The following is a 138030-nucleotide window of genomic DNA, read 5'->3' as shown; positions in this document are numbered from 1 at the left end:
CTGAAGTTTCTCAGCGCCAGAAGGTGTTAATAGACAACCCAGTGCTCTGAAATCTTAACTTCAGCCTGGAATCCGAGGAGTTCTGAGGAACAGGGCTGCACTTACAATTAATAGCACGCTGCAGTACTCAAAATTCAGAATAAGTCATGGCAGATCTCCTGGGGGTGTTGTTCAGAGATGCTAATAAATATTTAAGCCACTGTTTTCTGTTACTCAAGCGCTGGAGCCTTTGTTAAGCACACATACCACATCAGCATTTTAAAGCCTAAAAGCCTTTAAAAGGCAAACTGACAAAGTGGTAAATGAGGTGGAAGGAAGCTTTGCTTGTTCCATCAGTGCATGGCAGACCATGTGTGTGTATCACTAGAGGCCAATCGAATTTCACACAGGATAAAACTACTAGTGAGTAATAATTGTTGCTTTGTGCAAGCTGAGTTGTTCCAGACTGTTCTGCAGATTTCTGGGGAACAACCTCTTCCTCAGCCATTGTCATTTTTTACTGTGTAATTTCTCCAAGATGCACAGTAAACCTGTTCCCTTTCGGGGTGTTGCCCTTCGTTTGCTTTCAGGAGGTTTTATGGTACCCTGAAAATGTTTTTTGTTCTTAACTTCCAGGTGGAGTTTGAAAAATCCCAAGTGAAAAAGTTTGAAAAGGAGCAGAAGAAGCTGTCAAGCCAGTTGGAGGAGGAGAGGGCACGCCACAAGCAGCTGTCCTCCATGCTTGTTGTGGAGTGCAAGAAAGCCACTGCCAAAGCAGCTGAAGAGGGCCAGAAGACAGCAGAGCTGAGCTTGAAATTGGAAAAGGAGAAGAGTAAGGTGAGTAAACTGGAAGAGGAGCTGGCAGCCAAGAGGAAGCGGGGTTTGCAGATGGAAGCACAAGTGGAAAAGCAGCTTTCAGAGTTTGACATTGAAAGAGAACAGCTGAAAGCTAAGCTGAACAGAGAAGAAAACCGTACAAAAGCACTCAAAGACGAGGTGGAACGTCTGAAGAAGGCCCTGAAGGAGCTGGAGGTTTCTTGCCAGGAGCACGGTCCCTCTGAGCCGGTGCACCCCAGCCCCTCAGTGACATCCAGGGGGGTCACAACTGACAGTCCCCCTGTGAAATCTGTGTCCTGCCAGACTGAGAGTCTGCAGGCAGAGCGAGCAAACCCTGCCAGCACCAGCAGAGCTGTGCACACCGTGTTTGCCAGCCCCTCCGCAGCCCTTCACTCCTATGCAAAATCCAACGGGCACTGTGACCCAGACGTGCAGACGGGTGGGGACACAGCCGAGGGCCAAGTGCACAGGGAGAAGCCTGCTGCAGCCTCAGAGAACGCAGTGGAGAATGGAAGCTCTCCTGTAAGAACAGAGTCTCCGGTGCACCCCGTGTCCCAGCTCCCCTCTGCCGGGGTGTCCCTGTCCCCCAGCAGCACGGCTGCCTCCTCTCTGACCCCTTCTCCCTGCTCCTCACCAGTGCTCGCCAAACGCTTGGTGGGAGCCTCTGCCAGCAGCCCTGGCTATCAGTCCTCCTACCAGGTGGGCATCAACCAGCGCTTCCACGCGGCCCGGCACAAGTTCCAGGCGCAGGCGGAGCAGGAGCAGCAGCCCGGGGGCCTGCAGAGCCCCCCGTCCCGGGAGCTGTCCCCCACCCTGGCCGACAACTCGGCCGCCAAGCAGCTGGCCCGCAACACGGTCACCCAGGTGCTGTCCAGGTTCACCAGCCAGCAGGGCCCCATCAAGCCCGTGTCCCCCAACAGCTCCCCTTTTGGCACGGACTACCGAAGCCTGGCCGCTGCTGGCGGCCCCAAGGCAGAGCCTGGGCACTCCCCGGGCCCTGGCAAGGTGTCCAGCCCGCTCAGCCCGCTGTCTCCCGGGGTAAAGTCACCAACCATTCCCAGAGCAGAGAGAGGGAACCCTCCTCCCATTCCTCCAAAGAAACCCGGCCTCGCTCAGTCACCTGCTGCTGCTGCTCCTGCAACCAAAACCTCCTCCCAGCCCTCCTCCCTGGGTGCCCCCGGGGACGTGGCCAGCGGCTGCTCCAGCAGCACTCTCGTGTCAAATGGCAAAGACCTGGAGATCCTCCTGCCGAGCAGCAGCTAGTCTCCAGAAAACGGGAATGTGACATTCCACAGCTTAGCTTGCCCTGGAGCTAAGACACTGTTTTTCCACTCCGTGTTATTTATTTCCATAGTAGCAGAATCTGTCTGTATAAAGCATTTAGTATATTTTTTTTTTCTTTTTAATAGGTAGGAAAATATTTTTGTTTATGAAGAAACTTTTAACTACAGCTATACAGTAGCCTCCAAATGTCTCATGGCAGCAGTCAAATCATTAGAGATCACAACCATAATCACATGGTAGGACCTATCAACCTCTAATGGGACTGAAATGCTACTTTTAAATTATGCAGGAATAATTTTTGCAGACTTTTTACTCCACATGAACATTTTATAAAAGTGCCTGAACTAAGCCTGCAATATGAATGTGATTCTCGGGAAAAGGTGAGGAGGGGAACATCCAGCTGCAGAAACCAATTCTTCTGAGTCCTGAATGTTGAAACCAGCACTGGTTTTCCTTTTAATTCTTTGCATTTGCTAAGATAAGTTAGCAAATGTGCTACAAATTCTGCAAGGTGGCCACCAGACCAGTGCAGCCAGCCAGGCTACGTCCTTCAGGACACAGCCCCCAGCTATTTGAGGAAGCACACGTTGGTTTCCTGGGGTAAAACTTAGTTGTGGTATCATCCAGGTTACTTATCTGTCAGTATTCCTTGTACATAGGGTTCTTTCTGCTTTCCTGCCAAGATGCCTGTGTGCTTTAAATGGCTAAACTCTGGTTTCTGGTGGATCACCTGGAATTTTCAAGCTCTTCGAGCATTCTACTGTTGTGTGTAGAACTTCTGAGAAAAGGATCTTTCTGTCACTTGACAAAGATCTCACTATTACTTGAAAAAGTAACTCGTCCATACAATACAGGGGTTTTTGCAACACCTGTAACACGGGATCTTGGACTTTAAACAAAAGCAATAATTTCGTTCCTCATCTGTGTCAGCGAAGTCTGACTGACCTGGATTTTACCCAGTAGCTGTGGCTGCCTTTCCTAGGCTGTAAATATGGAACCAAGTCATTGCTGCTGTGGCATTGAGTATGTAGATCTGTGTAAGTATGCCACACACTAAACACACAGGGTGTTAGGGAAATACTGATCTCTTCTTGATCTTCTGCCTCATACGAAGAAAACATGGCAATTCGCTGAGATTTTAAAAAATTCCTCAGTGAGGAATTGCCTAAGTTTGAGGCAGATCATGTGTGTGAAGAAGTATTTGGACCCAGGAGAAGCAGGCTGATTCCTGTGCAGAAATGTTTGCTGCAAGAAAACCAACGGGCCCAGCACAGTGGGTTTTTGAGTCCCCGTGCTGAGAAATGCAGGACAAACACCACGGATCAGTGGCAGAGGCTGAGAGCGTGACCCCGAGTTAATGATCTCGGGTGCTGGATGTGAGCTGATCCTAAATTTAGAAACAGGTTTTGCTGCTGGGTGTCGTCCAGCCTTGAGCACTTCCCCGGGCAGGAGAGTGGTGTTTGCTCAGAGCACAGCTCCCACTGCCAGAGACACGTTCTCCTTTGTCCCTTTTCACTGGCCATTAGCCAAACGCCCTCTGTCGTGGGGAAGGTCCCTGTGGAGGGGAAGGTCAGAGCTGTCCCTGGCAGGGACATTCCTTTGGGCCTCCTTCCACAGGAGCTCTGCTGCTTTCAGGTGGCTTTTGTTGGAGTGACCCCACACAGCCCAGGCAGGGGTTTAGAGGTTTGCACAGACCTTTCAGTAGCCTTTTAGGTAGTTCCTAATCCAGTGAAACAGTCTGTGTGTTAACAGCAGGGACACAGGCAGCCAGAGCTAAATGGGCAGTGACTCTTTTAGAAGCACATTTATTAGTTTTTAAACTAAATGTCCACAGCAGATTTTTTTTTCCTCTTGCTGAGAGTAAATGTAAAAATGGATGGGCAGATGGATTTTGGCCCATGTGTCCCTTCTGATTGAGAAGTGAGGCTTTTGTATACACTGCTTTAATGAGTTTCTTTGCTTTTACATTAATCTGACTGGTATTATCCCCTTTCTTTATTGATAGCTCTAGAGAGAGATACTATGATGAAGTCTAATAGGAAATGCACTGAGTACTGTTTCTTCTAAAATATAATATGGGAAGGGGTATGCAAAAGAATGTATTTTTGCTAGTAGACTAACTTCTGGAAGAAACTAAGCACAAGGGATTAAAATGGATCCGACTAATTCAGTAAGACATTTAGAGTTAGTATTTAACTGTTGATGTAGATTCTGTGTGGAAGCAACTAAATATTTCTTCTCTAACTCACATGTGTCCTAAGCAGACATTGTTGCAGAGTTTGTCACTGGCTAATGGAGTATAATGAAGTGCAAAACATATAACACTAGTATTAATTCATTAACACTTGTAAATTTGTAAAGCCAAACGTACCAAGCTGAAGTCTTTAATCATTTTTATAGCTGATGGCATTAAACATGTTAAACATTCATATTATCAATAAAGGATTTTATTTTTAAGATGTGCAAAATGCTTAAGGAGATGTTTGGACTTGGGACTGCCCATCAGGAAACAGTCCTGCTGCTGGTGACTGGGCGTCTGTGCTCACTGGAACCAGAGCTTTCGTGGGAGCTCTGAAATGTCAGAAGTGAATTTCTTGGCAGTACAGTGGATCCTGGGCAGTCCTGGCTGCTGCAGCCAGAGCACATTGCTCCTCCGTCTCCACCCAGCTGCAGCTGCTGGGAGTTGGGAGGTGCCCTGGGGCAGGTGTGTTCAGGTGGCACAGCACACTCGGGGTGCTCCTCTGGCTTTTAGGTGTTTTTAAGTAAAACCAGTTTTCCTGGAGTGCCTCTGCCGCAGTGTCACGGTGCGGAACGGAGACACTTTGTGTTAATGAACACTTCGGGGCTGGGGAAGGACGTGCCCCAGTCCCCTGCTGGTGGCTCTGACGGGATGGGAATTCCCTCCGCCGCCGAGGAGTGCAGCTCAGTGGTGTCACAGGTAGCGCTGGGAGCAGGCCCTGGCTGCAGGAAAAGCTGCACAGAACCATCGCCCCTCTGCCCTGGAGGGCTGCTGCAGGCGCCTCCCGACCCTTGTGCGGGGCCGAGCCCGCAGCTCCCGAGTCTCCCTAAGGAGCCTCCACAGCGACCCGACTTCCTTATCCTTACATCAGTACAGTGAACAGGTTTTGCAACAGCCTGGGAAGAAGCTCTGGGTTCATCTCTCCAGGCCTGATGACGCTCCCGAGGCCGTGCCGGTGCCGGTACCAGCGCAAAGCCGCCGAACCGGTGCTGCTCCCTGCCCGGGAGAGGCGGAGGTGAGAGCCCTGCCCGGACGGGAGCAGGAGCTGCTGCGGCTCAGCCACAGCCCCGGTGGCTTTTTATGGCAGCGGCGGTGGCGGGGCGCTGCCCAAGCGAGGAATGTGACAAAGCCTCGGTAAACACCTCCCGCGTGGCTCCGGCGGCCCGCTGTGTGCGCCGAGCACGGGGCTGAGCCTGGAGCCCGTTCCCGGCGGGAGGAGCCGCTCGCCGCGGTGCCCGCCCCAGCCGGGTTCCGTGCCGGGGAGGGGAGTCGGTTCCTCGGGCACGGGGCGTCCCTTGAGCCCCGAAAGCGCATCCGCGCCAGGCCGGCTTCTGCCGGGGCGGGGAGAGGAGCCCGGGGCTTGTGCGGGGCTGCACCCCGGATCCCCACCCCGCCTCCAACGCTCCGAGCCGGCCAGGAAGAGTCCTTGGAGAAGGACGAGCAGCTCAGGGGCGGGCAGGGATGCTCAGGACAGGGCAGGGCTCTCACCTCCTCCTCTCTCGGGCAGGGAGCAGCACCATTCCCCGGGTCAGGGATGCTCAGGACGGGGCAGGGATGCTCAGGGGTGGGCAGGGATGCTCAGGACAGGGCAGGGATGCTCAGGACAGGGCAGGGATGCTCAGGACAGGGCAGGGATGCTCAGGACGGGACAGGGATGCTCAGGACGAGACAGGGATGCTCAGGACGGGACAGGGATGCTCAGGACAGGGCAGGGATGCTCGGGACGGGGCAGGGATGCTCAGAACGGGGCAGGGATGCTCAGGACGGGGCAGGGATGCTCGGGACGCGGCGGGGATGCTCAGGAGAGGACAGGGATGCAGCCCGGGAAGGGCTCGTCCCGCGCTCGGTGCGCGGCGCGGCGGGGCCGCTAGGGGGCGAGCGGCACCCGGGAACGGGAAGGGAACGGGAACGGGGAACGGGAACGGGGAACGGGAACGGGGAACGGGCCGGAGCCGCTCCGTGCGGGACCGCTCTGAGCACCGGCAGCGCCGCACCGGGACGGCCAACGGGGCCGCGCCGCCGCGCTGGCACATCGCAGGGAGCCCGCAGCGAAGGCAGATCCGGCACAGCACATCCCTGTTGCGGGACATCCCCATTGCAGGGCGGCCCATCACCGGGCACCCCCATCGCGGGGAATTCCGGGGGAAGCGCGGTTGCCCCCCGAATGCTGCGACCTCCATTTCTGTCAGGAAAAGCGCTTTTGCTTTGGCGTACATTGGTCCTGAGCACAGGCTCGGGGCCGCCCGCCCGCGGCGCCGGCCACGGTTTGTTTGCACAGCCCGGCCCCGGCTGTCCCCTCCGCCGGGGCGCACGGGCCAAGGAAGGCTTCAAGCGCTGAGTGTTGTTGTGAAAAGTTTTCATGCTGCAGGTTTAGCACAAGCAAACATGCCAAGAAGCCGAGCTCTGCTTACCCCGCTCCCCTGCCCCGCGAATTCCGCCTGGGCCGCCGCTGCTGATAACCCCCGGGCGCCGGGCCGGCGCTCACCCAGGGCCCCTCGCCCGGGACAGCCCCGCGGAGCAGCACGTTAAAGGAGCTGGGAAAATCACTTTCAGGGCAATCATCGCTCTGGGAATGAAGATAGTGGAAGGAGCACACACGGGGCTGGGTTTGGAGGTTGAAACACCTCGTGCTTCGGTGGCAGTTCTCTGCTTCCAGTTTGGGCATCCTCTGGCATGTATTTGCTGGTCCTGCTCCGTGCTGGATCCCTGCTCGTCCCTGAGTGTCTGTACCTGCTCAGGGCAGGCAGGATTTCATAAAATCCATGTGCATGGCTGCCGTGGTGTTGGTAGATGTACCTGCAATACAAACCGATTGTGTTTCAGCTAATTCGGAATCAGTGACTATGCAGCTGAAAACATTCCTCCGTGGCTGCACGATTTCAGCATCCCCGGGCCCCTGATCCCACGTGCTGCGTGTTTGGGGTCAGCTGTGGCTGAGGGGCGGCTCTGGGGGTGCTGAGGGCGAGCCCCAGGTGGGCTGGGCAGTTCCGGATCTCGTGGGGAGCCGCCCTGCACTGGGGGTGCGTGGGAAGCTGCAGCCGATGCAGGATCAGGGTGGCTGCTCAGGTTCCAGCTCGCTGCTGGCCCCAGGTCAGGGATCTGCAGAGCTCCCACCGCAGGCACCGGTCCCCGGGACTGCCCTTCCACAGGGTGAGCACCTCCTGAGCGCCTTACGGGCAAGGGAACCCGGCTGGAGAGCTGCGTCTGACTGCTTTCATCCTGCTCTGGGAGCAATAGGGGAATTGTTCTGGGTGGAGTCCAAGAGCTGTTTACACATTGATGCCACAGCCCCACGCGCTGCTCGTGAAGAGCTGGAGGAGCAGGACGTTCACTGGGGCTGGGCACAAACTCGCGTGGTACCCACATGCCGTGGGCAGAGACCTATCCTGTAATGCCCTGTAATGCCCTGGGCTGCCCTGCAGTGCCCTGTAATGCCCAGCAGTGCCCTGTAATGCCCTGTAATGCCCAGCAATGCCCTGCAGTGCCCTGTAATGCCCTGTAATGCCGTGCAATAGCCTGCAATGCCCTGCAGTGCCCAGGGCTCCTGGCTGCCTCCCATGCCAGTAAGGATCTGCTGCTGCTGCATTTACAGGCAGAAATGGGAAGACGATGGCTGGGGGCTGGCAGAGCTGCAAACCCTGAGTAAATCCTGCCTGGAGGGTGAAGAGCAGCGACTCCGGGGTGTCCTGGAGGAACAGGTGCCCACGGCCACATTTTGGCCCAGGCACAGCGACAGCGTGTTTAATGCCAGTCGCACGGTGACAAAACAGCCCAAGGCAGAGCTACGGCCCGGCCGTGAGGGAGCAGGGGGCAGGAGCAGCCCCACTCTCTCCCCTAAAGCTCCCGGGGCAGCCCTCGGGGTGCAGGGCCCACGATGAGGACATCCCCAGAGGTGCAGGGCCCACGATGAGCCCTCTGGAGGCTGCGGCAGCCCGTCCTGGCCGGCACAGCGAAGGGACAGAGGCTCCGGCACAGCGAAGGGCAGCCCGGCCCTGCCACAGCTGCCTCTCGTCTGCGGGAGCCTCACGGGCAGAGCGGCCCCGGCCGGGCCATTAATCTTTTGTCACGGAGGAAGAGGGAGAAGCAGCAATTAATAAAGGCCCGGCTGCCGTCCCCTGCCGTCCCGCCGTAAACACGGCCCTGGCCGGCCCAGGCTCGGGATGTGCCGGGCACGGGCGCAGCGCAGATGGTCCCCAGGGAACCGGGGTCAGCACTGTTTGACGAGGAGGAATCACCAGCGGGAGGATGTTTGTTTTTGTAGCAGCTGGATGTGTCTCGGGGAGGGATGGGAACGTCTTCTGTCACTCGTGGGCCGGGAGGAGGCTGGCAGGGCAGGGATAAAGCTCCTGACAAGTTTGGACTAGCAGGCGAGTTGATTAGCTGAGAGATGAAAATTCACAGCTCGGCTCTCGCAGGGGCCGTGAGCTGCTGGAGGGATGTTTATGTGAGGGGAGAGCAGCCCGTGGGCGCTGCCCCACCGCCCGGCCCGCGGCTGCCGAGCCCGCAGTGCCCCTGAGCACAGACCCCAAGGCAGGGACATCCATGGACCCGCACAGCCACCACCCCTGCCGGGGAGGAGGGCACCGGGGACAGCCTTGGGGGGACCGGGGAAAGCCTTGGGGGGACATGGGGACAGCCTTGGGGGACCTGGGGACAGCCCTGAGGGGACCGGGGAAAGCCTTGGGGGACCTGGGGACAGCCCTGAGGGGACCGGGGACAGCCTTGGGGGGACCGGGGAAAGCCTTGGGGGACCTGGGGACAGCCCTGAGGGGACCGGGGACAGCCTTGGGGGGACCGGGGAAAGCCTTGGGGGACATGGGGACCCCCATTTCTCCATGGCTGGGGCACGGGCCGGAGGCACAGGTCGCCGTGGCCACCTGAACAGCAGCGCAGTGGCCTGGACATGCCCCGGGTCCCACCGCGGCTGCGGGCACCGGGCTCTGGACACCGGGACCGGCCTCGGGCGGTAATTTGAGAGGAGGGTGACAAAGAAACCCGGCCCGGCCAGTGCAGGCACTTGTCAGCTGAGAGCCCGGGCTGGGCTGTGTCTGATGGGACCGATTACCCGGTGATAGACAGAGATAAATGTGTACAGCTGGAGGCAGAATAAATCGATGCTATATGTTGTATAATTGTCTTGAAAATAAGGTAATGCCGGGCTCTTGGAATGCTTTGATCTTATCAGAAAGACAAGGAATACACTAATGGCTTTAATTAGACTTTGGGGATGAAATGAATTCGGCCTCCTGGGTGAGCTGGTTTCTGGAATTGACCAGTGGTGGGGGTAGAAAGGCTTTAATCAGATTTAGGCTTTTTAATACCCACAATAGTGTGTGTCTGCATGTGTGATACAGACCTGCTGCTCGGGGTATTTTGGTGGGGGCTCTGAAGGCTGCATGTGCTTGGGCTTGCAGTGCCATTGAGCAGCTTTTCAATGCTCTTTTCCAGCTGAGTCTAAGCTCAGCAGAAGCTACTTGTTTCATTTATTGACTTCTAAGTTGAAAACAACTTGTCAAAAAGAAGTGGAAAGCTGGGAGTCGTTTAGTTTCCCAACAGCAGGATCATGGCAGCGGCCCCGGCAGCAAAGCAGCAAGCTGGTCATGAATTTAATTGTAATTATTGCATATACTGGCTACAGTTGAAGCAGGGGAAAGCTTCTTGTCTCTCCAGGAACACATCTCAGTGCTGTCCCCGAGAACACCCGAGTAAGCAGCGGTAAGTGCGCAGAGGATGAGCAAGGTCTGACTCAGCGCCGTGACTCACCGGGTGAAGCCCTCGCTCCTGCAGGCTGTGTGAGGAGGGGTGGGGATGTCCCAGCTCTGGGGGGGCTCTGCCTCTGCTCCCCCGGTGCCTGTCTCAGGGCCGTGTGTCCCCGAGTGTCCCTGAGCAGCCTCGCACCAGCAGCCCTCAGTGCCCGAGGCTTTGGCTGGGACTTTCAGAGCCTGCACCTGACCTTCCCTTGGTTATTTCCCAGCAGAACTGGAGTGCTTGCTAAACAGCAGCAGCCCAGATGCTGACGCTAAACAAGCTGCAGTTATTCCTCCTGGGCTGTGTTTATGCCTTCTCTGTAGTTACTGCAGACTTGGATTATTTTGGTCGGTTGACATTATCTGTTGTGCTTCCCTTATGTTAATTTGTTGGGCTTAGATGAGCTCCTGAAAAGGATTTAATAACAAGAGCTGCTGCCAACGAAAGCACAACCTTGTTCAGCACTTACTGTGCAGCCAAGCCCTGGGAAGGCCGAGCCTCCAGGCGTGGCACCAACTCCCTGTGAGCGCTGAGGTTTCGTGTGAGCACAGGCAGGAGCACAGCGAGGTCAGCGCCTGCCCCACGGGCAGAGGAGGTGGGTCCCAGCCATGAGCCCCCCGGGAGCACCCTGACGGCGCTGGGGACGGGGAAAGGCACAGCTCAGCCTCATGCAGGGGACCCCCAATAGTTGGTGGTTCTGGCTCAAAAGGCAGGGCAGTGGCAGTGGCCCCCAAATTAGGGAGCCAGGGTGAGTCCCCCCTTTCCCAGATCCCCCGGGATGCCCATTCTCTGTCCCTTGTCCCAGAGGGGTGAGGACACACCAGTGTGGCGGTGGGATCCAGCCTGGTGCCCAGGGGAGCTCCGTGGGGCCATGGGCACCCTCGTGGGTGTCCCAGCACCACCCCGACGGGAGAGGAGGATGCGGGAAGGCAAGGGGAGGAAGGGCATGAGCTGCCAGGGACAGGCAGCACCAGCGGCCCGTCCCCCCACACCACCCCACTCTGCATTGCCCCAGGATGTGAGATCACCCGTGTGTGTGGGAAAGCTCCTCACCTCAGCACAAACACACACATGCTTAGTAACATAATCTCTTAAAAGCAAAATCCCAGAAATTCCTTTTTCTTCGTGGAAAATGTTGCCTGGGGGAGAAGCTCATCATGAAGGATGAAAGCTTAATCCCTGAAGCAGAGCAGGACTGGGGGGGGGAAGAGTATAAACATGACAGTTGTTGCTCAGTGAGTCAGAAAAAAAAGGTGAAGGGATAAAATTGTGGTGGGGCAGGAGGGTGAGGGCTGTGGGGAGCCCCGGCAGCGCTTCCTCCCTGACCGGGTCATATCCATCATCCCGAGCTGGCCATGACAAATGCACAGGTTGTCCTGGCAATTTCAGGAATAGAAAAACTCTCTGTGCTCTGCTGAGTGAAGGTGGGAGAATGAATGATGCTCTGTACTTGTGTAATTCATCGCTGGGGACAGCCCTGGGTTACCAGGTACCAGCACTGGCAACACTGGGAGGGAGCTTTAATCAAGATCAGGCACTGAGCATTATAAAATAAAGCAGCAGCGTGTGTCAGATTGATTTTTCCACGTTCTCGGAGCCGTCAGCACGGAGGCCAGGTGATGTGACAATGCTCAGAAGGAATGCACTGAAGGAAGCAGCTTACAGCACCTCACTGCCATCCCCCAGTAACCACTGCTCCAACCTGCCTTCTGCAGAGCCAGAGAAAACCTGTTTAAATCAGAGTTAAGCCCTCTGCAGGGATGCAGGCTTTAAGCTGGATCTCCTCGGCAGCAGGAGAGACAGGGCAGTGACAGGGCAACGGCAGAAGGAGAACAGAGCTCACAGCTGGGGACAAGGACACGGGGCCGTGCACTCCTGGCCACATTTGTGGTCGGGGAGGGAGTTGTGCTGATGGCTTGGGGCAGAATTCGGTATTTATTGTCCATGGTTCCTGGTGGCTCCTGGCAGGTCCCAGCGAGCCAGGCCTGGCCAGAGCCATTGGGAGCCCAGGAGGTTCCCAAGACAAAAACTCCCCATCCTGTGAAAGGGGTTTTCCTTGCACAGCATCCCCAGTCCGAGGGAAAAACAAACAAGCTCCACTTCTCTTCTTTATTTTTAATTGGCAGTGGAGCAGCAGAGGTGGGGTTACACTCTCCAGAGCCCAACCTGCTCTGTCTTTGCTCACTGCACAGAAACGCTGTTTATGGACTCAGATTCCAACCTTCTCCTCTCTCGAGGCTGTGAAGATGTATTTCCTCTTGTGCCATTTCTCCTTCTGGCAAGCAGGCTCCCAGGTGGGTCTGGAAAATGTCAAAGTGGGAAATAAAGTTGTTCATTAAAAAAAAAAAAAAAAAAAAAAAGAACAAGCCCCAGAGCTGCAGTGCGAGAGGTCTGCTGGGAGCCGACCCCTCAGGTGGGAGTGTGAGGACTCAGGCATGGAGCATCATCAAACCCCCACTCTGTACCAGTGCTGCCATGTGCCCAGCTCTGGGCACCACGGCTCCGCCAGCACGGCTGGAGGCTCTGCATTTGTCACCCCTGGAGCAGGCTAAAAACACAGGACCAGATAAAAAGGAATAAAACCAGCCCGAGCATGACCTCTGTGGCCTGTAAAGGACAGCAAGCAGCAGGCAGGCACCCGGGTGGAGAGGAACCGCCCTGGTGATGGGTGCCCTGCTCTGCTCCAGCCTCAGGAGCCATCGCCTCGCCCAGGGGGTGACAGTGACACCAGCACAGAGGTGACAGTGACAGCAGCACGGAGGTGACAGTGACAGCAGCACAGCGTGGCCAGGCTGTGCCACCTCCACCTGCTGAGGTGCCTGGCGAGAAAGGCTCAGCCTGCACGTGGTGCTGAGCGTGAGCCGGGGGAGAGCGGGCCACGGCGGCCCGCAGGAGCACCGGGGCTGGGCACAGATGCTGCAGATTAGAGAATGAAAAGCTGGGAGGTTTCTGCTGAAGACATTTTTCCATTTGTGAGGCCATGGGGTGGAGCGGGCGAGCGGGGGGGGCAGCGCCTGCAGCAACAACAAAAGGCAGAGCAAAGGGGAGGGAAGCACGAGGGAGAGATTTTTGATTCATACTCAAAAATTACCCAAACTTTATTGCCAGAATGTCTACATTTTTATGTGCTTAAGCACAGTGAGTTATGGAAATCTTAGAACAATGGAATGATCTCCTTCATTGCCCTCAATGCGTTCAAAGTCACCACCCCTCCTCACCAAGAGGAATCTCTTTTTCTGTTTTACTGACTTACAAAAATGCCTCTGCTATCAACACCCTCCACGTGCGTCTCATAAATACCAGGGTGGGACACCGAGCTATTGGTGGATGTTTTTTATAAACCCATCTCTGCCCCAACCCTCACTCAAGAAAGTTTTTATGGCATTTGGTTGATTTGGCAAATTTTCTGCTAGAACCTGCCTGAACGAGAGGGGCTGTGAATTCCTTGATTCACGTCCAAGCTCCGAGCTTTGTGATTCCCCTGCTCTTGTCTTTGCTCTGTGGGAGTCCCTTATCTGTCAGTCACGTACTGATCTTATAAATCCTCTGCCTCTCCATGTGAGAGCGTTGCAGGGTGTGCCTTACACGCTCCATCTGCCAGGTAAGGAGCCGCAGCCATCCAGCTCCAGCACGTGTTCTGCAGCCCTGAACACGCAGGACAGAGTAGGTTTGGGTGGGTTTTAGCACTCAGAGCAGGCGTGGAGCAGACCCGGTCATTTCTGGAGCAGAGAGCGGCTCGGGTCCGTCCTCGGGCAGCGCAGGGCAGGGAGCAGGAGAGAAAAACCCTTCCCACGGCAGCTGTGGCTGGGCAGGAGTGTAACAGAGCGTGCACAGGGCCGGCAGAGAGCACCCCGGGGTGCTCGCCTTGGCTGCCGAGATCATTCCCCGCACGCCTCCGGGGCTGTGATTTCCAGCTGCGGCTGCCGGGGCTGCGGGCAGAGAGGGTGCTGAGGTGGGGGAAAGGAGGAGCAGCCGGCGGCTGCCGGGGCTCAGCAGCCGGACCTGTCCCACCTTGTTCCCGGGCGATGCCTGCGGCCGCCGAGCCGAGGGGAGCAGCCCGGCCTGAGGGAATCGGGCCGGGGATGGGAAGCCCCGATGTCTGCACGAAGCCTTCTGATCACCCCTCTTTGCCCAGGCTCGTCCCGGCCATCCTCAGCTCTCCGGGGAGAGGGGACTGAGCGCGCCACGGGAAAGGTCTCCAGCGCTATAAACTGACACCACTGTTTATAATAGTCCTAAGGGCCATTGCGTGATGATAGCAGCGCTCCGACAGAGGAAATTTACTTTTTTCCTTCTTTTTAAAATAAAGTTAGGAAGCTCCAAGTCCCCCAGAAGATGTTTTGGCCATTATCCTGGGTTTGTTTGTTTTTCGGCTTCCCCTAAGTGACACGGAGAGGGCCGTGTCCTGCTGCTGATGTTCTGCCACTGTCACAGCACCCACGGCACGCTGCTGAGCTCAGCTGAGGCCAGACAATCGGAATCCTGCTGGGACCAGGCTGGCAGCCAAAATCCCAGGACAGAGGCTTTCACCAGCCTCCCTGCAGACAGCCGCAGCCCCTTCCTGCCTTCCTTCAGTGGGGAAAGGGAACATGGCACACTGAAGGATGGAAGGTGGAACAGGGAGGTGCAGCAAATTCTCACAACTCCTTGTCCAAAGCACACGCAGCCTCTGGAGCCACCCACGGCTGAACTTCCTGGGAAAGAGGCTTGGATTTGAGGGATGAAAATTAAAAGCTGTTGATCTACTGGATGAAATTTATCAGTGCACTATTCACATCCCCATGGGTGAAATCATTACTTTGTCATTACTATTTGTGTGCAAACACTCCTCCATCGGAGTCAGGCACTTTGCTGAGGGCATTGCAATTTCCTCCAATCCCCAGTTTGCTTATATTGTGCTAAAACCAAACAAACAATCCCTGAAAGGCAGCAAGAGCTGCAGGAATCCTCTAAAGAAAAAGTAAAAACAACAACCAAAACAGGAGGGATTTATCAGGGCTTCAGTGCAGGAGAGAGCAGGGATTCTGTGAAGATGCTGGGCACCTCCAGAGCACCCAAGCCTGTGGGTGTCAGCAGGTGTGGCCCTTTCCCGTGGTCAGGGATGGGGCTGACCCGTCCTTCCATCAGCTGAGGCGTGACAAATCACAGCTCTGGAATTACAGAATACTGAGTTGGAAGGAACCCACAAGGACCATCAAGTCCAGCCCCTGGCCCTGCACAGCCCAACCCTAAAACAGCAAACAAGGGATAGAAAGTTTCTAAACACGGGAAAGAGGTTATAAAATGCAATTAAAGTTTTTATAAAGTGTCCTGATCACACTCCTTGGTCACTGTATGATTTTGATCGTAAATCATAAACGAGCTGGAGAGCTGAAGGGAAGGGGATGGCCAGGAGGACAGTGGGTCGGTGTAGAATCAGTGTGGACATAAAAGTGAGTTTGTAACCGTGCCCGAGCCATGACTGATGCACAGTCAAGCACCTCAAAACTTGGAAAAACTAATTGCAAAGCCCATAAACACTGACTGCAGTACAGACATCATGAGTCTGGCGTTTGGCTTCTCATTGCTGAGCTGCAGGTCCAACAGCTCGCCAGCCAGAGGTCAAGACTCCCTGATCCTCTTTTCGATATGCATCATTCTCGTATTTCCATGTTGCTGGACATGAGAAGGAAGAAAATCCCTCTGAATGATGCAGCAGGGCGAGACTGAAAATGCTTTCCCAGCTCCTCCCTGGGCCGGGGCAGCTGCCCAGGCACCCACTCGGCTCAGCAGGAAAATGGGACAGGGAAGAAAAGTGCTGCAGTTTGGGGTTGATAAACAGACTGTGGAAAACTCCTCAGTGTGAGCCCACAGCCAAGAGCTGCCGAGTCCTGTCCCTATCCCCATGCCCATGGCCAGAGCCCCCAGCCCCTCGTGCTCCACAGGGGCTGACCTGGCAGACTTCTCTCCATCCATTACCAGTTAATGCAATGGAACTGGCTGACAATGGGCTCAGAGCCTGCCAAAATCCAACATGAGGCCTGCAGATGTCCCTGGGACCAGCAAACCCTGCTGGAAGATCCCCGTGGAATGAAAGGTTACCCTCAATTTGCTTCAGATGCTGCTCACACCACCCAACAGGCATCAGTGGAGGAGGGGCCTCCATCGGAGAGAAAAGATAAATCCAGCTCTGCCTCCAGACTGTTACTGTCTCCTCTGGTTCAAATTAAGTGACTCGGGTCATTTTTTATATGTTGCCATTTGTCTTTTACCTGAGGGCATTGCAGAGAGGAAAGAAGAAAAGGTGAATCCAGCACGAAAGCAGGGAAGGAGCAGAGTCTTTAGTAGACAATTAACTGAACTGACATGGGGCTCTCCCTAAAACATCAAACTAAAGATTAAATGCACAGCTGATTCCTTGCGGTGGGTCCAGTGATAAACCAGCCCCAGTGGCTGCAGGGCAGCGTCCAGCCCTGACCCCAGGGGTGTTACAGGGACAGCCCAGCTCCCCCCAGCACTGCCAGCCCCACCTCAGCACTTTCCAGTTGGACCTCTGAGAGCCAGGAGTGATGTGGATGCAAAGATCCAGCCCAGCAACCAGACAGGCACAGGGTGACACCAGTGCCACCACCAAAGGCCACCATGCGCTTCTTTTTCCAGACAACTAAAGTGCAATGTCTTCTCACAGCATCTGCTCTGGGTTTCCACAGCCAGTGCCAAAGGGCTGCGTGTGCTGAGGCTGGAAACGTGCACTGGCAGCTCAGCAAGCAGCTAAAGACACTGGCTATTTGATCAACTGCTGCATTAGAGGCAAATGAGCTGCAGGAAGCCTCCGGTGAGTGTGTGAGCACCCTGGGACGTGGGAGCCCCAGCAGGTGGACCTTGCTTCTTTCTGGTGCTGGTATCAGCCTGGCTCACCCACGTGGAGAAACTGCCTGGCTGAGGGGCAAAAAAGGGGATCCAGTGCTTACAGCAGCCTGGTATGCCACAGAAACCCACCCACTGTCTGCCCTCCCCAAGGGCTTCATAGGAACATTTCTTTTCAGATGGTTTATAAAATTAACATCCCCAAGGCATCCTTATGTTTTCCAAGGGGAATTCTATGTCCATTCTGGATGATTTAATTATCCAGTGACCCCTCACATAATTTTCCTTTTCTTTTGAAGCAGGGAGATTTCCACTTCCAGCCCAGCTGGGCATCCCACAGTCTCCCTAAAGCACCAAGACCTCTGCCAGCGTGGTGTGGGAAGAGAAACCTTGCTTCCAGCACCTGAAAACCCACCCAAGCTCCCAAATCCCCTGCACTGCCTTTCTGCAAGTGCATCAGGGCAGCTGAGCTCCCCACAGAGCCCCAAGGTGCCACAGCCCTGGGAATAGCCTGGCAACAGGGAGAAAAAGCATTAGCTTGCCCTGAATTTTCCATGCTAAAACCAAACCAAAACAAGTGGTTCAGTGGAAGTATTGAATGAAATTCAGACCAAAAGCCTGTGATCTCTGCTACTTTTATCAGAACACAAGCAGCTCTCTCCCAAAGCACTCTCAGTGTACTTGGTGATTTAATTAAATAAAATTTTCTCTTTGTCAAAAGCAGATGCATCTCATGTTTCCAGTGAAAGAAAACGCAAGCTTTTAGAAAACAGCAGTTTGAAGATAGTCCGTTACTCCTGCCCTGTTTGGTGCACTCAGGGAGAGCTCCATCCCCACACCCGGCACTCGACCTGGCTAGCCACAAACCACACGCCTGCCTTGGGTCAGGCTCCTTTTTTCCAGCTCTCTGATTGTTTTTTTCTCCTGGGGATAGGGCTGGGAAGGACTCAGCCTCCAGCTCAAGACGAATCCTGCCCTTTCAGTAAAGTGTAATAAACTTCTTCCCCCGACACATAGGAAAATGTTTTAAGGCAAGACTTTATAGAGAGCATCAATCACTTTGGAGGTGATGGAATTGCTGCAGAATTATAAGCAAGTCTGAAGTGTCTACAGAGGACTCTAAACACTGTCTTCTATTTATTCTCTGTGTCCTTTGTAAATGTAAACTTCTGTGGAGTTCAGAGGCCCTTCCGTCTCCGCGGCCTGTCAATCCAGCACCTTTCACCACCACTAAAATCACAATTAAAAAAAAAAGGGGGATTACAAAAACAAACACAGAGCTCGCGCGCAGTGACGGCTGCGGACTGTTGTGGGAGCAGCCCTGGGATCCTGCCCCGTGTCCTCCCCTTGCCAGGAGTGCAGGAGTGGGAGCCCTGGAGCCTCGCCCTGCCACCCCCTGAGCAGTGACCGTCTGTGACAGCGGGGAGGGCACAGCAAGAGGAGGAGAGCTCATGGCCTCCCACTCCTGGGTGCTCCTCTGCAAACCCATCCCCACATCTCAGGGGGGCAGGAGCAAGGACAGAAATCCCCAGGACTAAACCCTGGCGATGGAGACCCAGCTGGAGGCAGGGCAAGTTTTCGCCTTTGCTGTGCACGGGCAGGTTTTTATCTCCCCCAGACACCGCCAGCAAGGAAGGGTTACGGTGCCCTCCTGCATAAACACCCAGCGGGGCTCTGAAAGGCCCTGAGGAGATCATGCAGAGGACAGGGCACTGACAGCAGGATGGAGCCGGGTGTGGGAGAGCCTTCCCAGCTGGAATGCTGCTCAGGGCAGCAAGTGGGAAGTCACTTTTTCTTCCACAGAATGAAAAAAATAGATAAAAGCTCTATAAAGTTAGAAGATAATCTATATTAAAAACTCCTCTTTGACAAAATAGCTGGAAAAATTACTTTATACAGTGAAATATTCCACAGCTGCTCCAGTGGGGGGAAAGTCTCTTTTGAAAAATACCTGTCATGAGAGACCTCCTCCAACCCTGGAGCATCCTGATCCCAGCAGAGAGACTGCAGGGGACACAGAGGCTGCAGGGGGACAAGTTGCAGTGTTTTGTCCCTGCCCATGGAAGGTCAGGAAATAAACAACCGGGAGCCTTTTGGTTATTTGCATTAGCAGAGCTTTTGGTAGGTACAAACAGCTCCACACAAAACTACACACCCACAAGCATCACTTCAACATCAAGTTACAGAGGGAAATTCCTGCAAGGGTCAATCCATGACACACCTTACCTGTGCCTGAGGGACAGCCCCCGGTGCCACTCCTCCCACCCAGTCCATGTGGCACTGGTTCTTGCCAGCATCTCGAGTCCTCTGAAAAGCCCTTTGCCTCGAAACCCAAAACAAAATGCAACTGTTTCTGCAGAAATGCAGCATTTTGGAGGCTCCCCAGTAACACCCTCACTAAGGCACGCTGACAGGCCAGAGTTCAGAGAGGTGACACGGGGCGCGAGCGTGGAGAGCTCCACACACCTCCTGATGCTCACTCACTGTAGGCCCTCATCTCCCCTGCAAGGCTGGGATCCCCCATCCCCTCCAAGGCTGGGATCCCCCATCCCCTCCAAGGCTGGGATCCCCCATTCCCTCCAAGGCTGGGATCCCCCATCCCCTCCAAGGCTGGGATCCCCCATTCCCTCCAAGGCTGGGATCCCCCATTCCCTCCAAGGCTGGGATCCCACATCCCCTCCAAGGCTGGGATCCCCCATCCCCTCCAAGGCTGGGATCCCCCATTCCCTCCAAGGCTGGGGTCCCCCATTCCCTCCAAGGCTGGGATCCCCCCATTCCCTCCAAGGCTGGGATCCCCCATCCCCTCCAAGGCTGGGATCCCACATCCCCTCCAAGGCTGGGATCCCCCAATTCCCTCCAAGGCTGGGGTCCCCCCATTCCCTCCAAGGCTGGGGTCCCCCATCCCCTCCAAGGCTGGGGTCTCAGAGCTGTGACCCAGCACATCTCTCACAAGTGCGCGTCCCCCGGCGCTGTGGCCCCGTGGGTGCCCAGCCAGTGACCAGCCGGGTCGGTGACCAGCCCAGCCAGTGACCAGCCGGGTCGGTGACCAGCCCGGTCGCCAGCCAGCCGGGCCGGTAGCCAGCAGGTAGCGCTGCGCGTCCGTCCCTGGCCCCGCCGGCTCCGCCGCGTCCCTGCGACCTCCCTCCGGGGTCCGTCTGTCCGCCCCAACCCTGCACGAGTGACAACGAGAGTGGGGACCGGTCCAGCACGGCCGCTGGACACCGAGCAGGCGGTGCCGTGCGCTCCACCCCTGCCGGGATCCCCAGTGCGGGACCATCCATCGGGATTCCCAATTAGGGACTCGTGTCAGGATCCCCAGTGCGGGACCATCCATCGGGATTCCTGGCGAGGAGCGCTGCTGCTGCCGGATCTGTGCGGACAGGGAACGGAAGGGAACACGGTCGCATTTACAACAGATCTTTTTCATGGTCCAGAATGTTCAAACATTCCAGCGGCCGCGGCATTCCGCTGCCTCCTGGCTGCTCTGCAAACAGCTGATCCCTGTAGGATCGCACCCGCAGCCTTTCCCAGGGCTGACCTGGAGCATCCCTGCCTCCCCAGCCCGCCCCGCGGCCTCCCGCCCTGTCTTCAGCTGGTTTGTTTGCGCTGAAGAGTTGCTGTAGCAGAAGTGCAATTCCAGCAAAAGCTGGCAGGGAACCCAGGGACCAAGTCCGGAGTAAATTCTGATAATGCTGTGTTTACATCAGGAATTTCTTTGGCAGATTAATCACATGAATGAAGTAACAGATGGGAACTCGCTGGAGACACTGTAACAGGAATTCCAGGGCAGGGCCAGGCTGGCAGTTCACCCCCTGGAAGTGCCACTACCGGGACCACCTCTGCAGCGAGGCAGGGATGAGGTCAGACAGGGACCAGGGCTGGGGAAAAGCAGCACCCAGAGGGGAACTCTCCTCCAGGAGCCACTCGAGAGCAGCCAGGACATCAGCTCATCCCCTGGGACACGCCAGCCTGTCCTTCCAAGGCTCGTGACATCCAAGAAATGATGGATATCAAGGGCACCATTGCAGCAAAGGTCTCATGCTCCTGCTGCCAGCCTCGCCCTCACCACCCGCTGGTTTTACCAGCCCTAGACTCAGCGTTGGAGTTTCAGAGTACACCAGGTCAGAATTCCCCAGGGAGCAGTGACCAGCCCGGGCACAGCCACAGGGCTCTGGTGTCAGCCAGTGCAGGATGGACACAGCCACCACCACGGCTGTGCTTTATTTCCCGGTGGTTGGGGTGCCAAACTTCTCCCAGACTGGGGAATTATTCCCAGAGGCAGCCACTCAGGAAGATGCCACGTGCCTGTTTAAACAGCCATTTGCCCCAGCCCGTGGCTGTGCCCGTGTCCGTGATTTGCCAAGTGCTGCCCCGAGAGTGAGAGGCTGGTGCAGGGCAGGGGACAGGGCAGATGTGCAGGGAGCCCGCAAGAGTACAGAGCAGAGTGTTGGGAGCTCCTCACTGGCCACACAAGGCTGTTTGTGGTCTTCCTACCACTGTCTCCTTCATTCAGAATCGTGTGATCACCTCACAGTGCCTGTGCTCCTCCAGAGAGCTCCTTCTCGCTCCAAAGCCAGGCACGGGGGTGGGCTCCGTCTCTGCCCGGTTTGCCGAGGAGGGACAGGCTCTGAGGGCCGGCATGAGCCGGCACTAACAGAGCTCTGTCCCCCTGCCTGCTGTCCCGGCAGCCGCCCGCGGCACGTCCCGGCCCGGTGAGTCACGGACCATTAACATTCTCCCAGTGACATCTCCAAAATACTTCGGGGATAAATTGGTTGCTGGCTGATTTGCAAAGCATTTAGGCAAAATTATTAGGAGGAAGGTTGGTGGGGAGCCAGGAGCCGGACCCCGAGGGAGGCTGCATGCTTGTGGGTCACTTGGACGCTCATCCCCCGGCCCTGGGGAGCTCAGCCGGGGCCTCACAGGTTGACAGCACCACGCTCCAGCCAGTAAACAAGGTATAACTCACCCTCAGCAAGGGCTTAAGTGCCTTGGCGCTGTTGGATAAACAGGACCATGCTGAATGCACACAGCAACCTGGCAGAGGCATCTCAGCATCTCCACAAGACCCCTGCGACTGCGAGTGGCACCAGAAGTGACCCTGAGCCCGGTGCCCACCGCCCTCCCATTGCCTGCCCACAGCCCTGGGTCATGGGCAAGTGTTGGGACACAGGATTCTGACAGTCAAGGGGCAGTTGGTCATCAAAAAAGCCAGGCAAGAAAGCAAAAAGCAAAAATGGCCACAACTCCACATATCCCTGCTCTGCCCACAGACCAAAGCAGTGGCCAAGGGCACCCATCAATCTCCTCCTGCCCACCCTGTCTGGAGGTGATGTGGAGTTCTAGGCTGTTGGAGGGCTGGAAAACCTGAGATAGGAAGAGAAATGTCGCCCCAAATTTATTGTATTTACTTTCTCCAGTGTTTTCATAATTTTTTAGTCTTCAGTAGTTTATATTATACACATTTATCAGCTTTCCTTCAGGCTTTTAACCCCAGATCCACTGTCTCGGGTTATACTGGAAAGTGATGAAATGGGCATTCCTGGAGCATCTGCTGAAGGGGAGGGCTGTGGCCAAATTTAATCAAATGGCCAAAATGAACCCAATGCAAGGCTGTTGCACAGTGAAACTTCCAGTATTCCGGGCGCTGTGGACTTCCCATGGATCTCTACACCCACACAATTGCCAAAAGCACCCACCCATTTTATTACCAGCTCTATCCACATATTTCTTATTCATCAGCACTGGGTTTTTCTTATTTTTCAGTGGAGAGATGGGTAAAGCCACACGTTATAAAAAAATATTTACAACTAAAATGGCCTTTTCTATAGAAACCTTTTTTTACAGGGCATTTTCAACCCTCCAAGAAGCCAAGGCAACCAGCAGTGACAGCAGCCCATCAGATTATGTCCTGCCTGCAAGACCCAGCCACGGCAGGAGGGCAATAGTCCCCGAAATTAGGGGAAGTCACACAAATGAAGGGAGGGCGTGAGCAAAAATGGCATTTAAATCCTGGCAAGTGTATAGATAATGAGTAAATTAACTCCCTGGCTGTGATCTATTGAGCAGCGGAGCCCCAAAAGCGGACAATGGGATCAAAGGCGGAATTTGCCCGTGCTCCGGCCGGGGTGCCGGGCTGTGTGCCCGCCGTGCCCGGGGGCCCTAAAGCTGCTCGGCGGAGTTCAAAGGAGCCCACACAGCGTGGCGCAGCTCCCCGGGGTGGGCCACAATGCCCAGGTTTCCCGGAGGCCTGTTTCCCAAAGAGCGGGGCTGGCAGCGGGCACAGACACCCGCGGTGACCCCGCGGTGGGATAAAGCTCGCTCCCGCTGGCAGGATTAGCCAGATCGCAGGACAGCTGAATCAGACGCTCAGCCCTTAACAGGATTACGCCGCCGGGAGCTCCAATGAAAATACAGACACCCTGCCCACGGGCAGGCCCCCGCGGGTGAGCCTCCAGGGTTTTATAAAGTCATGATAAAGCGCGGGACCGAGCTCCTCACGGATGCGCGGGGAGTGGGCTCAGCTTTCTGCCGGCCACGGGGGATTTACACAGGCAGACAGAAGGGAGCAGTTTTAAACTGAAAGACTGGGATTTAGATTACATGTTAGGAAGACATTATTTATGCAGAAATGCCCTGGCACGTGTTTCCCAGAGACTCTGTGGATGCCCCATCCCTGGAAGTGTCCAAGGCCCAGCTGGACAGGCCTTAGAGCAAACTGCACTAATGGAAGGTGCCCCTGCCCACAGCAGGGCTTGGAAGTAGGTGAGCTGTAAGTTCCCTTCCAACAGAAATCATCTGAAGATTTCTGTGATTCAGGCTCCTCAGTGTCCGAGCTGACCCCAGAGCATCTCACCAGACAGGAGCAGGGGGCTGCAGCCTCTGGAATGGCTGGAGCTAATCCAGCATCCTGTGACAGCACAGGCTGCTGTCACCTTCACCACAACACCCAGACTTGCTGAGACCTCGGTGAGCCACAGCTGAGTGTCCCCCTGGCAGCAAGGACAGCGTGTGGCACTGCTGGAGGAGCTGGGATCCCCCCCAGCATCACCAGGAGCGAGTTGGAGCACACTGGGAGCACAGAGGCTGATCCTTGGGGCACACACTCTGCAGGGCACTGGCCAGGGAAGGGGTGCCCATCACCACAGGTGCCACAGCAGATGGGCAGGAGAGGAGCTGGTGAGTCTTCTCCACTGCCAGGGTTGAGGGCCCTGCTGCCAAGTGGGGGTCCTTCAATATTCGTTAGTAGCTCTGAATCAAACCTTCCATTTCCATGGAAACACAAACCTTTAGGTGTCCAACCTCAGGGTCTTTGCATTCCTCCAGAGAGGCTGGATGCTTCTCAAGTCACACTCCTCACCCACCAGGATTAGCTGAATAACCAGGTCAAAGGCAGTGCCTGAATTCAGCTCAGCAAGAGGCCGCTCTCATTACATCTCTATTTCCTTGAAAGTGCATTTGCACCAGACCAGACATTTTTAAGATACGGGGAAGCACCAAACTAAACAGAGACGTACATTTTTCCAGGTTAACAATGATTTTCACCTGCTCCAGCCTGGAATCACCACAATAGCTCTTGACAGCAGCACACAGGTTATCAGAGCAAAGGCTGAAAGCACAGCTTGCTGCCCTGACTCCTTGTTGGATTTCTGAGAGGCTGGCAACTGAAAAGCTGATCCAATTTATCCACAGTTCATTATCCAACATAGCATGACATTGGGACACTCGCAGACATAATCCAGCTTCCTCCTGCCTTGCAAGATGTATGGACCAAAGGCAAGAAAACAGAGCATTAATAGCTCTCTGCTGTGCAGCTGAATCTGGGCAGCAGCAATGAGATTCTTTGGGCTATTTCTATCCAATCTCACACAAGAGTAAATCAGAAGCTTCTACAGACTTTCATTAAATTTCTTCCCATTAATACCAACATAGCAGAGAACAAAATTTGTCCTTTTTTTACGTTTTTCTGAGATTTAAAAAAATGCTAAAACTCTTCAGCTTCTAGCTGAGCTTAAGATAAAAGTTAACCTCTGAACCGCAGCAGTATCTTTCATGTAAGGCACAATACAGAGAGGGCTTTTTACAGCAGGTTTCACTCAGTAATGTGTATTTCAGGCTGTATTTTTCCCTTTTTCCCCATCCTCACCTGACTCTGGGAGCCAGGGTGCAAGGGACCACTAAACTTCACAAGAAATTTCTGAGAGTGGCAAGAGGCACCAAGAGTGCCCATGGAATGAGACTGGCCAGGACTGAGTATGAGCCTTGCTCCATCCCTGGAATTCTTCTAAGCCAGTCTGGACATGCTGTGGAGCACCCTGTTCCAGTGGAAATTCTCCCTGTCCCTGCCCACGGAAGGGGGGCAGAACAAGATGATCTTTACAGCCCCTTCCACCCCAACCACCCTGTGATTCTCTGATCAATAAGAGGAGAAAGAGGCCCTATTCTCTACCCCCTGACCACCTGAACCATACCTGAGAGACCACATTTTATGCCTCCCCACATTTTATGCCTCCCCACGGTGACCAGCCCTAGCTGCTGCCCTGGCAGATGCCCCACGGCAGCGCGAGGGCTTTGTAACAACCTGTTATCTGATCTGAGCTCTCTGGCCTTTCCTCTCCGGCAGACAGCCCTTCAAACCCATTCAGGGATGATGAGTCACTGAAGAAGCACTTAAAATCCATCCTGGATGATAAGGTTAGAGCTATGTGTGGTGCATTTCCTGCCCTAGTTTGGAGTTATGCTTGGGCTCTCCACACTTCCTCACTTATTCCACCTTTCTCCTTCCCAACTCCCCACCATGCTAAGCTACAAAACCTCAGGCAGTTCAGTGGGGATTCGTCAGGCCTGGGTGACCACACTGGGCTTCAGTGGGGAGCAGGCAGCAGGGGTGGATCAGGGTCGGGAAGGCACAGCACTACCTGCTTCAAAGGGCACAAAACAACCTGTGGGAACTTTGATCAGGAAAGCTGCTGCAGTGATGCCACCAGCCCAGGAGCAGCCCCTCGCTTGGCTGAACAAAGCAAACAACCTCAACCACCCCTTGTATGGCTCCTTTAGACCTTTCACCATCCTCATGTCCCTCATTTGGACATTCTCTAACAGCTTCATAACTTTCTTTCACTGTGGCGCTCAAAGGGGCATCCAGGACTTGAGGTGAGGCTGCGTAAGTGCAGTGGGTGCCCTTTGCCCAGGTGGGTCACCTCCAGCCGGGAGAAGGTGACTCCTGTGTCCAGGAGCTGGGTGTGGGTTGATGACAACAGCATTAAATCCCCATCACTGTCAGGCGCCCACCTGACCCCACCCGCGGCTCACAGCGTCCCCCTCACTATCAGCAGTGCAGGATAAGAAATTTGCCTTGCATTAGTGAAATGATTATTCTTAATGCTCGGGCACTGATCATGTTCCTGAGGAAAAGGAAGCATAAATCCCTCCCTGCACTGACAGCAACAACCCGCAGCCCCTGATAGGGGAGAGCTAATTAAACCTGGTCATTCCAGCCAAAGCCCAACCGGCGTGTTTGGACAAGCTCTGCGGTCAAGGCATGTGCAGGGTTTGGCCCTATTTCCCCATTTTCATTAATCACAGTGAAAATTCTCCACTTAGAAATAATGCTAGAGATATACCTGATAGGGCTTTTTTTTTTTTTTTTTTTTTCTTTCCTCCCTTGGCCACTTCCCACTTGGCAACACGGATGAAGTTTTGCTTTTGCAAAACATTTTGAAACCTGTTTCTGTTCCAATGCAGAATCAGCCACCCCAAAGCTTTCCAGGTTATCTGTAAAATAAAACCTAGAGAAATGGATGGCTTGAAATGCTTCAAACTGATAAACTCAAAATATATTATTTTAACTGTAATTTTGGTTTGTGTTATAAAGCAGAGTGAAAATGTTAAAAACCACAGAACAAATAGCCATTGCAAATGGGAAGTGTTGTCTGGAAATTGAACAAACAGAATGTTTTTGCCCTGGGGACCTCCTTCCCTTTCCTCCAAAGCTTGACAGAGTTTCATAAAACATTTCAAGTTTGATGTGCTGTGTTTTGGGGGGAGCTGGGCTGTTTCTGCTGGGAAAGGTGAAGAGAAACTCCAGGAGCAGAGAAAACGGCTGGAATCCAGACAAGGTGCACCAGTACCACAGTGGGACCAGACTCTCCAGCTGGGCTCCAGTGCTGGTTTAGGCTTGATTTTGGTGCTCCCGAGCCCCATTCCAGCTGCTGCAGTGGAGCGCAGAGGAGGCAGAGGTGTTCACAGCAGCTCCGGGGATGAGGAACAGGCAGCCCGTGCTGCTCCACTCCTGGAAAAACCCACCTCAAACCCTTCCTCGGTTATAAATAAAGCAGCCACTGACCTCGGAGATTAATCAGTGGGCCGGTGTCTCTGCGGGATGTCACGCCGTGTTTTTCCACAGGCCTGCCGAGGCTCAGCCCGCCGCGCTGTGCGCTGACAGCCGGGGCTCTGCAGACGCTCGGGGCCGGCCCCGGCGGGACCCGGCCCGCCAGGATTGATGGCTGCTCCCTCCCGGCTCTCCGCACACACAGCACACATCTGCAGGGGGATGGAAACCGGGGCTGCTCGGCGCGCTCGGGGTAGTTTTAGGTGTTATTGCACCAATGCTGGCCTTCCGTGACTCCTGTGACTAACACAGGGTTTGCGGAGATCCATCTGAACCTCGGCTGGGTTCAGAGCTGCTCCAAACCTGTCGCTCTGTGGGCAATGAAGCCAGGTCCAGGCTGATGGGATGGATCTCGTGGTGGGAAACCAGCTCTCTCCAGTGCACCACACCTGGGAAGGCACAAAACTCCCCATTGGAAACCCAGGTCTGACATCAGGGTTTAATTTCACTGTTTGACCTTCACTCCTGATCGCTGTTGAACCTGCAGCCTGATCCTCTCCCCATATTTGCCAGGCAGAACTGCTCAGCCCCAGTGGGCACCGGTGGGAGGGGAGGGTGTCCCTGCACTCTCTGTGCCCAGGTAGCAATGGAGGCCAAAGGGTTACACAGACCACACGGCTGCAAGGCAAGGCACTGCATGTCCACACAGAAATTCATCAATTAATCTGAGAAGGAAACAAAGCAATTAGCACTGGAAGCAGGGGATAGACTAACTAGGCACATGCTGTCACTCAGCTAACAGGGCTGCCCCGTGCCTGTTTGTTTGGCCTCTGTTTCTATGGAGGTGGGGGCCATATCGGAGGGTCAATTCATTGCTCTGGTTATTTGTATCCATCCAAATGCATTCTTAACCTCTCAGAGCCTGGGGAGATAGCCAGGGGCTGACTGGGGGCTGCTCAGCCTTTGGGAGCTGTGTTCTTTTGGGGGATAAAGACCTTCCTACCACAGCCAAGTGTTGGGGTCACTAGGGCTCAACACTAACCACATGCCCACCTTTGCTGGGCCAGGTGCAGCTTGCAGAGGACCCTGGGCTCCCATGGCCCCCGTGTCCTTGTGTTGTCCCTCAGCAGGGTTCAAAGGGACTCCTTACCTGCCCCAGAGAGGAACCTCTACCCTGTCTCCAGACAGCCGGGACTGCTCCTGAGCATCCTCCTTGGCACAGTTGGGGAACTGGGGGTCCAGCTCTGCCAGCAGCACATGCCCCAGCATGGAGCACGACTGCCTGTCTCAAGCCCACCTCTCTCCTGGGGCTCCACTGGTGCCACTGCAGTGGGCAGTGACAATGTCCAGCACTGTGTCCCCTGCTGTGCTGTGGCAGGGAATGATGGAGGCTGCAGTCCCAGCAGCACACAGCCCCTCACAGGCCCTTCTCCACAAGTCCAGGAGTTGGCTGAGCTGCATTATCAACCCCAAAACAAGTTCCCAATAAATATGCCTATAAGAGGTCTTTGTTCCCTCAGAGAAAGGGATTCCCATGAGGTGAGCCAGCCTGGCACTGAGGGTTATCCCAGGACAGTGGTTTTCCCCCTTGGGTTCCAGGGGCTGTGCTTATGCAAGACTCCGAGTTATTCCTGGGGCTGCCACGTGAAAGGTGAGCTCCCGGCAGTGCCCAGCGCGGCAGCCCTGCCTCTGCCACCTCCTCTCAGCCCGCAGCACCTGTGCCTGCACAGCAGAGCAGGAACCCAGCACAGGAGAGGGCAGGACAGGCGAGATCACACTGCCTTCCTCTCCACGCAGGAGACTCCTGCAGGGCAGGGGTGGGTCTGGTGCCCACCCACGGCTTGCAAACCCCGGCCGGAGGTGCCCCGAGCACTCTGCAGGCTGGGCGCAGCTCTTCGGGGCAGGGAATGTGACAGACCAGACTCGCCCATGCATTTACTTACCCCGTTCTCCTCCTTTGGCGTGACACTGACCGTGGACTGCTCCTCTGCCCCTCGCCGCAGCTCTGTGTGTGACACCAGCCCTGCGGCAGCTGCCCCGGCTTCCTGGCGTGAGCAGTCACCACCTTCAGCACCCAGAGTAAGTCTGTGGAATGACCGACCTGCTAAGAAAATAGAGAGCCCGCTCCTTTGAAGTTAATGAATTGTGAAAGCCTTTGAAAGCAGAGCCTTGTTTATTTACTCACCACAGCTCATGTGGACGAAGCACCCAGACACCCTGAGCGCTGCTAATTTGAATGGAAGATCAAACATGAGGCTCTGCCCAGCTGGAGGAGTGAGAGCTGCCCTGGCCTCTTCACTGCCCAGCGCACACCCAGGGCAGTCCATGGGCTGTCCGATGGGTTTTATGGAGAGGAGCATACAAAAGCCACCGGGCTGACAGAGAAATTCAGTATGCTGGGTGCAAAGCTCTGACATCCAGCCTGAACATTTCACTTCAACACTAAACTTCAGCTGAGATCCCTCCTGCAGACACCCATCACCCTCCCAGGGCTGGCACTGCTGCCTCTCATCCTGAGCTTCATCCCGAGCCAGAAGTCTCCTGCCCAGCACCACATCCCGGCCAAGACCTGCACATTTACATGAACATCGTGCCTGTCACCTCCTCCCTTTCTCTCCCCAAGAAAGCAGAATACAGAATGCTCAGGCTCCTGTCTTTGTGTAAAAACGGCCCAGTAACAGAGAAAAGCCCACAAAACGGCCACAGCAGAGCCTCCAGCATTCTGCGCACTGTGATGGGTCTTCTAAACAAATTCATAGCCTTGCACAGTCTATAAATATCCGCCTTTTCAGTGCCACCACTTCGGGGATAAGCTGTAATGCAATATTCTGTGTGGGCTCTTGGACAAAAGGACGGCACCCCACCAGCACCAGCTTTCTGTCACTGCAGTTTTCCGAAGTATAATTGGATTATAACCGTGTGTGAGCTTCTAGTCCCTGTTTCTCTCAGGCTGGGGAAGTGGCTCTCTGATCTGAACAACAGGAATAGGAAGGAAAGAGCAGAATGAGCTGAGCTGGCTGGAGGGGAGAGGGCGGCCGAGGGCCCTGGCAATGTGGAAAGGACTTTGGTGGATAATGGGCTTTACAATCCCAGTAATTAATCAGATATATCACGAAAGTGCTGACAGTGAGAGGTTACCAAAACGCCGGCTCACCTCCATGGTGTGCATGGAGCAGCCAGGGACCACGTGGGGAAGAGGGAACTGCCAGGCAAGATTGGTCTTCACCAGCTGTCTGTCACCAGTTTTAGGGCGATGAAGGAAGGAAGGTTGGGCAGCCTAGCCCCTGACTGTCCCTGTCCCTCAGCCACAGGCGACAGAGACGTGTAGAACAAGGGAGAGCCCTCGCCAAATCAGTGCAGAGGGCTGTGTCTGAGCTCGGACACTCGTACCCAATGGTGGCTCTCGCTGTGGCTTCACCATGCCGGGGAGTTTATGCCCACTATGTCCCTGTCCCCCAGAGCGCTGCCTGCCGGTCCCCGAGCACCTGTGGGGCCTGTACCGCCTCCACCCCACGGCTGAGACCCTCGCGGCCGCCCCGCACTGGAGCCGCCAGCTCCTGGCGAGCCGATCTCCGTGCTCCGCCCGCTCCCGCCCGCACCGAGCGCCGCCACGGGCGGACACAGCCGCCGGCGGGGAGCGGAGCCCCGCGGAGCGCAGCTCACCTGCGCTTTCCCACCCAGCAGTGACACCTGGCGGGGCGAGCTCCGGCCCCCGCATCCCGCATCCCGCGTCCCGCATCCCGCATCCCGCATCCCGCATCCCGCATCCCGCATCCCGCATCCCGCTGCGCCCCTTCCCCGGGCGGGGCCCGACGGGGCGGCCGCGACCGGCGGCTCCGCGGCGCATCCCCGCGGGTGCGGGCGCGGCGGTGGGAGCGGCCCCGGTGCGGGGCGGCGGCGGGGGCAGGAGCCCGGAGGGGGCTGTCCGACGTGCCCTCGGGGAGGCGGGGGTCGGTCGGGCCGGAGCGGCGGCTCCGCGTCGCTGACTCTGCCCAATGAGAGCCCGCAGCTCGGCGGGCGCCGGCAATATTTGGCCGCGGCCCCCGCGCTCCCATCCCCAGAGCGCCCTCGCCCTCCGCGCAAGGACCTCCATGGGCCGGCCCGGCCTCGCCGCCCGCCCCGCACGGCGCCGGGGCTGCGGGCCCCGCTGAGCGCCCCGCAGCCCCCGGCCCCCCCGGCCCCCCCGGCCCGGCCCCGCCGCCCCCCGCAGCAGCAGCATGAGCCTGGGCGCGGGGGCCCAGCCGGGGCTCGCTCAGCAGCGCGGAGCCGGCGGACGCGCCGCGGGGCCGTGACGGGCAGCGCCCCGAGGGGAGCGCGGGCAGGACCCCCTTCCCCGGTCATTTCTCCGTCTGGACCCCGCCCCGGAGAGATATGCTCTGCCCAAACCGCCTGGAAGCGTCTCCTGGGATTGCCGTGGCCCCCGGGCGTGCGGAGTGCGGAGCCTTCCCTCGGACGGCGGGCGCGGCCCCCCGGCTTTGCCTTCCCCTCGTCCTCCTGCTGCTGGCCCTGACGCCCCGCGCCGACTCCTCGTGGTGGTGAGTGAGGCCCCGCGACGCCGCCGCCGCCCCGACGGGCCCGGGGCCACCGCGGGCGGGAGCGGCGCGGGGCGCGGTGCGGGCGCGGGGATGGAGATGGGGATGGAAATGGAGACGGGGATGGAGACGGGGGTGAGAACGGGAACGGGCGCGGGAACGAGGACAGGGTGGGGACGTGGATGGGATGGGGACGGGGAAGACCGACTAGGGGTGTGGGCAGCGCCGGCGGGAGCGCGGCGAGAGCCCGCCGTGCCGGAGCCGGCGCCCAGAGCCCGACGTGCGGCTGCGGGAGCCGGCGGGGACCGGCCGGGGCCGTGCGGGATCCCCGCGGCTCCACCTGCGCGGCTCCGGCGGCGTGCCGGGGTCCCGGGGCAGAGCTGCCGGCGGCGGCCGGAGCGGAGCGGCCGAGACGGAACCGCCCCGGGGCCGGTACCGGGTCTGTCCCCGGGGCGCCGCCACCGCAGTGGCCACGGGCACTGACCCGCGCCCCGAAAATGCCGCCGCTCCTTCCGTGGGGATGGGACTTGCGGCCGGGACCTCCGGTTTTGCCGGGGAGCCGAACGCCGTGCGCTGCGGCACCGCTGACAGCCGTCCTTCCCTCCCGGGCTCCGGGGAGCGGGATGAGCCCTCGGGGCGCTTTAGACGGGGGAAGCGACAGCAGCTCGGGAGCCCTGAGCCACCCTGGCCCCGCCGGAGCTCCCATCCCCACGGGCTGCCCGCACAGTTACGTTACTTTGCTCCAGGGAGGAGCAGAAGTTGATGCCCCCCTTCCTTTAGATCAGATGAGGCTTTGTAACAGACAGAAATTGCGCTTTTGTTATTGACAGAAGTAACAAAATCCTTCTGGAAATTAGTCTCCTCCTGCTCGGTTCGTTTAACAGTGAAAATTCATCTATGCAGAATGACGGCAATTAGGAAAACAAGGATCGAGAAGTTTTCCAAGCGACCCTGTGCTGTTTCAGTAGTTCAGCAACACTGGAGAGAAAAAATAGTTGGCAGCAGAAAAGTTCTCAGTGTCCCCCACCCTATAAAAGTCCTTTCTAATCTTGTGGAAAACAGTGTTTTCCATGCCAATCTCATCATCATTAACAGATCACGGTGGATGAGGCAAAACTTAATCAAATTCAACCCATCTGCCACTGAAAGAAAACGGCGGTTTCTGGAAATTCTCAGCTACCGTGAAGCACTCTGTAAGGGGCCGGGAGCACTTAATAGTCCTGCAGATAGCACAAGTATTCCCGGTGTTTGAGAGCACGTCTGGGCGTGTGGCAGCCCCGGCCGGGCTGGCATCCCTAGGAGAGCGATTCCAGGCTGAGAAAGGCGGCTGGGAAAGCTGTGCCCCTCGGAGGGAGCGGGGAGTCCAGAGGACAAGGCTGCTCCCGCAGCTGGTGGCAACCAAGCACAAAAGCAACTTCCACAAGAGACCAGAAAATGCTTTGGGGGGCAAATGGAAATAGAAGGAGCAAGGCTGTTCACAGCCATGCCCAGAGGAGCTTTCCCGAAGCCTGGTCAGCTGAGGGGAACTGGAACCGCTGCGAGAGAAAATGAGTCACGGCTGGGGAGTCTCAGGTTGGTACAAGCACTGACCTGGCTCCCAGAGCCAGCTCTGCCCCAACCCAGCAGGGCAGGTGAAGGCAGGACGGCTTCTGTGGGCAAGGCGAGGTTGCTAAAACACAAAAAACTGAGAAAGGAAGGAAGGAACAGTGGAGAAGTTGGATTATTTCCACTATGGGGAGGTTGGAGAGAGGTTCGTTAGAGCTGAGGAGTGGGTGCATGGAATAACACGGCTGGAAAAGATGGAGGAATGGAGCAGTCACAGCATCACCTGCCCAGAGACGGGCAGTTCTGGTAACACACGTGGATGCTGCCTGCAGGGTGCAAATTCCTTCTTTAGGAGGAGTGTTAAAACCACCATTTCCCTTGCTGTCGGACCCCACTTCTCCCGCGGTCTGCCCTCATTCCAAGCGCGTGTCGCTTCCCAGCAAGCAGGAGGAAAACCAGCCACGTTTTAAGCCTCAGTAGCTGTGGCTTGTTTGGAGGAAGCTCGATTTAGCTCCCACAGCAGTTTGTGTTCTCAGCCTGCAGGCCGATCCCCGGCTGGCAGCTCCAGGGGACAGCAGGGCAGGGAGCTGGGCTGGGGCTGGGCAGCCCCACGGCCACGGGGCAGCCGGGCACCAACCTCTGGACGTTTTTGACAAGCAGTACTGGTCCCAAGGGCCTTAAACACATGACTTTTAAAACATAAAAAAAAATTAGAGATTTATTGAACACTTAAGATTCACACTTTCAATTGAACTTTCTCTTTCGGAAAGTAGAACATTTCTAAGAAAAGCCGAAACTGAACCAAGCGCTGTTGTGCTGGACTTGTCAGTCCTGATAAAATAGCGTGTTTAGATGAAATTGTGTTTTACTGAAAATGGTTTCAGCCAGCTGTGGTTTGGGAAAAAGTTATTCAGTGATTTGCATAGGTTTCCAAGCACATCTTTAGCACCACTGATATTACAGTAAATACATTTGGTGGTGCATCATCGTTCCTTATTTTAATTATTATTGCCAAATTCTTCTAGGGATTCACACACAATAAACTTGTGGAACTAGAGGAAATGCTTTTCATTTTCAGAGTCAACTTTTTAAGTAGTTTAATAGGAAAAACTGGGTCCCCTCTGATCACAGTACATGGAAAGGAAATATCAACCAAATGTTTCTTCTAAACAACTGCAAATTATTAATTTTCAGTGACGTCAGGCATGGCCCAACCGCCTCACACAAACGCCAGGAATTGGTGAACTTTGGCATCCAAAATAGTGGCTGCGGGTGTGTGTGTGTGTGTGTGTGTGCACGTGCTCGGCGCCCAGGCGGAGGGGACAGGTTGGGGACAGTGTGGTTTTGGCCCCTGTGGTTGTGGCCGGGCTCTGAGGCCACTGTGACTAACAGGGACCGCGGGGTGGCTGCGGCTGTGGGGAGCAGCACCCTTGCAAAAATACTTCCAAACTCCAATGTGTTACTTAGCAACAAAATACCAGCTGAAACAGAGACAGAAATTAAGAAGGAATGCGAGGGGAAAATCCCTAAATCCCGTTGACACTGGCGTGCACTGGGGCAGGGCGAGCAGCATGGTCTGGGCACGGCGGCTGCCAGGGCTGTGCCCCGGCCCCCGGAGCCCGCCAGGCCCCAAAAGCGGCCTCCGAAATTCCTTTGGAAAGATTTGGGAGATTAGACAAATGTTGCTTATAAATATAAACTGTGCAATAAACAAACTTGGTGTAAATAGCTAAGTAGAGTTTATTCGCTATTGGGAGCCCAGCGAGCCGTTCTGGTGTGGAAAGCCATTCTGAAAGTAAAGGTTTGGTTAAAGAAAAATGTACACAAAGCCCTGTTTGCCCCCCTGCATCCTACCCTCACACACACCCACTCTCCTGCAACCCGCACAGACCCCCCCCAGCTCCCCAGCACACCAAATCCTTGTTAGCCAACTTGTTTATTGCTAACCACAGCCCTTGGAAACTACAAATATTTAATTTCGTCTGGCATTGGAACAGATGGGAGGCATCAGGCTCCCAAAGAGATAAAACAAATCTGTGGAGGGAAGAGGATCGCAAGTTTGGGTGTGGGTTGGAGAGCGTGTGGGAGCCTGGCAACCACCTGGGGCAACCATGGTGCTGTCGGGATATGGGGGCTCCGAGAGCTGATGCATCCAGGGTGTGATGCCCATATGGAGATTTTGAGGGATGACCAGTCCAGAGTCAGGCAGCCATCGTGGTCCAGCTCCCATCCTCGGCCAGGGCAGGGGGAGTGTGTTTATGGGCACGGAAAACATACCAAGGGCAAATGGTGAATCAGGAGTGCCCAGGGCTCCCTCTGTGCCAGAGCAACCCCTGGACACGGTGCCGGGCTCTGGCCAAGGGTTTGGCAAGGACACCCCACTGCAGATGGAGAGGGGGACATTCCCACCACCATGGGCTGTTGGCTGTGCCCCCACTGGTGCTGTTCTCCAGGATTTGCCATTTGTTCCCACTGTGACACCAGAGCTGTTCCTGGTCCAGGTACCTTGGATGGGCACGAGGAGCGATGGAAAAATGGAACCACACACATGTGTGGGTACAGGCTGTAGGAGAGAGAGGCTCACTGGAGCAGGCATCATACTAAGGTGTGTGGGAGGGGAAATAGCATAAATAGGAATGTTTGAAATTAAGCCAAGGGAAAGGCAGCTGCATGGAGGAGCTGCAGAGTCTGCTGTGTAACCCTCTGGGGCACCGCTCCCCCCCTCCGTGCCAGCCCCAGCTGGGCAGACCCTCAGCAGCCCCTGGGGAGCTGTGCTGGTCGAGGGTCTCACAGGCCATGTGGGGGCTCCCCGGGCTCTGTGTCCGTGCCTGTGGTCCCATCCTGTGCCGTGGATGAGCCATTGCCTCCACCACCAGCGGAGCAGCTCATCACCCTTCAGCCTCGGCATTTTGCAGGCAAGACACAGAATCACAGAATGTGTTGGAAGGGGCCTTAAAGCTTCCAGCTCCAGCCCCTCTGCCGTGGGCAGGGACAGGGGACAAAGTTCCAGGAGCAGAACTTGCCACCTCCAAGGGGAGAGGACGTGCAGCTCTTGGGACACGGAGATCTCCGGGGTGTTGGCCCCGGCTGTCAGTTTGTTGTTGCAGAGCACTTTGCATGGCAATAAAAGCAGGAGGTCAGTGACCAGGAAGTCTTTATCCTGAGGCGCTCCACTGCTCAGCTCTCCAGGCAGCCATGCTGTGAAAAATAAGTTTTAAAGTAATGTCAGACTGATGGAGAATGAACCCCGTGGCCTTTGCAAGCAGCCCTGGTGTTCTTGGTTAGGGTGGATGGAACAGATGGGTTCTCTCAGTCACTCTGTGCCGTTATAATAATCCTAACTGTGCTGCTTAGTCCATTTTTCATTAGGGTCACTTTCACCTATGGGAAATCTTTCTTAGAAAGAAATGCAAAAGAAAAAAAAAATCCTTCTGCTTTCCAAACTCATTAGCTTTTACTATTACCAAAAGTGATTTCAGCAGTGCCATGAGGAGATCTGTGCTGGGCCAGAGCCCGTGGAAACACAGCTTCTCCTTGGAGGAGCTCACACCCAACACACAGGATGTGCCATGCAAAAGAGAACTGTACATTCAGTTTTATTACCAGAGGCTGTCTTACCTTCCCACCTCTTAGCAAAAGACTTTGAGATTTGGGGAGAAAAATATTGGTTCTTAAGGGTAAAGCATATTTTTAATGAGAAATTATTCTGTATTCATGCACCACCATCAATGTCCCTGAGGAACAGCTTTCACCCAGCACTGACCGAAGTTTTCAGGCCTCTCTTTTCAGGTAACTCTTACGCAAGATGCCAACAGCAAAGCCTCCCACACAGCCTGGGAGACAAGAGGCTACAGGGCTGCTCCCTCTCCCCAGGCCAGTATTTCAGTCCTCCTCACAGAAACTACATCCCAATGACTACACAGGGTGCAGGAAAACCAGAGAGGGAACTCTGACCAGGACCTGAAGGCAGGCAACTGTAAAAGAGAGATGCACAAGAAAGAGAAAGATAACAGTGCAGAAAAAGAAAAACAAGTCCTTTGAGTGGCACTGGTAGTCACTCAGCATTATGATATTAAAAATTATTGAAGTGAGACTAAGGCTCTCAACATGCAGAGTAGTGGCTCTAAGTGAGGAAATTAGGACTATTAATCACTCAAAGGTGTTAACAATTCCAGCAGGCCAAGATGGCCCTGTTCCCAGTGGGGCTTAATAAAATACTCTGGGTTTGTAATACTAAAATAATATCTCAGATGTTTATAGCACCTTGCAACCCAAAGTGCTTGGCAGTTGGCTGTAATTTGTCTGCCACAGCAGGGAGAGCAGAGGAAGGAAGGTGCAGCATCCTTGGGAGGTATGCAAAGAACTCGAGGAGGTGAAATGCTGCCAGGCATGATGGAATTTGCTCTTCAGCAGGCAAGAACGCAGGGATGTTGGATTTGATCCTATCTGCACAAGCTGACTCCAATAGCTGCCTACGGCTGTCCAGCCTCCCTCCAGGATACACATTTCATGAGGACTCAGTGGGGTGGGAAGAGACCAGAAGCCAGGACAGTTTGGCTGCCAAGCTGATCCTTCGGGACTGTCGAAGCTGTTACAGAGCAATGGGGAACTGAATCACTCTTCCCAGGGGATGGACTCCAGTGACGCCAGCAGGAAGCCAGACCATGTTCTCTTTTCAGCCTCAGAGCTCTTCTCAGACCTCAGAAGCAGAGACTGCCCAGAACCCCTGGGAGCAGGTGACATGGCCGGGAGTCCAGGGATGACCCAGCTGAGCACACCTTGCACTTGGTGGGGAGTAGCTGTGCCAGGAAAGGCAAATTCTCCAACTGAAACCCCATTACCTGGAATGTCAGAGCTGCTGCCATTGCTCAGACCCTTTGAGATGAAGGAGCATCCACCCCAAAGTCATCGTGCCTCTTCAGAGGCTCATGGTGCTGTGTCTGGCCAGAGCTCCTCCTGACCCTGGGCTCTGTGTCCATCTGTGCTCCTCTTCCCACCCGGCTCTGCCACCAAACAAGGAGGTACAAATTGCTGCCAAAGTTTAGGGATCCTCGAGTTTTCACCCACAGACTCTCTCTACATTAATCGTGACATTAATGAGTGAGGAAGCCTCATGCATTGTTCTTTGTGTGTCAGGGACCAGTCGTGGGGTCCCTGAGCTTTCCCACACCTGGATCCTGCCCACGACCAGAGGTGCTTGCACAGACATCCTTCCCCCCTGTAAAGCTGTGACAGTGATTTTAGTTAAGCTTAGCTTTTATAATCTCATTTAAAACTGTGCCTTTAATGGTATTGGTGCAACCCACAATGGGAATTTATGACGTTTCAAGCAGCTGTTTAATTCAGAGCACTAAAATGTTGGTTTGTCTGAGAATAGCAATTCCAAAGATTTCCCTTTCAAAATCAGATCATGTTCAAATAAGTTTTCCAATGCCTTATGAAATGGTGAAAAATGAAGTCTTAGCTAAAGCAGTGTCTAGTACAAATTTCATTGGAAAGTGAATTAGGGCACTGGCTTATTTTGCAGGAACACCTTGGTATTATGGAAGAGCAACAGGACAGTTTCTGATTGCATGTAATTTCACGAATTCCCATTAAATTAATTTCTTTCTTCAAAACCTCGTTTTCCAAGAGACATTTCCCAGCTGGTATCTCCCAGCGAGCACAGGCAGGGAGGAGCACAGGGCTCTGAGCTGTTCACACCGCCACCCGAGCGCGGGGCAGAGGCACCCGGAGCCTGCGGCTCGGGCGGGCTCCGGTGGGAAGCGCAGGACCGGACACATCCAGCACGGAGCCGAGCCCCGGGACGGGGTTAGCACAGCCGGCACGCCACCAAGTAAATAGATGCGTCTGCCTCTGATTTGCATGTTTATCTTAGAAGCAATTTAGGTTTCTCCTTGTTTACAAGAGCCAAAGTCAGCAGACTCTCCGCAAGAACAACAACTGGGAAGGCAGCGCGTGACGGTTGTCTCCTGTTCCCTCGGCACCCGCGGGACGTGGGGACGAGGCGGCTGCAGCCTCTGGATCTCTGGATGCGTCCCTGCAGCTCGCAGGGAGGAGGAGGGCCGGCGGGCAGGGCGGAGGGCTTGGCCCCGCGGTCTCCAAAAGCACCTGCCTTTGGAAGGTGAAGCCTCCGTCCGCCGCTGCCGGGGGGGAGCCGAGCACGGAGGGGAGCGCCGGGTCCCGCACGGCCCGGCCCCGCACAGCACGGCCCGGCCCCGCACGGCCCCGCACAGCACGGCACAGCACAGCACGGCACCGCCCCGCACGGCACAGCACGGCACGGCCCCACACGGCACAGCACAGCACGGCACGGCCCCGCATGGCCCCACACGGCACGGCCCCGCACAGCACAGCACAGCACAGCACAGCACGGCACGGCCCCGCACAGCACAGCACGGCCCCGCACAGCACAGCACGGCACGGCACAGCACAGCACAGCACAGCACGGCCCCGCACAGCACAGCACAGCACAGCACAGCACAGCACAGCACGGCACGGCACGGCACGGCACGGCCCCGCACAGCACAGCACAGCACAGCACAGCACAGCACAGCACGGCACGGCCCCGCACAGCACAGCACAGCACGGCACGGCACAGCACGGCACGGCACGGCCCCGCACAGCACAGCACAGCACGGCACGGCACAGCACAGCACAGCACGGCCCCGCACAGCACAGCACAGCACGGCACGGCACAGCACAGCACAGCACAGCACGGTCCCGCACAGCACAGCACAGCACAGCACAGCACAGCACAGCACGGCACGGCACAGCACGGCACGGCCCCGCACAGCACAGCACAGCACGGCACGGCACAGCACAGCACAGCACAGCACGGCCCCGCACGGCACGGCACGGCACGGCCCCGCACGGCACGGCACGGCACGGCCCCGCACAGCACAGCACAGCACGGCACGGCACAGCACAGCACAGCACAGCACGGCCCCGCACGGCACGGCACGGCACGGCCCCGCACGGCACGGCACGGCACGGCCCCGCACAGCACAGCACAGCACAGCACGGCCCCGCACAGCACGGCACGGCCCCGCACAGCACAGCACAGCACAGCACAGCACGGCACGGCACGGCACGGCCCCGCACAGCGGCCCTGCAGCGGGGCTCGGCGGCACGGGGAATGCCCCGAGCTCCGAACGGAGCACTGAGGCGCCGCTGCAGCTCCGTGCAGCCCGGGCTGCTCACAGGGGTGGTGCCAGCCCCTCACCAGAGCTGGCCAAAGGGCTCCGCACTCGGCAAAGGGCGATGCCGGGGCTTTATGGACCCTCGGGGGCAGCAGCATATGGAATCCCATCGCACAGGGTGGGGGATTGTTATCCCCACATGCAATTAATTATCCACTTCCTTCTTCCCTGCAGCCCAGCTCCTCCTCACTGCAGGCTGCCCAGCTCCTGCTTCTGCCTCTCTCCTCCCAACCCTGAACTCCAGGCCTGAGAAGCCTCCAGCATCAGAAGTTATCTGTCAAGGGCTTTTCTGAACTCAGGGCTTGATTTGTTTTTTGGGGTTTTTTGTGGGTTTTTTTTTGGTTTTTTTTGGTTTTTTTTGTGGTTTTTGTTTTTTTTGGTTTTTTTTTTTTTTTTTTTCAGCTGGAAAAATGCAGATTCCCCCAGAGTGCAGCATTGAAGAAGTGTGTCACTTCCAGCACAGCTTCATTTGTTTGAAAACGAAGTTCTGATAAGGCAGCTGGGGACTTCTCAGAACATCCATTGTCTTTCCCATTGCAGTGTTTTTAAAATGTCACAGATCTTGAAAAATAAAATTGGAAGGGATGCTTTCATCTGTCCAAAACAAATGTTTGGGTTTTTTCCCTCCCAAAATTCTGCTTGGCAGAATTTTCTGATGTTCTTCGTCTTGCTCCATTTCAGAGTAACTAAACCCAACTGGAGCATTTCTCACCAAGTGGAAGCTTTTGCCTTTGCCGAGATAACCACAGCCTTTCCAGGACACGGGAGGAATTTTCCCTTTAGTTGTGTGTTAGATTTCAGTGCAGAAAACTGCTGGAATCCTGTAGGTACAGTCGTAAATCCGCTGCCACAGGCAAAGGGAGATGCAGCCACTGGCCCTGGCAGTTCCGGGATGTACATTTAGAGGTGCTACTGCAGCACTTGGTGCCCTTCACATTGCTCTCCTTCCACTTTCTCCTGCTGATAATGTTTGCTCTGATCCGGGTGTTTGGCAGGAGAATTAAGGAGAAGTAATTAGCTTCCAGTGTGAAAAAGGGAGTGCCTAGTGTTTATCTTGTCTGGAGGGTTTCCCTTGATCTCGGTCTCCCAGGGGATGGTGTTAGTGCTTTATCCATCACTCTCCAGTCCGGGAGGCAGCTCCACTGCCAACTGCTGCGTCCCAGCGCCCTCTCAGCCACTGCTGTGGCTGGAGCCCAGTGCCCCAGCTCAGCAGTGCTGGCACAAGGCAGGGGATGGGTCCCCCACCAGGTCCCTGGTGAGTGGCTCATCACAGAACATTTTACCTTTTCCAGCTTCCCCAGCATCACTTTTCTCCAGCAAAGAGGAGCTTTGGCTACTTCTGCACCTCCATCCTGCAATCTGCTGCCTCCCAGCATCTCACCGCTGCTCTTGCCAGCACAGGCAGGGATAAGCCAGCCACCCCCAACCTTGCTGGGCAGAATGAATTTAGAGCAGGGGACTGACCAAGCTTCCCCGCAGGAATTCTGCGGGCCCACTCGATGCCGCCGTGCCATCTTGCAGCTGGTGGGATGCTCCTCTGCCCTGTCCCCATGGGAAGGAACGGGCTGCTCTCACAGTCTGGCACGAGCAAGGCAGTGAAACATCCACAGTCGGCAGTGCTCGAGGAGCTCCTGTTGGCTTTTCTTCCCCAAACAGCTTCTGCTACTTCCCTGTTTCTCTGCTTCAGGATGAAAGGCTGGTGAGCGCGCCTGTGACAATAACGCTCACTGCCCCTTGGAGTCTGGGTTTGCAAAGCCACGGGGAGCTGGGTTTATTATCCTCAGCTCCAGCCCGAGATGACCTTGTGCTTCTGCCAGCATTTAAACAAAATATTTTAAAAGAGAGAGCAGATCCCACTGCTTTCTGTGCTTGCAGGGCTTTCCTGAGCCTGGGAGCTCTCTCTGGGGTGGAATGGAACTGAGAGAACATGTCCAGAGAGAGACAATAAAATATTGTCCAAGTTTATTGCTTTTTATTATTATTGAGGGAAGGTTTTTGCTTCCAGTCTCGGGGTTAGAAAAAAATCTGAATATCACCCAAACCTCATCCCTTCCAGCCAGAATCCCAGCTCCGTGCTCTGCTGCAAAAATCATCCTCAGGCACAAGCAGCCAGAGGGGTGAGCGGGTGGTGCAGGCGGGAGCTGACTGGGATGGAAAATTCCATGTTGCTGCCATTGTCCGGGATGGTGTGAGAGTGCGGGGCAGAGCTCGGGTCCCTCCCCCGTGGCTGTGGAAAGCTGCCCCTGGGGCTCAGCCAGGCTCTGGCAGGCTGCTGTTTGTGCGTTGTCTTTCTGCTCCGGGCTCCCGCTCCCTCCCCGCTGCTGCAGCGAGGGCACCAGGAAACAGGCGGGCTGCAGGCAGCGCAGGAGCCACGGCATGGTTCTACCAGTTACGGAGCTTCAGGGCACGAGAGTAAATGCTCAGGAGATGGACAGAGAGGAATCGAGAGCCGGGGGATAACGGTGTGAGTCAGGAGTGCAGCACCGAGAGGTGAAGGCTGCTCCCCTTCCTCCGTCCCCTGCACATGCCACAGGTGTCCGTGCCATGGACATTCCCATCAGGGCAGGCAGCAGCGAGGGCGCAGCCTGCTCCAGCCGCCCTGGGCTCAGCCAGGCTCCATCCTGCTGTGCTCAGCAGGGCTGGGTGACAGCGCGGGGCTGGCATGTTGGGAAGAGGGTGGGAGGGAGGTTTAGACACATCAGCAAGTTTCTCTGCTGCTGCCCCGGGAGTTGACACAGCCCAGGCTTATGGAGGCGTCCCATGACTCCCAGCACGCAGAGCTGGCTGCCTGCTGGGGGACACGGGCTCCACAGACTCCTTGCTCTTTCTGCAGTGATGTACACACTGAGAAAAGCTCTGCTTGCTGCTGGCTGGTGCTTCTCGGGATTATTTTATCAAACAAAAGCACTGCGATGGCTCAGCTGTGCCCTGTCCCTGTGTCCCCCCTTCTGAACTGCAGCCCCAGGAAGGTCTTGACATGTGCTGGGTCGCCCATGCCAAGGGGATGCTGCCAGGGGGCACACTGCTGTGTGGAGACAGTCTGGGCAGAGCCTGGAGCAGCTCTGACACAGCTAGGAAGGAAAAGGGAAAGCTGGACCTCAATATAAGACCCACCAAGCAGGGTGAGGACCTGGAGTCACTTGGTTTGTTCAGCTGGAGGACACTGAGGTCAGACCTCACTGGGGTCTGCAGCTTCCTCCTGAGAGGTAGTGGAGAGGCAGCTCTGATCTTGTTCTCTGTGCCGGGGACAGGACCCAAGGCAAAGCCTGGAGCTGTCAGGGGAGGTTTAGGCTGGATACTGGGAAAAGGTTCTTCTCCCAGAAGGTGGTCTGGCATTGAACAGGCTCCTCAGTGCAGTGGTCATGGCCCCAGGGCTGCCAGAACTCAACAAGTGTTTAGACAATACTCTCAGGCACAGGGTGGGATTTTGGGGGTGTCCTGTGCAGGGCCAGGAGCGGGACTCGATGATCCTTGTGATCAGGATATTCAGTGGTCCTGTGGCTCCCCTCTGCAGGCAGGCAGTGACGTGGCACCGTTCTCTCTCGCAGGTACATCGGGGCGCTGGGCGCGAGGGTGATCTGTGACAACATCCCTGGGCTGGTGAACAAGCAGCGACAGCTCTGCCAGAGGTACCCCGACATCATGCAGTCGGTTGGGGAGGGAGCCAAGGAGTGGATCCGGGAGTGCCAGCACCAATTCCGGCACCACCGCTGGAACTGCAGCACCCTGGACCGGGACCACACTGTCTTCGGCCGGGTCATGCTGCGAAGTAGGTGCTGCCCTGTCCCCTTCCCACCACCACGGGCCTTGTCTTCCTGGGAGAGTCTCTCCTCCCTCTGGGCTGCCATGCCCGTGGCTTGGATTACTCCCTGAGGAGAGCTTTGCCTTTCCTTGTAAATTAATCAAGTAGTAATGGGAGCAGAGCAGTGCGTTTGGAATAGCTGCACCAGATGAGTTGGAGCAGGGGGAGCACTGGGGGAGAAGGGGGAAGGAGGAGACACCTCCGGAGAACAAGCTCATATGTAAACAGTAATGGGATATATAAATATTTGGAGAGCGGGGTTGGCCAGGACTCAGCAGTTCACGTGGGAACTGGCTGTTCCCTCGCATGGCAAGGGAGGCAGGGCACAGATGCAGCTCCAGTCCTTGCTTCACGCTCCGAGGTGGAGGAGGACCACGGCTGTGGGGCAGGTGCCAGCCCTGCACAAAGGACTGGGCACGGCCCTGGCCAGGGGAGACCTTCCCACTCCAGGTGAGGGACGGATACACGTGGGGATGCACCCAGGAAATGTACCCGAGGAACACAGAGGAAAAGCACGATAGGGACAGGGATGGAGCAGCTCTGTGGGCTCCAGCTGCCCTGGGAGTGCTCTGGGAGCAAACAGGCCCTGGGAGCTGGCACAAGCCCCGGTACAGGCAGCAGCACTGCAGGACAGATGCTGCTGCATCCCATGACGTGCTGGGAGCATCCAGCCATGTGGCCTCCAAATCAAAAGCGGCTGGAAGAGTCTTTCCACTCGCAGCTCGTATGGAGGACACGTGAGCGCCACAAAAGGAGCTGGTGAGTGGGGGGCTTGCTCCTGGAGGGGATGGGCAGCTACCCGTGGGGGGGACAAGCAGCAGAGCCACAAGCCAGGTGCCCGACCTGACTGAAGGGAAGGGGACGGGAACGCTGAATGCAGCATTCACCCTGCCATGCTGGAGCCTGCCTGCTCAGCCTCTCTGTTCCCATCACGGCACCTTTCCTCCTGCTCGCATCCTCTCCTGCCAAAGGATGGGGAATGATGAAAGCTCCTCGCCACAGCCCCATCCTGCGAGACCCAAAGAGAGCTCTGCTGCCTTTGAAGTTGCTTTCAAAGGCTCTCGAAATGAAGAGTAACATGGTTTTGATTTGCAGCTTCTTTTACAACATTATAAAAACAGCTGCGAACTTGAACCAGAGACATAAAATAGCAGGCGGCAAGCTGCGCTACGCGGGGAGGGCGCAGCCCGGCCAGAGCTGGCGCTGTCCCCACGCTCCCGTAGAGCCAGGAGAGTGGCCCCGGCGGAAGTTGCTGGCTGCCCATGTACCCATAGCATCGCAGTTAGTCTGAAGCGCTCCAGGGAAGCCGAGGCTGGACACTGTGGTCAGCAGAGATGGCTGGGCTCGGCTTACCCACACACAGGACGACCTTGCTCCCCGTGCCCTGGTTCCTCCTGGGCTGCAGGCGCTCGGCACGCTCACTCCCCGTCCCTGTTTGTCTCCCCGTGGCAGGCAGCAGGGAGGCCGCCTTCGTGTACGCCATCTCCTCGGCCGGGGTGGTCTATGCCATCACCCGGGCGTGCAGCCAAGGGGACCTCAAGGTCTGCAGCTGTGACCCGCTCAAGAGGGGCCGCTCCAAGGACGAGCGCGGGGAGTTCGACTGGGGCGGCTGCAGCGACAACATCAACTACGGGATCCGCTTTGCCAAAGCCTTTGTGGATGCCAAGGAGAAAAAAGTGAAGGATGCCCGGGCACTGATGAACCTGCACAATAACCGCTGCGGGAGGATGGTGAGTGCAGCCCCTGCAGCAGAGCCTGGCTCTCGCCCATCCCACGGGGACCTTCTGTAGGGAACTGGGCAGCTGGGACAGCTTGGCCAGAGAAACGGGACCTTGGGCATCTTTGGAGGGCAGCTCCTGCTATGGATAAGGCTGGATGCTGCCCTGCCTTCCCAGTGCTCCCCTGCACGTTTTGCCCTAGGGAATGGCCCCACGGGGATGGCAGGACCTCGCTCACCTTTGCCTCCTTTGCCCTTGCTGATGTTGGCATCAGTGACCTCCCTACAGAGCCCCTGTCTCCCATTAGGAGCCCCATCCCACAGAGCCAAGGGCTGATAAGCTGCATCGGGAATGAGTGGATACTGGTGCAATATCTGATGCCCAGGGTGACCACTGGTCCTTACCCATCCCTCTTCCCACAGGCTGTGAAACGCTTCCTCAAGTTGGAGTGCAAATGCCACGGGGTCAGTGGCTCCTGCACACTAAGGACTTGTTGGCTGGCAATGTCAGATTTTCGAAAAACGGGGGATTACCTAAGGAAGAAATACAATGGGGCCATCCAGGTGACGATGAATCAGGATGGCACTGGCTTCACAGTGGCTAACAAGAACTTCAGGAAGCCCACAAAAACAGATCTGGTCTATTTTGAGAACTCACCTGATTACTGCGTGATGGACAAGTCAGCAGGTAAAACCCAGAGCTCCACTCATTATCCAAAAGCAAACTTCCTCCCTTCCCAACAGGCCAGCAGCTCCCAGCTAGCCCAGCCTGGGGGCTCAGCTCCCCCACTCAACTCCAGTCTTTGGAGAGTGGTTATCCAGACCCAGAGTTCCCACTGCACCCCACACCTGCACAGGCAGGACTGCAGTTGTCCAAAATCCCCAGGCTTTACACACCAAAGCCCCAAATCCCTCAGGCTTCTGGTCATCACAAAAGTGAAGTGTATGCTCAGAGCCCATCATCTGACAAGCAAACCTCCCTTGAACAGGCAACAGAGAGCCTGTTCTGTGCACAGGCTGCTGGCTGCTCCTCTGAACACAGCCCGAGGGTGAGATGAGAGCAGGAAAGAGGTGTCAGGGCTGCTGGACTCCTGCACAGATGACCAATGGTTTCTCAGCCTGGAGCATTCCCAGTTTAGTTCGCAGCAGCCATGGGAACTTGGTGGGGAGCACATGGTCCTGCCATCCTCAGCCTGAGCAGAGGGCATTGTGAGCTTTGCCAGCTGCAAAGCCTGACTCGGTGGGCACACACTGCTCCAGGGATCCCCTAAGGCACAGAGGGGCTGCAGACAACCCATCCCTGTCCCCTACCACTCTCATGCTCTGGCAGCAGCAAACACAGGCTTGGGCATGGGAAGGGGCCATGCAGACTGTCATAGAAACCCAGAGTGTTTTGGGTTGGAAGGGACATGAAAGATCATCTCATTCCAACCCTCCATCATGAGGGACATGAGAGACACCAAAGCTGCATCCCTGGCCAGGATTGTGGCATCCCATGTCCATGAAGCACAGCAAGTGCAGGCTTCCAAGTGGTGGCTTTGGAGACCCCACCGCAGCAGGTGCCGTGACAGAACCAGGGGATTCCCCCACTAAAGCAGCCACAGCCAAGGCCCCAGTGCAGCTGGAGATGCGCAGTCTCCCTCACTGCAGGTGGGTGGGCGGGGAAGGGTTGGAACAGGACGGAGAAGACGCTGACGGGCTCTGGTTCTCCCCGCAGGCTCCCTGGGCACGGCGGGCCGCGTGTGCAGCAAGGTGTCCCGCGGGACGGACGGCTGCGAGGTGATGTGCTGCGGGCGCGGCTACGACACCACGCGCGTCACCCGCGTCACCAAGTGCGAGTGCAAGTTCCACTGGTGCTGCGCTGTGCGCTGCAAGGAGTGCGAGGACACTGTGGATGTGCACACGTGTAAAGCACCCAAACGGGCCGAGTGGTTGGACCAGACCTGACCGGACAGGAGCACTGAGGGAAGAAGAAGCCACTGCCACCCCCCTTGCAATTTTTTTTTAACCCCCTGTGCCCTGAGGGCCACGATGTTCTGGGAGCTGTAGTTCAACTGCATGGCTTTTATTTAATTAATTCTACAAAGCACTAAGGAAAGGACTACAGTTCCCAGGAGGTACTGTGGGCCCTTCAATGTGCTCAGCAAAACTAATCCCCGACCTAGCAGGAGGCTGCGATCCTCGCTTAAACTGTGAACCTGCAAAGGTTCTCTTGGCAAAGGGACGGTGCAACCAATAGAGACTCGGAGGACTGACTGTCGGGACGTGATGGATGATGAATCCTGCCCCTCCCCAGAGAATCTACGTTACAGTAAAGCTTCACCAGCCAAAAAACACTAGTTCAGAATAATCCACTCTTGCAAAAGCATTCTTGCTTTTTCTCTTTTGCAAGGCCAGAGGAAGGGTGTCGTGAATCCGTAGGACAGTTCCATGATACCTGCGTTTCTCTCAAGCAGACCTGGCACGTCACTAACCCCACTGAGCAAGAGTCACCTCTGCATGAGGCTTGTCCCTGTGTCCCCAGCACAGGGAGGAAGTGGAGCTGTAGCTTGGAACTGAACCCTGAAGGACTGCACAGAGACAAAGGCCACCTCTAGATGCTGGTGGACACATGGGGCTTGAGAGAGCAAATGAAACCTGTGAACTTACTGGTAGGTTCTGAAGTCAGCGATACAACAGCATCTCTGTACAACTCACGTGTATGTTGTGTATACTGCTTATTATTTTAAGTCAAAATTCATTATAAACCTATATCAGAAAATTATGTCCTTTGCTTTTTGAATTCCTACACACTCAGTAGGGCATGTCCCCAGAGCAGGAACCAGCCATCAGCATTTCTCTTCCTCACTGTCTGCAGCTGCTGCTGCCTCAAAGCTTCCTATAGAGCTGAGCATCCAAAGCCCCAGGGGAACCCTTGGGGGCATCACACTTCAGGATATGTGGATGCCCCATCCCCAAAAGTGTTCAAGGCCAGGTTGGACAGGGCTTGGACCAACCTGGTTGAGTAGAATCTGTCCTTGGCCTTGGCAGGCCGTGGAACAAGAAAAGTTTTAAAGTCCTGTTCCACCCAAACCATTCCATGGTTCTACAGCACTGGGTTGAGCAGGAGATGCCAGATAAACTTCCAAATCTTTCCCATTAAAAAATCCCCCAAACACTCGAAACATAATCAAGTAAAATTGAAGCTGATGAGAGGAGGGGAAGGCAGCTGCAGAGGTGCTGGTAGGTAAGTTACAGGGATCCATACCTCTTCTCTACAAATTTCCTCTTTTCTCCACCAATTTGAGCAAGCAGACGTTACAGAAATGCTTTATTTAGTATACAGATATTTTATAGAGTCTGGTCAAAATCCACACAAACAAATACAATGTATAACAGTTGAACATGGAAACTAAACTGACTCAGCTAAAAAAAGAAACACTATTTTAACTATTGCAATTCCTGAGGCTGAGGGTGCTCCTGCAGTTCCCCCACCTGAGCTAGGCTGCACATTGCCTCAGGCAGGGCTGTGCCTCCTCCCTGAGCCAGGAGAAATGGGGTTCATTTTCCTAATACTGCTCAGCATTGTGCTGATGGGCAGGTAAGGACGTTTCACACAGAGGAAGTTTTCATGGAAGTTCCAAACTTACAACAGTAAGAAAGGCCAAGTCAACAGGGACATTCACCTGCAAAAACTTTTTGCTGTGGTGTGCTTCACTGCTGCCAGAGGGCATGTCACAGGTCTCTAAGAAGCTGGGGTTTTCTCCTGGAAGCAGTGAGATGTGTGGACAAGAGGCAGCCGAGCAGGCTGCAAGAGCAAAGTCTGAAGGAAGGTCAAAGGAGCAGGATGGGATTAAGGCAAAGAAGATTATTCTGGTCCTAAGCCACCCATCGGCTACTGCACAAGAGCATCTCCAATCGGGGATTTTACTCAATGGCCCTAGGAAACAGTTTAAGTGGAGAGAGAAATCCACTTTGAAACAGGCTTTGATGGGGGAACTGCTCAAAGAATTAAAAGAGCCTGCCATGGGCTGGATTAAGCACTTTCCTCCATGCCAAACCCGAGAGTGCTCATGCAGAAAAAGGACCTTCAGCAGAGCTGCTGCAAAGCCACAGCCAAGCCAAAAGGTGACATTTTAATGGAGCTCTTAAAAGAATTACAGGAATCCCACCTCCCCACTGCCTAACCTGCTTCCTACAGAATTAAACTGATTCCCTGACAGCACAAGAGGGTTGTGCAGCACCTTCCCTGCTCTTGCACTGGAGTTGGTGTCTATGGTCTCCCCCCAGGCCCTTCCAAGATCCTCTGAATTTCAGGGAGAGACAGTTTGCCCATCCTAGCTGTACTGAGGAATGCTGGCAGGTGAGCAGGAGGTCTGAGGCAGGCCAAAGGCATCCCAAGGCAGTGCAGCATCCGTCAGCACAGGCTAATCGACCAGGAAAAGCCTCTCATTCATCTTCATTACTGCTCCACCTACTCTCAATTTACGACAGACTTGAAAAAAATGCTGCCCCCTCAGCCATCAATCCAAACCTCCCTCCCAGAGCAGGACACACTCCCTGGGCTGGGAGGGACCCAGTGCTTGGGGACCCAATGTCAGTCTCTTTTTCAGAGGACCCCGGAGGGTGTCTGAAGGAGATCTGTTGGCCCACCTGATGAATAACACCTTAATCAATGGCTGCTGCCTAAATATGGCCTCCCCTCGAATGCAGATGTTCCTATTTTAAAACAAAGAGGGAAACTCCTGAGGATAGGTTGTCTTGGGTTTGTTGGCTTCCTTCCTTTCTTGTTTCATCACTGAGATGCTGAAATTGGATACCTTCAGTGCCCTGTAGAGTAACCACAACTGAGACAGGAACCCTCCCTAGTGCTGCCAGATCCTCCTGTGCAGCTGCATTCCTCTCACAGCAGTAAATAAGAGGAGTAAAACTACTTGGAATCAAGTGCAAGTGCCACAGAAGTACCTGGAGAAGCAGTCATGGAGACATCCCATCGAGCCTAAGTTCACCTGACAGAAGAAGTGAGTTTCTTCTGCAAAGGACTATGCAAGGCTACACTCATTTATTAACAACTAATTAGCAGAAAACCGCAGAATTGGAATAGAAATACACCGGTCAGCCAGAGCAAACTCCCAGTGCTTGTGCAAGACAAGATCCCACTGTGGGCCAAAGAAAATTCAGACTGGTCAGTGCCCTACTGCAGATGAGCCCCAGGGAAGCTCCCCCTCAGCACATTCATCCTTGGCAAGCAGCTGTTTTCCATCTTAAAACTTTCCTGAAGGCTACGGTCTCATCAGGGAACACTCAGTCCCTTGCACGAGCCTCTTAAGTAATCTGCCTAAAATGTGGAGGGAGCCTTTTATGTAAGTTCATCTTCTAATTAACTTCCAGTCAAAAGCATGTCTGCACTCAAGGACAAGGTGCAGAATTAATTGCTTAATGAGGTTCTGAATACATTACCTTCACTGAAGCAGCTGCACAGGACATACAGGAGGAGGCAGGTGTTGGAAACATGGAATCGCATACAGGGCCAGCAATTGGACTTGACATCCAAATGTCCCTTGTGGGTCTCTTCCACAGTCCAGGAGATTCTGTGATTTTGATTTTCTCTACGTGGGCAAGAACAGGCCTTAGCCCAGGTGACACCACCATTTTTTAAGATGGAGGTAATGGCAAGATCTGTAAGTTCCTGAGCTCAGCACTGCAGGTGGATACATTGCCAAGCTACACCCCAATCCCAACATCCCTTTGTGTCCCCATGGGCCTTTTCTGTTCTCCATTGGGCTCATAAAGGCACAGAAGGCTTTGATCAGGTACCTGTGATCAGCGCAATCCATGGGGGATCTCACCTGTTGTAACAGCCCACAGGGGCACATTGACTATGGCATTTGGACTAACACTGGTACAGCCTGTCAAGATGTGTGTGCAAGCTCTCACATGCCGTATTGCTGAGGCAGTCACAGAGGGCTGCTCCAGCCAGCAGCAGGGGGGGTCACTGCTCTGGAATCACAGCCCGTGAGTCAAGGCAGGAGAATGCAATAGTCACATACTGTGTCACTCTGTTTTATAACTGACGAAAGCCCACAGCCAAATTAGCAAAGAAATCAAGAGGTTCTTAAGAAAAGGGTCCAGCTGATGAGGCCACACTGTGATTTCACAACTCAATGCATCCACAGTAAAAGGAAAATGTTGCTGGCCAGAAATAACCAAAGGGGGAAGATCCCAACGGAGGAACACTCATCGTGGTGGATGCACCCTCACTGATGCTGTAAGCAAGGGTGTGTTATCTCGCCCTCCCCAATGACTGGACTCACTGAGGATCCCACCAAAGAGCACACAACAGCAGCTGAGGCTGGAAATGAGAAAAATTCCAAGCACATGATCAGTACCCCTGATCACAGTCTTGTCCCTCCAGTAAGGGCTGGGGCATGCAGAGCACACCCTGCCAAGGAGGCTCCAGACAGGGAGGAGGCAGCCAGGAGACAGGGCTGAAACTGAAGCTGCCTTTACTCTTTACCACCTTTACTGTAAGATGGGTGAATTCAGAGCACAGGACACTGAACACAGAAGCCCACTGTGATTGTTACTGTCATCCTGACTGATCTGTACAGATTTTTGACCCAAAAGCAGATGACAACAGCTCATGCATCACCTCTGCAGCATCCTAATTAAATGCAGACAAGAGGAGTCTGTCCCTTTTAACAGCAAAATTGGGCAAATTCGGCACTGTCCAGAGGCTGGTAGAGTATGAATACTGGAGAAGAGGTTTAGACTGGGTATCAGGAAAAGCTTCTTTCCCCAGAGGGTGGTCAGGCACTGAACAGGCTCGCCAGGGAATGGTCATGGCCCCTTGGCTGCCAGAGCTCCAGGAGTTTTTGGACAATGCTCTCAGGCACAGGGTGGGATTGTTGGCGTGTCCTGTACACAGCCACGAGCTGAACTTGATCTTTGCATGTCCTTTCAGCTCCAGATATTCTGTGATTCCATGAGCCTCATCTGCCCCCTGCCCTGCTGCCCACAGTGCCCTCTGCACAGAGCACAGCACAGCTCCCACGTGCTCCTGCCCCACACAGCCGGGCCCATTCGGACACCTCAGCACTGCATCCCAACCACACACCCCACACACGAGTGCTTGGGAGGTGCTGCTCCCCTCACTGTCTCATCTCTGAGGCAGGGGGAAGGGCAATATTAATTTATGTCTGGCCAAGCCCCATACATACATCTCCTTTCCCTAAGGGAGTCTGCTCTCATATTTAACCTCTTCATTCTGCTGGCACTGGAGGTGGATGATGCAGCTTGGAGAGGTGCAGGCACTTCCCTCTCCCCCTCCTCCTGGAATCTTCCTCTCACTTGTGGTCCTTGGGATTCACCCAACGTTTCTCAGGAAAAAAAGAGAATTAAGAAAAAAAAAAAAAAAACAGGACCTCTAGACAAGTATGCATTTAATAAGCAGTGAGACAAATAAGCTCCAGTTATCCCAGCAGAATTACAACACCAGAGAACAATTTTCTGCATTCCTCTGAAGGCCTGAAGGAACCCAATTGCCTGCTCTCAGGCTAAATAGGTACCAGACACCAAGTGCTCCGTAAGCAAACAGAGCCCCCAAAGTGCAAAAATGAAATAAGTAAAAAGCTTCACATTACATATAAACCAGCCGTTTGCACCTTGTTATTAATGGTCTCAACTATGACCTTTACACCCTGCCTTGCTCAGAGTCATGGATCTATGAGGCTTGGCACCCTCACAACAATTCCAAGATGAGGAGCAGGGAATAAACACGCCTGGCCAGCACTGGAGAGATGCAGGAAAGGAACTGGCCTGTGACAAATCTGGATGGAGAACCACCCAGGGCCATCTCTATATGAATCTGTCCCCATAACCTCAGTGACCAAGGTGTCTGACAGCATGAAAATTCCTTTTGCCACATACATACATGCATTAAAGCTACTAACAGCATCTATTCCAAATTTCAAAAATGAAGGGCTCCCAGAATGGTAAATATCTGTCAGAGATTATTCCCCAGAATTCTGATGTGATTTATAGCCCACATGAACTAGGGTTGCAATGACCAGACCTTGTTACTCTGAAATATTTATTAGTCTAAATTGCTTCACCTCTGTTGTAAGAGTTGTATTATTCTAACAGTGCCAATAGCCAGTGGAAAGTTTTGCTCTAGCACCCACTGTACCACCATGGTACACTATATTGAAATGCTCCTACTTCAGTAGCTACATGAAATCAAATAGCCAATAGCATGTAAGCATCAAAGACTTCAAGTCAGACAACATTAGGAAGCTGTCTCAGTAATGTGTTAAATCACATTTGTGCCATCTCTGCAGAAGCACATGCAATAAACTCCTGATTCACAAAGATCTTTAGACACTTTTCATTAAAGTCAATGGTAAGACAGGGCGAATTCACACAGGAAATCAGTTGCTTAATTGCTTCAGAAACAATAGTTTTACTGTGATAATACTTCCCCCTTTCCAACCCTTCCTGTACTTTTTGGAAAATACTCCTGGAGAAGTCAGAGGCTGGCAGGAAGAAATGCAGCTACATTCTCTTCCTGGACATCCTGATCACAAATTAACCTGTCCTGACATGGTGAGACACTGCAAGCACCCAAAACTACCCAACAAACCAAACTCACCCCAAACTCAAACTGCCCAAATCATCATAGAGCCTATAATTATCCTGGCTTCCAAATACACAGATCCAGATATAGAAATAAATGCTAATCTTCAAGATTTGACTTTCACTGGCTACTCTGAATGAACTGAAAATTTAAGGAGTCTGTTAATGCTACATAAAGCCTTGTGAAAAAGCTATTGCCATCCCAATGGCTGTTAAGTGACCACAGTTCTTGTTTCAAGGAAGTTACATCAATATTCATCATATCCTGAGTCATAGTTGTAATTTTTTATGTATACATACATATAAATAGATATGTGTATATATACACAGACACAGCATAATTCATATGGCATTACTAAGGTATGGGTTCAGGTTTAAGTCCCTGCTCCTAAGTGGCAAAGGAACACTTCCCAAAAGCATGGACAATCCTGCTGGAAAACCATAGCACTCCTTCCTCAAGAACTGCTGGCACTTCTAGAGACAGGAAGATTTTCATTACACAGGCTGCTGCCAGCTCTCCTTTCAGAACAAGCCCATCCCCTTTCTGTTACTGTTATGTCAGGGGAGGACAGTGAGAGAAAGCAGCTCTTGGGATGATACATGGGAGGCAGAGCTTCATTTATAACCCCATACAACTGCTGGAAAAGGTTCAACTTTAAAAAGCATTAGCCTGGTTACCTTATGGGCCCCTGCAGATCACGAAGTGAAATCACATGAACACAACAGGCCTATTAATCACCACAGTGATTCCAAAGTGAGAAACAGCCCCAATGACCAACTGGAAAGAAAGTTGAGAAAATTACCTTCTAGTAGTTAGGTAACTCTAAAAACACCGGTAGTATCTTTCTGTAGGGCTTCCCTTTTGATTCCTTGATGAATTCAAATAGTTAACCTGGATTTAAGTCCAGTCAACAGAAATATACAGTGGAGAGCAAACAATGGCATTTCTACCTAAACAAGTCTGTTTCCCTTCTGAGTTACAAATAAATTACACTTACATGATATGCAGAGGTGACTTTCTGTTTTTCACATAACTTGGTTTACAAGGTAAAGAAGGATTTGAAAGAAAATAAGGAAAAAAAATAACTAATTCTTGATCTTCTGTATAAGGAGGTATTTTAAGTCAATTCGAATGACTTGTAATTGACTGACATAGGGATTGTTTCAGAGAATACAGTAGGCTACAGCAAGCTTCTTCCAACCAGGATTCAGAAAATGTATTAATTTACATCACCTTTGGAAGAAGCCATCAATGTCACAAATAATCATGAAGATAACAGAGATCAAACAGGTTAAATGTCCCTTTGTCTTAGTGGCAAGTATATGTGCTTATCTGCAAAAAGTAAGATGATGGGGTTTCATGTGCTCAGAATTAGCATTTATCCACAAGCCTCTGCTATTTTTTCACTTTCCCTTCTAAGAAGCCTGGGCTGACATGACTTTGATTCCCCAATGCCAAGCAGCAGATCTGGGAAAAAGACTTTTGCTGTAATGGGAGAGTTGGAAATGAAGTGACACCAATTACCTCAAACCATGTGGCTGCCACAGCCATCTTTTCACCTCTGCAGTAAACCCTCAGGGCTGGTCTGTATGTGAAGCAAATCCTTTGAAGAGTTTTCCACATCTCCATTCTCTTAAAGTCATCATATCAACAGTGACACTACTGTGGACTAGCACTTGAAAGTTCAGGTCTCCCAACAGACTCCCATACAGATACCTTTCAAAATGCTTTGTCTTGAAGAATAAAAATGCACAATTAAACCTAAAGAAGTAACATTAAATAGAGGAGTTTACAACTCCTTGAGTAATGAAAGCTCATAAGATAGACAAGAAACAAATCTTTGTTTGCACATTATAATCTATACTAAACAGACACTTAAGAAGTCAACAAATTCAGTGTGTTAAGTAGCAACCTTTTAATATAGAAAGCAGAACCATACTTTGCTGTTAACAAATATTTTGAAAAAGGCTTATAAAATTAAATCTAAGCCAAGTATCTGGTGCATCTGCAGCTGAGAAGGAAGCATCAATACTCCAAACACCTGCTCAGTTTGTGTATTCTCCTTTCTTACAGAGGAAGTATGAGCTTCCAGTTGTCCAACTGATTTAGAGAGCAATAAACTATTGCTCAATAAGAACTATTTTCTTAGATGATTACAGACTAAGGCCAAAGAAGAAATTCCCATGTTAAGCACCATCAACATGGAAGCCTGTCAAGGATATCAGTTTCAAGAGCCCAGATTTCTTCCCTGTCCCTCAGAGCTGGAGGTCAGTCTACCACCAAGTGAGGCTCACAAGAATAAAATCAAACTATCATGGAAAATACACTCAAGTCACACTAGAGTCAGCTGATGCCAGGGGCTGGACAGCAGCAGGTCCTTAATGTGCTCCACAGTGAAGATGAAGGGTGAAAGAAGAGTCCCAACGCACTGCAAGAAACAAAACACAACAATAAATCAGCTCAGTTTCCAAACCAACTTTCTTCTGCAGACTCAAGGTATGAAAAAAACCTCCCTGTGTCTTTCCCTCAGGGCAACAGAATTCCAGCCCCTTCACTGCTGATGCCATGAAAGAGGCTTGCTGTAAACATCAGATATTAATGAAGACACCCAGAAGAAGAAAAACCCTCTGGAAGGCCCCGTCCCAGCCTTGCCCACTCACCCCTGGGGCAGTCCACTCAGCTGGAGGCCAGAACACTGGGAGCACTCACCGGCCACAGCACCCGCAGCACCTGGGCAAGAGCACGAGGGTTAGCAGGCATTCCTCCACACCACAACTCTTCCAGCTGCTCAACTGTGCCTTCAGGGCTAAACACACCAGGGAGGGGAGGACAGAGGGTTTTCAGAGGATCACAGAACCATTTAGGTTGGAAGGGACCTTAAAGATCGCCTCATTTTTTCAGCATTCAGGCACAGATTATTTACAGGTCACCGACTCAAACTGAACAGCCCATCCACCAAGAGCAGTCTGTGCTTCCAGACGGGATCCATATTCTAGATGCCATCTAAACAGTTCCAGAAGTAAGATTAGGCTAAAACAAATTGTGAAAACTCCCCTGCATCTTCTCAACCCATCCCCCAGATATTCCACTGGCCCTCAGGTTATCCTTGTGCAAACCCTCATTTCGTGAATTAGCAACAACAGGACTCACTTACTTTGAAAGTTTTACTTTGGCCCTCCTGGCTTCTATCATAACCTCAAATATTACATTAAAAAGGCTTTTAAAACATAACATTCACAGCAGTGAATGAGCTGTAGGAGCTTTTCCCTGCAGTGGGCTTCTTCCCTGCCTGTTTGCGTGTGGCACCTTCACATTAAGTGCATGAGTTAAGATGTAGATTAGCAAGGCAAGAAACCTTTGCCCTTGGCATCGACACTCAGCTCTGACAGGAAACTTCAGGCTTTTCTTTTCCCTACCAAGTGTAGAACCACTCATTACACATTGGCAGGGAAGTGCACATCTCCAAACTATACACATTTTCTCTTAGATAAGCAAAAGACTCAAGTGTTTATAAATATGAAAAGTTCAGCAGCTGGCTAAAAAGTTAATTCTCCAGTCTCACTTAATGAGCTTTGGGGAAAGTGGTAGGGGGATTTGTTCTTAAAGCAGAATGTCACACAAAGCACGACTTGCCAGACACAGCTCTGCTTTGCCCTATTTTCTGTCCCTAGATGGCTGCCACGGACAAAATGGCAAGGAATCCTCCAACAGGAAGCTAGGGAACAGCCGGAATGAAAAATGTTTTCTCCTAATCTTACAATCATAAAAATTAGCCAATTTTTAATTTAAGTCCCATGACTTCTTTCTTCATTGTGAGAGTATCAAACAATCTATATAAAACCACACTGGAACGGGGACTGTCTTAGGATTTTGTCCAATTCCCTGAAAAAGAAAGTTGTTTTCAGTAGGGTACAGCAGGAACACTGCGCCACTATTTTTTCAGCACTTTAGTAATGATTTACATTGGTCCGTTCCAGTAACATAAGGTTCTGATGTAAAAAATGGGATTGATCTGCTTGGAATTGCCCTGAGAAGCTGTGGCTGCCCCACGCTTGGAAGTGTCAAGGCCAGGCTGGACAGGGCTTGAAGCCCCCTGGGACAGTGGAAGGTGTCACTGCCCATGGGATGAGCCTTTAGGTTCCTTCCCACCCAAACCATTCCATAATTCTATGAAGGTCTGTTCAGAGCTTTCAGGAACTTCTGACATCCGTTTACAGTGCCTGCTATCACTCTCTACCACTGGTGCTCCTGCAGACTTCTGGGTGTCTTTGTAGCACAGAAGTGATACACTTTTGCAAGATGATACATGTCCATCCAGTCCTCTATCTATGCAATTATTAAAAAATAAAAATCCATGCTGAATGAAAAAACGAGACCCTTTTGTCTGCAATTTTGACAGTTGTTTTATCTAGCAGTGTTTTCTCAGCTTGTTCAGAGAGCTGTTCACATCAGCATCATTTGAGTACCTTCCTCACTTCTGTCAGTTACTGTAAAGAATCTAATCAGTAACTACTTTAGAAACAGAGCTGTCTAATGATCAAGAACAGTGTGATGCTCCAGGAGATCAGAAACCTGAATGAAACAAACAGCGAGGCCCAGGGAGCACCTGCTGGTACTGCAGCTGCTGTGGATCCTCCACCACTGCCTGTTCCACTGTCCTCACCAGCACCAACTCAGAGAGTTATCACGGAATCAGAATAGTTTGGATCAAAAGGGACCTTACTGATCATCTAAATTCAACACCTTGTCAAGGGCAGGGACACCTTCCACTATCTCAGGTCGCTCCAAGCCCCATCCAACCCGGCCTTGGACGCTCCAGGGATTTGGCAGCCACAGCTTCTCCAGGCACCTTCATGGGCTCTAACTGCAGCCGCACATGCCCAGCACTCTGCCAGCAGCAGTCCCCAGCGCCTGCAGATCCCCTGAGCCGGGTGGGACACCCACAATCCATGTGGGACCCCCACCATCCGGGCAGGACACCCACAATCCGCGCGGCGCCGGCTCCGTGTGGGACCCCCACGATCCGCGCGGGACCCCCACGATCCGGGCAGGACACCCACAATCCGCGCGGCGCCAGCTCCGTGCGGGACCCCCACGATCCGCGCGGCGCCGGCTCCATGTGGGACCTCCACAATCCGTGTGGGACCCCCACGATCCGCGCGGGACCCCCACGATCCGCGCGGCGCCGGCTCCATGTGGGACCCCCACAATCCGCGCGGGACCCCCACGATCCGCGCGGCGCCGGCTCCGGCGGGAGCGGCTGCGGCAGCCGGTGCCAGCGCTCCGGCCGATGCTCCGCCGCTCTGTGTACATTGGAACCAGTAAACGCTTCCTTGTGATTTTTGGCCACTTGGAATATTTTTAGCAATTTGCCAAGGTTTACCCCGTGATTTATTATGGAGGAAACAAACTCAAGCACTAACAAATGAAAATATGTAAACTCAGACTTTTCAAGTCAATAGAAAGGTATTCAACTTCTTAAACCCCTTCTGAGGCGTTCAGCTCACTGTGGATTCAACTGCTGGAAAAACAGTTTGATTAAGAAGTAACTGAAATGTAATCTAAGGAGTCACTGCTTGGAGATTTATAGCGAAAAATTCCATATACACAATACTTTTCAACTGCCATTCCTAAAACTGTGGTCTAGGTTTCTTGGAAATTCAAGAGTTGGAAATACATTTTGCATTGCTTTTATCTATGGTAAAAGCACTCCAGATATACCCGCTAGAACTTTTATTATCTCAAAGTACAATATTTAATAAGTTAAAAAACAGTAAGATGAAAAAAATACTTGAAATAAAATACATAGGAAAAAATAATTTAAAAAACTTAAAGCAGTGAAATTACTTGAAGATATAATGCTCAATATAGTAAATAATAATTGCTTTATTACAGTATGCTTGAGCGGAAAGGCTGGTATCATTAAATAGAAGATAATCTTCCATTTTTGGTATGAAAATTCAAGTAGATGCTACTATTACAGACCTCCAGAAAACAAGAGAGTATGTAAAAAGTGATAGCAGCCATCACTTGGGTTATTATCTGTAGTTAAACTATTGAAGCAATCTATGAACTAAAACACAGAATCACAGAATCATGGAATGATTTGGGTTGGAAGAGACCGTAAAAATCATCTAGTTCCGACACCCCTGCTGTGAGCAATAAAACCAGAAATGTTACTTTGATGTTGAGTATCATTGTTTCTTACAAGTTTTCTGAATCCCTCTGAAAACATCAGGAATAGAATCATGAGTACAATCATCTAATAAGTAAAAGATGGAAGAATTTTTATCATTAGAGTATGATTGAGAGTCAACATTAATTCTAGCTAAAACAGCAGAATACTGGAAGTTGGTATTTCCTTCTGAGCTGCCAATCTCAAGAGAGTAATACAGAATTCCCTGCTTGCCTGATGATCTCAGTACATAATTTCGACTTTTGCTGATAATAAACTGCCACAGAGTGTCAAGGGCCCTTTTGCCTGTGCCTGCTGCCACTGATTTGGTTGGGGGAATGCTGTGGCAATGAGCACTCTTCTTGATCATCTAGTTTTTCAGCTGAACAGACACTGTCCATCTTTTCCTAAAGAAAATAAGCAAAATAAACACGCTGCCTAATGACTAAACCCTGTAAGGTTCTTCCCCACACTTGGGCATGTCACTGGACATGCCAACTGCAAAGCAAACTCAATTGTACAAAGTCTTGTCTTGTCTTTTCGTTCAAGAAACCCAGCAGAGAGAACTCCACCAAGCAATTCTTTGTTAGCATAACATTTGACCTTGTATCTCTTTGGAAATCATACAACTTTGCTAATGCAGCCCTTACAGAATTAATCAAGCAGATAGTTAGCCCCTAGTTACTACGAATCCAGCCAATTATGAGCTGCACTGAAATTTGTCACTGGCATGTCCAACTACATTTTCCAGCATAAAGATCAACACCACTGTGTGGAAATGAGGTCCCACTCCCAGACCTGCATGACTTGGACACTAGAACTGGGCTCACTAGTAAAGCCAACACTTTTAGGAACAAAGTATTCTTAAAAAATAAGGGCTTTCCTCCTGGGTCTCCATTACCAGGATGGAAAAGTCCTTTACCCTCTATTTTGACTAGCAAAGCCAAAATAAAAGATTCCCTTAAGGGTTCAGAGCTCTTTATTTTCTGCTCTGCTCTACTACATGAGATCCACAGTTCAATAAAGGCCAAACTTACTGCTTGGAGTTGTCTGAGAAGCTGGAGTGGGAAGCTGCCACAAGCTCCACAAGCATGAGATTGACTAGAGGCTCCTTCACCCTGGACCTCAAAATTCCCCAAAACCCACGAGATACCTTAGCAAGCCCCATGATAGAGATAGTACTTACAGCTTTTGCAAAAATGACCATCAGCTCAGGGAACTGGTGGGTAAGGAGGGCCAGCATGGCTGAAAAGGAACACAGGCCTGCTGTGAAATGGATGAAAAAGGGAAGTTCCTTCTGGGGATAAACGGAGACTTCATGAAATGCTGAAAGAAAAAAATGAGGAATGTTGACATTTGATAATCAAAGACTGCTTTCTGAATTATTTATGACCTTGTAACTCATTTCTGGACTTTCAGAAGGAAAGACTCCTGCAGCATGTCTTAGGTTCCAGTACTTTACTTAAAAATGTTTGTCCTACATCACATGCTTGTTTTCACTATTAACAGTCTTTACATATTTGTTTTCATTATTAATATTCTCTTCCCAGTCTTCTTTTTCAGTTTCATGGGCTTTATTTTTGAAGCATTTCATCAGGCTCAGTTTTTGGTACCTACTTTTCTAACAGGACAGAGGGAACACCTGTGAAGTTCACAAGCTGTCAAAATTATGTGAACCAACTAAAACAATGCAGGTGTTTTCAACTCTCTGGAGCTCTAATCCTGTTACCTGAAAAGAACAACACGTCTCCACACCCCATAATAAGCTGAGCAAGTACAAAACGACCAGCATGTTGTATACACATGTATTTCTTAGTACTTCTTGAAGACTTCTGGTTGTAGACTACAGTAAATCTATTCAGAGCAGCTGACAGAGCAGACCTCAAAGAAAACAGCACCAGGACTGGGTTATAAATTCTGTACATAGCAGCTCCTTGCAATTTCCAATCTCTGGTAACAAAATCCAAAGCAGGTGATTAGCCAGGCTAAGGGTGGCATGTGGAGCTTTCAGCACTCACAACACTACTACTGGTCACTCACTGAGGACCTGCTGGGTGAATTTGCAATTACTTACTGGCTCTGGATACCTGCAGCTCTGATTTCTATCCAATGATTTGAAAAGATTTTTAGATGAAGAAAAAAGTAGTTTCTATAGACGTAAGTAATTATAAAAAGACTGCCCTTCTTGACAAGCTCTTTTTAAAATCTAACAAAAACATTAAATTAGAAACGAGCCTTTTTTGGTAAAACAAGAAAATACAACTGTATGCTTTCTTACACTGAAGGCTGTGGAGGAAAAAGACACTTCACCCTCCCAGTCACTGCTTCTGAATGCTAGCACATTAAAGCACCATTAGAAGAGTAAACCCAGCAAAGTGTCTTGTGCTCTTGCAACTCATTAACAGCAAAGTGCTCAGGGTTTGTTTTGGTTTTTAATGATAGATTTTGGAGGAAAATTAAGTAGGATATTTGGAGATCCATGTCTAACATTCATAAGAGATGTTAATGGTACTCAGAGATTCCTACTATATAGAAGCTCACCTCATTTCTAAAACATGGAGCAATATAACTTAGGAAAGTGTTTAAAAAATAGAAATTAAATCTTTTTGCAGTAGCTGTTCCTACATTTGGAAATTAAAACCGAATTCAAAACAGGTAAAGACAACTAAAGCTAATTCTCTACGTTCACAGACGTTTGAGAAGCGTTACTCATCAGACCAATCCAGGTTTTTCAAATCATTGATTTGGTCAACATTATTCTAAATAGATAAATTTATATTAAATTAGGTGTCAAGATTTCCTGAGGAAGTACTGCAATAAAAGTGTTAAGATGATTTTATTTATAGGTAGTTTTATATTTAAAACATAACAGGAATGCGTGAGTGATCCTGTTGAAATATCTGCATGTGTTGGTGTTTAATTATGCTGGGAAGTCTACAATTTAGGGTTAGTTGCTAACCAAGGAATTCCTTGTGCAATATCCTGCATAAGTGAGAAATGAGTAATTTAAAGCAGTCTGGGGGCAAATTTAAATTACACATTTTAAATATAACTTCAGGCTTTTAAATAGAAACACGTCTGTGCAGTTTTCCTTTCCACAGCTGTGGTCTCTGTAGGGCTGCTGGTGCTTTTGCAGTAGCCCTTTCCAGTCCCTGGGGAATTGTGTTTCTTCAAGATATAGAAGTTCAGCCCCAAAGGAATTCAATTAAGATGTATAATTAACAACTCAATTCTAATCTAAATTAATGCTATTTTCCTAAATATCATGAGTACCGGCAGTAATGATATAGTTTATTTGTCTTGCCCAAAGGAAAATACATGTAGGCTCATAATTGTATAAAGTAACCTTGAAGCAAAGAGCAGCTGGATAAGACTTACTTTTCAGTATCAAATGTTACTATAAATCCATAGAAATACATGTATAAAAAGTTCCAGAAGGCAACTGGTAGATAAATAGACCATTGAATTAACAACAGAAAGCAATCCATGTTATCCATGTTCTGTGAAGCTACAGATTAACCAAAGATTCTCTGTAAGATCACAGACAGCCTTTACTGGGTAGCCAATGCAGGACTGGAACCATGGATTGATTCCTTGCTACAACAGCAGTCAAATCGATGAATTCTTTTAAAAGCAGTTTTTAACAAATGGTCAACTTTGTTGTTCTCAAGGTTAGCCAGACCCAGTCTGAATGTACCACACACAGATTTCATCTCTGAAGGACTCAGGCTATTACAGCATCAAGCTGACATTTACCACACACACACACATCAAGTGCTTCAGGATCTGTTGGGAGGGACATCAACAAACAGCTGAACCCCCTTCACAGGAAGCTCAAACTAAAAAAATCATAGTAAGGTAAATACAGAATACCACAAACTGAATATGTCCTTAGCCTGTGTTTTATTATCATTACTGCTTAAAAAACCACTTACTTGGCAACAGTTCTCTGTCTGCTGTTTCTGTGCAGCTTGGGTAGGGATAGAAAAGATGTCCTTTCTCTAATGGATATGGGATCATCCTAAATGCTGCAAAAAGGGGAGTGACATCAGATCTGTATCTGATCAGGCAACCAGCTTCTCACAAAGAGAACCAATCACGTTTGAGGGGCTAAAGGCAGAGAGACTAGTCTACAGTACAGAAGAAAATAAAAGGAGATACTTACTGCCTTCCCATGTGCAGTGCAGCAGATTTAGAGCCCCTTCTATCCTCTTCCAGTGCTGGAGGTGGAAAAAAGCATATGCTACTGCCTCACTGTCCCCTCGCTTTAGAATGTGCTCTGGAGGCAGCACGAGGCTTTTCATCTCTAGTAAATACTGAAAGGAAAAACAGAAAGCACACCTGGTTACATGGAATGTTGTAAAACTTTTCATTGTGAAACAAATAATCATTTTAGGCATAACAGAGCTTAGAAGGGGCCAGCTTCTACCACACAGCAGCCAGGCTGCACTAAGAGGGAAATGAAAAGCAAGAAAACACACTCCTGTGTATATGATTCTTAAATTAGGCTTTCATAACACACAGACAAAAAAAATCAAGAAAAAACATATGGCTTCAGTAAGACAAAATAAAAATACATTCTTGTGGAATAGACATTAAGGATAATGCTGCAGGTGCAACACCAATGAGAGACAAATTTAGGCTGGTATAAAACCCCAAACCAAAGGTATTTTTGCTCATTACTTCATCATTGAAAGCTTCAATGTAGGCAGTTGAGCACTTGTTAGCTCTGAAGCATGAGCAGCAAACCTGAAAGTGTCAGTGTGCTAACCCAAAGAAGAATAATAAACCAAACCCAGGAAAATCTTCTTTTAATGTGGTCTTACTGGGCTACCACAAGGTACCTTTGATTTCAGATTTTTTTCAATTTCAGCCCTCTTCCTCCATCAAGAGAAAATCTGATGCTCAAAGGGGTCAAAGAACACAAGGATTAATCATTTCCTATTTCTTTGCAACACAACATGCAATTTTTTTAATGTACCACATTTTCTCATGGTACACTAAAAAAGTCAGGTATTCATTTGAACTTAAACCAGATGACTACTTTTTACAAGAATGAAATGACAGTTTCAGCTCTAGTATTTATCTGTGAGCTGCCCTCTCCTACCATAGAGTGTCTCATTCAATAACAGCCAAAGTTAATCCACATCTTTGATCAACGTAGCTGACAATTCCTTGGAGTGTCCCCAAAGTATAAGAATGCAGCTAACTCACCGATTTATTTCAGCAGATGCCACAAACTATGAGATTATTTACTAATCCAGTTTGAGGACTTAACTTTTCCCATTCAGACTCTTCAAGGAATGTAGGAGGGGTTGTGCCCCAGCCAAATAAAGCACATTTGCTGCCTGGCTAGGTTCTTCTCTCAGTGCCTTGGGCCTGCACTCCGGAGGGTAATATTCCTGCTAATCCTCTCTAATCCTCTTCAATTTTTTTTTTTTTTTTTTTTTTTTTAACACAGTAAAGGATCACTCACACAGCACTGCTGTGGGAAAATGGTCTCAAATATCTGACCTCTGACCTGACTCCTCATGCTCTCCACAGTGGCCACTTTTCCATTATGCTAACTGGGAATATAAATCCAGCAGTGGTGGTGAAGCCCCACTGCAAGTATTGCCACAGCACACCAATGCTCAACTCCAGGCTTTGGCTCTCTCTCAGCCCATGTTACCACATAAACAGAAGAATTCCAGTCTGGCAGGTTTTCAGGTCCATGTTTAAGCATAAAGCAGGCAAGGTGTCAGTGCTGAAGGTATCTCAGTACTGAACTGAAGGTTTGGAAGTCTTTATACACAATAAAAATCTCTAAGATATTCAGAAGATGACTGCAAAAGATTGTTTCATAAAGTACCAAAATGCAGTTACAGATTTCTAATTTGAAATGGTTTAAGAGGACCACTTTTCTAGCTGGTTCTACCTTTCCAAACGAACCCCAGCCTTGTTAAAAGCAGAACAAAGAGAACAAACCTTATTTTATTTTCCTTATGCAAAATGTTACGTACAAAGACAATCACTTTCATCAGATGTGCAAACAGAGACTTCCTGCTTTACATACTCATTTTTAGTCTACGGGACAGAACAGAGTGGAAATTCAAAGATGAGATTTTCTTCCCCCTCTGTGATCCACTGGGTAAGTTGCTTCACTTCTCTGCCCTTATTCATTTGTTTGCTTTGACCATAAACATTTCAGAGCTTTAAATAGCCTGCACCAGTAAAATTCTGCTCTGTCATCGAACCAACTGGTGCCTCAAGGCAATGTTGTAATAAAAACCCATAAAGAATGGATAGATGTACAATTAGAAGAGAAAATCAAATTACTGAAACCTGGAAACAGTTTCTGAATTTGTCTGCAGAACTACAGACCGTACCTTAACAACAGCCTGTTTGAAATGATCTTTAACATCTTTAAAAAGGTATATGAGGCTCCAGACACAACTGGAGGATACCCAAAACAAAAGAACTTTTAGATAATGATAATGCATTATAATCTTCTGCCCCTAAAGGCAGAGGCTAAAGAAAAATCTGTCTGAGACTGTCTGAAATGAACTTGCTACGCTCTTGATCAGTCATGCAAACAAGCAGCAATTTCTGCCAGCAATTAGCTTCCTCAGTGCACATTCTATTGGATTGGACAGGCAGACAGAAGGCAGCGCCCGGATCATTCCAGCCTCCCCAGCAGCAGCCACTGGGGCTCCAGCATCATTTCCAGAGGATTAGACCCTGCGCTGAGCCAACCTCCTGCTTCAAGGTTTCATACTGAAAGCATCACTGGTACAGTAAAAAGCATTGCAAGACGTTATTTTCACCCAATGCTCTGTGGAATCTGTGTTTTGATGCCAGACATTAAATTACAGCCTGTGGTGATACAGACTCTTAATCTTGTTTACACGTGGATGAAGAAAATAAGTGACTGCGGATCTTTCAATAACCATGGAGCCATGGTTGAAAGCCCAGCAGAATGAAGGGGTTTGGAATACTAGAGTGACTATTATTTGGAGAACTTAACTGGCTTCAGAGACTTGGAAGCAGGGTGCTGGAATGAGATACCCTTCAGGTCCCTTCCAACACAAATCATTCTGCGATTATTTTACGATTTCAAATATCTCAATTTATATTTCTTAATGTCCAACCTTACTGAGAGTAAAGCACCTTCACTAATACATTACTGGATTTCCAATGAGTTATTAAATTCTAAGTTTAAATTTTTGTGCAAAAAACTCTGTTTGAACATCAGCTATTACTTAAAAAAAATCTGGCCACAAAACATTAATGATATAAATACTACCGTTTTTAACAACTCTGCAGCTGGAGTTATAACCAAATTCAAGAAAATACGTGGCTACAAAGGCTCCAATAACAAAATTATATTATAATACAATATTTTTCAGGATACACTACAAGTGGTCCAACAGGAAATAAAATATTCTTACCTTTGGAACATGAGGGTTAAATTCCACAGCTCTGTGAATTGCTTCCACAGCATTAATTTCTGCTGTACTAAGCCCTCTCTTGGAGGCAGTTTCTGGGGAGAACCTGAAGGGAAAAACCCACCTTGAACAAAAGTAATAAATAATAAATGCTAACCAGGTGTTTATTTGCACTGCAAGCTTGGAGTTCATTAAAAATTGGCAGATTCATAAAGAAATATAAACAAATCCTTCTGGGAGAAAAATGTTCATATTAAGTCAGGTATCTTACTGTTTTCCATGCCCAGATGACATGAAAATTCATGTCTATCATGTCAGGTGAGTGTCCTAACTTCCAGCTCCCTGTTACAGCATCACCTGCTGGGAGTTGGGGCTGGGCTCAGACCACAGTGAAATACCAGCATCAGCCACCACAAATATCCTGCACCCACCCCAAAAAACAAATCCCAAGCAAAACATTAAAAACAGAATTTATACAAAAGCATGTGGCCAATACATGGGCTTGTGAAAAACACCCTCACCTGTACTAACTTTATTGATGCTTAAAAGTAGTTTTAAATTGTGTTTTATTACACACACAAATAAATGTGTATATATAAATACACTCAACTTGCTCTTAGAAACGTAATTGCTACATTTCTAGGCATAACCAGGGATGTATAAAAGACTAAAAAATTAAAATAATCCTTGAATCAAAGCAAAGATTTTTTTACAGATTAAAAGTAATTTTAAACCATGAAAGATTTAGACCTTTTTCCTTCATATTTTACATCAGAACCCAAGACTAGCAACAAACTGTTGTTTTCATGCCCTTGCTTACCTTTCCGAAACAGCTCTGGCCTTTAGCAGAGCTGCTGTGTAACATATCGCTGCTGATTTGGGAAGACTGATATCTGTGATAAAATAAAATAATTATTTATTAAAGCTGTAAGATTCTAAGGCAATACAAACATCCCACATCCTTTGAGTTAAAGATTTTTCCTTGGGTATTTCCTTGGGAGACAATAAATGTAACATCTGGAACATTTCAGCTGTGATTAGCAACTCTGAATTTCTTTGCACAGTCACCAGTCAGTCTCTCAGATTGGAAAATAGGCAATAAGAGTCATTTTTTGTTTCTAAATGTACCAACACACTGCAACTGAATCCAAAAAGAAATGCACATGTAAATGCACTTAAGAACAGAATGTATTTCCTGCATTAATCCACAAAGATTAAAAGTAATCTTCTAATCTTTACTTGATTTTGCAACTGTAAAATTAACACAGTTTTATACAATGTGAGAGGCTGACCAGGAGCTGACTGAAAAAAATTGCATTACAGACAGGTAGATGAATTTTAACAAAAACGCAATTTCCGTTCTTCTGCAGCTCCACAGGGGAGAATTCTATTAGTTGTAGCTTTGTAGAATATCTGAAGCCAAGTCCGAGCTGACAATTACAGATTAGAAGGTTAGCACTCCACAGTGTAAGTTTACTTTAAAAGCAGACAAAGTCTGGGGTCTAATTCCCAAGTACCACGTTGTGTATAGTCAGATGGTTCTTGCTTTTTTTGTAAATCCCATCCTGGGCCTGTCCATCACTTAGTGCAAGTCTGGCTGTTGTGTCAAGCAAAACACAGGGGTGCTGCAGGGAGTTTGAAGCCGATACTCATTTTCCCAGATGCTCAGAAAAAAGTCAGCAATGCTTTCTTAAGAAAGTGTCACAACTCCTGGTATTACCAGAAAGAAGCACTGGGCAAAGTGCAAATGGCCCTGCTTCGACAGACATCCCTTGCTCACATCACTTACACTCTTTTGCAAAAACACCCAGATTTTCCAACAGGCATCACTTACCATCATACTTGGCTAAAACTGCCTGGACATCTGCATAAGCCTGTAACTCCAGAAGGGCCTCTAGGAGGTTTTCATGGATATTCAGCATACTGAGAAGTGGAAATTCTTTCATCAACTGCAAATTAGTAAAGAGAAATAAATTACATTTAGCACTGCAGTTGAATTACTGAAATACTTAATAGAAATCAGTACAATAATCTGGGAATTTTTAATGTTCTCTTCTCTCACAGTGTAAGAAACTGGCATGGAGGCAGCATGAAAAGAACAGCATCCAATTATGATGCGCAAATCTCATGGGAAAATAATTCAATTTGATTAATTATGATGCCTAGAAATGAACTTAAAACCATCAATTAGGACAATGTGACAGAAAACAATGGTTAACTCAGCTTTTACTTTTACTTACGTCTCTCATCATTTTTACTGCTTCTCGTATTCTTCCAAGTTTCCTGGCACACATAGCTAGTCTCCTTCTCACATACACCAATACATTGGTGTCTCTTCCTGATGACAAAGACAAAAACATGTTAGTCTACCTGTTTCAACCCTTATCTCTCCTAATTATAGCCTTAGTTTTATATTTCTGCTCACACAAACCCAAGAGTTCCAAGTCCTTACTCAGCTGTGCTTCGTGCTGGGGGCTCTGAGAATGACAGTTCTGAGATTTTCTGTAAATCATTTCTCCTGCTTTCAGAGCCTGCTTGAAATACTTCTCAGCATCCACAATGGTTGTTGCTTCTTCCTCAGCCAGGAGGACATACGCAGTAGCACAACTGAAATAAGAGAAAACCCTACCAGTTATTTTGAGGGAGAAAGTTTAGTGGTTTTAGTAAGTGTCGGAAGCATAAAAAAATCGACAAGATAATCTTACGTTTAAGACATAAGTACTGACAATACTAAAATTGCAAAATACTGACTTCAGTTCAAAGGGGGAGTGACAGGAAAAAGGAAACCTTTTCCATTTTACAGAAAAACCACACACACCCCTCTCATTTGGAGAAAAAGCAAAGGAATAAATTGTTAAGGCAAGTTAAATTATTTTTCCTTGAAACTGTAAAAATGGTCTTTATCTGGAAAGGTTTTTCACTTGGTTTGCATTTTCAAAATCAGGAGGTTTTAAGACATTTTACGCAAAACTAACAAGACAACATAACAAAGCAGATCACAGTTGTAGGTGAAATTCTTTGGTTTATGCTACAGATTATTTTTAAGTCCTTTACAGGAGTGGCATCTGTGAATTCCAAATACAGTTCTACCATGACACCATCTCTGAAATAAATTACCTTATATTCAATTAAGACCATTCCATACCTGAGCAAGACGTCTCATTTGTTATTGCCACTAATATAAGGTTTTAAGAAAAAAAGCAGGAGAAAAGATGTTTTTAGCAGAATAGTTCGATACTGCCGGGCAATTTACAGCCCCATGTGCAATTCCCAGGCCTAAGAGTCCCCCTTAAGCATTCAGAACTTTGCTAAAAGCAAATTATTAGACAAAGAAACTGACAGTGTGCTCAGTATCCTTTTGCTTAATCCTTCACACTAGAAGCACAGCAGCTGAACTGATGAACTTACTCATTGTTCAACTCCAGAGCTTGGTACGCTGCTTTAATGCGGGCCTGCGGGTTCCTCTCTCGCCACGCTTTCTGCATAACTGCAAAAAACCATGGAAAGGCTGGTGAGGGACATGGACACCTGGGAAAGACCTGGGAGCCAGTGGAGGCCACTCTCTCTGCTCAGAGCCAGCTCTAATTAACATTCCCTTCCAGCCTGAAAATTCCTGTTTGCTGTACAATTGTTCTAAGGAAGAACAAACAAGTGTTTTAATTTCAGCCTGTTCCTACCACAAGCATCAAGTTCTTGCAACAGCTCATTATGCCCCAAATTTAGTTTAAGAAAGTAACACCACCAGGAAGATTCCTCACTGACCATTTCAGAACTCCTACACAGAGCACAGAAACAGCTTACATAACCAGGCAGATGTACAATTTCTAAATTGCTACAGATTTCTGGAAACATTTCCCAAGACTTGTTGAAAGCTTGGCAGGAGCAATTGCTAAACACAGGTTCTTGCATAGACCTGCACAGAACTTTAAATTAAAATAAGCTTTCAAACAGAACTTCAAAGAAAATAGTGATGGAGTAAGTGGTGTCTTGCACAGGTAGGGGTTTGTACCTAAATATTAAGTTGTCCAGAGTAGCTGTGGCTGCCCCTGGATCCTTGGCAGTGCCCAAGGTCAGGCTGGACATTGGGGCTTGGAGCAGCCTGGGACAGTGGAAGGTGTCCCTGCTCACGGCAGGGGGTGCAGCTGGATGAGCTTTAAGGCCCCTTCAAACCCAAACTATTCTTGGATTCTGTTCCATGATTATTTTTAGACAACTGTCAGATCATAAGGGTTAACAATTTTTAAATTTACAAAGCACATTTGAGTGGCATCAGATGGCAAAGTGAATTCAAGATATACATTTATCACCTTATTAGGAAGTGTTCTAGGGAACAAGTAAAAAGAGTGAAATCTATTCAGAAGTGTCCTTTGAACTACAACTTGAATTCAAAATTATTTCAGTGCAATAACTCTAAATCCCTCCCCTCCATGCTTCCATTTGGTAAAACTGGAAAACACAAACTGAAAACCAACTTCTAGAAAACAACACACTCGGAGCTATTATTTTCTATGCAGGATTATTAACTCCCAGACTAAAAACCAGTTCTGAAAGAACTCCAAAACCTTACGCTCATGGAGTTCTATATCTGGCCTATCTCAAGGACGATAAGAAAACTGAAGAATCTATACATGTTTCTTTTGGAACAAAACCTCCTGCTGTCAAGCAAGAATAACGTGGAAAAATATTTGAGTTTTCTTTCGGAAACAAAATATTAGTCTTGGCTCAGCAAGCGAGACAATTCACTCCCTTTTTTTGAAATAAAAACACATCTTTCATATCAAACATGTCACAGCCAGCTGACAAGGAACACCTCCGGAATGTGACAAACTGACAATAATTCACACCCACACTGACAATAACCAGGTAAAGAACATTTTCTGCACTAAACATGTGGAACACAAGGAAAAAAATCCGGAGACTGCACTATTCATTACTATGGTTTAAATGAGACCCCATTTTGGCTGTTGAGAATATAATCCAAGTTTGCAATAGTGTGTTAATTATTTGAAATGTGTGTGATCTTAAAAAATGTCAGGACCCTGACAGCACCGAAGTTGTAGAGAATGTACAACATGAAATAACATCTTTCCACTAAGTTTCACTAAACACTAAATTTCAAGGCCAGGGTCTTGGAGCAGCCTGGGACAGTGGAAGGTGCCCTTGCCCATGGCAGGGGGGTGAACTGGATGGGCTTTAAGGCCCCTCCCAACCCAAACTACCCTATGATCCTCTCCATCTATTAAACCTCTTCATTACTTGAGAGATGGCACAGTTCCACAAAGTGTTTGACAATAATCTGTACTACTTTGAAGTTCACTAAAAACACACACTTGACACTGCCCAACACTCACACACCTTACACAGACATCAGTACCTGTGTCTGAAGGCCGAAGGGCATCCGTGTCACATGTGAAAAAGGTTTGATGATCTTGAGCAGACAAATTCATGTCATAGTAAGTAAGAGGCTCCTTCCCAGTCACCCACATGTACCTAAAACAGCAGAAATTTCAGTAAGAGGCATTCCTAGTAATTAGCAATGCTGATAACAAGGCGATATCTGACGTGCCTAGTGCAAAAAATCTGTAATAAAAAGCTACTAACATGAAGTTTCAACTACTACTGTTCAATAATCTGTAAAGTTGTAAATAACTTGGGAACAGGCTTCCTAGAAAGCAGCTTTTCCCATGAAGTAACACTAGGACACTTACAATATAATTTAATAAAAGAGAATTTAGATTCAGAATCACTGTCTCAGCCTCTGAATATTTTTTTTCCTACTTTACTCTCAAAAAGCCCTGATGTTACAGTAATATTTTTGCTCTCAACACTGGAACTGCCAAAGCTTGGCTTGGTGCCTTTTAAACACAGAGTTGGTATCAATCACCCCTATAATCTCTCAAGCCTACAGCTGTCTCCTGACATTACCAGTGCAAGCTCTGTGAAAAAGTCATGTGCATGCCCTCCAATAAATTTAAAAATATGCAGTGGAAAACAAGATAATTAATACCTGCTATACTCTGCCCCTCTGAAAAGATTGAGAGGATTTCGCCACACTTTGCACTCTGAGGAATAAAAAAAAAGAAAGTACTTTTTAACTAAAAGCATGGGAAATATTACCTTGGTGCTAAAATGCAGTAATACAAAAGCAGTTGTGCTTTTGAAAGCATCCTTAGTTTATTATTATGGCATAAATAATAATAATAAATAAATCTTTAATTTATTGTAATCAACATCTTCATAAACTTCTGCTATTCCATAAATACTTTTGCTCCCCAACATTGCTTGGGGTACAAAAGCACAGGGTGGGAAGATTAAGCAATGCATGTACATACACTCATGCAATATTTACCTTGCACAGATTTAGAACAGTAAATAACTGTTACTGAAACAGTTTTAGCTAAATGCATAACATTTCCTAAATCCTATTTTTAACAATGAATGGTTTAGAGTAAAATACATTATTATTTAGTTTATTTTTACCACTATTAACAAATCACTCTGTAAGATGTAGGCATTGTCCATTTTTTGCAAGCCAAAGCCATTAAAAAGCCAGCTGAAAGCGTAAGGAAAGCTCGTGGGACACATCAGGAATCACCTGGCATGTTCTGCCTGCTGGCCTCATTCTCCCCCGCCGAGAAAGCCGCTGGGGCTGGGGGGCTGTTCTCTGCACCCCCGATGAGGGGCCTCAGATGGCTCACAGACACCTGCTCAATGAAAGACGTCCCGTATTTTCGGAAGTGCCACCACTCAAACACCTGCCACGGGAGAAAAAAGCACCAGAAATTTCCTTAGGTGACACCCTCCCAGCAAACATGAGGGATGAAGAGTATCCACAGCAAGGGCAGCCCCCTGCAAAGACCAGGATGGAACTTATCTCCATAGAGAGTGACACTAATGACCTGGTTTGGCCTGTCTCGTCATGCAGGATCACTCAATGAACAGGAAAGAGAATGGAAAAAAAACCAGAAAAATTTTAGTCAAATGTTATATTCCTCCTTCCCAGGTCACAAGGGTAAGTCACAAGCCCTTTCAGAAGTGCCTGTATAGAGAAACTGGGAACAGAAGCAAAAAACAATTATATCCTCTTTTTCTGGTGAGAATATTTCAAGCTGTAGCTCTGCCTGTAGGACCAAAATTGTAGTATTCAACACAGGTGTAGTTTTTTTATTTCACAAAAATAATCTAAAAGAATAAAGGATAAAGCAGCCCAATAAACTGAGATGTTCTGCTAACCAGAAAGAGAGAGGCTGGCAAAGAGACTTGGCTAAGGTAACTGCAATGACAGTCATTTGGCAGAAAGTTTGGGGCAGAAATGTTACCATCTCTTTTTGAAGCTATTAAAAATACCTGCATATCACAAGCCCCCAAGGACTACACCAAACCGTCAGCCCTGGACCAAACTGGATCCTGTGCCTGGATCAGGTACTGGTCTCTTCCCTCTGGTGACCAGTGACAGGAGCCAAGGGAGCAGCTGGAGCCATGTCAGGGGATGAAACCACCCTGGCATTCCGTACAAGTCATTTGCTCAGACTCATGCAGTCCCAACATACAACACATAAAGCAAAAGAGTTGCAACAACACATCAGAGAAGTTCCTTCCCAGCACAAAGGCACCCTCTAGAGTCGGATATTCATTCCCTTTACTCCTCATACAGTCACCTGAGAGGTGCTAAAGTTGTTTAAAAAAATAAAGAAGTGGACTACTTACAAATATCAGTCCAGATATAAAAGATGAAGTTACTGTAAGGGCAAAGTAGAATTTTGGAGTCAAAGTGCTTAAGAACACAGTCACTGTTAAGAGAAACAAAACCAAAGACTTAATAAGTAGGACTGAAAAACAAAAGCAGCTTGTCTATAAAAGAATGCTGAATATCATGCAAATATATAGTATACTACAGACCTAGTAGCTTTATAATGCTACACTGTTAAGAGAATCCTCACCACCTATTATTTTGTTTGTATCTCCCTTGCGACAGTCAATATTTATATCCAACCAAAAAAAAAAATCACTGTACATTTCTAGACAAAGCATCTTATGGTTTCACCTATACAGTGGCTGGTGGACTACAACAATTTAATGTGTTATTTCACTTTAAGACAAAATCATCTTGTTTTAATGCAGACTTATATTCAGTGCTAACATACATTTTCCACAGACCTCTCCCTCCCGCTATCGAGAGCACAACGCAGGGAATGCAGCTATCTAGTGGTGCTCTGACCATGGCTTGGACTCAAAGTGCACATCAGCCCTGTCACCTGCCACCAGCACAGGCTGGACAGGGACAGTGGTGGCCAGGGCAGGGCTGCAGCCTGACAGATCCCCAGGTGGGAACTCGCGCAGCGCTGGGGCAGAGCCTTGGCTGCCTGAGCTGCCCCAGGACTGCCCAGGCCTCGGCCGTGTCCCTGACCCTGGGGTTGGTGATGAGCTCAGGGTGCCATTGAACGAGGGTGGGATGCACGACCAGCCCGTAGGCACCGCTGAATCGAACATCAATTAATTAGGGAAAGACCTTATCGAGTCTGTGACCTGTCCCCACCTTGTCAACAAGACCAGAGCACCGAGTGCCAGGTGGAGCTGTAAAGAGCGACAAGGCGTCCCCCGAGCCTCCTTTCCTCCAGGCTGAGTCCCCCCAGCTCCCTCACCCGCTGCTGGTGCCCCAGACCTTCCCCAGATCCGTTTCCTTCCCTGGCCACACTCCAGCCCCGAACGTTCCTCCCGAACGGAGGGTCCCAGACCCGGGCACAGCACCTGCGGAGCCGCTCCCCAGTACCCAGCCCGGCGGGACAATCAGTGCCCCGGTGCCGCGGGATACACTATTCCCGGCCCAGCCCAGGATGCTCGGGACGGCCGAGCCTGGCCTGCCCCAAGGCCCGGCTCCACAGGCGGCGTCCGCCTCCCCCCGGCGCGCCATCCGCCCCCGCCGCCCTCACCGGCCGCCAGGCCGTCCCGGAGTCGCACCGGCACCCGCAGCACGGCGTACAGGAGCCCGAGCCCGGCGGCCACGGCAAGGAGCCCGCGGGCCCAGGGCGTCGCAGCCCTCCGCCGCAGCTGCTCCCAGCGCCGGAACGCCGAGGCCGGCCCGAGGCACGGCGGCCCGCGGCCGCTCCCGCCGCTGCCGCTGCCCTCCGCCATAACCGCCGACGGGGCACGCTGGGACAGGGGCGGGACAAGCACCGGGGCGGGACTCTGCCAGCGCGGGCAGCCCGTTCACCGACCCCATCGCCGCTGCTCCAGGGCGAAGCGCTGACCGATCGTCCCCCACACCACAACAGCGATGCCCGGAGGCTCCGGGACGCGGCAGGTTCGCCAGCGCCGTGTTCCCGGTAGCGAAAAACCTGCCCGTTCTTATGATGGTGGCATCGCGGCGTCTGCCCGCAGCTATGATGGCAGCGGCCCTGCTTCCGGTCAACAGATCCCGGACGTCTCAGCCCACGGGGCACGCCGGGACAAGGCCGAGACTCTTCTAGCGGGGCTCTTCTACCGTGGGCAGCCCGTAGGTCGAGTCCATCACCGCTGCTCCGCCCAAGCACATCCCACACAATGACCGGGAGCCTCGACGGCTCCGGGAGACGGCGGCTCTGTCAGCCGCTACCGCTAGAACCCACCCGTTTCTATGATGGCGGCAGCGTGGCATCTGCCCGCAGTGAACATGGCGCCCCAGCGCTGCCGGCCCCTGCCCGGCGCTCCCGGCATGCCCTGTGCGGGGCCGGGCACACAGCTGCCAAGATGGCGGACCTGGAGGAGCGAGTGTCGGATGAGGAGAAGGTAAAGGAAGGGGGTGGCCGCCCCTCCGCTGTTGGCTTGCGTCGCTGCCGCCGGGAAGGCACTGGGTGGGGAGTGGCGAACAACCTCGTCTGGTGCCGGTGTGCCGGGCTGCGGGTGCGTCGGGGCGGGAGGGCCCCCGAGACCACCGGGCCGCCGCCCGGCTGATGGACCGGCCGTACTTTACCAGCGCAGCACCTTGCCCTCCGATTCCTTCGTTGCCCTCCGATTCCTTCGTTGCCCTCCGATTCCCTCGTTGCCTTCCGATTCCCTCGTTGCCCTCCGATTCCCTCGTTGCCCTCCGATTCCTTCGTTGCCCTCCGATTCCCTCGTTGCCTTCCGATTCCCTTGGTGCAGCTAAGGCGATTCGGCCAGTCGTTGTGAATGAAAATGGGCATAGTCTCAGCCTAAACTAGGGGAGGTTTGGGTTGGACATCAGGAGGAGTTTTAGCAGAAAGGGCGATTAGACATCGGAAGGGGCTGCCCAGGGAGGTGGCAGAGTCCCCACCGCTGGTCATGGTCAGGGAAGGAGCGGACGGGGCACCCAGTGCTCTGATCTTGTGGACAAGGTGGGAGACAGTCACAGGTGCATCACTTGGTGATCTTAAAGGTCTTTCCCAACCAAAATGATTTTTCTAAAATGTATTTTCTGCGCTGCTTTTCCCAAATCAGCTAAGTAACCAGCGCGTTTGTAAGATGCTTTGCAACCTCTTCACTTCCTAAACACCCTCTGAGTGTGTCGTTGCATTTTCTGCTCACCCCAGTTGGTGACAAGAACTTTGATGTAGGTCCTGCAAATTATACCGTATGGAAAGGAACTAAGTAGGAGCAAATAGAGCCATAATTATTTTAGGAAAGGGGGAAATGAGCAGTTTGTTCCTCTTGTGTAGGAATGTGGGAAAGTTGCAGCCTGCAGTTTCTCTGCCAGGTAATACACTGTTGTCTACACACAGTAGTTTAGAAATATACGGTTACTCTTCTTACATCCCAGGAGTGTTACACTTAGTGCTTGCTTTGTTTCTTAACATTCTGGAGGAGTTGTTCAACTCAAGGATCCTACAAGTCCAGGGGTTGCTTTCATTTTTCCCTTAAATTTCCCTTAAATTTCTGCTTTGTTTCAGTGACATTTGTGAAGCAAGCAGAGCTTTAGAGCTGCAGTTCATCCATTAGTCAATATTTCAGGTGATGTTGTTTGAAATAGGTATTGGTATGGCAGAATTGGTATGGCCTTTAGATAATTCAATTTCAACTAACTGCATGCCTCACAGAGGCAGAGAAGTTTAATCTTAAAGGAGGATCTGAAAGGGAAACATGTAGCAAATATTTACTGTAGTATCCATTTTGTGACTATTCAGATGAGCCTAGAAACTTATATATGTTAATTTTGTAAGTGTGAGTTTATCAGTACCTTAAAGCAAAAAACCCCAAAAATAAAATAAGCAACAAAATTAATTCATTCCATCCTCCAAGCTTCACTCCTTTATTCTCTAGGGGCTTATTTTAGGTGAGAGATTCATTTCTCAGACAGGCTGAAAGAGCCCAGTGCGGAGAAGAGAAGGCTCCAGGGAGACCTTAGATCCCCTTCCAGCACCTAAAGGGTCTGGAGTGACAGGACCCAGGGAATGGCTCCCAGTGCCAGAGGGCAGGGCTGGATGGGATCTTGGGCAGGAATTGTCCCCTGTGAGGGTGGGCAGCCCTGGCACAGGTGCCCAGAGCAGGTGTGGCTGCCCCTGGATCCCTGCAGTGCCCAGGGCCAGGCTGGACACTGGAGCAGCCTGGGACAGTGGGAGGTGTCCCTGCCATGGCAGGGATGGAACAGGATGGGCTTTGAGGTCCCTTCCAACCCAACCAGTCTGTGATTCTGTGATTTTCTTTTAAGTTCCTCTGAAATCTCCCCTGTTTTGCTCAAGTTCATTCTGCTGCTGTTTGCTAGTTTAAGCTAACGGCCGAGCAGCTTCCCTTCCCCTCAGACACTTTCCCCATTTTAGAAGCAGGAAGTTGATGCTGCAGAGCTGAAATGGCAGCTGAAGTGGCACCTGAAATGGCCCCAGCAGCCAGGAAATGGGGCAGGTTGCAGAAAGTCCTGTTTTGGTGTTTCTGCAGAGGAGCATCCTGACACCGCCCGCCAAGAAACCAGCTCTGGAAACCAGCAACCCTTCAAGTGCTTGACATTTCAAATTAATCACTCCTCAGCCTGTTTCCTGCCCTCCTGATTTCAGTAGTTTAACTGAAATGTTTTGTATTTTATTGACCTGTGAGAGGCAAGTCAAGGGATAATTATCCAAGTGAACACTTTCCACTTGGAGCCTTTGCTTTATTCAGAACTGGGTTTGTAATAACATCTGATTGAAGTGCAGAGGCCTTTCTGTGTTGCTTTAATTTTGTTCATCCTTCCAAGTGAGAGAATTTGTGTAAGACTGTAAAAATCTCTCAAGTAACCATTGGGGGTTTTTTCTGTTTGTTTGTTGTTTCTTTTTCCCATAAGGATTTCCTTATGAGAATCCATTGATCTGAGGTTCAGCTTACTAAAACAGTGACCCCTTTTGCAAGGGTTTCATGTTCTGCAGCCATTCATGCATCATTGCATAAATTTATAAGATATCAAATTTTATAGCTTTTTAGACACCTTTTTTGCCATATGTTGAAGCACCTTATAAAAGAGATTGTGTTCATCTGGGGAGTTAATTTGCAGGGTAAATTCCAGCACTGTCTTCCCACTACGAGGCATCCTGGCATTAGTGGTGGATACTGGAGAGAGCTTTAGCAGAAGAGAATATTCTGATATTCTGTGCTGTGCTTACAATTGTACTTGCTCAGAAAAGCAAATGGTGTCCTTGCAGAAATCTTTCAGCTTTTTGGGGCCGACTCTGAGCACGGTCCACTGAGGATACAGAGCTGCAGGGTCTCTCTAAACTACTGCCAGCCTCTCTTCATCACCACACAAATTTCTGACAGTGAAATTTGACAATATTGTGGCAGCAATCTGTCCTAATTACAGCTCTTTAAATAGTGAAAGTTTTCAAACAGTTCAAGAGCTCCATTTTTAGATTTGCTATATGCTTACCAACTTATAACCAGAAGATTAAGAGAAAATGGTTTTATGTCCTCATTATATCAATTACACAAGATACTGTCTTTTTATTGTTTTCTTTCTATTGCTTAATTACTTCAGGCACAAAGAACGTATATCTATTTTTTGAAATCATTGCTAGTTTGAAAGACAATCTATTTTTATCTGCAGCTCAATCCAGTTAAGGCAGAGTTATTACTTGATCCTGTTGAAATAAGGCAATTACCTTTTGTTTAGAAAAGTGTTTATTTCTTTTTGTGGCTTGCTTTAAGAATTACATGACAAACAATACAAACAATTTCTAATAAAACAGGGAAGACTGTTGAGAGAAGCGAGTTATTTCCAGCTCTGGTGATAACTCAGGGGAAGCAGTTGGATATATATATACAATTCTTTGTTTTGCTGCTCAAAATGAAAAGTGGAAAGTAATCAGAGTTGTAATGAGCAATTCTGCAGTCACTTCCAATAAACATCTTGTTAGGCCAGAGAGGCTCATTGGTCACCTTTGTTAGCTGGGCTTATCAGAGGAAATGGAACGTTTTTATTATTCTAAGGGAGAGGTTTCATTTTGTGACATTTCCTCTTTCATTTCTTCCAAGAGCTTTCTGTTACCTTTGGTCCTATCAAAGCCATAAAAGATTTGATAATGAAAACCATAAACTCTAACTAAGTCTAACTAAGAGAATCAATACCTGACCACCTAAATTCTAACAATGCAAGACACCTATATTGGATTTCAGAACACGTTGCAGTTTTATTACACTATTAGAAAGATTGGGGTTTTTTTTCCAGATTCAGAGTTTCTGGACATTGAAAGTTGGCCTTTTCAGTTGTTGAGGCCTTCTTCATCACAGTTCCACGTGCCTTCGTAGAATCCCAGAATGGTTTGGGTTGAAAGGGACGTTGAAGATGATCCAGTTCCACGCCCTGCCATGGGCAAGGACACCTCCCACTAGACCAGGTTGCTCTGAGCCCTGTCAAGCCTTGCTTTGAACAGTCACAAGACTATTTCTGCCTTGACAGTGCATGCCTAGATTTCTCCCTAAATCTGCCACTTTCTGTCACTTAGAGTTGGTGGTGTTGGTGAAATTGCTTCAATATGTATGAACTCGGTAAATTATCTTTTGTCTCTAATTACTTTTCTGCTTCATTGTAGGTGCGTATAGCTGCAAAATTCATCACTCATGCACCCCCTGGAGAGTTCAATGAAGTATTCAATGGTGAGCAATTAAGGAAAAAATGATCTGTGGTGTTTTCTTCATGTTTTATCTGCTATAAAAATCTAAGGCTGTGTCACACCATACTGCTTTCAAGGTTAGTGGCTAGGGAAAGCATGCAATCCTTCTGGACTACTTCTGCTAATGAAATTATTTAATCATTTTAATGTTTTCATTTGTACACTTGAAAACAAAGTGCATAAATAGAAACATTTGATCAAAAAATCCAGTAACACACCTGAACCCTTTCTTCTCCAGATGTCCGGTTATTGCTTAACAATGACAATCTTCTCAGGGAAGGAGCAGCACAGTGAGTACTTAGACTTCAAACACAAGTCAAATTCTGTTTTCCTACACCCGTCATTCTGTGACAAAGAAAAAGCCATTTGCTGTATTCAGAGCAATCTTCTGTAATTCCTTACCCCACCTAACAAAATCTATAATGAAAGATGTGGATGGTGCTTTTTAAAAGCCCTAAATTGGAATTTGTGCTGTATAAAACTGACAGGAGGGCACTCTGCCAAAGAGTTTAACTCTACAGCAGCATAAAAATGTAATCATGTTGAATCATCTGATTTATAAAGTGAAGCCTGAAATACTGATTAGTCCATAGCCTAAGTTTAGAAAAAGAACTGCCCCCCAAAAAAAAATTTTCAAATTTTGTTGTTTACTTCCACAGCTTCTTCAGAAGGTGCTTAAAGATTACAGCTACAAACTTTTTGATGCTAACATCTATTTCAAGCTAGGTGACATGTCAGTCAGCAAGTCTTCACATAAGAAAATTGTTGTAGATACTCGTCTATTCATTTGTTTACCTTGCTGCTGTCTAAATTGTAGCTGGGGTGTTCCTGTTTTGCCTTGGCTTGCTCACACTGCCCCAGGCTACCTGCTGTTCTACTTTTGAACTCTGTATTTTCCTGGTTAACACTAAACAAACCTGCTTTTAGACCTGGGGTTTATAGCTTTCTACAGTAAAAGGTATTGAAAAATCCTTTAACAGTGCTTGTGTGTATTATTTGCCCAATTAAGTTAATGTTTACTGTAATATAATCACACATGGTACTTATTCTTGAGTCAAAATTAACGTGCACGTGCAGCTAAAGTTCGTGTTCTTTTGATCCTCAACAGTGCATTTGCACAATACAACATGGATCAGTTCACTCCGGTGAAGATAGAAGGGTACGATGATCAGGTAAGAGGAAACTTTGTACACTTGAGGTTTGTATTACTGCATTGTGGAAAAGCAATAAAAATGTTGTTTCTTCAGGATGTTGACTCACAAGTCAACATCACCATCAGCTGACTCACTCATTCTGCTCACAAGGTACCACCCCTTCTCCTTCCTCCACATATGATAATGACAAACTTTCTCCTGTAAGCACAAAGCATTAGCAAAATATTCTCTTTAAGTTCTGTGTGGTACTACTTAGTAAATACAGTTCACTGTTCCTTAAAGCTCCATGCTGAAGCCACTGGAATTTTACTTAAGAGTATGAACGATTAAAGATTACTGTCTATTTAAAGCTCACTTACAAATCCTTATGTTGCTACTTGCTTACAGTTCCTACTGACAATTGATAGTAGATTCTTAATAGTTTGTTTGGTTTATTTTCTGCAATTTTAATCCATTCCCAGCTACCCTAAAAAACAAACTGTATCTTTGTTTATACCAAATCATTGATTTGGTGTAGTGATTATACTTAACACTACCCAGTCTATACCAGCAAAACAAGTTGTTTCAGGGCCTTTTTAATTTTTTTTTTTTTTAGAACAAACACCAAGTCGTAGAGAAGCCAGAAAGCTGCCTGACCATCTGCTCTGTTCTCTGAGCCAGGCCCTGACCCAGCTTTTCTGGTGTCCCAGATATGTTTATGGGAGGCATATATTCAGAGGGCTGTTCATAGAAATAGTTTTGATGAGAAGGTTACAGTACAGCCTGCAAAAGGAAAAAAACCCGCCCAATAAAGTCAGTATTTGAGAAGCCAGAGAATTAAGGTGAAAAGAAAAAAGAAGGGAATGTGCAATGCTGCTTTGCTGTGTGCTTTAGGTGGTTTATTTTAGAAGTAGTCACATCTATGTACCGCTCTTGCCCAAAAGTAGAGCTATTGCAACATGGAACGTGGCAGTAAATGGTAGATTCCAGAGTGAAAGTCTCTGTTTCCTTTAGAAATGAAGAAGGAAAACAGCTAAAATAATTTTAAAGGCAAAGCAACCTGCTTCTTAAGGATACCAAATTTTAATATATATCTGGATACCCAGATATATACATTATTATAATTCAGCCTTTTCTGGGACAGAAGTCTAAGTGCAATATTACTGTGGAGAGTTATCTTCTGCCACTACAACTACTCATTTAAGTTATTACCGAAAATACTTGCTTTTCTTTATGTGGTCTTACAGGTCAATGAAAGAACCTATTGTAACATTGATGTGCAAGTAGGGAAAAATGCAAAATAACACATCTGTAGCAGCTTAAATGTATCATCATTTCAACTTCTTTTACAGGTCTTAATTACAGAACATGGTGATCTGGGCAATGGCAGATTTTTAGACCCAAGAAACAGGCTTTCTTTTAAGTTTGATCACTTAAGGAAAGAAGCAAGTGATCCCCAGCCTGAGGACACAGAATCGGCTTTAAAGCAATGGAGAGATGCCTGTGACAGTGCACTGAGGGCCTACGTCAAAGATCATTACCCCAACGGCTTCTGCACTGTTGAGTATCCATCTTGTTTCCCTGGAGGTGTACTGCCCTGAGTCAGTCAGCCCCAGAGCAGGCTCTGCTGGGCAGAGCTGTTGGAACTCTTCATCCTCTCTAGCACTTTGGCTAGTTTTGGAATGACATGTCCCAAATAGGGTGCAGCTATCTTGGTGTGCACACAGAGGTAAAGATGTGTCAGACCTTTTTCATAGGCATGACTGCCAAGCACCTTCACACCTGCCAGTAGTGAAATGGCTGCCAGGGGAGGTGTTGGACAGTGTAATTCGTGGTGCATGTTCCCGGTGACGTACCACCACAGCAGCCTGCACCCTGCTGTCAAGAACAGAGATTAAGAATGGCTTTCCTTAGCTCTTGGGCCTTTTTAACTCTTTTTCTAAATACAGGTTTATGGTAAATCTATAGATGGACAGCAGACAATTATTGCCTGTATTGAGAGCCACCAGTTTCAGCCCAAAAACTTCTGGTAAGATTATTTCAACACAGTGTGTTTTCTTCCTTTGCCTGGTTCCTCAAACCAACCCATCCTCTAGCTCTGACACAGTCGGAAGGACAGGGAGCTTTGGGCTTCCCAAGAAGCTCTTTTCCTTCTGTAGTCTGTTTTCCTTGCAGCCCACTTGGCACTTACCAGAACTCTTCCAGTGACCTATCCAGAGGAAAAGGCATTAGCAGAGCTGTATAGATACTTCTTTACATCTCTGGAAGCTTCTTTGTACTGAAGCTGCATTATATTCAGCTGGGCTGCAGAAGTTTAACTCCATGCCATCTAAAGCACTAAATCCCATGTGGTATTGGTGTTAAGACAACAAAGAGTCATCTTGCTCATTCATTTGGTTCTTTTTGCTGTTAGAGCTTCTTGGAAATAGTTTTTCATGTTTTGATTGCTTTTAGGAATGGGCGTTGGAGATCAGAATGGAAGTTCACCATCACACCACCAACAGCTCAAGTGGCTGCAGTGCTCAAAATCCAGGTGACTTATTTTTCATGGCAGTAACAGGAGAAACTGCACTGTGCTTCTCTTACACAAATGCATTTGGCTCCGAATGAGATGCTGAGAAGCAGCAGAGATGTTCTTCTCATGTCAGGATGTTATTAAACTAAACGATACAAGAAATTAATTTTTAAATCTAGTATTTCAGGAATAGTCTCAGATCTGGCCTGTGGTTTATTATGCAGCACTACCCTATAGGCCTCCACTTTGCTTCACTTTATAGGGCTAAAGCCTCTACCTTGAGTCTCTTGTAATTGCTCTTATCTCAGCTCTAGGTGTTTACTGGTTAATATAGTCTTGAACAGTCTTGACAAAGAATGAAACCCTTTAGAAAATCCATCCTGCACTGAGTTTCCATGTAAGCAGAGAAGATTGGCACGATGCTCTGTTGTGTGATTTTAGTAGCATTTGGAATTCTGGAGTGAGTGGTCGTGATAAAACCCGCATTCTGTCTCTTTCTCCAGGTCCATTACTATGAAGATGGCAATGTCCAGCTGGTTAGTCACAAAGACATTCAGGACTCTGTACAGGTGTCAGTAAGTATGCTAAAAGATCTTTATGATAAGCAACTTTTACTTCTTAAACAGCTCATGAAGCATGCACTGTTATGACTGCATTCTCTTGACTTGAAAGTAATTTTAGGGTGAACAGTCAATGTGGTGTTTAGAGTCATGTAGGAATATCAAATTCCCAGTTGCTTAAAATTCAGTCTTACTAGACAGCCTCTATTGGAAAGCTTCTCTTGGAAGTTTGGGTTAAAGAGGACAGAATATGCTTTTCTATCTCTGTGCAAGGGAAAGGAACAGTAAGAGACATACACTAAGAGAAATTAAGAAATCCTCTAGTATGGTCGAGGGAACAACAGCTGCCAAGTGACTCATTTTGCTGTGAAGGTCCAGTTCCTTTTTGCTCACTAGAGTGCAGCACTGTTCCAGTTTGGAGCACAAGCTCTACACAGTATTTAGTAAGTGAAAGGAACCCAGCTACAACCACGAGGCACAAGCTGATGATGTTACCCATTTAATCTGTACCCAGCCTGTCATTTGAGAAGAAATCTATTGTGTAGCTTAAGTTGCTCTTAAACATACAAACATTTTTTTTCTCTTTTGCAGAGTGATGTCCAAACTGCTAAGGAGTTTATTAAGATCATAGAAAATGCAGAAAACGAGTACCAGGTAAGATCAGTGAAATAAATAAAATAAATAAACCACAGAATCATATCAGCCTTCATTTGCAATTAATGGAAACATGGAGAGCTGACCTCTGGTTCTTTTCCTGGCTTACTCTGGTATTGACTGTAAGAATTGCTTAGAAAAGGGCAGTAGTATTTGTTTAAACAATACAGTTATAAAGCTGTAAAGTTGCAAAGCTGTGTTGTAATAAACCATCAGGTTTGTTGTATGGTTTTTTTTAAAAGGGTTACAAATGCTACCTGGAACAAGTGTGGGAGGGGAGTGGGTGAGCTGATGTATGTTCCTCTGTGACAGTTAAGAATACTGAGCAGAAAATTTGTGCAACAGCTCTTATATTGTCCCAGCCTGTGTGCAAGGAGACTGGAAAGAGATAAGTCTGTGAAAGGCCTAAGGAGATGCTGCTACATTACAGGGGAGGTGAACAGGAGGCCTTTGACTCGTACACACACTGATGACTGCATTATTAATTTAGTTAACAGTGTGCCTCACACCTTGTAGAAAGGAGTCTGTGGCGTTAACACCGAGTTGAACTTTCTCACAGTGTTTTCTGGGTGCCCTAACCAAATGTGCTTACCCTTGCAGACAGCAATCAGTGAAAACTACCAGACTATGTCAGACACCACTTTCAAAGCCTTACGCCGGCAGCTGCCCGTCACCCGCACCAAGATTGACTGGAACAAAATCCTCAGCTACAAGATTGGCAAAGAAATGCAGAATGCTTAATGCAGAATCAAGGAGGTGTATGAAACATTTGCGTGCAAAGAAACAAATATGGTCCTATGCCAAGTAGATGGTTTCTAAACCAGAGCAGCATTTTTTAGGGCTTTCAAAGTTAACAGGTTTTCTAGCCTGAGAGGGAATCGTGGAACAAATAGTTGTCTTTGTGTTTTGTGTTTCCTGCCACATAAATTTCCCATTGTAGCTGCATTTAATAGGTCATTTAAATTCAGCCATTCATGGCCCAGAAGTATAGCTGTTTTCAGTCACTGGCTGGAAAACTTCCTAGCTGGAAAAGCCCTATTATTACCCAGGAGAGGGTGCAGAGTGTTCCCTTCACCTGTATCCAGCACTCCAGGTATCCAGTAAGTTTGTCAAACCTGCCAAGAGCTCACGACGCTGCAAGACACAGTAAGTGCAAGACAGTGAATCCTCGTGTATCTTTATTCCCAGCCTCCACAAAGCAGATGCCTGCAGGCTTAGATTTTATTGTAGAAAACAAGTTTACAGGATCCTTTACAGAATTCCCTACTGACCCAGCTCTTCCAGGGATGTGACTTTTTTTTTTAATCTGAAGATTTGAGCCGTGTTCCCTAAAAGTGAACATCTTTTTTCTCCTCTCCCTCGTGTACGTACGGTTACCAGACATGTGCATTTCTACAGAACTACAAGATGAGTCACTGCTGATCCACAAGGGCTGGATGGTGATTAAAAATGCAAATGTCTACAGAATAATAGGTATGTTGTGCTTTAATGCTTTGTGGCAGGTTCATAGATTTGTATCACAGGTGTATGGATGGATAGTGTACAAAATAAATAAACTTGCACCAAAGTGAAAGAAAAAATCCTTTCGATTTGTCTCAGTTGTGGTCAGTTTCTTGTCATGCTTAGAGAAGATGAATCTTCTGCGTGGTTGCCCTGCATTACTATTTTCCCTCCCTCTTAATATCAAAATTAGCAGTCACAACAGTTTCTCTTAAGGGGAGGATGAAGAAATGCACACATGCCTTTCTCTCAGATCTTCGAACATGGATTCAGTACAAATTGAACCTCCTTTGGTGAACTCCCTTTGCTTTGTTTGCACTTGGTTATCACTGGGAGCCTTGCAGCTTCTGGTTTTTAATCTGGCTCATGTCTTCTTGTTTTTAAATACATAAAGGAGAGAGGGTCAGGAAGAGAGGAGTGGGGTTACCTGCACATTACACTTCAGGTTTTGCACAGTAACACCACAAAATAAGTGTTTATCCTTTGTGAGTTTCATCTAAATAAAATATATTTGTATTTGCTGCTGAGACTGACACTTCATCCCTTTGGCACCCTCTGTATCAACCAGTGCAAATAGAGAGTCTTTGTTTAAAGCCATTTGTCTGTTCTTCCATGGTCTCACTCCTGTTAATTCCTGAAGGCTAGGAAGTGGGCAGTCACCCTCCCTCAAAGTGTTCAAAAACATGACTGTTGCACTTGAGGACATGGTTTAGTGGTGAACACAGTTGTGGTGCCGAGTCCATGGTTGGATTTTAACGATCTCAAAGGTCTTTTCCAACTTAAAAGGTTTGGCAATTAAGGCTGGGATGGTATCACTCCAAACCCAGGGGTGTTGCTCCCACCGTGGTATAGACATGGGAACTGGAGGGCTGAGCTTCCAAATTAAAATAAAAATAATCACAGAGCTTTAATGCAGCTCCTCACCCTGGAAAAAAGGCAGCAAGGAGGTAATTCCACTCATCCTCAGTACTTTAACACCTACCTCAGACACTCCTGGTCATACCCTACATGGGACAAAGCAGGGCTTTTTGGAGGGTTTGCACAGTGCTGTGCATGGAACTACTCAAGGAGTTTGTTAAGGGGGTCCTGCCCTGCAGAAGCACGCAGGGAAGATGAAAGGTTGTGTGTGCCTCAGGTGCTGTGGGCTGCGGCCCTGGATCCATCCAGGAAATCGCTGCAACAATTCCAAGTATGTGAAGCTGAAGCAGGGCCCAAGATAAGACTCTGCACACAACAGCTTTTATCTGCCTCAAGGCTAGTCGTCTGCTCCTTGGTTACACTGGAGGCAGTTCACCGCCGGTGTTCCAGCCTTAGGAGAGTTTCTATCTCTTTGTCCTTCTCCAAATCTTCAGCTAATCATCCTTTAGACTGTCTCGTTCCCTGCCTGTCTCTTCTCCCCCGTCAGCCTTCTCTACCGCCGGCTCCGGGATCCCGCTCCAGCCCTGCACCTGCCCCGCGCCGGGCGGGGGGAAACCTTCGGCCCCTTTCGCTTTCGTTTCTCGGTGAGCGACGAGCCCGGGCTCAGCCCGGCCCAGCCCAGCCCGGCCCGGCCCGGCCCAGCCCATCCCGGCTTATCCTGGCACTCCGCGACGCGGCACCATCTCGGCACGTCTCCGCTCCGCTCCGCTCTGCTCGGCTCGGCTCGGCTCAACCATGTCGCGGTTCAGCGTGGCGGAGTCCAGGTTTTGGGGGTCTGAATTCGTGCAGTTTTTGCAGGACACTGGCCGGAAGGAGGCGAGCCTGCGGGAGACGCTGCGGACCATCTACAACCAGGAGTTCCGGGGCAGGTGAGAGCCTTCGGCCAGACCCAGGCAACATCACCTGGTACAGACCCCTGACCAGCATCTCCCAATCCCCGGGCCAGGATCCCCAGTGGCGGCCAGATTCACTGGTCCCCAGCTCATCACTGGGGTTCCCAAGCTCCTCTGTCTCACCCAAGCCGTGCTGGGGATGATCCCCAGCTCCATGGGCCCCCAGCAGCTGCCTGGGGATGGCCTTGGACACCCACTGCCCACTGTACTCCCCCAGCTCACCCTGCTGACACCAGTCACACTGGCCCTTGTGCAATATCACTACTGTTAATCATTGGCAAAGCCAGGGCTCAGTGCACTGGTGGGACTGGGAGGAGGTACCTGGAGGGTCATCACTGCTGGGACCACAGTGGCTGTGCCTGAGCAGAGTCACGGTCTGTGCCAGCTCAGCTCCTGAGCACTAGCATGGACATGGCTGTGAGAGAGCTGGAATGGCTGTGGCATAGCTTGAACAACAATGGCACAGCACAGAATTGCTGGAGCAGCCAGCAGGGATGTGAGATTTGCACAGGTCAGTGGGAAGCCCAAGTTCTTCTTCCTCTCTTGGAGTAGAGGGGACCTGCTCGGAAATCCCTCACTGCTTCATCTTCCCACTTGCCTCACCTCAGCTGCCCCGTGCCCATGGCAGCCGAGCCACACTCGCCCACACAAACCCTCTACTCTGTCTCTGCAGGACTGACACAAAGACACCAAGCTTTTCCAACATCTTGTATGCACTGAGGACAACCCAGCAGGTTCAGGTGCGCGGGGAAGTGGTGAAATTCAAGGTGAGTTCATGCTGGGGCAGTGCCCACTAGGACTGGCTCCTCAGGAGCTCCCTGCAGAATCCCAGGGCCAGGCTGATTTCTGGCTGCTCCTTACAGCTGAAGAGTCATGTGGTGGTGGCAGACCAGTACCGGAGACCCAGAAGGAAAGCACGGACATCCGTGTCCACATCTGCCTCAGGACAGCAGCCCAGCTCCACTCCACAAACATCCCAGATCTATGGCAAGAAGTGGTATGACCGGCAGCACCCCGCCCTGGCCCCTGGATCCCCCACCCCAGCTGGGAAAGCCTGACCCTCCCTCCCCACAGGGCTGAGCTCATTCGTGGGAAGCACGGGGTAGAGATCGTCTCGGACTATGACCAGGGCGATGGGAATATCCGCTTCCCAGTGGTGCCAGGTGAGCCCCGGACAGTCACTGTCCTGGTGCAGAACCGTGGGGCAGAGGTGGTGACACTGCAGCGATTTCAGCCACGCCAGCAGTCACAGGAGCTCTCCTTCACCGATGAGCAAGGGGCAGTGCAGGGCCAGCCCCTGCTGTTACACCCAGGTGGGTCCCATCCCATCTCCTGCCCTGTGCCCTGCCCTACAGAGAGGATGCAGGATCCAGTCTCATCACTTTGCCTCGCAGGTGGCAAATACCCCATCCAGGTGCGGTGCCTCACCACCTGCAATGGGCACTTCAGTGCTGTGGTGGTCTTCGAGTTCACCAAGGAGCCAGACGGGCCCTTCAGCATCTCGCGCTATGTTGCTGCCACTGCCGAGGGCCAGCTGGCCAAGGACCTGGGGCCCTTGGCACCTTTCCAGCCTTACGAGGCCAGTCTCCAGCGCCATGTCACAGTCATCACCGAGGATGGCATCCCCCCTGACAGGTATGTGGTGAAGTCACCTGCTGCCATCCTGAGCAGAGGGCTCCGCCTGTTCTCCAGCCAGGATAAGGTTCAGCTCCCTGACTGTCTGGAGCCACAGGGCAGTGCTTTAACCCTGTGGCTAGTGATAGTGGGGTTGGGGACACTATGTAGTCCCTGCAGCACTGCTGTCCCCTCCACCCAGCCCCCTGAAAAACGAACTGGAGAGGGAAATCCCTCTGGGCACCTACCAGTACCCAAAGAGCCTCAAGGACACAATCCTGCTTGGACCCAACACCAATGCCAGCTCCAGCTGGGCTGCCATGCGGTGAGTACCAAGGGCTGAGAGCAATGCTGAAGTGTTCCTTGAGTGCCAAGCTGTCCCTGGGACACAATGACATTGCTGCTGCCCTCAGCTCGCTGCTGGAAGCACCTCTGCAGGCTGAGAACTACTGCCAGAAATTCCAGCTGCTGCTGCACCTGGAGGAGATCCAGATGGAGGTGAACATCCGGCGCTACGACATGCAGGATGTGACCATGGTGCAGGACAGGGGGCTGCTGGTTCTCGATGTGCGTAGGGGGCTGAGGGATGGGAGGGGTGCTGGCACAACACTGGCACTCCCAGAGTGCCTGGCATCACACTGGCCCTTTGGCACAGGTGCCTGGCGTGGCTGAGAACCGCCCATCCCTGCTGAGAGGGGACCACCTCTTTGCCCACCTGAGCAGCGAGCGGGACCACTCCCCACTCACCCAGTACAAGGGCTACGTACACAGCGTGGAACTGGAGAAGGTCAGGCTGGGCTTCTCGTCCAAGTGAGTGATGTCTGGTCCCAGCAGCCTTTCTCAGACATGCCAGAGGCCAGGAGCAGCTTGAAAAGGGCTAGGAGGGCATGGGAGACTGCCCCGTGCTCTGCTCACAACACTCCTTCCCAGGCTGCAGAAGAAGTTTGTGAAGAACCTGAAGTTTGATGTGACCTTCACCTTCAGCCGGCTGCCACTGCAGGTCCAGCATCGGGCTGTAGTCCTGGCCATGCGCCGCAGCTTGTTCAGCCTCCTCTTCCCCTCTGCCTCCTGCCACAAGTCCCTCTTCCCGGGCCCCTTCCAGCCCCGGTGAGTCCCCAGTTCTGCGGGGTGGAGGGTCTGAGGGATGGAGGGGACGGAGGTGAGGGGGCTCTGGCAGCGCAGCCTCTGCTCCCACAGGTGGTTTAACCGCAAGCTGGAGACCAACGAGGAGCAGCGCAAAGCCGTGACCCACATCGTGACGGGGACGTCCCGGCCAGCCCCGTACCTCATCTTCGGCCCCCCTGGTACTGGCAAGACGGTCACTATGGTGGAGGCCATCAAGCAGGTGAGTGGCCGGTGCCCAAATCCAGCCTTGAGCATTGTTGCCCACTCTTGTCCATGGGGCTCAATGCTGTCACCTCCTCCACCCACCCAGGTGTGGACATGCTTCAAGGACGCCCGTATCTTGGCCTGTGCCCCCTCCAACAGTGCCGCAGACCTGCTGTGCCAGTGCCTCATCAAGGACATTGCCCCTCGGCATGTCTACAGGCTCATTGCCAGCTCCAGGAACTACAGGGAAGTGCCCCCCGATATCATGGTAGGTCCCTGTCCCTCCACCCTGAAATCCTGTCAGCACGTCTGGGCTGGTGTCCCACAGGATAGTGGGACCTCACCCAATGCCTGCACTCCAGCCCTGCTGCAACTGGGACGATGAGCAGAGCAGCTACGTGTACCCAAGCAAGGAGAGCCTGAAGCGCTACCGGATTATCATCACCACACTGGTGACAGCAGGAAGGTCAGAGGAGCTGGGATTGTCCCCAGCACCTGTGACAGGTGGATCCAGGGCTGCAGGCTGTGAAGGCAGTCCCTCTGAGATTCAGCAGGGAGGGGTTGGAGGAGGGCAGGCAGCAGGGGAGGAAGTCCCTTCTCTGTGGGAGGATAAGGATGAAGGGTAGGAGAGGAAGGATGGCCAGATGGGGCAGGATGCTAAGACAGCCTTACTCCATCTCTCCTCCAGGCTGGTATCAGCCAACTTTCCTCCTGGGTTTTTCTCCCACGTCTTCATCGACGAGTGTGGCCAAGCGGTAGAGCCGGAGAGCGTGGTCGCCATCGCGGGTGGGTGATGCCCAGCTGCTGTCTCAAGGAGCAGCATCTCTGCATGGCCTGGGGTCCCTCCCATTCCCAACTGAGCTCTCCCTGTTCCCAGGGCTCCTGGCTCCCATGGATCAGGACACCAACCCCAATGGGGGGCAGCTGGTGCTGGCAGGAGACCCCAAGCAGCTGGGCCCCGTCCTCACCTCACCGCTGGCCATCCAGCACGGTTTGGGTGAGTAGGGAGAGGGGTGGGAGTGTCGCAGGCACCCCACAGGGGCTGAGTGTCCTTGTGGGGAGCCACAGGATATCACTGGGCACAGGCACCTCACTGCTGGAGAGACTGATGCTGCACAACCCCCTGTACAAGAAGTCGAGTGGAGGATATGACCCACAGTTCATCACCAAACTGCTCTGCAACTACAGGTGGGGACAGGGATGGTGCAGGAAGGGATTAAGCCAGGCAGAGATTGGTGAGCATGGCACTCCAGGGCCTGTCCCCCAGAGCCTCATAGTGCCTCAGCTGGTGTGGTAGATGGGAGTGCATCTGCTGTCCTGAGTGCTGAGAGGGTTCTGGACCCTCATGGCACCCACCTTGGGCACTGTCCTGCCTCTGCCAGGTCCCACGAGGCCATCCTCAGGATCCCCAATGAGCTCTTCTACGACAATGAGCTGAAAGTGTGCAACAGCAACGGGCCTGACATCCGGAATCTGTATTGTAACTGGGAGGAGCTTCCTAAAAAAGTGAGGGGCGCAGGAGGGACTGACCCAGGGGGATCCCTGAGGCACAGGCAGAGCAGAGCTAAATGTTCTCCATCCCCAGGGCTTCCCCATCATCTTCCATGGGGTTTGTGGGGAAGACCAGAGAGAGGCCAAGAGCCCCTCATTCTTCAACACGGCCGAAATTGAGGTCCTGGTGCACTACCTCAAGAAGCTGCTGCAGAGCCGGGGCAAGGGAGGCTGCCCCACTGTGTCCCCCAAGGAGATTGGCATAATTTCTCCCTACAGGAAGCAGGTGAGAGAGACAGCTCTACAGGCAGGGCATAGGCCCAGACTGCCCCAAGGGACAGGGAACACTGGGATGGATGGGCAGTCCCAGGGCTGGCACAAGGATGGCCCTGTGGTGGCTGGATTTTGCCACATGCCTCCACTCAGGTAGAGAAGATCCGGAAAGCCATCACCTCCCTGGATCCCGATCTGCGGAAGCTGCCGGACATCAGCCAGTTGAAGGTACCTCCTGGGCTTGGAGGAGAGAGGAGCACACCCTGCCACAGGAGGAGGGAGCCCTGGGGTTCTCCTGGCCCCTCACCTGTTGTCCCTGCCCCAGGTGGGCTCCGTGGAAGAGTTCCAGGGCCAGGAGCGGAATGTGATCCTCATCTCCACCGTGCGCAGCTGCAGCACGTACCTCCAGTTCGACCAGACCTTCAGGCTGGGCTTCCTCAAGAACCCCAAGGTACCGCCTTGCCCCGAGCAGCCCCTTCTTCCTTGGCATCCCCTTCTTCCCTCTGGTTCTCAGAGAGGTAGAGCTGCTCTGGATGCTCAGTGCCACACCAGAGCTGCCTGCACCCAGGTGGGGCTGAGAGACGATGAGAGGTATTGCAGCCAGATAAAACCCTCTTGCTTTTGTCCTCTTCAGAGGCTTAACGTGGCCATCACCAGGGCCAAGGCTCTGTTGATCGTGGTGGGTAATCCAACCGTGCTCAGCAAGGACCACCACTGGCACAGGTGAGCTGCTTCTGGCCCCTAGCACAGCCAGTGCACACCTGCCCTGTCCTGCTGCTGGCACACGGTGCCTGGCCATGCCCAGCGCCACCAGCCAGTGCCACCTCGTGCCCATGCTCCCCTACCTCTGCACCTGCAGGTTCCTCAGGTACTGCAAGGAGGAGGGTGGCTACACGGGGTACCCCTACGAGGATGAGAGCACAGCCGAGGACAGAATCGCCGAAGAGCTCCACAGGCTCCAGCTCAATGTTTAGTACCCAGGTGAGCAGAGCTGGGCACTGCCAGCAGGGCCCCAACAGCAGCAGGGTGCCAGTCGTGCCATGCCAGCACCCTGGGGCAGCAGCATGGCCAGGGTTACAGCTGGGGCACTGGGAGGATTCTGCCTCAAATGGAACAGAGCTTACAACGGGTTTTTGCTTAGGGCTTGCATCTCTCCATCTCAAAGTCAGGGGCCAGCTCTGCCATGAAGTTTCTCTGCAGAAAACACACCTGGGAAAGGAGGAGAAGCCCCCATGAAGCTTCTTATGCCTCTCAGCCTGTCCCTGGCCTGCAGCAGCTCCTGCTCTTTCTGTCTCAGTCCCGGGGTGCTCCATGCATCCCTGTGGAGATGGGGCTGAACCCACCAGACCAGAAGGTGTTGCCAGCCTTTGCTGCCAGCCACGAAGCCCACACCAGCATCAAACTGGGACAGCTCTCCATTTTAATCATTTCTTGACATGGCTGCGGCAAAACAATTCTCTGTGACTGGTCTCATCATTCAGTGAAAGGCTTAAGCCTGGAGACTCTGGCCTCCGAAGTCCATCACTGAGTGCACAGGGGAGGTCACTGCTGCAGTGAAGGGTAACTGGGGAAGGCAGGAACCTGGTCTGGGACAGGCTGGCTCAGCTCTCCACTGGGCAGCTGCCTGGTCTGAGAGCTGGCATGGCTGTGCAGGCACTCTATTTCCCTGGAATAAATGTTTAGAGAAAAGCAGTGTATTATTGAGTCCTAGGTGGGCCTTGCTTACATAGACAGGCTTCAGAGCAGCATCAGGCTCACAGCAGCCCTGTACTGCTCCAGAAGCAGGATGGCTCCAGCAGTGGTGGCAGTGCCCATCACTCAGGGACTGGGTACTGCTGGGAAGCTCCTGCTTGGCCCTTCCAATGTAAACTGCTTCCTGGCTCTTTTGCAAGCACAGGGTACTGAGCTCTGATCCACCACCAGCAGCTCAAGTGAGAAGGGCTGGGGGCCAGGCAAGTCTCCACCCTGCAGCACGAAGCCCCCAGCCCCAGGCAGGAGCCTGGAGCAGCAAGGGGCACAAAGGAGACCTAGAAGAACACCACACAAGCAAAGTTACAATTACTAAAATACCAGTTTGCATTTATTCTCCCAATTATGCAGCTGGGTTTACTGCTGCCAAGTCCATGACCGAGGCAGACTGGAAGGCGGCAGCACCGGCAGGGCTGGGCACACGTCCCGGGAGGAGAGCTCCTGGCAGCAGCTGAGCCCAGCTCTGCTCACAGACAGGGTTAAGGCTGCTCAGGCAAGTCTGTAACAGTGGTGTGTGCTGCCTGCACGGCCAAGGAGAGCAGGAAAAGCACACCAAGGGCCTGGCACACCCCACACGTGAGCTGTGACCGGCACCTCTTGCTTCTGTGGCACCTGCCCAGAGCTGGGAAGGAGAGCGAACACCACGGCAATGCCCATGGGAAAGGCAAAACCAGGGAGCTCAGTACAAAACAGGGCAACACAAACACCCAGCCCACGGAGAGCAGCAGGTACTGAAGGCACTGGCCCCTCACGGCCCCAGAATGTCGCAGGGACACCCCGCGAGCGTGGGTGGCAGCTCTGGTGCAAAGGGTTCAGGGCAGGCAGTGGCAGCATGAGGTCCTGCGTGGGCCGTCCCTCCCCGGGCGGGGCAGGCAGGGCCCGGTGCCAGCTGGGGCTGCTCACAGCAGCGGGCACCCTCTGCGCTTCTTGTTCTTCCGCACCTGCAGGCCAGCACGGGTGGCCATCTCGAACACCTCCCGCACCCCCTCCTTCGTCTTGGCCGAGCACTCGAGGTAGCCAAAGGCGTTGATCCTGTTGGCCATGTCCCTCCCCTCCTCTGGCTTCACCGGCTCCTAGGAAGCAGTAAAAACAGGGTTTGGAAACGCTGCCAGAACACAACAGCAACTGCCATTGGGGCATCCAGCCCTTCCAGCCAGGATCTGGTATGGGTAGAGTGGCTTGCTGCCTGGGGGACCCAGGGCTGTCCCCACCTGCTTCATCTTGGCCAGCTCCCGCCGCGTGTGCTCGTCATTCCGCAGGTCCTTCTTGTTCCCCACCAGGATGATGGGCACATTGGGGCAGAAGTGCTTCACCTCTGGCGTCCACTTCTCAGGGATGTTCTCTACAATAAGCACACATGGAATCTTAATGAGCTGAGGGGCTGCCACCCCACAGCATCCTCACAACCCCAAGCTCTTCCCGTTGGAGCAGGGAGAGCTCACCCCACAGCGAGCATCCTCCCCTCGCACCACCTCCGCCCAGTCAGCAAGTTCTCAGCACTTCACTGAAGTGCTCACAAAGTCAGGGAAGGCTCTGGCAGCCTCCAGGGGCAGCATGGGGCCTTCCCAGACACCAGGGGGTTCAGTGGCAGCACCGAGTCCTGTGGGAGCCCCAGGTCCCCCCTCAATCCCCAGTCCCTACCGAGGCTATCCGGGCTGTCAATGGAAAAGCACATGAGGATTACGTCTGTGTCCGGGTACGAGAGGGGCCGCAGCCTGTCATAGTCCTCCTGTCCTGCTGTGTCCCACAGGGCCAGCTCAACCTGAGAGGGGAGAAGGACACGGCTCAGTGGCTCTGCAGGCCAGGACAGACAGATTTATCTTCCTCAGGTATAGTTGTGCACTTCTCAAACTGGGGCAGGTTCAGGGTGACCCAGAAATGCTGGAGCCATGGGGCTCCTCTGTGCACACAGAGCACTCCTGGCAACAGCCCTGGGCCGTGGCACTGCCAGCATGGAGCAAGGAGATGGGAATGGCAACAGCCCTTACCTGCTTCCCATCTACCTCTATGTCAGCAATGTAGTTCTCGAACACGGTGGGCACGTAGACCTCGGGGAACTGGTCTTTGCTGAACACGATCAGCAGACACGTCTTTCCACAGGCACCATCTCCCACAATCACCAGCTTCTTCCTGATGGCCGCCATCGCTGTGGGGACACGGGAGCAGCTGAGCAGGACAGAGCAGCACAGGCAGTTCGTGCTCCTGGCCCCCCAAATTCCTGTGTACAGCAGCCTGGCAGATACCAGACACAAGCACCTGGGCACATGCCACTGTGAGTAGCCAGTGACAGACAGGACAGAGGCTCCCCCAACCCTTTGCCAGACACCCTTCCAGCTCCCACACACATCAGCTCATGGGCACCACAACAACTGGCCTGACTGGAACCATTTACACCCAGCACTGCTGCTGTGGCTGGGAGAACCATCCCAGCTGTGCTCAGGGCTGGTGGCTGTATGCAGGCACCTCGTGGGAGGTGACAAACCACTCTGCCTTCCCCAGACACCCAACCCTCACAGGCTTTACTGTGCTACCACCCAGGTACCCAGGATTTTAGACAACCTCAGAGTTCCACACACATGCTGGGTTCATTTTAAATTATAAATCCTTCAGGGCAGAAACTGTGCTCTGGGTTTCACCCCAGCGTGCTCATCAGACCCCAAATAATCTGTTCAGCAGCCAAACTCTTGGAGGTCTGGGCAAGCAGGGCCTGTGTGTCTGCCACTCGGCACTGGACTGGCCCCATCCCAGCCTGTCTGAAAAAGGAGCTTTTGCCACAGAACCAACAGAGCCCACACCAGTCATCACTCAGCAAACAGACGTGAGCCCCATGACAAGGCAGTGTTCTGCCCCAAAGGAAAGGGACACAGTTCTGCAAGGAAAACTACACCTGTGCATCCCTCACTTTCAAAAGGGGTTTACAGCTGAGCCTGAGAACCAGCCAGGACAATGTCACAAAAGGCCTGGCACAGCATCTGAATGAGGCATGAGAAAATCAGACATAGTGGGATCACCTCCCTCCCCAGTTTTGTGACCAAAATCTCTTTTCCATCCCCAGAGTCCCAATCCAAAGAGCCTGACCTACTCCTTACATGTCTTCAGCTCCCTGTCCCTGCACAGATCCTGGGAATGATGCTGGCTGACATGTCAGGGTTTAATCCCTGAAAATTCACACTGCTCTGGGGAAAATTACAGGTGACCAAGAAACCTCTCCAGAAGGCAGGGATGTTCCATGCTTTCCACCTCAGCCCTATCCCTCTCCAAACCCTCTGCCCAGGCAGCAGGATGGGAAGGAGCCATTCATGCTGGGAGCCTGGGGAAGCTTCACAGGAAATAACCCTGTGGGAAGGACACACACATCAATGTTGATGCAGGAAGAAGTTTGTGAAGAACCTGAAGTGAAGGAAGGTGAACACATTTGTGCAACACTGAAGTCAGAGAAAAAAAGAAAAAGGTGCTCCAAAGGGTCCATTTTAGGGACCAGGGGCACTTTTTAGGGAGGCAAGTGCTGAGCGTGGAGGGGGAAACAGCTCTTGTCCCTATTCCTCATGCCCTGCTGCTCCTGCCTGCCGCAGCTGGGCCAGGCAAACCCACAGTGCCACAGAATCATTAAGGCTGGAAAAGATCTCCAAGATGCACAGGTCCAACCCTTGTTGCAAACCATCCTTGTCTAACCAAAGGCTCATCCTCTCTCCAGCAGCACTCAGGGAGAAAAAAGCCTGTTTACTTGGACACGAAGCTGCTTTGCCCACAGCAAAACATGATATACTGCTTTGTGACACCCTATCTCCAAGAAGAAAGGCAGTTTGGGCCATGCCAATATCTAACCCACACCACCACACAGATAACAACATCTGCATTGTAAGGAGCAGCAGATGCCCAAGGACACAAACACCCGTTCCTAGATGGATGCCAGGATCTGCCCATGCAGACATTGGATGGAAACCAAAACCAACCAGAGTGGCACTGCTGCTGCCCAAATGCTGCCTTGTCCACGCAGTGCCCTGCGAGGGGGACGGCAGATGCCCCAAACTGAGCACAGCCACCACACCCAGAGCTCCTTCCCACGGCCTCCAGCGCCCTCCCTGACCCGGGACAGCTCTGGCCCCGGCAGCTCCCCAGCCCGGCGTGATGCCGAGTGGTGACTCAGAGGGCAGAGGCACTGTCCCCACCCAAAATCTCAGCACAATTCATTCCATTACTCAGGAGAGCCATCCAGAAATAGCCCATTACTAATCCAGAGCTGGTGTGCAAAGGCGAGCGGAGCAAGGAGGCTGGAAGAGCTGTGAGCCTCAGGGGTCAGCTGGGTGTCCCCACCCGTGCCCTGGGCCCAGCAGCTGGCACAGCACCAATTTCAGGTGCCAGCAGCTCTCTGTTCCAGGAGAGATGAGCTTCTTTGCCAGGGGATGCTCTTCTGCTCACCAGGATGAGGCCAGCCCCTGGGATGAGGATTCTGATGCAAAGATCTTTGCACTGTTGCCAGATTATGAGCAGATAAAAAGAGTGGAAAACACAACAATTTCATGAAGACAAACAGGGCAATCCCAAGTACAAATGCAGAAGAATTAAGTGAGAGCAGCCCTGAGAGGAAGGACTTGGGGATGCTGGTGGAGAAGCTCTACATGACACAGCAGCATTCGCTGGCAGCCCAGAAATGCCCCTGTGTGCAGGGCTGATCCCACAGCGGGGGCAGCAGGGGAGGGGGAATTCTGCCCCTCTGCCCCACTCAGGTGAGACCCCACCTGCAGAGCTGCCCCAGCCCTGGGGTCCCCAACACAGAGAGAACACAGAGCTGCTGGAGCGACGCCGTGGAGCTGGAGCCCCTCTGCTCTGGAGCCAGCCTGGGAGAGCTGAGGTGTTCAGCTGGAGAAGGGAAGGCTCTGGGGAGACCTCAGAGCCCCTTCCAGAGGGTGGTGAGGCCCTGGCACAAGCTGCCCAGTGCAGCTGTGGCTACCCCATCTCTGGAGGTGTCCAAGGCCACGGTGGACAAGGCTTGGAACAACCTGGAAGAGTGGAAGAGGTTCCTGCCTATGGCAGGGAACAAGATGAGCTTTAAGGTCCCTTCCAACCCAAACCATTTTGGGATTCTATGATAATCTAAGGACAGCTTTACTACAACTGCCATCAGGCCAAACGATTAAAAGCACATAGTCATCCACAATAGACATGGAAATCGAGATTTTAAACTCTGCCAAGCGCCGACCACCCCAAATTACAGCCAGTGCTGCCCAGCCCATGCTGGCAATCCAAACTGGCAGCCCTCAGGTGTGAGCAGCATTTGCAGGGCCCCGCTGGACATGCCTCCTGCTCATCCATGGAGATAACAAAAGGGAGCAGCAGCTGTGTGCCAGCATTTCCCATTGCCAAACCCCGCAGGGCTCCCGTGCCCATCCCTGCACCTGCTGCAGGATGGGCCCACACGGGGTTTAATCTGTGCCACCACTGCCAGCACCAGCCAAATCCTGAGCACGCATCTCCTTCAGCTCACCAAAAGGCTGCAACATGACCCCAGATTGCTCTGTTCTACTTTCCAAGAAACTCTTTTAAAGCCATCACCATAAAACAGTCAGGCTCCAGGGCAGCCTTTGTGTTGCTGGTCTCTCCCAGCTTTGTGCTTCAAAATGTGAAGTTCCTGCTGAGCAGGATATGGGGAATTCCTCTGGCAGCAGGATGCGTCCATCATCCAGTGTCTGCTATGGGGACTCAGGAATAGCAGAGAAAGATGTTAATGCTTTGAAGGACTCCAACCAGGGACAGAAATGTTTCAATGAACCTCCTTGGGCAGACTCTACTTCCTAGAGGTAACAGAGGGATTTTGTTCTAAAGCAGAAATTCCCAAGCACTGCTGACAGCCCCACCCTGGTCCGACCGGTCACACCAGGGATCACAGCCCTGGCCAGAGGCACAGCTCTGAAGTCTGGGCAGGGCTGGGGGGGAAAGAGCTGTGCTGGGAGCAGCCCAGCACAGGTAGGGGCACGCCCCCACAGGATACCCCCAGTGCTGTGGGGTAGTTCCACTAGAGAAATGGTTTTAGCAGTTTGGACTCACTGGTACAATGTTAAAGTAAGTAAACTTCCAAATTAAAACCCCACAGGAATGCCCACGGTGAGGAATTTCATCTGCTGAGACACCTAAGCCATGGCCAAGGCAGTACAGGACAAGTGTCTCGGCAAGTGTTGCAAGCACCGGAGGGACTCTTACTACAGAATCACAGAATCATTAAGGCTGAAAGGCAGAAAGAATTTCCAATAAGGGCAGGAAGCAAACATGATGCTAAGGGGAAATGCAATGGGCAGGGCAGAGCTTGGGCGGATCACATCCAAGTGCTGCTGGCTTTGGCAAAGCAGCACCTGTAATTTCACATTCATCCAGCTGCTGAGCTGGCCCAGCTGTGCAGTTTGTGCAGCACAGACCAGTCCTCAGCCCTCCCCCAGGCCAGCAAACACCACTGGCACCCAGGGCTGACCCACACCACCACTGCCCACTGCTCCAGTCTCCTGCCTCGCCTGCCATCCCGCCTGCCTCTGCTGCCAAAACCCAGCACCAAGGAAAACGTCTGTATTTACCACTGAGAGCTGCCCAAAACCTTCCTCAAACCTCTAGACCTGCTATATCCAAACAACAAGTGATCGTCAAAACAGGAGCTCAACCCAGTGCTCAAGTTTAGACCTTACCCATTTTTTTTAAGATATTCTTTGGGCACAACCAGGCAGGCTGGGCTTAACACACACTCCAGCAGCAAAGGGCACCTGCCCAGACCCAGACCCAGAGCAGAGTGTCCAGGCTGGCTCATTTCCATTGCTAAATCCCACAAAAAAAAAATAAAAAAAAAATCCACAAGCAAAACAGAGAAAGGAACTGGGAACAGAAGAATTTGAAAGCCTAAAAAAAGTTCAAACCACAAGTGTTTTAGCATTGTGGGAAAAGCTGCCTGCCCTTACCTCCTTTTCCAAAGGACATCATGCCATGTTCTTATTTTACCTCCTGCAGTAGTGACAGCCTTCCCAGCCTCACGGCAGCACAAGTGTCTTGCTGAAAGCTCCAAATAACACGCCACAATCTCAGCAGATGCCTGTACTTGTGCAACTCCTGCCTGCCCCAGCGCCGATCAATATCTGCTAACACAATTCCTTACTTTTCATGGCAATACGCCTCTCCAGTGCAAACGGCAAGTTGGGAGGTGAGCCTGGTTAAACGCTCCTGATCACCTGTAGGAAGACAGTGACTTGGCTTATTTTCCACTTATATGTTTCCCTGGAGAAGCTGTAGCTGTCAGGAACCTGGATGCAAGCAAAAGTCCACAAAATCTCATGCAGTCTCTGCCTGAGCTGAGGAGGAGGAGCTGGACATAAACTGAAACTGTTCGGACACCAAAAGCACTTGGCAAAATAGAAACAAAACGCAACTGGTCCCCATGACACAGAGCCAGCCAAACCACTACCTCCAGCCTCCAGTTTCCCGACTGGAACATTTTCCCAGGGATGTCAGCCTGGGGGGCTCAGCTGGGCCCCTGCTCCCAGCCCACCCCAGGCAGAGGCAGCCCAGGGATCACACTCCCCTTCCCCCGGGGGCGCTGAGAGGCCAGGGCTGGGGTTAGGGAGCTTGGCGGCCACTGAGAGACTTGGCTGCCAGACTGCTGGTGCTGGAAAAGGCCACGCAGTCATGCTTTTGGAATGCTCCCCTGCTCCTAAGACATTACACAATTATTTCCCCTCCCCGCAAGCCCCCCTAATATAAATGTTTAAGAATGAGCTCAGCAGTAAGGAAAGGGAACTTTTTTTCCCTTTTTCTGAAGAAAACACAGAGCGGCCACTCCATAAGCAGGGCTGTACATGGGGACACTGCTAGAGTGGGGGCTGTGGGGAGGGATGTGGGATGGGGCAGCAGCCCCCAGGGTTAAACGCTCTGATCCCAGATAGAGACACTGCCTGGGAGACAACTGAAAATCGGGACCCACAGCCCAAGGCCACCTCAAGGGATGACAACCTGCAGTAACTGTGAGGTGCAGCTGACCCACCCTCACCACACCCAGGGACCCCCACCCAGGCACGCCCACCCCACCCAGTCCCGCTGTACCCCACCCAGCAGCCGGGCCACCCACCCTACGCCCTATTCCCTACCGCTGCACTGACCCCACACCCCGGCAACCCCACCTTTGAGCCCACACCTTACCAGAATCAGCAACCCCACATCCCACTAATAACCCCAGATCTCAATCCCTCCAAACACTGCGAGTAAACCCTGATCCCAGTTCCCCCAAGCCCCACCAGTAATCACAAAGCCTTGTTTCTCCAGACCCCACCCCTAACTTAGACTCCATCATAACCAGTACTCCGGACCTCACTTCCCCCAGATCGCAGCTCTGGTCCCACTCCTTACCAGTACCCCCCACCCCACGGGCATCCCCCCTCCCCAGCTGCCCCCCTCCCGCACGGACCGCAGCCGCCAGCAGAGCCCCCGCTCCCCCGGAGCCCGCACCTCTGTCCGCCGCTGCCCGTCCCGCTCCCGCTCCCGCTCCCGTTCCCCTGCCCGCCTCCGGCCCCGGCGTCGCCGCGCGGCTCCGGGCACCGCCCCGGCCGGGGCCGCCCTTCGGGGCGGAGCGGGAACGCGGGGCCGAGCCCTGATGGGCCGAGCCGAGCCGCGATGGGCTGCGCTTTGCCGTGCCGTGTCGTGCCGAGCCGTGCCCCTGCCAGCGCTGCCCCCGCCCGGCTCCGGGACCCCCGGAACCCGCCGTGTGTCCCCGGTGCCCGAGGGACCCCGAGGGCGCTCTGCCGGTTCAGGGTCCCGAGCCAAGTGAGGAGACCCCAACTGCCGGGAGGGGCTGAGCTGCTGCCCCCGAACGCCCCAGCGCCAGGTCAGGCCAGCAGCCGCTCCCTTCCCAGCGGGACAGACGCGGGTGGCCGGCGGACATGTCCCGTCCCCAGGGTCCCCTCCGCAGGGGCACGGGCGGAGCGGGCTGTGCCGTGCCGTGCCCCGCGTTAAGGTGTTAAGGTGACCCCAGTGCCGCTGGTGGGGCTCCGGCTGCCCGTGCCCACCGCGGGCGGCTGCTCCCCTCATGACATCCAGCTGCAGGGCAGAGCTCCTGTCCCTCAGCCAGGGAAAGGCAGCCCCAGGAGCCTGGCCCAGACCCAGGCTCATAAACCGCTGCTATTTTAAGGGCTTGCAGACAATTTTTCTTAGTTTATCAAGCCCCAGGGCAGGAGTTGGTTCCAAAGGAAATGTTTCCTTAGTAAAAAAGGGAGCCACAGAGGAAGCTTTAAATGCAGCAGCCTCTGCCTCCTTGCCTTATCCAACAGCCAGGCTGACCTGGAAAACCAGAGTCGGTTCTCAGCCACCAGCACGAAAAGGAATGTGCTAGGGGAACAGGGCTGTACAAACAAGTGTGAAGAGAGCATCAGGAGTATCAGGGGAACCAGGTGGCCATCAGAGGGACATGGGACAGCAGGGCTGCTTGCAGCAGGCAGCCCACCCTCCAGACAGAGGTAGCTGCTGTTTGAGTGCCTGAACTCCCAGAGAGGGATAGTCACAGCCCTTGGAGCCACAGCCTGCCCCACTCCCTCCCCCACAGACAGGAAAACCAGTACCCTTTTCTCCCTTCCATTCCATGTGTAATCTTTCTGTTCCCACCAGACTGGCCACTGCTGCCACCTCCCAGCCAGACCCAGGGGTCCAAGACCCCCAGGCAGCACCATACCGAGAGTGGCAGCACACCGGTGGTTCCCACTGCCCACTGCTGGATGGACACTCCATGAGCTCTGACCAGTGCCAAGGGCAGATGGACAGCAGCTCACATGGCTCTGTGCAGGCCTGTTTGCCTGCCTACATGAATTAATCAAAGCTAATTGGCTTTTCAGTAAGTCTTCTTTGCAGGAGCTACGCAAAAAAAAAGACTTTGAAGTAGGACTGCGAGTGGCAAAACCTTTATTTAAACACACAGTGCTACACAAGGACAGGCTCCCAGCACCACTCCCTACTCCCTTCAGCATGGATGCCAACAGGTTCCAACCTCCTGCATAACTTTCACTTACCATTATGTGCACCCTGTTTATTTACATCTCACTGGTTACAGGAGACAAACAACATTCACCAGAGGTGACACTTGACAAGAGCTGGCTACACACAGTGACAAGACACAAACTACTAGTGCCACAGAGCCTTTCCAAAACAAGGGACCATGCCCAGCTCTCCCCATACCCACAGTGCCAGGATGGGACAATCCCTCGTAGTTTAGGAGGATGCAACACTCTGCAGAGGTCTGGGAAAGGGATGCTCTAGGTCAGAGATGTGTGTGATGCAAAAATCCTGTGCAGAATGAACTGCTCCAGCTCTCCTCTGCACCAGTTCTGAGATCATTAAGGAAAACATGGAAGCTGTCTTTCCCTGCCCTGGTCACACCAAGCTGCTTTTACTGTGGGTTCCCAGCCCTGGGCTAAGCAGATCCAGTGCAGTTAAGCTGTTAAGCTCACCTGAATAGGGCAGTTCTGTGTGAGGCTGCAACTCAGAACGACTCCAAAATATAGACATACATTCATAGACTCCCCACCCCAACAAAGGATTTAGACATTTCCAGCTCAGCTCTCCAGTTAATAAATAATTGGCTCCAGAAGCACTACAGTGATCCAGGGCATGAGAGGATGGGGGTGGAACCTGTGGCAGAGCCAGTGCCGGTGCAATGGCTTATCCCTCCTCAGGGCTCTGGGTGCACAGCAGAGCTTGGAGACTGAGACAAGGTCCCTGACAGAATGAAGGTGGGAGGGGCTGAAAATTGGGAGCACAAGGCTGGGATGGCCATTGTGAGGCCACAATTGGACTTGTGCCAGGCTGAGCATTGCCCAGCTGCCCGTGGGACTTTACTCCCAGTCATATCCCATCTGAGCCCCCGCTCCCAGCTCCAACAGCAGCTCCAGTGTCACTGGCCAAAGCATCACAGGGCAGGAGAGAGGGGGTGACTGCAGCAGGTGTGAGTGCCCCAGCAGCCCCCAGGCTGTCACATAGCACAGCCATGAGGCAAAGGACATGCTGAGGAGCCAAGGAGCCCTCAGGCTTTTCACAGCATTGAGAACGTAGCAGCATAAAAACATCCCTCAACCCCAGTGTTCATTCTCTGTCCAAGGCCTCTCCATCTCCGCCTGAGACTGTGATGCAAGCAGGTGGAGGAGGATGCTCTGGACAGGAGCGCAGGCTGAGGCTCTGGGTTGCTTACCCTTCTTGCAGTTGGCTCAAAAAACAAGTGCTTAGAGCTGGGGTGGCCCTGAGGCAGCGTCAGTGTCCCGCTGGTCTCCACCCAGGCAAGGTGAGCCCCGCTGCCCCAGGCTCATTCAGCATCACGTGTAGTTGCCGGGACCACCCAGGGGGATGACAAAAACAGAGATGTCGTCACCAGAGCCCAGCTTGTCATTGGCCAGCCGCCAGCCCCGCTCCTTGAGCACTCCCCGGGAGCGCACCACCAGCTCCTGCGCCACCATGGTGTACCTGGAGGCACAGCAGAGCACGGCTCAGCAGTGACCCCAACCCGCTGATGCAGCGTCTTGGCAAGGAGGGAGAAGCTAGAGCAACTAGAGGTGCAGGAAAGGGTCCCTTGGAGAGCTCCAGGCTCGGATATGCACATCCAGGGGAGCAGTGCACGCTGTGGAGCCCAGAGGGATGAGTGGCCACAATACTGCTCTGAGGAGCAAGGCCAAGGGGAGGTGGTGGACTGCACCATGCCTGTCCCCCTGCCCACTTGTAGCTCACCTGCATGGGTCATTTGGCTCGTAGCTCGTCAGCACCTCCATGACCACACCAGCCACCTCCTTGTCATTGGTGACATCCCAGAGCCCGTCAGTGCCCAGCACCAGAACGTCATCAGGGCAGTGCTCATACTGCGTGAGGTCATAAACCCTGACCTGGCAGGACACAGGGGAAGATGCAAGGGTGAGAGGCAGAGAGGCAGAGGAGGCTCCTGCTGCACTGGGCATATCGTGGCTCTGGTCCTGCTGAGTGGCTCTGGCCATTGCAGGAACCCCTGGGTGTGAAGTGGCTTACCTCTGGGAAGCAGGACAGGAAAGGCTTGATGTGGATGTTGGAGCTGAACACCTTGAGGTCGTGGTCTCCCAAGCCTCTCGTGACCCCTATAGTGGCCATCATCCGAGCCTGAAGAATGGTGGAATCAAAAGGGAACTTTGAGCAGCTTTATCTCCAGCTCCATTCCCAGCAGAGAATCGCTGATGGGCTGAATTCCCCAAAACAGTGAAAGCAGGCAATCAACTGCCCTTGCCTAGCTTCTGCCACAGTGCTTTACCTTTTTGCCTTCCCCAAAAATAAGTGGAAACTTCAGGTCATCCTCTTCTATCTTTTTGTAAGCCCTGGTTAAAATAAGCCAGAGACAGGGTGTCAGCAGGTGTAGGCTGCCAGCACTGACCTCTTGGGACCTGGGTACCCAGTGTACCAGAGCCTCTTGCCCCATGGGATGGGATGCCAGGGATGGGCAGCCACCACAGCAGGACCCCAGTGCCACTGACGAGTTGGGGGTTACCAGCCATTCATGTTCTGGTCCCTGTAGAGCATCTTCTTCCCCAGCTCCTTGGGCTGGATCCTCCGGGGGAACTCCAGGTGTGTGAACTCCTTCCCCAGCAGCTCAGGCCTTAGCAATGCCTGCAGGAAGAAGTGTTGGCTCAGCCACAGGGTTGGGAGAGTGGGATCTGTGGATGAGGATCCACCATCCACCGGGACTTTGGCTACAACATTCTCTGCTAGGACAACTTTGGCTGCTCCGGAGCCACTTGAATAGGTCCTGGTAAAGCAGCTTCAAACCACCCACCTGTGCTAAGCCAGAGGAGGAACGAGCTGAGGACAGCCATGCCAGCACTCAGCAAGAAAGTGAAGCTTTTGCATAGAGAGTTTCAGGAAATAAAGATCTCCAAAAGGGATCAAATCCCAGCAAATTCCAGGAGAAGCTGGAATTTAGCCAGAAGGAGTCATAGCAAACCTCCCAGGATCCCAGGCTCAGCGCAGGGCACGGCACTCACCCAAGGAAGAGTGATAGGTCTTTTCTGAAACAGTGTCCCAGCTGTGACTGTGACAAGGGGCGAGCAGCAGCACAGAGCCCCCATGGAGCCACAGTGTGAAGGGGACCAGGAACAGGGAGTGTTGGAAAATGCCAAAGGGAAAAGAAAAGCAGGAAGAGAAGAGGAGATCCCTTGGGAAGATGGGGTGGCAGGGCCTTGGTTCAGAGGCATGGATACCCCCAGCCCACTCTGGGGGAGTCCTGAGGCAAGGCATCTTGTGGCAGAGCAGTGTGTGCCTGTCCCCAGCCTGCATCCTGCCCCTCACAGCCAGCTGAAAAGGATTCTGATCACAGCAGTTTCTTCCTCTCGGTCATTCAAAAATAGATTCAAGAAAAAAAACACCTCAGTGTTTTTCCAAGTACATTGCAAGCCAGGAAATTTCATCCAGCAAGACCTTCTCCAACACAAACTCCTCTTCTCCTGTGCTGCCCTCAGAGAGGTCTTTATAACCTTAAAGAGTTGCCCCGGGTGGCACCAGGGGATCCATCCAGGAGAGGGACAGGGAGCTTTCAGGACGAAAGACAGAAACCCATTGGCAGACATCAGCTCTGACTCTCCAGGGAGCCAGGGAAGAAACTAGGACTCAGCAGGAGCACTGCAGCTCCTCTGACAGTGAAAGGGAGCATGGTGGATGGAAGGAGAGCTGCTCTCCTCCAGGTCACAGCAGCCCAGGGGATGGTCCCTGTTTCCTGGACAGCAACAGGACAAGATGAACCAAACTGGCTCCGTGCAAACCAATCCAGCCCCACGCCAAAAGGTGGGCTCTCCACGTCCCAGCTGTGCCAGGCTCACAGTCACAGACCCTCACACTGAGCCCACAGCAAACCAGGGCTCTGCCAGCCACAAGATGCCCCCATGCCAGCTCCCTGCATCCCAGTTCCTCTTCCCATCCCAGGGAGCAGCGTGGGATGGACAAGTGCCAACAGCAGGTCCCAGCCACGGGGCTGCCCTTGGGTCCAGAACCCCTCACGGCAGCAGCCCAGCAGGCAGCACAGGGGACTGGGAAGAGGCCAGGAGGTGTTTCAGCAGGAATGAGGTTAGAAGAAAGGTCTTTCTTACTAAAAACTGCAGCCTCTGCCTCTCTGTCTCTGGAGTAAACTCCCTGGACATTGGAATGATTTCCCCATTACGGATGATAATGGCCCTGCAATGAAACATGGAAGGGTGAGATTAGACAGAAGACGACTTGGCGGAGGAGCTGAGCTTGGCTCTCCAGGGCTGATTCCCTGACCCCTTCCCCTCTGCTGCCCACCCTTTTCCCAGCCTGAGGTGGGAGCTGCTTCCTGGATTCACTGCCCCCCTGGGCAGGCCATGGCATCTCTCTCTCCTGTGCAGGAGAGGGGCAGGACAGAAGGGGAAATGGGAGAGAAGCACGGGGCAGAGAGGAATGAAGCAGGCCAAATCAAAGGATGAGATATGGTTAGAAAAGGAGCAGCACAAAGGTGAGGCACCATCCTTTAGAGGGGAGCTGCAGGGGCAGAAATTGCCTGCAGCAGGACACAGGTGCACATGCCCATCCCACACCAGCACTGTCACTTGCTGCTGGGGCTGCTGTCACAGTTTAATGTCTCAGAAAAACATAAAGGTCTGATTATGAGATGTTTCTGGATGTCACGGTAGGTTCAAGGATCTCCAAGACTGGTGGCTGTGAGTCTTCTCCACTGATGTAAGGCCAGGCTGAGTTCAGCTCTGGCCATGTTTGATACCTGAGAAGGCAACCTAGACTGTTACCCAGAGGCACAGTTACAACCTCAGGATCCTGTGCATGCTGCCATCCTGCATGGCCAGTGCCTGGCTGCTGCTGCCCTGGAGGGGGACCTGCATCCACAAGCAGAGGTATGAGGGATATCCTTCTTCTCTGTCTCAGAGCTGGAGGCACATCTGGCCTCAGAAAATCAACCAGAGCCTGTATTTGCTGGTCTGACATCGCTGAGGAAAAGGTAACCTGCAGTAAATACCCAGAGCAACTGTAGCTGCCCCATTCCTGGAAATGTTCGAGGCCAGGTCAGACAGGGCTTGGGACAATCTAGTCTAGTGGAAGGTGTCTGCAAATGGCAAGGGGTGGAACAAGATGAGGTTTAAGGTCCTTTCCTATCCAAACCATTCTTCAATCCAATGATAAATACAGGGCAGTTCAAACCAGCTTCACCTGCAGTCTCACTTCAGTGTAAGGTGGACCTGCCCTTCTGTCATTGTTCGGGGTGTGGGCACACACAGGTGCAGTTAAAGTAGCCCACCCTTGTAAATACATATGGAAATTAAAATTCTTGGGCTCCAAGCTCCCACTGCACTTGTCTGCACATAGATTTGCATCTTTCTCCTGAAACAGGTCACTGTTGTGAAGTGCATTCTAAAATGACTTCTTGCACATTTTTGAAGGCTTTGCTGAGCACAATTTTCTGGTGCCAGCAGCAGAGGCCAGGGTGTGATCCAGAGCCATCTGGGTAGCAGAGAGGATGTTGCTAGGAAGGAAGGGAGCACATCTCAGATTTTGGGCAGCAATTCTACAGCCCTATCTGTGCACCCAGCAAGCACAGAGATCATTGCAGGGTACATTGTCCCCGGGGCATGGAGCAGGCAGGGGATGACTCTGCCCAGTTCTGCCACCTTCACGCTCCACTGGACAGGGATGGAGCTGGGTGCTCCTCACCTGCCATCCCTCTGCACCACCCCACTCTACTGGTGTGTCCCCAGTCACTGAGCAAAAGGTGAGGGCTGCCCCGTGGGGCTGTACCTGCTGTCCCCAGCGTTGGCCACGTAGAACTTGCCCATGAGGTAGATGGCAGCCAGGGCACAGCAGCCCCCGGGGAGGTGCTGGGACGCCCGCTCCCGCTCGATCTGGTCGTCCTGGGGAGACACAGAGGCTGCAGGGTAGGTGGGCAGCCCCAAACAGCACCTGACTGCTCCAGCAGCACCTCAGCTCCAGGTGGGAAGCAGTGACCAGGAGAGTACCTTTCCCCACACAGCCATGGAGTGGCTGTAGGCTTGGGGGGCCAGGGGTCTTGTCGGGCAGCCAGGGATGCGGTTTCACTGGGGCAGTGGGACAGGCAGGAAAGAGCAAGACAGGAGGAGAGCAGGTGGGCCTTCTGGAACCAAGTGTAATGAAGCGTTCTGCACACACACAGGCCTGGAGCCCAAAGCCTCTGCAGTCTGAAAGCTCAAAATGCAGAGCATCACAGAGCCCCCTCTGAGATCATCATGCTTGGAGCCCTCTCTGCTCCTCCTTGCTGCAGAGCTGCCTTTTACCAGTGGGGTTGCCTGATGCAGACACAGACAGCAAAGAGGTGCTCCCAGGGGTGCCCTAGATGATGCCACAGGCAGAGGATCCTCACCATGTGCTTAAAGGCGTTCTCAATGGCTCCGATCACCAGGCTCTCATGGGACACCACTTTCTCCAGGTGAAACCGTGGCACAGCATCGTTTGGGACCTCTCCATGGTCCTCTGTAGAGGACACCTGGTTTGGATCTGCAGAACTGGTCTTTGTGTCGTGTGGGAGACAGATGGGAGGTGGGGAGGGGTCCTGCAGGATCTCCACGAGGTCCCGGAGCTGCTCACAGATGTGCAGGTGGAGCCTCTCGGATGCCATGACAGCAGCACCGCTGCCTGCATGGCCATCAAACAAGGCCCAGTAGTGGAAATAAAAACCTTTCCTGCCCTGTGGGGAGAAGAGGGACGGTTAAATGAGACTGCAAGGAAGCAGATGGGATGGGGGATTCAGAGCAGCTGGGGCCAATAGCTGAGGACAGTGACACAAGTCTCACAGGTCTCAGTGCAGGCAGGAGCAATGTGGGCAGCTGACCAAGGGTGTGAGGACACAGCTGATCCCTGGCTGGAGCCCACCCCAGACACCTCATGCCTCCAGCAGCCTCCAGGGAAGGGAGGCCCCATGGCACCAGCACAGCAGCCGCCTCTGCAGCCCAACAGGACACATGGGCCACTGGTCTCTCTGGGACAGCCAGCCCTGCTGAAGTCACACGGGGATGGAGGATGGTAGCAGCAGGTAGAGAGAAGGGCCACAAACCAAGGGAATCCCCAGTGTGCACACATTGCCACGTGTCCCATCTGATGCCCTGCTGCTGGGCATCTTCTCTGTCGTGTCCCTGTTTGTGACCCACCACGGCTCTCACCCCATCCAGGTCCCCGCCGCTTTCCCTGGATGACAGACAACCCCTGGAGCTGGGCCTCTGCTCCACAAACACCACCTCACAGCATGCCTGGTCCTCGTTGTGCTGGCTCTTCCCTGCATTTATCACCCTGCCAGGAGGAAAAAATGTATTAAGACTCTTTCTTTCAAATCACGTTCCAGCAAACACCATCCCGCAGCACCTCTTCCCTCACCCCCAACCCTCCACTCACGCCCCCATGTCCCCAGGGATGCCCTGCCCAGGTGCTCCTGTCCTGTCCCAGGTGTCCCAGACAAGTTGTGTGGGTTGATCTGGGTCCAGTGGGGAGCAGTTGTCCACACACCTACCAAGGGACGTGACCAGAAATAAACTGGATTTGCTGAAGGTCCCTAGTACTGCCCCAGGCAGAATAATTGCCCCAAAACCTGCATCAGCCTCAAACATACACCCTCGGGACACACTGAGAGAATCACAGCCTCACCCATGTCCCATCCCTCTTGGGGGGGGGAGGGCAGGGGGCACAGGCAATGAGGGGAGAAGGTGATGATGATTATGAGAACGGCAGAACTTTTGCAAAAAATTCACACTGACTTTTTCCAGCCTGTGTTGACACAGCAGATTTCAGGTCTACATTGCAGAACCTGCTCACGGGATGAAGCTGTAAACACAGCAAGGTGATTTTTCTTTGGGCAGACCTTCCAAGTGGTCCACAGAAAGAACTCTTGGGACACCGAAAAGGGGATTTTTTTTCACTCTGAGTACTCCTACCCCACTGTTTCCTGGGGAAAATCAACACCTCGTAAAGCTCTCTAGGATATCGGGAAGATCCGCTCGAGGAAGGGATGCAGGAGTGGACTGACAGCACTAAGCAGCAAAAGCCCGGAAAGTCTGACCTTCCCGCCCGCTTTCAGTTAGGGCTGAAACTCGCAGCTAGTGAAAGATGACAACCAGGTCCTTGAAGGGGAAGTCTCAAAGACCTCACTTCCAAGAAAGCCCAAATCCCTGCTGCCCCGAGTCCTGCCAGAGGCGCCGCAGCTCCTTCGCCCTCGGTACCCATCGGTGAGAGCTGGTGTTGTGCAGAAAGCGCAGCAAACAAAACGGGCGGAAGAGCCTAAACCCCTCGGGGATCGGTAAGAGCACAGTCCTTCGCTGATGCTCTCCCATCACGGGCATCCACAGCGCCCGCTCCTCGCTGCTGCTGCCGGAAAAGGGTCAGACGCAACTCGCCGCCCGCCGCGACCCATTTTCGTCCCCAAGGTCCCCGCTTCAGTGCCGAGCGGTGCCACCCTGCCCTCCCCAGGCTGCAAACCTCCGCCCCGCTCCCGGCCCCGCTCACTCGGCGTATCCCGTGCTCCAGGGCAGGCGGCGGCGGCCGTCCCGGGGGCTCTGCACCGCCCGCCCCGTGTGGTCGTCGGCGCGGCGCAGCTCCTCGGGAGTCAGCTGGAGGAAGGCCGGCCGGCAGAACGCGGCTGGCGGCGGCGATCCCCGACCGGCCCCGGGCCCGGCCCCGCCGCCCCGCGCTTCTGCGGGGGTCTGCGCGCCCAGCCCCGCCGCCAGCTGCGCCACGGCGGCGCGCACCCGCAGCAGCATCCCGAGCCCGGCCGAGCGGAGCCAAACCGAGCCGAGCAGGCCGAACCGAGCCGAGCCGAGCCCCCGCCCCGCCCCGCCTCCCAGCCCGCCGCGGTGCGGGGGGGGAAAGCAGGCGCGGCAGCGGCGCCGCAGCGAGTACCCGCATCGCCCGCCGCTATCCCGCGGCCGGCGGAGAACGAGCCCTCCGTGGTGATGAATGAACCCCCCGCCGCTATCCCGCAGCCGGGAGAAGGTGGAGGTCGAGCTCTCCCGGGGAGGGAGCCGGCACCCCGCCTGGAGCCCCCGGGACACGAGCCCTTCCCGGCGCAGAAAATGCTCCGGGAAACTCTTTTCCCGGCTGGAGGTGGGGCTGCGAGGCGACAGGCTCGCCCTCTCCACGCGTTTTGCCGAGTTTCCTGGCTGGACCCGAGGCTCCAGCAGAGCCCCCTACTCCGGGACAACGTCCCCGTCCAGCGCCAGGCGCCCTGTCGCCCCTCTCGGGCTCATCACCGACGCGCGGCCATTCCGGGCTGTTAATAACCGGACCCTGCGGAGCAGCGGGGACACACCGTGAGAAGGCAGAAAGCCGAACCTCTCCCTCCCTTTCACCCAGGATGCTGCGCTCCAGCGTGAGCAGGATGCGGATTTAGCTGATCCAGAACAACACATCCTCCCCCGCTGGCAGGGGAAGAGTCGCCAGCGTAAACGCCATCGCTTGCACAGCCTGACCTCAGCACCTCCCTGCCTTTGGGCTCCTGTGACCAAGCGAAAACAAAAACAAACAAAAAAACCCACTACACCACCACCACCAAAAACCGGTACTTGCCTACTATGAAGGAAAACTGAAGCTGTTTCTTAAAATCTGTGTGCCCCAGTGCCTCAGTTGCACAGAGGAACCACTGATTCCTGTCAACACGGGGCTTTGCATTCTAAGTTTCAAGCAGAAGCAGCACCGAGAAACCCTCCAGGCTGCACCAGATTATGAGGATCACGGTACAGAAGTGACTCGGTGGTACCTGTATTCCCACCTTCTAATCCCAAGATTTAAGGTCTTCAGTACACTTTAAAGCTCTTTCAGTACTCTTCAGGACTTGACCTAGTGGGCAGCATCCCTGCCCACAGTGGGGGTCTGGAACTAGATTATCTTTAAGGTCCCTTCCAAACCAACCCCTCCAGCATTCCTCTAGTTCCTCTCCAGCATTCACGGGTCTCCTGATGCCTTCCCTGTCCAGCTGCAGGTCACACATGGGGTGCTCTTAGATATTGAATGCAATATCATCGTGTCATTAAGGCTGAAAATCACTGGATTCTCCAGTGAATGTATCTCCCCGCTGTGGGACTGCCAATCTGCCCGTACTGCTGAGTCACCAGGATGCTTTCCTTGGAAAGAAAGAATTGGCAGTTTCCAGACTGACTCCTGTGACCCTGCTCGATATTTGTTATTTCCGTTATGTTGAGCACGGCATGGAAAGAATGGTCTGACAAATAAACACGTTCCTGCGGGAATGCTCCCTGAAACAATGTGGTGCTAAAGACTGTTTTCCAAGAAAGAGGGCTCCGTTTCCCCCTATTCATCTTGCCAGACAGATCCATGTGCAGTTTTCTTCTTATCTGTGAGGCTGTTCTTCCTCTTCACAAGCTTTGCCTGGCACCAGGCCTGGGGGTGCAGATGTTGCAGACTGAGTCAGACTAAGAGTTCGGGGGAAGCCAGTGCCAGTAAACAGCCGCTTTGCGTGTCAGCACTCGGCCCTTCGCCCTCCCCATCCCTCTGGGAGGCCTGCCTGGGATGCTCATGCTCTCCCTGTCTCCCCATCTCACCCAAAGTGTCCCTCCCTGAGCACGGGGCCGTCAGATACTCACCTTCCGTGGGCACAGCTTCAGGTGAAGCACTCCAGTAGGCTGCCATGATAAACAGTGATTTAAAAAATAGTAACACAGGAATTAGCCTTAAATTATGCTATTTTAGTTAATTTCTCATGAAACTGCTTAGCATTGAAAAAGCCTTTCTAAGTTTCATCTTTCATCTATGTTGCTGAGCCCCAGAGGAGGTAGGATGGAGCCAGGGATACTTCTTTGTGGAAGAATGACATGTTGGTGGCATTTAAGCCAGAAAAAAAGTAAATTAAACATCAAGACCATAAAAGTACCAGAGGATGTTTTAAAATAGGCCCTTTGCAGCAGTGCATTAGTTGTCTGTAGAGCCTGACTGTGTAATGAGTAATATATTAATTTATAATTAGCATAATACAGTGAGGCTCAGCAAATAGCTCTGTGCACTCTGGAAAATTCATCAACAGAAGAAGCAATTCTTAACGGTTTCCAAGGTTTGTGTGTCCCCGGTAATTGGGAACTTCAGCATTTCTTTTTATTTCTTTGAAGGGATAATTTGATTGCAACCATACATCTTTATTCCCTGTCTGTTTCTGCTGGAGTGCAGAGAAGCCTTTGGAGCGTTGCTGCTCTGGGTATGTCTGTGACCTCCCTGTAGGTGAGTACATCAGTGTTTTGCAGAGCGGATGACCTGGATTTGGTGCAGATTTCCAGAGGATTTTACCCTTTCCTCTCCCTCCTGCAAATGAGAGGGGGGAAGGAGGTGCATTAACCTCCTTGGGTCACTTGGCTTTTCCCCCTCTGCTGCTTCAAAATCTTCCATACCATTTTCATATCTCCCAAGGGATCTTCATTCACAATTCTGCTCTCAAAGTCTTCAGGAGCTTCCTGGTCTCATTTAATATTACCTGACAGTAGAAATACAGAAGGAGAATAATAAATGTGTAACAATAACACTCACTGGAATTTATGGAGCCTTTGGGGAACTTACTTTTCAATTTGGAAGCTCAGACCCACATTCCAGACGATGCAGGGAGGAAGACTTCTCCCTGCTTTTGCAGCAGTGCCCAGGCTTCCCAGAGATCCTCTCTCTGGCTGGGAATCTGCACTGAAATTCCCTGTTGTCAGCAAAACCTTGTGAAAAGGGAGCAAAATCCTCGGAGGCGGGTACCCAGTGCTGAAACAGCCTGGAGGCACTGGGGCCTCCTCAGATGAAGGGGATAAATAAACTTGAGTCTTAATTCAGTGATCCACTGAAAACAGGGTGTGATGAGCTTCCCCAGGAATAAAATGTCAGGAGTTCTGCTTTTTCCAGCTTTAAATAAATAATTTGTACCCTTCTGCCTATTAGCAGCTGTAGATAAGTTGATTGCACTGAGCTTTTGAAGTCTTCTGACATGTCCATCTGCCTTTGCATAGCCATTAACCCCTGACCCTTCTTGTACCCAAGCCACAGTCCATGAGTTTTCTTTCTGAAAAAGAAAAAAAAAAAGCTGGTTGCTCACCTGGAAGGTACAGAAGGATTCCAGGCATGTGACAGATTTCTTACATGGCAGCAGGGTTTATCACTAAGGGTACATCGGGAAGTGTTGCTGGGGTTTTCTTGGGCAGTTCCTTTCCTTTCCAAACTTGGCTTGTTATGGATACTGGAAACTTGGGTCCCTCATCCAGTAAAGTACCGGGCTCCTTGAGGAGTCACAGCCAGGGAAGAGAGCAAGGCTGAAGGCTGCTGCTGCACACTCAGTAAGAAGTCAGGATGATGATGAGAAGGAATTACTGTGTTCACTTCCAGCAGAATTTAAATTAAACCAGTTTTACTGAAGTCTTAATTCCTCCCCTGTATTTAAATGCTGTGATCTGAAAAGCAACAAGTGTATATTTCTGTATCATCACATCAATAAAGACCTGGGGTTTTGTAGGTTTCCTTATTAAAGAATCTGGCCTAATTTAATTGGAATTTGGCTGGTGTGGAAAATAATTTTGATTTACTTTGCTCTTGATCATTCCACTAAAACTTTGTGATCTGAGAGTAGTATGTTTGTATTTACTTATCGCAGCACTAGAGACCTGCATTGGCAGGCTCTCGATCAAATTACCTGATGAATATAAACAGCAGATTTAACTTAGTTTCATATTGATTTTTGTCATTATTATTAAAACCCTCTGATCTGAAGAATGAGATGCTTGTATTTCCTTAATATCTTACTACTGGGGTTTGGGTTAATCTTGTAGAGCTTTTCCTTTTTCTTTTGAGTTACTAAGTCTAACTAATTGGAATTTAACATATGGTAATTTCAACTCTGTGAAGAGGGAAGAGGAACTCAGTTTCCTAGGACAAAATAGCAAAGTAACCTGTTCTTGTCAGGGGCTGGTATCTCCCCCAGATACCTGTGTGCATTTTGGGGGCTGTGGGTCCCCCAGGAGCTGGTGGGTCACCCCAGGGCATCCACCTGCCATCTGTCTGGTGCCCTGAGGAGGCTGCCAGGGGTCCCAACAGGGCACTTGCCTAGGAAGAGCAGCAGAGCCCTCTCCAAGGGCTGCTTTCCAGGGAAGGCAGAGGGGGTGCACAAAGGCTTTGGGATCCCATGGAAAGCAAATGGCTGCGAAATTTACAACCTGGCCACATACGGTTTGTCTGAACAGCTGCTGTTCACCCGTAACTCTGCTTGGTCTTGGAAATGATTCCACACTTCCAGCTGAGCAGTGGGGTGGAAGGTCCAGGAGCAAGCAGTGAGCTGTCTTCAGAAACCAAAGGTTTTCATCGACGTGCAAACAGGTTTGAGCAAAGCAACAAAAATGAGTGGGTGTAACTTCAGCCTCTCATCTCAGCTGTGCTGAGGTTTCAGGTCTAATTCCTGGCAACAACTGTGAAAATTTAACCTTTGCTTTTGCTGTTTGGTGTTTTAAAGCTTGTTGCTGCCTGTTGCAAGAGGAGCCATGCAAGCTGTGTCCTGGGGGCAGCAGGAGAGATTTTCTAGACAAGTCTGGAGCTGCCTTGGGGAAAGAACTGGCCCAGGTTGGTGTTGTGGTCCCAAGCTGCTGAAATCCCCTGTGTCAGGGAGAGTGTCCTGAAGAGCCAAATTACCCTCCACACCGCCCTCCGCCCTTTTTTTTTTTTTTTTTTTTTTTTTTTTTTTTTTTTTTTTTGGGGGGGCAAGGGGTTGTGTGTGTAGATAATTTTTCCGGTAAATTCCCTCTGCCCGTTCCTCCTCCCCGACCGCCTTGATGGGCACCGGGGCTGACCGGGGCGGGGCAGCGCCCTCGCGGGCGGGGGCGGCGGCGGGCGGCTCGGTGCGCAGCCGGTGCCGGTGCCAGCCCAGGATCGCGGGCCGGTCCCGGGACGGCCGCAGCAGCCGGTGCCGGTGCCAGTGCCGGCCCGGGATCGCGGGGCCGGACCCGGGCGGCGCCGGCAGCAGCAGGCGGCGCTGCGCCCCTTGGCGCCGGCAGCGGCTCCGCCGGGCTCCGCTCGGCTCCGCGCCCGCCGCCCCCGCCCAGCCCCGCGCCGCCGCCCGGAGATGCCCGCGGCCCCCGGCGGCTGCGGCCCGCGGAGGCGGCGCTGACCCGGCGGAGCGCAGCGGCCCCCGGCCATGGGCGGCGGCGGCCCCCGGCCGCGCCGAGGCCACCGGCAGGTACGTGCGGAAAGTTTGGCGGGGGGGAAGGAGGCGGCGGCCCCGGGGCGACTCCCGTCGCGGTGCGGAGCGCCGGCCCGGCCGCCGCTCCGAGGGGACGCTGAATCCCGACGAGGCCCGGGGAAGCGGGGTCGGGGATCCGGTCGGATCGGCGTGCCAGCGAGCCCCGGCGGCGCCGGGATGCCGGTCCCGGGCTCTGCCGTGGGGTCCGGCGCTCCCGGCTCCTCCCGGCCGCCGCACGTCGCTGCCCGGTCCCCGCGTGTCCCGGTGCCGTGTCGCCCGCCGGGGGTCCTCGGTGCCGGTACGGGGCTCGGGAGGGCCCCTGCGGTGAGTTTCTCCGGGCTGGCTCTGCCCTGCGCTCCGGTCGCGGTGACTCCGACAGCAGCAGCGCCCGCGGCCCCTGCCCGCCCCGCGGCGGGGATTCCGATCCGGTGGGGCCGTGTCCGGCCACCGGCTCCGGGGGTGGGCTCGTCACGGGTGCTGTTTTGCCAGCGCTCCGAAGCTACTCGGCTTTCTGGGAGGCAAAGCGCTGCTGGAGAGATCGCAGATTCTGCAGACGAGGATGCTCCTTTACTCTAGGAGTAACCACGGATCCCGACTGCTGCTGCCTTCCGCACAAGCTGTCCCTGCGGCCAAAACCTTGAGCAGGACAGGATCGGATGGGGGCTTTAATCTTCCTCTGCTTTCTCCCTCTCTGCTGTAGCTCCTCCTGCCAGGATGGGTTTGCCTCTGGTCAACACCAGGCTGGAGTAGGGCAGTGGCACGGAGAGCCAGCTGCCTCGTGGGGTGGCTCGAGGGACACAGGATGAGCACGGGTCAGATGGCCCCATCACGACGAGTAGAGGCTCAGCGGCCCAGAGGAGAGTGTGAGCTGCTCCAGTCCCATCCCGGAGTCATGAGTTTGTCCATGCCATGGGTGCCAAGGCAGGGAAGCAGGACTCTCCTCCTCCTGCTCATCAGCCATCCCTTTTGCTGCAGGGAGAGGCTTGGGGGGCTGTTCAGTGTGTGGGTGCCCTTTACCTGGGAGAACTCATCTGTGCTGGCACACCCACACCCCAGCAAAGAGCCTGCACAGGTGAGATGTTGTGGAAACAATCCTGGTTCTGGATGAGGCTGAGGTTTGGACTGTTTCTGCTAATTATCCAGTTCACACGGACCTTTGCAAACAGTGCTTCAGACTGGCAGGACTTGGAGCATAACTTAGCATGACTGAGTCTCTCATTAGCACTGTGGGGCACTGGGCTGTGCTCCAGCAAGCTGCAGACCCACATGTGGCTTTAATGGAGGAGGAGGAAAATGTCCATAGCTCCTGTGACAGGCAGAGTGGTCAATGTGTGGGTGGGCAGCAGGGAGCTGTTCCTGTAGTGTGTCTGTGCTGGAGAACTTCTTTGAAGCTCCCATGTGGATGATGGCCCATGCCCACATGTGCCCACAGGGAGGGACAGGGACCCACACAGAGGAACCATCATCTCTTGACACATTTGCAACTGAGATTGATAGTCTGAGATTCTGGGGAACTTGACAATTTCTTCAGTTCCCAGCTCAGACCCAAAAGGCAAAAGCAGGTAACAAATGTTAATGAAAAAACTCACAGAATTCCAAACAGCATATAACAGAATGGAGAACACCAAGATTTTCAGTCAAAATTAAGTGTTTTGACATGCCAGAACACCACTCTTCATTTCACTGACATTCCAGGCTGAAAAATCTCAAGTCAGACCAAACATTTGTAGTTGTAATCTCACGACACTGGAGGCTGATAACTGTCAAAACAGCAATTTCTGTGGAGCTGTGTTTTCTAATAGGAGTTTGGGCATGGGTGGGAGCTCTGAGAGCATGGGGCACTGGGATGCACCTTGTCTTTGTGCTCCCCTGAACGACATGTGCTCTCCCAGCCACCAGTGTGGCCTCTGCTCAGCTCAGTGGTTTCCCTTCAGACTATGGCATGGACAGTGTGGATTGCATTATTGATAACACTGTCATTTATTTATACTTCCTTGGTTATAGCAAACAGCTCAGCCTTTCTGAACTAAATATACTTTGCACTGGGAGTGTGTTGCCGTCCTCTGTGGGATGGAGCAGCCAGTGGAGGGCTTGGTTTTTGTTCCAGCTGAGAGGTTCAGGGATGTCTCCTGGAAACCTCATGTGGCCTGGAGGGTCCCATGGGCAGGAGCTGGGGATGAGCTCCTCCAGATGGACTCTGGTGTGTGCTGTGGGACTGGGGCCTGGTGCCTGGGAGCTGGGCTGTGCTTCCTGCATGAAGAGGGAGCCGGATCTGGAGCAGCAGCCAGGAAACCAGGGTCTCCTGATGGGGACCTGCCCGCTCTGCTGGAAGGTGTGTGGGAGGTTCGTTGGCACTGGAGACTCACTGCCACAAAAATTGCACCAGCGTTGTGTCTGCTGTTCTCACAACTGAGCTGCTGGATGTGCCCCACCATGGGGCAAGACAGCTGCGTGCTGGGACACAGCTCCTGCAGTGTGCAGGTGCAGTGTGGCTGGGCAGGGTGACCCCGGGTGCCAGGGCACGTGCCCCACTCCCAGCTGGCTGCAGTGCTATGACACACTCTGCCTCTGGATTCAGGTGAAGGACTGAGCAGCTCTGTGAGGGCTGTTTGCTTTGTCATTGAGCAAATATGTGACATTTCTTCATGTCTGAGCAAATAGTGCATGTTTTAAGCTGACATCAATATTTACACAGTGGGCTGTCACGTCTCCAAAAGGACTCCAACAGTGCCGGCTGTTGTTTGATCCCACTCTGAGAAGCCTCATGCAGAGCATATTCTGTGGGAGCACCAGAGATCACCCAAATATGGCGAGAGAGTCTCAGGAGAGAGTCTCACAGTCCCATCACATCACCTCGAGGAGCAGCAGTTCTCTTGCACATTCAGTCGTACTGGATTCTTTCTGGCACTGGAAGGGCTGGAGCAGGAGCAGCCCCTCATCACTCAGAGGGCAGGGATGGAGTCAGGACAGCAAGTGGGATGCTGCTGGCCACTCTTCAGTCTGCTCCTGGCCAAGCTGACCAGCCCACAGCATTAATTAGAAGCATTTCCTTACCTCTAAATTTTTTTTTAGCGTAAAGTATGTGGTTTTGTCAAGGTACCTTTGTGTTTTTTTCCTAGGCAAATGTCAACACTTTTGATGACAAATTTTCTGATTTTTTGTTTTCCAGATGGGAAAATCAAAGTGCAAAATATCACTTTAAATCACCACTTCAGAATGAAGCATTTTTCATTTTGAAATGTCAGTTTAAAACAGGACAATTCATTTTTAAATGCTTCAAAACAAGAAATATCCTTTTTTACCACTTCAAATCACTTTGTTTTGATTAAAAATGTCAGCATGTAGTGTCCTGTGATCCAGGACTGAAGTTTTATGGAGGACATGGTTGTTTGCTGGGCCTGGTTAGATGCCAGCAGATGATGATGGAGGCTGGGAGGTCACCGTGTCACTTGGCAGATGCCAAGTGGTGATGTTGCTGTTGGTGCCGCTGCCTGCACCTGGAGCTGCTCCCATCTGAAGGGCTGTGGCTGTAAATAGTGAAGAGAACACATTTAAAGAACTCAGCCATAAAATACAAATCCTTTTGGGATGTACATTTTTCCCTGTGGTCTCTAGATGATGTAAAACTTGGCTTCTTCCCAGCATGTGCTGCATGGAGTGGGCGTGGTGCCAGTGTGGTGCCAAGAGAGGTTATCACTGTGTCCAGAGGTAGCCGATGCAGTTTTGAGGGTGTGGTTGCATGAACTTGGCCTGGAAGGAGGAACAGCCCCAGAAGAAGGTGGCGTCCTGGGAGAGCAGACTGCAGGTCATGGCGCTGCCGTGGGCTCTGTGTATCCAGCTGCCCGTCAGCTGGATATCCAACTGGCCATCAGCTGCCCCGTTCCTTGGCTTCCTGTGGGGCGCTGGCCCCAGGACATCCAGCACCATCAGCCCATCCCTCTGTTTGTCAGCAAGTGGTTTGCAATTGCCAAGCCTTGGGCATCACTGCGAGGGTCCTCAGCAACCCAGGAACAGTAACAGCACGTGACCCCCCACAGCAAAGGCAGAACCTGAAATGACTCACTGCTGATCTGCTCTGGCTCTTCCCACACACACTGGGTGTGCATTTAGTGTTTGCCATCTGCTTTAATAACCTACTATAAAGGACCTGATTTTGTGCTCTCAGCAGTAAAAATCAGGAGCAGCTCTGCAGGTCCTACTGTTCAAAGGGGTGAGCAGGGTTATGGGCTGAGCTCCTGGAGAAGTTTCATGATGCGCACATGCTCATGCACCTGAGAGTGTGTCCTGAAGTGGGGCTGGTGAAATTCCCAGGTGTCCCCAGCCACTTACAGGGACTCAGTGGCTCACACTGATGGCAAGTATCACTGCCCATGTCCTTCTTTCTCCTTTCAGATGTGCTGATGTCTGCTTCTTGCAAAGACCTGACCCACCTGAGGTTGGCAGATGCACAGATGTGAGCGTGAATCCCCAGTAAAAGGTAACCACCACTCACCTGTACTACTGCTGGTGGGATCTCTTTCTGTCCTGCTGCAATGGCCTATGCTGCTGATGAAGTCTGAGGTCATCTGAGGGTGGTGGGTGAATCCCTTCCTCTCCCAGAGCCATGTTCCCACAGCCCAGAGTTGTGAGGACACCCCAGTGCTCACAACGTTCAGGAGCCATACCACTGCAGGAACATTGGTGAGTGGATCTGCATCTCCCAGCCCTCCTCAGTCCCTCTTCCTCCATATATCTCTTCTTCTTTTTGGTAGAATGAGTGAGAGAGATATACAGAGCCTGAGCAAATGGGTTTTCGTGCTCAGCCTCTGTCTTACCACGCTGTGGGGACGACTGACACTGGCCTCCACCCATCATCACAGAAGCCATTCAGGTAGGGGGGCAAGATCCTTGCTGCATGTGTCACATGCTTATGCAATCATCCAGGTCCCCATAATAATGGTAGCACTTTGGGGTCTTCATGGGATGCCTGAGGTAGAGTTACATGGGGATGAGGTGCTTGGTGAAGTTCTGCTCACATTTTTGGTGAGGGGAGGAGGAGTCTCAGGCTGTGGTGCACACCATGAGCAGTGGGCATCTCTCGGGGGGCAAATGCTGACAGCCTCAAGGAGCTCAGTTTCTGTTTCTGGGGTCTGGGCAGCAAGGATGAATATGCCCAACGTGGGGCAGCATCCAGCAAGCAGACACCAAGAGGCGCCAACACAGGAAAGGGCATTTATGGGTTAATTTGAAACTGTTCATGCTCTTGATTGACCCCACACCTAACCCTGTCCTATTTCTGTCGTTTTTGCCTGACAGTTAAAGCAGTTCTAATCCTGTAATCCCCACCCGCATTGCTTAAAACCAAAACACATCTTCCAGAGTGACTCCCTCACCCCATCAGTCAGCAGTTACCTGCCTTTCCCCTGTCCTAGCCCTGGGTACCCCATCCTTGGAAGTGTCCAAGGCCAGGGACACATCTCTCTGTGGCAACCAGGTCTGATAATAGAATTGTAGAATATCTCGACTTGGAAGAGATCCACAAGGATCTTTAAGTGCAACTCCTGGCCTTGCACACAAATCATACCATGTACTGAGGTCCCTTGTGCCTGCCCAGCACAAGGAGATGCTGTTCTGTCCAAGCAAAACACTGCTTCCTGCAGAATGTGGTTAGATTTAAAGAGCCACATGAACCAAGCACGGTCATTTGGAAACAGAATAGGAGAGTCCTTGGTGAAGAATGATTCACCAGCAGTTTAATCCCCTGTGTAAGACAGTGAGGTCTTCATGATCAGCAAGGCTGGAATGTCTGGATCCAACTCCCACAAAGGTGGCCCCAGCACCTTCTAATGCTGATAATCAAAGGGCTGTCTTTGCCCTTATTTATGTTCATCACTCAACCCGAAGCAGAAGTAAAAGGCATTTAAGCAAGCTGGGACTTTTTCTTTTGGGAAATGAGGTTCTCTGGGCATTGCTTGGTGCTTAAATGCATCCAACTTCTCTTCATTTTGTAGTTCTCCACCAGCAAGCAGTATTTTACACTGAACATGTGGAGCTGCACCCACGCTCCCTGAGACACTCAAAATGTGTCATTTCAGGTTATGCCATAAAAATCCCGTGTTCTGCTGTTCATTTAAAGGTCAACCAGAGTAGGACAGCATTTTTATTTTATTTTTGCATGCAGGATTCAAAAGCCTTTTGCTTTTACAATTCTTTTATGGTTCCCCCAGATAAGCTGCGTCTTTTTAGAAAGGGCTGCAGTGGGGAAATACCAGTTAAATGGGAGGGAGAAGCATGCCAGAAGCTCTGGAACTTATCCCAGGCTCTCGGGAGGTTTCCTGCTGTTGGTGTTAAACACACCATCCATCTGATATGCATTTCGTTCCAAGTTTCCTGCTGCTCAGCTAAAGGAGAAGCAGCTGCAGGGAGTTCTGGAGCCTGTGGCTCATATACCCAGGGCATGCCCGTGTGTGGCTCTGCACTGCTCCTCCAGTGCTCATTAAGCAGGACCTGCAGGGACCTCTGGGGTCATGGGAACGAAGTCTCTCAGCCTTTTTTGGCTGATTTGTATTGTGCTTGTGTGGGCCATTATCCAGCCGAAGCACTGATTTCAGATGCTGACCAGCTCTAAACTCTGATCCCAGAGGTGATCAGCCAACACAGTAGTTTATACTTTCCTTAATATTTTAATGGCACTGGGAGGGGAGCAGCAGAGCAGCTTGGATTGCTGATGAACACCGTGACATTTCTCTGCCGCTGCAGGGTGGAAATGCCATCCTGTTCCTTCTCCAGGCAGAGGGTGGGTGATGGTGAGGTGGAGGCATTGATTGTAGCCGGGGTCAGAGGTGATGGTGCTCTGCTTGAAGCCAAAAGCACCATCCCCTCTTGTACCAAAGTGCACCTCATTATCAGCTGCAATTAGCTAATGAGCTTATTAGTTTCAAAAAAGCTCTTGGCTTGGCTGTGGCAAGAGGGGATGAATTTTGGAGGGTAGGATGAGAGTGAAGGCTATCAGGAGCAAGAGCTCAGATGCCAGAAGTGTGGAGCAGGAACCACCACTTTTCTTACAGGTGGGCTGGGAAGGTGCTGCCCAGACACCTGTGTGCCACCAGCAGCCCTGGGGTGATTCCAGAGGCCGGGATAGCACTGCACGTTCTGGGCTCTCCTGTGCCTGGTCACAGCTCACACCAGCACGGCCATGGGCAGGAGGTGGTCGAAGGTCTCCTGTCCAGGCCCTGGGCAGCAGATGGGCTGAGGCCTCTGAGGTCTGATGGGGGCTGTTTCTCCTCCTGCAGTGCATGTAGAGCCCGGCACATGCGAAGTCATCGCCGCTCACCGGTGCTGCAATAAGAACAAGATCGAAGAGCGCTCCCAGACGGTGAAATGCTCCTGTTTCCCAGGGCAGGTGGCAGGGACAACACGGGCAGCTCCCTCCTGCGTGGACGGTGAGTACCCCAGGGTGCAGCTACATCTTTTTCAATCCCTGACCTCATCCTCACATCTGGTTGTTGTCCTCAGCTGCTCTGGTCATATTGTTCCCAAATATAAGAGAGCCCACTCTGGTTGCCCAAACTGGGGGCATGAATCACAAGACCCTAATAGAGCAGAGTGGTAGGAGACAATCCCTTTGCTCTGTAAGTGGAGCCTGGAACAGGTTCTGAACAGCACTTCTCTCTCTGGGAGAGAGGACATTGAGCTTTTCTTTCCTGGGGTAGTGAAAGAAAACTGGGTGTTCCAGAGGCAGATGGAGCAGTTGGATTAGGTGAGGCCAGGCGGGTGACAAGCAGCTCCGTGCCCAGGGCTCCTCGATGTGAGCTGCACTGGAGAGAGGGGCCGTATCTCCTGATATCACCCAAAGGTGGGCAGAGCTGCTCCTCCACACCCTGTGCTGCAGCCTGATCCCCTCCTCTCCCCCAGCCTCCATCGTGCTGCAGAAGTGGTGGTGCCAGATGGAGCCGTGTCTCGACGGGGAGGAATGCAAAGTGCTGCCTGACCTCTCAGGATGGAGCTGCAGCAGTGGCAACAAAGTGAAGACCACCAAGGTATGTCCCCTGCAGGTAATGGGGGGGAACCCAGCTGTGCCTTCCCCAGCCTGGGGCAAGAGCACCCACAGTTCTGTAGGGAAGGAAAGAGCTCCAGCTCCTTTAGGGCGGACACTGTTTGACAAGGACTCACCAAAGCAAAGCAGAGGGTCTGGGCTGTGCACTTGTCACTGGTGCCGGAGGGGCTGGCAGGTGTACCACAACCCTGAGTGGATGCCACAGCTTTTCTAGTAGATAATTTTTCCTGGGAGGCTTGGTGTTGCATGGCTCAACCCCTGAGCAAACATCCTAGGTCTCTATAACATTCCCAGGGCTCCCAGGGTGTCCAGGTTGCTCCCCAGCACCACCCACTGCTCTAGGGCAGCAGGTTTCCTTTCCCAACCCAGTTGCACAGCCCTGGATCTGTCCCCATTCCCCGGCTGAGGCAATCATTTGTGACAGAGCAGTACACGATTATTATTTTCATGGCTTGCTGAATCCCCCAAGGAACAAGGTGTAATTAAATTTTTATCAAACTCATTAGTAATTACATATATGCCATGGTTAATCAGTTGCATAATTTTGTAATCATTGTTCATACTGTTGAGTGTAATTATTCCTTATGCTTTCATTTTCCTTGCCCCACATCCCCCACCACAAAATGATTGTTTTAAGCAATGTCGGGATTTCTTTCATTGCTGCTATTACTTTTGTGCACAGAAAGCACTTTCATGCTGAAGTGTTTTTATGGACATCCAAAAAGGCTCCTCCAGACCTGAACATCCGTCACTGACCAGTAACTGCAGCACTACATTGAGCTGGTTGTCTTTTTCCCCTTCTAGTGTTTTTTGGTTGATTTTCCCCAGCTACTAACTTAGCCCAAAGCCTCTGTTCTGGCTTTGCTGTCTTGAATTCTTATTGGGACCATTCCCATCTGGAATGGGAGAAGGACTCAGGAGCTTCTGCTCTCCTGCCTCATCCAGCAGACCCTTCCATGGCCAACCTCTTTTTGGGTGCTATGCCCTCCCTTGGGGAGGTGGCAGTTTGGAAGCACAGACCCGTGTTTTTAAAAGGACTTCTGGTAATTTTAGGTGACTTTAGTGGCTTTGGAATGGTGCCAAAGGGCTGGATTTGCATCTCAGTCCCCTGTGCAGACAGACTTCAGTGGGAGCTGCAGCCAGAGCACAGAATCACAAACCATCCATAAGGTGACATTTGGAATGGCCACTCCATTAAATGAAAGTAAAGAGCAAATCTTATTTGCACCTCTTGAGGCTGTTTGTTGATAATTCATGAATGGGGAATCAGCTGGATGCGTTGGGTAACTTCTCCTCCCCTCCACAGGTCACTCGATAGCCTCCGTGCAGCTCTGCACGGGCAGCCCAGCCTTGGCATGGGTCCTGGTGCCCCCCTGAGCAGCAGGATGTGGCCCAGTGCCTGCAGAGTGGGATGCTCCAGGGCTCCCATCCTGCACCCGTCAGCAGGACTGTGACAACCACTGGATCAGAGCATCTGCTGAGCCCCAGCGTCCCCAGAGGCTGCAGGCAGGGACCCCAGTGCAGCCGCCAGAATCCCATCACACCACGGTTCCCTCCTTTTCTGTGGACACATTCACCAACCAAGAAATGGGCTTGTTTTCCAATCATCCTAAATAAAATACTACCACTGTGTGAGAGCTGTTGACAGTACAGATGCAGACAGGCAGCAGGCCCCCCGAATGAGCTTTAATAGCAGAATAGCTTGAATAGCCGAAATCATTGCTGAGTCACGTTTCCCTGTCTCCCAAGATGCTGAATCCAAGTTGCAGTCAGGAACGGGGAAGTCTATGGTTATGTGAAACCCTCCCCATGTGGCACCTTCTGGCCCTGGGGTTCCTAGGAGCTCCAGCCTGGTCCCAAGTCACTGGGGGCTGCTCTACCCTCGGAGCACTGGGCTCTCCCTGGCCCCCAGGGATGGTGAGATGTCTCCATGGTGCATGTTGCTGGTTCCTCCTTTCTCGGTAACTGCATTAATCAGGTTACAAATTTAATGTTTTCCACCATGCAAGTCCCAGGCACCAAGTTTCTGCTTGTGTTTGCGATTGAATTTCAGAACTGTGTGAGGGGATTTCTCTGTCTGCAGCTCTGGGGTATCTGGGGCATGCAGATACCCAGAGAGAGCCTCAGACTGAACCAGGTTTTGTTGCAGTAATCCAAAATAAAGAAAAATGTACCACCTCCTGGCCCTGAGCTCATGACCTTCTCCAGGACACACCATTTCCTGTGGAGCAGCAACTCACAGTGGGGGAGAATGTGAGCTCTGTGCCCCCAGTGTCAGAGGTGCGTGGGACCCTGGGGCTGTCAGACCAACACCTCCAGCCCTGCTCTGGGTCTGCTCTGGGACCTGCAGGGGATGTGCAGGTGTAAGAGGAGCAGAGATGCTGTGGGGGCCATGGAAGTGAGGGGGTCACTGGTGTGTTTGCTGCTATCTGCCTCCTGCCCTGCCTCCCACCATAGGACTCATTATGGAGACGTTTTTGTAACAGGGTATGTAACACCCTCTCCAGATGTGATGTAAATACCAGACTGTGAAATAATAAATTCATTTTAATCTCTGCAAAAGGTCTTTTCACTCAGCAGCAAAGGGAGGCTCTGGGAGTGCTTCTCATGCTCCTGAATCCGACGTGAAGGGGCTGGGGACTCTGCCCTGGCCATTCCAATCCCAACCAGCTTGTGCAATAGTGGCTGTGGAGGAGAGCTGAAAGCCTGTTGCGGCCAGCAAAGGCTCATTAGCTTATAGTGATCCTAAAGAAAAGTGCATTAATTTCTAATAGAGGCTTTGCTGAGAGCTTTTCTTGTCCTCTCCCTCCACCTCTGTGTGGCAGCCCCCACTGCTGCAGTGCCATGTCCCCAACCCAAGGCCAGTCTGTGATTGTGAAGTCCCCTCCTGGAGTCCTGTCCCCTCTGAGAACCCAGGCTGTCGAATGCAGAGTGGGAATGTATTATTTCCAGTAGCAAACACCAGGCTCTAGATGGGAGCACCCTCACCCTATGAAAATGCTTGGCTGAGCATTTTCATAGTTGGCTCATAATGTGGAGGACCCCCTCTTCAGAAGTGTTGGGCTTGACACCTGCATTGATATAAAAACATTTTATTGTCTGCATAATAGGTACCCTTGAAGCTTATTTTTCACTTACTGCAGTCCACAGTTTAATGAGGGAATAGCCCCTTGGTGTCTCTACTGAGTGCTGACCTTGCTGCTATTACACCATCAGAGTACACAAATACTGAAAATTGCTGCTCCTCTTCTGGCAGGTAAATGCATTTCCAAGGAAAACCTGCAGCCTGCATGACTGCTGGTGTTACCTCTGACTCCAGAGCAGCCAGGGAAGGGTGCTTCTGACACAGCTTCTGGCCCTCTGTCCGTCTTCCACTCACTGTCTTTTCAATGCTTTCCTTTGGCCAAGCAGACAAACAGTCCTAGCAGGAGCAATAAACCAAGGAAGAGGGTGATGGTGATGGTGGTGGGAACATCTCTGGGCTGAAGCAAGGACTTTGATGCCCTGTCTCTTCACTGTCTCTATGGGACAATGCCACCTGCATGGTCCCCAGTGACCTCGGGTGTCCTGATTCCTTCTCTCTACATGTGACCACATTGCTGGTCCCTGAAGGACAAATCAGCCCCTGCAGCTGCATCAGCACCTTGGAGACCCCAAGATCTCACACCAGGGTCCCAGATCCACCCTGCCCAAGGCCCCATCTTGGTGGGGAAGTCTTGTGCCAAGTTCTGTCTTGGCACATCTGTGCAGTAACTGACTGGGAGCTTGCACAGATGCGATTTGAAGCTGCCCGAGGGGTGATTAGTCAGAGGAAACTGTCACAGTTAATGTACTTTCAATATCATCTCCCTGGGTATTATAATTACACCCCATTTAATTAGTCTTCAGGAAAAAAGTCTTTTGTATTAAGATTTAGTGGAGAATTATTAGAGAGTGAATTAAAAGACAAGAATTCCATTTTACCTACAAATACTAAAAGCATAATGCATAAAATACCCCCAAATTACAAGCTGACTAAATTTAGAGCTGTGCTAGGAGGTGAAATGAAAGGTAAAATGAAACCCTTTGAGCAGTGCAAGGTGCAGTATTATCAGAGAAATAAGATGGAAATATAATTAACCACCCAGCATTATGCTGAAAGATGACAAATAGAAGTAGGAGACAAAATTAGTGAAATAGCAGAGCAGACTCATTTATTTCTGCTTTCAGTGCTACCTGTCAGCAGTGATGCCAAGACATTCCAGAACAGGAGCTTTCCAAGGGATGCTGTTCACAGGGACTTCAATTTGTCCAAGTTGGGGCTGCAGTGTTCTCCTGGATGGTGAACTCTGTGTCACTGTAGGAGCAGGTGATGCCTCCAAGGGTTACATCTTTGGTGCCCTTTCCTTCACCCAGCCATGGTGCATTCAGGCCACATCTGGTCTGTCCTCTTCCCCAAAAGCTGGTTCCCTTTCCCTGGTGCTTTGCTGCTCTAACCAGTGCCACTCTTGTGACTTCTGCAAGGGTTGCTCCTGTGGCATCTCACAGGGATCCTACTGTCGGTGCCTGCTTGCACTGATGAGTTCAAGTCCAGTTTAGGGCTGGAGGAACATTTTCTTTAACTGTGCTGAATTTCCTCCTCTCAGGTTTAATTGGCTCCTGTTCCCTATAACCTCTACCCCCTCCACCCTCCTGCAGTTGCTCTGCTTGCTCCTCTCTGCCCATTTGCTTTATTGCTGCTTTTCAATGAATTAAAAAAAGAAAATAATTGTATTTTCCAGAAGTAGAAAGGTTTTTGTCAAAACCACCTCAGCTATGCAAAAACATCTCTGGTCATCTCCCATACTGTGCTCAGGAATGGAGAATCCTGGACCTGGCTTATCAGAGGAGAGGAGGAATCTGTCTCATCCAGCTCACAGGATTGGCAGAGGTGGCAGGTGTGTGTGGCTGCTCTGGCACTCGTGTGTTTGGACATGAGCAAGTGGGTCATGTTTCTTTCTATCTTTCTACTTTGCCAATACCTTTCACTAAGAAACTCTTCCTTTATTTATTTATTTATGTATGTATGTATGTATGTATTTATTTATTTATTTTTTCCTTCCCTCTCTGGCCTTTTTGTAAGTAGGTATATCCCTATTGTGGGGATGTGAAGCAAATGGCTTCAGCATCCAGACATGCTGCCCCATCCCTCCAGCACTCACAACTGCCACTGTGGATGTGGGGACATGTGGCCATAGTGACATGGGGCCATGGGCACCCTCCCCACTGCCTTGCATGCCATGTATGATGGAATCTTGGTAATTCCATTAGAATCACCAAGATAAAAAATAGAACAGCACCGTCTTTTCTCTGGTTAATACACTGTGATGGGGCTGTTTGAAGTGTTAGACAGCTCTTCCAAAAATGCTTCCTCATGTTTTATTCAAATGTGCATTTGTGGAGATGTTCTTAAGGGAATGAATAAAATATTCGTTCAAATGCTACTGTGCAATAAAGACAGGGCAGAAACCATGCTGCTGGGTCAGGGCAGAGCTGGCCCTGCTGCAGGCAGCCTGACTCCTGACGGGCCCCAGGAGGATCCCTGGAGATCATAGAACATCCTGAGCTGGAAGGGACCCACAAGGATCATCGAGTCCAGTTCCTGGCCCTGCACAAGACATCCTCAAGAACCCACCATCTGCCTGGTGTGGATGAGGGATGCTGGCCCTTGCTGCCACTTGCCTGGGAGACTCCAGCTCTCTCCAGAGGCTCTGGCACAGCCCTCCATGCAGAACTCGTGGATCCATCTGGTCCTGGAGCAGTCACTGCTGAACAGAATGGTGAGACACTGGCACAGGTCGCCCAGAGAAGCTGTGACTCCCCCATCCCTGGAATTGTTCTAGGCCACTTTGGATGAGCCTTGAAGTAATCTGGTGTGGTAGAAGATGTCTCTGCCCATGGCAGGGGTGGAATAAGGTGATCTTTAATGTTCCTTCCAATCCAAACCATTCCAGGGTTCTGTGATTCTGCAGCTGCATATTTTCTTCTGTCCGGGGTCGGTCCATCTGTGCCACACTGAGGCAGGTGGGTCCCACACATGGGACAGCCTGAGGAGAGCTGCAGAGGTGGCACTGCACCAGAGAGGAGTGCCCGTGCCCCATCCTGCTGCAGTCAAAACCCCATCCCTGACTCCCATCAGAAGCTGGCAGGGAAACCCAGCAGTGCCAAGGGCCATGTGTCTCTCCTGCCCACCTCCACACCTGGACCCCTGCACCCGTGGCAAAGCCAGATCACAGAATCACAGAATCATGCTCTCCCCTCTGCAGGAGAAAGGCATATGGACATGAGGGGCTGCACAGACATGAGTTCACCCTGGGCAGACTCTGCTTACTACCTGGATCAGGGATTAAATAGAGGCTCATTTTTATAAAGGGATTTCTAGCCTTGTTTTCCTGCTGGGGCAGCTGTGGTGGCCACAGCAGAAAAAGAACCATTGGCTGGGCCAGAGCAGAGAGGGAGGATGCAATTTAATTTGTGCATTTCCCAGCTCGTTAATCTCCCGACTTACTGCTGATATTTGATTTCCATAGCATTGCTTCATAATAAAGGGATTAGCCTGGACCATAGGTCTGCTCTGATGCTCATCTACTAGGGATTACTGGGAAATTTTGTGGGTAATTAGTGGGTCAAATAGGTATAAATGAAAATATGTATATGGTTTTGTTGACATTTGCAGGAGCATTCAGTCTGTGATCCAGCACTGGCTCTCCTGACCCATTCAGCATCCCCTGCCTGCTGTATCCTGGGGGTCCTGATCCACTGTTTCCTGTTTCACAGGGTACCGAGTACCCTGGCCTCTGTCTCAGAGGGGCCCCAATCCCCTGCTCTCCATCACAGGATAGTTTCAATCCTCTCCTCTCTGTCTCACGGGCATCTCAATCCCCTGTTGCCAGTCTCACAAGGGTCCCAATCCACTGCTAGTGGGCCCAGAGTCAGGAGCCTCAGCATCCCTCCCTTGTCAGGGTGATGGATGCTGTGGTGGCCAGCAGTGGTGCCTCCAGCTGCCAGTCCTGGGCACGGTCAGGAGGTGCCTTGGGCAGTGTGTAAAAGCCCTGTGAATTGTGGTTTGAATTTTTCCTGTGCATGCCAGTGGAACCAGAGGTTAATATATTAGCAAGCTGACCTGGATATGAGCAAGTCAGACATCCCTAGTAAATGCCTGCTAACTGAAAACACAGACAAATTAGCACATGCTCCATTTCCTTTTAATGATGTCTTTACTCTGGTCCCAGCTTCCTCACGTGTGTCAGGAGCCAGCTGCGCCTGGGTTCCTGTGAAAGGGGACTGGCCACCTCCCTTGTGTCACCTCCTCTGCAATGTTCCCAGCCCAGCCTGATCCTCTGAGCCACCAGGAGTGAGGTCCTACAGGCAGAGAGATGCATAACTGATTTATTGGTGACATGATATAGTGCACAGAGCCAGGATTAAGTAATGATCTTATTAAACATTCCTGGATGCATTCATATTAGTGAGCTCTAAGTCAATCAATTATTTAAATAGAATAATACTTAAATACACTGGGAATCCTGTGATTATTACAGGGCCTGAGACTATATTCGTTAAAACCAATAATAAATATTGTGTAAGGACTGTTCTGTAAGGACCTTTTTATATGAGTTCTGAAAACAGTTCCTGTGTTCCTGTGCAGGAATTGCAAGGTCGGGAGGACATGAATATGGATCAGTGGGATTATTACATACACCAGCACCAAGGGACAAAATTAGTGCTTAAAATTCCCTGCAAAGACAGAATGTAAAATACAAAATCTTTTGCAATCAGTCATAATAATGAAATTTTGATTAGAAAGTCAGGATCATGCATAAGTTACTGAATCCACCCTCCAGGCCAAACAGTGTGTTGAATCCATGAATCTGGTTGAGAATATTTTGGCTTTGAAGAGAATTTTGGCCAGGAGTCTGGCTGGGAATACGAGCACTAGGCAAGGCTTTCCATCCCTCTCAAGGTGCCTCTGATCATGCCTTGGTCTGTGTGGTGGCCTGACAGGGGCTTTTGTACATCAGGACCCATCACTGTGAGATGCAGCTCCCACTGGGACTGGGCTAGAGGGGTGCCACACAGGAAGGAAGGTAGGACTGAATCCACGCCCCTGTAAACACCAACCAACATTTCTGAAGCCACCAGACAACCCAGTCCACTGTTTTCCAGTCTTTCTTCTGTGCAAGTCACAGGAGCCTAGGGAAATGAAAAGGTGAGAACAGATTATTGATTAATTACTTTGTCATCCCCAAATGGTTATTGAGCCCAGATGCTACTTTGACAAATTACTCCTCCATTTTTGTGACTGATACACAATTTGATTAATGAAGTTTTATGGTACTCCTGTCAGAGGGTGACACAGAGTCTGATTCCAGTGCCTGGATAAAGGCAGTGGTGTCATGTTCTCCGTATCTGGTGGCATTTGCAAACGGTCAGCCAAGACATAATTAAGCAATGTGATATTTTGTTTGAAAGGAACCATGGGTTAATAAATTGAGCTGAACGGTGGAATATGAACATTATCTGATCAGGCTGACACTGATTACTGTGAGCTGATGCCCTTGCCATGCAGGGTCTCTGAACAGTGATGTCAGTGTCAGGAGATTGATATTGGCTGATGGCAAGGAGAATTCAGAGCTTTGCCCACCCAAGTGTCTGCCCTGCAGAGCTCCAACACAGGGATAGCCCTGGGCAGAAATCCCTCCACTTCAGCCCCATCTCTGCCTCTCTCGGAGCTGATATAGATCCTGGGAAAAGACAGGACTGAGCTGTAGCACTCTGGGGTCTGCTCAATATTTGGTTACTA

At 51.6% G+C, this 138030-nt stretch overlaps 8 protein-coding genes across 18 annotated transcripts in view; 5 read left to right on the top strand and 3 right to left on the bottom strand.

The window, feature by feature from the left end:
- The window catches only part of CTTNBP2NL (CTTNBP2 N-terminal like), a 19375-nt gene extending 14818 nt beyond the window's left edge, over positions 1-4557 (top strand). For both annotated transcript variants that reach the window (XM_066335957.1, XM_066335958.1), the window contains exon 5: positions 616-4557. In XM_066335957.1, the coding sequence (XP_066192054.1) occupies positions 616-2079 (1464 nt within the window). In that variant the 3' untranslated portion in view covers positions 2080-4557. The remainder of the gene's footprint in view (positions 1-615) is intronic.
- Positions 4558-31278: 26721 nt separating this feature from the next.
- On the top strand, positions 31279-48822 carry WNT2B (Wnt family member 2B). Its single transcript, XM_066335622.1, has 5 exons — positions 31279-31798; positions 44091-44311; positions 45797-46074; positions 46485-46749; positions 47779-48822. The coding sequence occupies exons 1-5, from the start codon at positions 31635-31637 to the stop codon at positions 48006-48008; spliced, it is 1158 nt and encodes a 385-aa protein (XP_066191719.1). The 5' UTR covers positions 31279-31634; the 3' UTR covers positions 48009-48822.
- Positions 48823-56566: 7744 nt separating this feature from the next.
- On the bottom strand, positions 56567-77742 carry ST7L (suppression of tumorigenicity 7 like). 6 transcript variants are annotated; one of them, XR_010745364.1, is made up of 17 exons: positions 77208-77452; positions 75985-76067; positions 74873-75032; positions 74285-74339; positions 73652-73767; positions 71686-71764; positions 70730-70884; positions 70518-70615; positions 70112-70226; positions 69098-69170; positions 68281-68401; positions 65016-65166; positions 64786-64878; positions 62037-62176; positions 57336-57405; positions 56986-57103; positions 56567-56923 (listed from the first exon to the last, which is right to left on the bottom strand). XR_010745364.1 is itself a non-coding variant. In XM_066335743.1 (16 exons), exons 1-15 carry the CDS (start codon positions 77407-77409, stop codon positions 57352-57354), a joined length of 1695 nt encoding a protein of 564 aa, XP_066191840.1. In that variant the 5' UTR covers positions 77410-77452; the 3' UTR covers positions 56567-57103; positions 57336-57351. The 6 variants fall into 6 exon arrangements, 5 of the variants coding, with proteins under 5 accessions (XP_066191840.1, XP_066191841.1, XP_066191844.1 ...); XM_066335743.1 differs by having other exon boundaries at positions 56567-57103; XM_066335744.1 differs by having other exon boundaries at positions 56567-57103; positions 68281-68383.
- Positions 77743-77929: 187 nt separating this feature from the next.
- On the top strand, positions 77930-88788 carry CAPZA1 (capping actin protein of muscle Z-line subunit alpha 1). Its single transcript, XM_066335749.1, has 10 exons — positions 77930-78042; positions 82266-82329; positions 82585-82636; positions 83455-83518; positions 84832-85038; positions 85429-85508; positions 85934-86012; positions 86498-86569; positions 87146-87208; positions 87809-88788. Exons 1-10 carry the CDS (start codon positions 78004-78006, stop codon positions 87947-87949), a joined length of 861 nt encoding a protein of 286 aa, XP_066191846.1. The 5' UTR covers positions 77930-78003; the 3' UTR covers positions 87950-88788.
- Positions 88789-90278: 1490 nt separating this feature from the next.
- Positions 90279-96923, top strand: MOV10 (Mov10 RNA helicase). Of its 3 annotated transcripts, none has more exons than XM_066335576.1 (22): positions 90279-90495; positions 91193-91286; positions 91383-91516; positions 91594-91832; positions 91914-92154; positions 92336-92458; positions 92547-92700; positions 92789-92943; positions 93064-93240; positions 93331-93478; positions 93569-93730; positions 93825-93928; positions 94151-94248; positions 94340-94459; positions 94548-94650; positions 94845-94968; positions 95048-95239; positions 95380-95454; positions 95552-95677; positions 95861-95949; positions 96086-96207; positions 96427-96923. In XM_066335576.1, exons 1-21 carry the CDS (start codon positions 90362-90364, stop codon positions 96198-96200), a joined length of 2907 nt encoding a protein of 968 aa, XP_066191673.1. In that variant the 5' UTR covers positions 90279-90361; the 3' UTR covers positions 96201-96207; positions 96427-96923. The 3 variants fall into 3 exon arrangements, with proteins under 3 accessions (XP_066191673.1, XP_066191675.1, XP_066191672.1); XM_066335578.1 differs by having other exon boundaries at positions 96392-96923; XM_066335575.1 differs by having other exon boundaries at positions 96368-96923.
- Positions 96924-97278: 355 nt separating this feature from the next.
- On the bottom strand, positions 97279-105508 carry RHOC (ras homolog family member C). 3 transcript variants are annotated; one of them, XM_066335823.1, is made up of 6 exons: positions 105451-105508; positions 103914-104180; positions 98964-99121; positions 98617-98737; positions 98187-98317; positions 97279-98048 (listed from the first exon to the last, which is right to left on the bottom strand). In XM_066335823.1, the coding sequence occupies exons 2-6, from the start codon at positions 103933-103935 to the stop codon at positions 97875-97877; spliced, it is 606 nt and encodes a 201-aa protein (XP_066191920.1). In that variant the 5' UTR covers positions 103936-104180; positions 105451-105508; the 3' UTR covers positions 97279-97874. The 3 variants fall into 3 exon arrangements, with proteins under 3 accessions (XP_066191920.1, XP_066191921.1, XP_066191922.1); XM_066335824.1 differs by having other exon boundaries at positions 104108-104180; positions 105451-105480; XM_066335825.1 differs by lacking the exon at positions 103914-104180 and having other exon boundaries at positions 105451-105472.
- A 1368-nt stretch (positions 105509-106876) lies between these two features.
- On the bottom strand, positions 106877-115782 carry PPM1J (protein phosphatase, Mg2+/Mn2+ dependent 1J). The gene is made up of 10 exons (XM_066335822.1): positions 115480-115782; positions 114147-114273; positions 113351-113674; positions 112753-112865; positions 111078-111162; positions 109487-109605; positions 109253-109316; positions 108997-109104; positions 108706-108857; positions 106877-108444 (listed from the first exon to the last, which is right to left on the bottom strand). The coding sequence occupies exons 1-10, from the start codon at positions 115731-115733 to the stop codon at positions 108297-108299; spliced, it is 1494 nt and encodes a 497-aa protein (XP_066191919.1). The 5' UTR covers positions 115734-115782; the 3' UTR covers positions 106877-108296.
- A 5266-nt stretch (positions 115783-121048) lies between these two features.
- TAFA3 (TAFA chemokine like family member 3) lies at positions 121049-131771 on the top strand. Its single transcript, XM_066335684.1, has 6 exons — positions 121049-121171; positions 125567-125651; positions 125926-126044; positions 128446-128595; positions 129068-129192; positions 130516-131771. Exons 3-6 carry the CDS (start codon positions 125927-125929, stop codon positions 130525-130527), a joined length of 405 nt encoding a protein of 134 aa, XP_066191781.1. The 5' UTR covers positions 121049-121171; positions 125567-125651; position 125926; the 3' UTR covers positions 130528-131771.
- Positions 131772-138030: the final 6259 nt, after the last annotated feature.

This window comes from Sylvia atricapilla, chromosome 25 (genome assembly GCF_009819655.1).
Source record: "Sylvia atricapilla isolate bSylAtr1 chromosome 25, bSylAtr1.pri, whole genome shotgun sequence".
In the NCBI taxonomy this organism is placed as follows: Eukaryota; Metazoa; Chordata; class Aves; order Passeriformes; family Sylviidae; genus Sylvia; species Sylvia atricapilla.
This window is presented reverse-complemented; position numbering and strand designations above follow the sequence as displayed.

Coding starts and splice junctions, on each gene's coding strand:
- WNT2B (XM_066335622.1), top strand. CDS start 31,635: ATGCTCTGCCCAAACCGCCTGGAAGCGTCTCCTGGGATTGCCGTGGCC. Junction 31,799..44,090: donor CGCGCCGACTCCTCGTGGTG/GTGAGTGAGGCC, acceptor TCTCTCTCGCAG/GTACATCGGGGCGCTGGGCG. Junction 46,750..47,778: donor CGTGATGGACAAGTCAGCAG/GTAAAACCCAGA, acceptor TTCTCCCCGCAG/GCTCCCTGGGCACGGCGGGC.
- ST7L (XM_066335748.1), bottom strand. CDS start 77,409: ATGGCGGAGGGCAGCGGCAGCGGCGGGAGCGGCCGCGGGCCGCCGTGC. Junction 73,768..74,284: donor AGAGGGGCAGAGTATAGCAG/GTATTAATTATC, acceptor CTGCTGTTTTAG/GTACATGTGGGTGACTGGGA. Junction 62,177..64,785: donor AGACAGAGAACTGTTGCCAA/GTAAGTGGTTTT, acceptor TTTTTCTTTCAG/CATTTCATGAAGTCTCCGTT.
- CAPZA1 (XM_066335749.1), top strand. CDS start 78,004: ATGGCGGACCTGGAGGAGCGAGTGTCGGATGAGGAGAAG. Junction 82,330..82,584: donor GTTCAATGAAGTATTCAATG/GTGAGCAATTAA, acceptor TTTCTTCTCCAG/ATGTCCGGTTATTGCTTAAC. Junction 85,509..85,933: donor TTTCAGCCCAAAAACTTCTG/GTAAGATTATTT, acceptor GATTGCTTTTAG/GAATGGGCGTTGGAGATCAG.
- MOV10 (XM_066335576.1), top strand. CDS start 90,362: ATGTCGCGGTTCAGCGTGGCGGAGTCCAGGTTTTGGGGGTCTGAATTC. Junction 93,731..93,824: donor AAGTGCCCCCCGATATCATG/GTAGGTCCCTGT, acceptor CCTGCACTCCAG/CCCTGCTGCAACTGGGACGA. Junction 94,249..94,339: donor GAGCGTGGTCGCCATCGCGG/GTGGGTGATGCC, acceptor CCCTGTTCCCAG/GGCTCCTGGCTCCCATGGAT.
- RHOC (XM_066335823.1), bottom strand. CDS start 103,935: ATGATGTCCTTTGGAAAAGGAG. Junction 99,122..103,913: donor GATGTCCTTTGGAAAAGGAG/GTAAGGGCAGGC, acceptor GTGTCCCCACAG/CGATGGCGGCCATCAGGAAG. Junction 98,049..98,186: donor AGCTGGCCAAGATGAAGCAG/GTGGGGACAGCC, acceptor ACTGCTTCCTAG/GAGCCGGTGAAGCCAGAGGA.
- PPM1J (XM_066335822.1), bottom strand. CDS start 115,733: ATGCTGCTGCGGGTGCGCGCCGCCGTGGCGCAGCTGGCGGCGGGGCTG. Junction 111,163..112,752: donor GCCAACGCTGGGGACAGCAG/GTACAGCCCCAC, acceptor GTTTCATTGCAG/GGCCATTATCATCCGTAATG. Junction 109,317..109,486: donor GACCAGAACATGAATGGCTG/GTAACCCCCAAC, acceptor TATTTTAACCAG/GGCTTACAAAAAGATAGAAG.
- TAFA3 (XM_066335684.1), top strand. CDS start 125,927: ATGAGTGAGAGAGATATACAGAGCCTGAGCAAATGGGTTTTCGTGCTC. Junction 126,045..128,445: donor TCATCACAGAAGCCATTCAG/GTAGGGGGGCAA, acceptor CTCCTCCTGCAG/TGCATGTAGAGCCCGGCACA. Junction 128,596..129,067: donor AGCTCCCTCCTGCGTGGACG/GTGAGTACCCCA, acceptor CCTCTCCCCCAG/CCTCCATCGTGCTGCAGAAG.